General features: G+C 42.1%; 10 protein-coding genes and 2 long non-coding RNA genes across 32 annotated transcripts in view; 6 read left to right on the plus strand and 6 right to left on the minus strand.

The window, feature by feature from the left end:
* The window catches only part of efnb3b (ephrin-B3b), an 85,113-nt gene extending 41,859 nt beyond the window's left edge, over positions 1 to 43,254 (minus strand). Inside the window, exons 1-2 of the mRNA XM_031288455.2 lie at positions 41,833 to 43,254; positions 2,901 to 3,190 (exon numbers count right to left, since the gene is read on the minus strand). Coding sequence (XP_031144315.1) covers positions 2,901 to 3,190; positions 41,833 to 41,981 — 439 coding nt within the window. The 5' untranslated portion in view covers positions 41,982 to 43,254. The remainder of the gene's footprint in view (positions 1 to 2,900; positions 3,191 to 41,832) is intronic.
* A 12,047-nt stretch (positions 43,255 to 55,301) lies between these two features.
* Positions 55,302 to 69,741, minus strand: wrap53 (WD repeat containing, antisense to TP53). 3 transcript variants are annotated; one of them, XM_036005651.1, is made up of 11 exons: positions 69,491 to 69,741; positions 68,615 to 69,089; positions 68,271 to 68,460; positions 66,632 to 66,727; positions 65,804 to 65,912; positions 63,785 to 63,873; positions 60,185 to 60,408; positions 58,332 to 58,543; positions 57,200 to 57,303; positions 56,825 to 56,968; positions 55,302 to 55,937 (listed from the first exon to the last, which is right to left on the minus strand). In XM_036005651.1, exons 2-11 carry the CDS (start codon positions 68,892 to 68,894, stop codon positions 55,706 to 55,708), a joined length of 1,680 nt encoding a protein of 559 aa, XP_035861544.1. In that variant the 5' UTR covers positions 68,895 to 69,089; positions 69,491 to 69,741; the 3' UTR covers positions 55,302 to 55,705. The 3 variants fall into 3 exon arrangements, with proteins under 3 accessions (XP_035861544.1, XP_035861543.1, XP_031144409.1); XM_036005650.1 differs by having other exon boundaries at positions 68,615 to 69,069; positions 69,491 to 69,740; XM_031288549.2 differs by having other exon boundaries at positions 68,271 to 68,454; positions 68,615 to 69,069; positions 69,491 to 69,739.
* Positions 67,848 to 79,430, plus strand: LOC116042379. The gene is made up of 3 exons (XR_004103203.2): positions 67,848 to 68,125; positions 73,862 to 73,867; positions 79,420 to 79,430. It is a non-coding gene; the product is annotated as an uncharacterized LOC116042379 (long non-coding RNA).
* Positions 69,947 to 96,186, minus strand: gigyf1a (GRB10 interacting GYF protein 1a). 16 transcript variants are annotated; one of them, XM_036005646.1, is made up of 27 exons: positions 95,920 to 96,186; positions 92,311 to 92,918; positions 92,131 to 92,194; positions 91,073 to 91,141; positions 89,529 to 89,658; positions 89,176 to 89,271; positions 88,867 to 88,984; positions 88,057 to 88,165; positions 87,466 to 87,668; positions 85,765 to 85,994; positions 85,425 to 85,545; positions 84,909 to 85,098; positions 83,672 to 83,834; positions 83,181 to 83,349; positions 82,781 to 83,082; positions 82,207 to 82,307; positions 81,955 to 82,055; positions 81,785 to 81,858; positions 81,370 to 81,507; positions 79,497 to 79,709; positions 79,183 to 79,403; positions 78,829 to 78,986; positions 78,320 to 78,483; positions 77,909 to 77,956; positions 77,198 to 77,342; positions 72,453 to 75,761; positions 69,947 to 72,306 (listed from the first exon to the last, which is right to left on the minus strand). In XM_036005646.1, exons 3-26 carry the CDS (start codon positions 92,163 to 92,165, stop codon positions 75,694 to 75,696), a joined length of 3,366 nt encoding a protein of 1,121 aa, XP_035861539.1. In that variant the 5' UTR covers positions 92,166 to 92,194; positions 92,311 to 92,918; positions 95,920 to 96,186; the 3' UTR covers positions 69,947 to 72,306; positions 72,453 to 75,693. The 16 variants fall into 16 exon arrangements, with proteins under 16 accessions (XP_035861539.1, XP_031144399.1, XP_031144396.1 ...); XM_031288539.2 differs by having other exon boundaries at positions 85,425 to 85,548; XM_031288536.2 differs by having other exon boundaries at positions 85,765 to 86,027.
* Positions 96,187 to 98,528: 2,342 nt separating this feature from the next.
* Positions 98,529 to 101,666, plus strand: si:dkey-85k7.11 (endonuclease domain-containing 1 protein). The gene is made up of 2 exons (XM_031288552.2): positions 98,529 to 99,327; positions 100,149 to 101,666. Exons 1-2 carry the CDS (start codon positions 99,034 to 99,036, stop codon positions 100,800 to 100,802), a joined length of 948 nt encoding a protein of 315 aa, XP_031144412.1. The 5' UTR covers positions 98,529 to 99,033; the 3' UTR covers positions 100,803 to 101,666.
* A 5,968-nt stretch (positions 101,667 to 107,634) lies between these two features.
* LOC116042243 (endonuclease domain-containing 1 protein-like) lies at positions 107,635 to 109,368 on the plus strand. Its single transcript, XM_031288345.2, has 2 exons — positions 107,635 to 108,120; positions 108,289 to 109,368. The coding sequence occupies exons 1-2, from the start codon at positions 107,830 to 107,832 to the stop codon at positions 108,877 to 108,879; spliced, it is 882 nt and encodes a 293-aa protein (XP_031144205.1). The 5' UTR covers positions 107,635 to 107,829; the 3' UTR covers positions 108,880 to 109,368.
* Positions 109,369 to 110,146: 778 nt separating this feature from the next.
* LOC116042292 (endonuclease domain-containing 1 protein-like) lies at positions 110,147 to 112,007 on the plus strand. Its single transcript, XM_031288428.2, has 2 exons — positions 110,147 to 110,627; positions 111,261 to 112,007. The coding sequence occupies exons 1-2, from the start codon at positions 110,301 to 110,303 to the stop codon at positions 111,840 to 111,842; spliced, it is 909 nt and encodes a 302-aa protein (XP_031144288.2). The 5' UTR covers positions 110,147 to 110,300; the 3' UTR covers positions 111,843 to 112,007.
* Positions 112,008 to 112,310: 303 nt separating this feature from the next.
* On the minus strand, positions 112,311 to 113,761 carry ufsp1 (UFM1-specific peptidase 1 (non-functional)). The gene is made up of 2 exons (XM_031288557.2): positions 113,661 to 113,761; positions 112,311 to 113,630 (listed from the first exon to the last, which is right to left on the minus strand). Exon 2 carries the CDS (start codon positions 113,587 to 113,589, stop codon positions 112,792 to 112,794), a length of 798 nt encoding a protein of 265 aa, XP_031144417.1. The 5' UTR covers positions 113,590 to 113,630; positions 113,661 to 113,761; the 3' UTR covers positions 112,311 to 112,791.
* A 275-nt stretch (positions 113,762 to 114,036) lies between these two features.
* LOC116042303 (zona pellucida sperm-binding protein 3-like) lies at positions 114,037 to 117,063 on the plus strand. The gene is made up of 8 exons (XM_031288438.2): positions 114,037 to 114,459; positions 114,626 to 114,753; positions 114,909 to 115,012; positions 115,515 to 115,692; positions 115,895 to 116,012; positions 116,230 to 116,321; positions 116,479 to 116,597; positions 116,775 to 117,063. Exons 1-8 carry the CDS (start codon positions 114,145 to 114,147, stop codon positions 116,861 to 116,863), a joined length of 1,143 nt encoding a protein of 380 aa, XP_031144298.1. The 5' UTR covers positions 114,037 to 114,144; the 3' UTR covers positions 116,864 to 117,063.
* Positions 117,064 to 120,797: 3,734 nt separating this feature from the next.
* Positions 120,798 to 128,071, minus strand: LOC116042306. 3 transcript variants are annotated; one of them, XR_004103178.2, is made up of 5 exons: positions 128,058 to 128,071; positions 127,554 to 127,557; positions 121,992 to 122,041; positions 121,561 to 121,609; positions 120,798 to 121,319 (listed from the first exon to the last, which is right to left on the minus strand). It is a non-coding gene; the product is annotated as an uncharacterized LOC116042306 (long non-coding RNA). The 3 variants fall into 3 exon arrangements; XR_004898300.1 differs by lacking the exons at positions 127,554 to 127,557; positions 128,058 to 128,071 and adding an exon at positions 125,924 to 126,381 and having other exon boundaries at positions 121,992 to 122,171; XR_004898301.1 differs by lacking the exons at positions 127,554 to 127,557; positions 128,058 to 128,071 and adding an exon at positions 124,603 to 125,898 and having other exon boundaries at positions 121,992 to 122,171.
* Positions 126,633 to 134,568, plus strand: epoa (erythropoietin a). Of its 2 annotated transcripts, none has more exons than XM_031288439.2 (5): positions 126,633 to 126,796; positions 131,252 to 131,382; positions 132,393 to 132,479; positions 132,779 to 132,943; positions 133,944 to 134,568. In XM_031288439.2, the coding sequence occupies exons 1-5, from the start codon at positions 126,718 to 126,720 to the stop codon at positions 134,094 to 134,096; spliced, it is 615 nt and encodes a 204-aa protein (XP_031144299.1). In that variant the 5' UTR covers positions 126,633 to 126,717; the 3' UTR covers positions 134,097 to 134,568. The 2 variants fall into 2 exon arrangements, with proteins under 2 accessions (XP_031144299.1, XP_031144300.1); XM_031288440.2 differs by lacking the exon at positions 126,633 to 126,796 and adding an exon at positions 126,901 to 127,231.
* Positions 134,569 to 135,726: 1,158 nt separating this feature from the next.
* Positions 135,727 to 142,963, minus strand: part of pop7 (POP7 homolog, ribonuclease P/MRP subunit) — an 8,701-nt gene continuing 1,464 nt past the window's right edge. Inside the window, exon 2 of the mRNA XM_031288442.2 lies at positions 135,727 to 136,483. Within this exon, the coding sequence (XP_031144302.1) occupies positions 136,006 to 136,464 (459 nt within the window). The 5' untranslated portion in view covers positions 136,465 to 136,483 and the 3' untranslated portion in view covers positions 135,727 to 136,005. The remainder of the gene's footprint in view (positions 136,484 to 142,963) is intronic.

A 142,963-nucleotide genomic window follows, 5' to 3' on the forward strand; every position in this document is an offset into this window, starting at 1 on the left:
CTTGGTCTGCATTTAAAAACAACCCACAGGTATCGGTTGAGGCGACCTTTACTTGCAGATTGTTCAGTCCGATACAAACACTTGGCCTGGCTTGCCTTGATGACCTCATCAGGTCTTCACACAGTGTAATTCCAAACAAACTTCTGAATAAACCAAAACAAACTGTGCTTTGATATTTGCGGTCACTGCAAGCCTGGCAGTAACAATAAACAGAGACGAGGCCAGCACAGCAGCCTGGCAGGACAAAGGCAATGACATCACATGCGCACGCACATGCATGCACACACACACACACAGGCGCGCGCACACACACACACACACACACACACACACTCTTAGAAACAACACTAGCACAACTTTAGCCATACTTCACTAAACACAGAATCCCACACAAGTGGCAAAGAAGGACAAATCCAGGGACACACTGCAGAAAATGAAGAGAATAGAAAGTATTTTTTTATTTTGATAAAAAAAAAGGGGGAACCTAGTCAAATGAATTGAAGTTAATCATAGCCTACAGTTATAGCGAGGTTTGATTTGTAAAAAACAATACCCTGAAATATCCTAAAAAAAACAGGTCACAACATCTGGTCATTTTTTGCAGTGTAAGTCCTGTACTGTATCCACCCATGGACTAGATCACACACACACAATTCTCAAACCTAATTACTCTAAACACACCCACCCAATCATCACCGGCATCACTGGAATAAACAAACTCATTCAGGCACAATCAGAAATCAGCCATGCAATCATAACAACCCCCCCCCCCCTCCCCCACTGCAATAAACACACACACACACACACACACACACACACACTAGGGGTGGAACGGTACACAGAAGTCACGGTTCGGTTCATACATCGGTTCAGACATCACGGTTCGGTACGAGTTCGGTACAATGTAGAGAAAAGCAAAACAAAAATGCAGAAGGCAAATTTTTTTTTTTTTATTGTGCATGTCCAGTGTTTCCCACAGATTCGAAAGCAATTTGTGGCTTTGTCGCTTGTTTGCTAAGAGTCGAGTCGGTGATTGTGAATGTGTGAATGTGTGATTGTGTAAAGGTGTTGACGAGATAGATACCAACCTTTCGTGAACTTGTGAATTTCGCCAGCCGTCTTCTCTCCTTTATGGAGACAGACGCTGTGTGCACGGTGGGCTCAATGGTGTTTTAAGCCTCCAATGTCGCCTTACAGGCAGCTAACCCTCACCTTAACACTAACATAACTTCTTTGACATAACCAATAGGCTCGTTCGAGATTAATTGCGCATCGCCTGTAAAGCAGACGAGAGCAGGCGGCAGCAGCAGGGGGCGGTGACAAAAATCCGCTGTCAAGTCAGACAGTTTCCAGCCTATTCCAGCAGCCTTCAGGCTGAACAGGAAGTGACACAAACACTGTGGTCCGATCCCGATTTAATAAAATGTTATCAGACACATATATCAGCTCCTACACAGTCTCCAGTTGTTTTAATTATGACAGAGAAGCTGTTAAAATGCTCTACATGCGATCTGTTGCTGATTTTAATTAACAACAGACTGTAGATGATCCGTAATCTGAACAGATTTAGTCTCTCTGACTTCTAAACGTAACTATCAGTCACACATGTGTTCTGTACAGAATAAGCCTTTAAATCAGACAAATAGCAGTTAAAATCCCTCCAAATCTAAATCCATAAAAAGTTTATATAAAACGTCATCATGTTAAGTCGATTCTGAACCAAACAACTGTTAGATCAGCTGAGAGGCCGTGTTTCCCAGCATGCCCTGGGTCCGCCTGGGTCTTGCAGTCGGTGGAGAGCCTGGCTCTAAAAACTGCGGCCGACTTGATCTCGTGAGGTTATCGTTGCCCACATGTGCATGACATCAGAACAAGTCGGGATTAAGTCGGACACAAATCTAACCGGCATGCATTGGCCGGCGATCACCGGTGATCAATTCTGCGCAGATCTGGCTCATCTCGAACGAGCCTATTGCCGCGCTGCCTGGAAGGCGACATTGGGGGCTAAAAACACCAAACACCGCACGGTGGGAGGAGCTGTGTGTGTGTATGTGAGCGAGACACAAGTGACAGAGAGACGGAGGAGAGCAAGGAAAGGAAATGCAGGAGAACATGTTTTAAATAGCTTTTAAAAAAAAAAATTATAACAAAACGCAATGTGTGGCGGCCGGTGTTGATAGTGAGGCGCACCGCCACACATTAGTCTATGTGTGGGAAACACTGATGTCTCAGGCTGTACCACCTAGTGTCAAACAGGCTCTCCCCTGAGCTAGCTGCAACAGCCTGAAGTGTGTAAAGTAAGATGTAAACAATAAGTAGGCTACCCCAAATCTTCTCCAGACTCCATCTGTAACTTGTAAACAAAATAAGACAATCAGCTATAAAACAGAAAATACAACATCTCTGTTCTCTGCAAAGACGAACTAAATTACCTGATTAATGCAACTTTCTCACGACGTCTCCCGGCCATTTTTCACCGCAGAAAGCTGCTCCCTGCCTGGCTAAAGCTAATATAGTTAGCCTAAAGAAACAAGTCGTCTGTCCCAACTAATGTTACGGTTTGGAGCCGCGACGCTGGAAAAGTACCACTAATCTACAACAGCAGTCTTATCCACCACTCTCTTGCCTGTACTACTGGAACTGACTGGTCCTCTAACTCTTGTGGGTCGCCACCACTCGCCATACTCGTCCTTAGTGCTGCTATCTCTGACTCATTAAAACTGCATACATAGGCATGCACCGAATTGTAACGCCCGTACCATTTCAGTTCAATACGAATACATGTACCGTTCCACCCCTAACACACACACACACACACACACACACACACACACACACACACACACACACACACACACACACCATTCCCTAATCTCCAGTGTACTTCTTCCTGGACTCACCAATGATGTAGTAGTCGTGCATGCTCTTGAACTCGTGGCCCCAGAGGTTGGGTGAGAACTCCTGGAACTTGATGGTGAAGCGGCGTTCGCGGGTGGGCTCGTCGCAGGTCAGCACGATGTTGGGGGGGCCGGTCACCTCGCAGCGGTCCGCCTGTTCCCGCAACGACACCAGGTAGAGCTTGTAATACTCATACTCTGGCGTGGACCTGGCGGTGTCCAGTGGAGGGCAGATGAGGTCCAGCCGGTCCCCAATCTGAGGGTACAGAACGTAGCCCTTATCGTCCCTGAACCTGGAGGAAGACAGAAGAAAATAGAAAGAAAGAAAGGAGACAAAGAATGATTAATTAAAGTCTTTTGCTTGCTGCAATATACACCAGTTCAGAGCCAGCTGTCCTTGCTGCTGAATGAGCAACAGATGGGTCCTTTACCTCTCTTAATTCTCCTACTTCTTTCTTATTTGCTCTCCTTCACTGGGAACAGGTGCTTTTACAGAGGAACCTGCTGTGCATTCAAGTGCACACATTTCTTTTTTTTTAACACCCAATTTCACGCAACCCCCTGTTGACCCCATAAGGTGGTGGAGAAAATATAACCACCACTTGACTATCCACATAGGGAAAATAACCACCAATCCAAAGCCAAAGAGAATTCAGTTATTAGAAAAACATTTATTTATGCTTCTTTCCTACCTACCACAACTACTCCACAGAAATGACCTTCAGTTAAGCATAATGTGTAGTCTCAAAATGTATAAGATTTTGGTCACACAGAAATATCTCTGAAATAGTTGAATGTATGCAAAAGCACATTTCAGGCACTCACAAGTGGAGGAACGGTATTAATATAGCCATTCACATAAAAGCCTGGAGCTTACTTGAGATTACCCAGCAGTTTTCCTTGGATTAGGGTGGCACCTAAATCGAGGTTGCAGCCGTCGCTGTGGTCCTGCTCCGCGCCCTGCTATGCCCTGCTACATCCTGCTACGCTCTGCAGTGCCCTGCTATGCCCTGCTATGTCCTGCTATGCCCTGCTACACCCTGTAACACCCTGCTATGCCCTGCTATGCTCTGCAGTGCCCTGCTACACCCTGTAACACCCTGCTATGCCCTGCTATGCTCTGCAGTGCCCTGCTATGCCCTATGTCCTGCTATGCTCTGCAGTGCCCTGCTATGCCCTGCTATGTCCTGCTACGCCCTGCAGTGCCCTGCTACGCCCTGCTACACCCTGTAACACCCTGCTATGCCCTGCTACACTCTGCAGTGCCCTGCTATGCCCTGCTACGTCCTGCTATGCCCTGCAGTGCCCGGATATGTCCTGCTACACCCTGTAACGCCCTGCAGTACCCCCAACCAGCACCGTCAGACACCGCCTACCAAGAGCCTGGGTCTGTCCGAGGTTTCTTCCTAAAAGGGAGTTTTTCCTCGCCACTGTCGCACTAAATGTTTGCTCTTGGGGGAATTAGTGGAATTGTTGGGTCTTTATAAATTATAGAGTGTGGTCTAGACCTACTCTATCTGTTAAGTGTCTTGAGATAACTCCTGTTATGATTTGATACTATAAATAAAATTGAATTACACAGAATTCAAAACACAACTTTGACAAAAAAAGACTTGCAATATGTGCATGGGAAATGAAAGTGAATTATCGTAAACACCAAAACAGCAACACAAACTTTTTTACTTTTTTCTTTCTGGCAGAAATCATTTTCTTTTTTCAGCCCTTACATTTGGGAGAGAGAACTGAAGCATGTCCACAGAGGAAGAAATAAGCAGACATTTATCACCGCAGATCAGCAGAACAAAGCTGCCAATGCCAAACCTCAGGTACGTACAGTTAATTAGTTTGCTAATTAGCTGTTTTGTCTGTCATCCACGTACCTGATATAAATGATGTGCAGTCAGTTTGTTTATAGCCTAACTGACGATTTGACACCTGTTATCTGCGTGAAACCTGCAGCCTGAAGCGATGCTAATGTAACAGTTTGAATAAATTCAACAAAAATAATGGTTTATTATCAACATCATTAGAATTTAACCGTGGCTTTCAGTGAACAGCTTTGATGTAACATGGTCTTAATGTTGTTAAATGGCTTTCCTACGGTAAACACTGCAGCAGGTTTTGAGGAAATATTTCACACGAGAATTGAAATGAATTCTGCATATCAGCAAAAACCCAAATTGGTCCAAACCCAGTGAGAAGCCGACATGTAAAGTGGGTTTTTTTGCAGTCTGGAGGGCTGGTGGGCTCACTGTGGCTGCACAGCTTTCAGAGGTCTTTCCAGAGCCGAGAACATGAAACACAGCAGTCACAGGGGCATAAACTCAATCAAAGACTCAAACTCTGTCATCCCCCTCTCAGCACAGGGCCATCTCTTACTGATAAGGCCAAATACTTTGAGTTGTCAACTTAGCTCCTGAGGCCTAGGATGACTTTAACGCTCCATGAGCGCATGCATGGTTAACAGTGGGAAAACAGAAAGTAGCCTATGCACACTCACAGTAGCTTTATCTCAGGTTAATATAAATGTCACTGCTGGCAGAAAGGAAAAAAAGTGTTTATAGTAGGAACAAATAAAAGAGGAGGAGATTTGCTGGATTTTCTCAAACTTTAAGCATTCTCACAGAATGTTAAGTGACACTTTGATGCTTAAGTGGGGGGAAGCAAATGCCTGTAATGTTAAGAAGCCCATTTTACCTCTGACTCAGACGCTGCTTCTGTTTCCAACAAATCCACACAAAACACTTGGGAGTCACAGCACTCAAACCTGCTTAGTTATTCTCTCTGTTCTGCTGTCAGACAACTGTTTGACCATTAAAAAATAAACATTGCAAGATCACAAAGCATGAACACAGACAATTATGTTGCATAACCGTAGAAAGTTAGAAAGCCTAAATAAATCCTTCTAACGTCACATTAGCAACAAATTACACTTTGATTTGTCCAAATAAACTAAATCAGGAACTATTTTCTTTCAGGCTTTCCCTTGAAAGCTGACACAAATGCATGCTAATCAACAATTTACAATAGTAGGTGGGTACTCCAGAAATGTAATACTGCACTTCCATAAAGTTAAGGGACTTGCAAGAGACATATTTTTCTACATAACAGTCAGAATTGAAGTAAAAGAGGCTGAGATATCTGGACTTCCCGGATGTGGGTTATAGGCTCCAAAAACACTTGATCCTACATTTCCCATAATGCAACTTTAAAGCATTTTGTTAGACCCTCACTGCCTGCTAAATGCCCACATCTGTAAAACTCCACTGCCCCAGTTTTAACACAGACTTTCCATTCAAAATATTGAGGTCTCCAAGCCCAAACTGAGATAGCTGATGACATCAGCGGGGTTATTTTAGAAAACCTCCTCCAGAGCCACAAAAGACATAAACCTGTTTGCACGGGCTGTGTAGCACTAACCATTGTTGCATCTTTCTGACCACAGCCTCCCCATCTCTACAGGCTATACATCCACCTTTTAGCACTGTTATCTAGCAGCCTTAAACCCACTGTAAATTGAGATGTAAGCTTTATCTGTTGGTGTGTTTGGCTGCCGGCGTACACCGGAGGGGAAACTGAGAAAGCAGACTAAACGGCGGAGGAGCTTTAGCTGAGGCGGGCCCAGAGGCCTGCTGGGAAGCTACTGTTCCACTTCTCATTACCCAGGTCACTCGGGGTTATCAGCCAATACACTCAGCTTCACTCAACACACACACACACTCTCACACTCACATTTCACCTTCCTGTCAGCTTCAGACAGGCGAGCACATGCACTCACGCCATTTATAGTAAAAGTATACACTGTAAACATGGAGGTGGTTCCTGAGGCGTCTGCAGCAAAGCCTAAACAGAAAAATCTATTCAACACACACACACACACACACACACACACACACAGACACACACACAGACAAAAGGTTTGCCCAAACACCTCCACCCACATCCAAACACACAGGTTTTAGTTTTTCCCTGAACATGAACACTGAAACACACTCACACACACACTTATAAAAACAAACACCTTTTGCTTCCTGCATGACGCATTCAGTGTATCTGATGGTACCCTGAGTCACAGTCGAGCTGCATTGCAGAATAGCAAAGCAAACACACACACACACACACACACACACACACACACACACACACACACACACACACACACACACACACACACACAACACACAACACACAACACACAACACACAACACACAACACACAGGATGGTATGAGTGTTAAGGTAAAATGCCATCGGGCAGGTGCAGTGCTCAAAAAAGAAAGAAAGAAAGAGAAATCAGTGAAGTGAGAGAGAGGGAGTGGAGTGAAAAAAAATATTGAACATGTCAGGCAAGGTATGTAGCAACAAAGACATGTGGTGAACAAGCAGAAAGGAAACAGAGACAAAACACTCCACAGAAGGAAAAGACCTTAAAATATCACGGTGAAAGAAGAGGAGAAAAAAGAGAAATGAGAAGGATGGAGAGAGAAAGAAGGAAACTGACAGTGAATTCCGGCACATACTATCTGCGGCAGAACTCAATTTTCTGATAGGCTCCATGTTCAGGGTGTCAGATTTCCTGAGTTAACCCAGGTTAACCTCACACACCTAGTGTGTGTGAGTGAATTATAGTGTGTGTGTGTGTGTGTGTGTGTGTGTGTGTGTGTGTGTGTGTGTGTGTGTGTGTGTACACTGTAAACAGGATAGGGTAGGGACACCTTATAGCAATCTAATCATGTGGTAGAGCAAGAAAAAATAGCATGCATTTATCTCAGAATTCAGTTTCCCTCTCCTCTGTGTGACGCCCTCAGTGTCAACAAACCTGGAGTGCATTCAAACAGCAAGTACGGGGATACACAATCACTCACATGCAGTTTTTTTTTCTGAAAATGGACGCATTAAATCCACCTTATGAGCCTTGTGAATCTCAGAGTCAGACATGCTGCGACGTTGTGAAACACACTTGCAGTGGAGAAGTGCAGAAGAGAGGAAGGGAAGTGAGGTGAACTTATAAACAACTTTATAGAGTTCGCCTGTGCACACATCTAAATAAATCATCCCATTCAGCCACAGCTCTGAGCAACATTACATTTTCCCTTTAACCTTTTCTTTTGGCGTGTGGCTCAGTGGGTAGAGCAGGCAGACATATACATAGAGGTTTATGCCTCGACGCAGAGGTCCAGGGTTCGAGCCCGACCTGTGACGATTTCCTGCATATTTTCCCCCTCTCTCTCCCCTTTCTCACCTAGCTGTCCTGTACATTAAAGGCAGAAAAGCCCCAAAAATAAAAATTAAAACCTTTTCTTTTGGCCACTTTTTGCTGTGTGAGAGAGACACTCTCTTTCTCCTTTTTTTCTCTCTCCTATCCTCTCTCACTCCTTTTCTCAGCCGTTAACAATAGAGCCATTCATGTGGCCACACTTTGAAACATGGCGTGGGGGGTTGGAGGGGGCCAGAGGTGACACCGAGGGGGGAAGAGGAGAAAGAGGAGGAGGAGGAAGAAGAAGAGATGGAGGGAGGGGGAGGGGGAGGGGGGAACTTTCCTCTCTTTTCTTCTCCGCAGCTCTTTTATGAGGGCAGAAACATCATTTTCTCAACCCAAGCGTCGCCCCGCCGCGACCCCCGAGCTGTGCTGAGAAAACTCAAGTGTCAGTCTCCCTGACCTCCCCCCCCGACCTCTTACACCTCCTGCTTCCCCCCCCTCCACTCTTTTCCATTCAGTCAATGCAGTTGTTACATATACACTTTTTAAATTGTAGAGATGGTTTGTTATCGATATTCAGTTTAAAATTTAATTTAAAAAGATACACAAAAAGGGATTTAAAAGCCAGCATCGTGAACATTGTGTGTGCTTTCTCTGCCAGCTTCATGTGTGTGTGTTTCTGTCTTTTGCTCTTGTCCATCTGCATGTTGTCTGCAGTTGTACCTGCTCTGGGCGGCGCATCGCACGGCTCGAACATTTCCCAGATTCCACAGGAGCAATCTGAGCCGTGTCCGGACCAAAGCCGGGCACACAGGTGCAGCCGGTGGGAGGAGACAAGAGAGGGTGTGTGTGTGTGTGTGTGTGTGTGTGTGTGTGTGTGTGTGTGTGTGTGTGTGTGTGTGTGTGTGTGTGTGTGTGTGTGTGTGTGTGTGTCAGTGTGTTTGCCAGTGTATGTCTGTGCGAACATGAGAATATGAAGAGATGGCGGGGTGAGGGAGGGCAGACGATTGTGAGCACCGAGTAGAAAAATCCCCCCAAAAAAAAGAGATGGAGAGAATGAGGCGGTTGACAAAAGAGAGAGGTGGGATTCAAAGTGATAAAGCATCACAACAAACACATAATGACAAAGAGAGAGCAAGAAGCTAGACAGATTGCAACAGAATAATGTGGGAAAAAATACACTCTACTGCAAAAAAAAAGATGAAAAAACAAAGGGAGAGGGAAGGACACTGAAGTGGGCAGAGAGCACAGAATGAACTAAAATGAAATCAGCGTGGCGGATTTACTCGAAACTCCACATCAACTTTGACCCCCTCCATCCTTTGTGGGGGTTTTGTCCTTGAGCTAAACCACAACCTGGTGTGAGCGGGAAGCCGAGGAGAGACAGCAAAGGACCGATCTATTAGGGAATAATAAACGATGGCGGTATTCGGTTCTGTGGCGAGGGAGATTTATGGCAGGCCCTGCGCATAAAGCTGTCTGCACTAATCTCATGGTATACATAGCGTAATCACACACACACAGGGGCCTGAGTGCTTCCCCCCCCCCCCTTCTTTTAATGTACACACGCTGTCAGACGCACGGCAGGGGAGCATGCACGCTAAAGAGTAGCAAACCAATCGGCTACGGGAGGAATACACACTCAATAGGACAAGTGCGTGCACACGCGCACACACACACACACACACACACACACACACACACACACACACACACACACACACTCACACAGAGAGCTGCAACACCTGCAGGCCATCTAGTAGCTGTCTAAAGTAAATCTGTTGGGTCTCATTTGCAGGAGTGGTGCTTTCCAAAGAATGCCACAATGAGCAAACGCACACAGCGGAAAACGTCCAACGTCATTTAAGCCCACATGGAATCTTAAAGCTCTGAGAATTTGGCGCCATAATTAACTTTATTCCAATGCACTTTTTGTTTGCGCTAATAAGTGTAAAAACGGCTCCTCTAGTATGAAGAAAATGATTCAAGAGATTTGGAAATGTAAAATTATCTCACTCTACTGACAGACTGTTTTACCTACTTGAAGAAAAATATTATTCCAAGCCTGAGCGCTGGATTAAATCACTTGCTACGATTTTTTTTGCGGAGCACCCACACAGAGAGGGGACTGCAGTGGCTATCATTTTCCACCGTTCTGCTGTAGCAATCAGTACCCCTATATGCTGTGCAGCCCAGAAACACCAGCCATATATAATGTAAAACATATGGTCAGGAAGTATATAAAACATAAATTCACCTAATGCACAATCAGTCTTTGACATAGTATTTGTAGGAACAGCAGCTCCATCAAATTGACCTGTTGCGCTCCACACATCTCTCCTACAGCTTCTACCTGCTGCTCCATCTCATAGTTTACAATAAAAGATTCAGGAGCTTTTAAATCTAACTCACGTTGTGTTCTTTTATCTTGACCTCATCTTTGATCGCTTCTGTAATCAAAAAGGTTTTCCAATGCTGGTACATGGTACTTGAAGCCCATTTTGCTGGTTGAACTTGAGGCCTTGCATCAAAAAATGCTATTATCTGTAGCTGTAACATCAGTTTGTGAGGTCGACCTTTGAAAGATTACTGAATTAATACGTTGTTCATGTTTTTACAGAATAATTCAGTCATATATCAGTCTGAGAGAATTAAATTGTTCATTGGAAATTCATAAAGTTCCTTAGATCCCCACTGCTGTATGTAACACTCAAGGACATTTTTCTAATTCCTGTATTATCTTTGAAACCATATTTGTCATCTTAAGCCGTTCTTGGAATGAATAATCAATGATCATAATTTAGTTATTTGAAATTCAGCATCATGCAGACACTGCAGCTTCCATCAGTGCACACGGGCCAGACAGACAGTTTTAAAATATCCATAATCATTATTACTGTCTTCATTAAAGAACCATATACCCTGGAGAAGAGCTGCCGAAAGTGGTCTTTGACTGTGTGTATAGAGCTGGAGAGGGATAGAGATACATTTGTACGAAATAGAGGGAGACAGAAAGGGGATAGGGAGAGACAGAGAGGGAGAAAGGGAGAGCTATAATGTAAATTGATGAGAGTTTGAGTCTCTCTAGAAGGCATGGCCCAGATACCTCCCAACGTTTCTATTATGGATGAAATTGTGGAGTGGATGTGAGTTCAACGGGGAGAGGAAGAGGGAGAAACAAAGTTAAAAGCTGGGGTTCCTCCCAAGCACTTTTATTTTATAAATCATCTGTTTGGTAGAAAAAGATGGATGTAAACAGCACATTTTAAACAAAACAGGCTTATCTTTTTCAACCCAACTGGTAGGTCAGTCATCTCAAATGTATGCTGTGCAGCCAAACTTCTCAAACACACACAACTGCATTTCGGAATTCTCGTGGAGACCCAATATTTTCAAAAAAGATACCAAATATGTCAGGCTGAATTTGTTGGCCCACAAACTCAAGCTTCTCCCACCCTCATTTCCAGCCACAGCAGGAAGCGGTTTCCAGCGTAAAAGGAGAACACAGCAAACGTGATGATGAAAATTGATGCCAACACGACTACAGTTGCCTCAAAGTAGCCAAAAAAATCAAACAGGGCAGCTTTAAATCTACATACAGTATATAGAAATAACAGAACTTTATGTTGAAGGGTTCAATAGAAAAAAAGAGGAGACAAGGAGAGATAAGCCAACTATGAAGAGCAGCGTGAACAACGAGAGAGGAGCACAAGGTTGATGTAAAGTCAGTGAGCTCTGGAAAGCCCTCAGGAATGTTAGTGGTGAGAATCGACAACGGCGGTAATAGTTTCCATATGGTGTGAGAGGGAAGGAAAGAGAGAGAGAGAGAGATAGAGGGATGAGAGGAAAAGAGGTGGTGGAGAGAAAGGTAGAAAGACACTGATGGTGCTTTGGAGGGAGAGGAGAGGGAGAGATGGGAGGCGGCAGTCAGCAGGTAGGGATGCAGAGCCTTGTTTGAATAGTTAGTCGGCATCATGGGACTTTGAAGGTAACTGTGTCCTTGTCATCACACACACACACACACACACACACACACACACACACACACACACACACACACACACACACACACACACACACACACACACACACACACACACACACACACACACACACACACACACACACACCCCGTCCAGAATGCTGCAGCGTCTGTGTCACATCCAGTACATATCACATACCCAGTGTAACCACAGAGACAGGCTGGATGCTTTGGCATTTACAAAGAGCACACACACACACACACACACACACCCTTGTTGCTGCGCTCCTGCTGTGTTCAATACATCCCATATAATACAATGCGGCAGATGAGCGTAGCACATTAAGTTGAAACTTGTAGCTGCACCACGAAGAGAAAACTAGAACTAACAAACGAACTGTGGAGAAAGACTTCTTTTGCTCTTTGAACAAGGCTGAACAATGCATCCTTATTCAGGTCAACAGAAACTTTTCTCCAGCAAACATCTCCCTTTCTCTCCCCCCCTCTATCTCTTTTTCCTCATCTCTTTCTCATTTGCATCCTGTTTTTTTCTTTTTCATGTTTCTGCTCCTGCATCTCCAGCTCAGAACTTTAGTTCGTGCATGCTTCTTTTGACTCCTCCAAAACATTCACCAGAATCCAGTTCCACGCACTGCTCTACGTATGTTTGATGGCGTGTCTCACCGAGTCTCCCCCTTCCTCTCTACTTCTCATTTCTCCACCTCTCTTTACCTCTTTCCTCATTCCCATCCCAATCCTTTCTCTCCAGCCACCCATATGTCACCTCACATGTTGGCAGCTTTGCTTTGATTTGAGTTTGTTCAAAAACACTTACAGAAATGGAATAATGCAACAACAAAAAACAAGCAGATAAAACTATTAGCCAGGAAAATGTGTTAAGAACAAATGGTTCAATAATTGCATGATCATTTACAGCGCACTTTAAAATCCACAGTATGGTAGGGTACCCTTGGGGCATTTTAGGAACATGCTGTTAAATCTTAGTGTTTTAAATGCAATTGCTTTAGAGGAGTGGTGTTTTAATATTTATTCTGATATTATTATGTTGTGCATTGTATTATATTTTGTATAACACTTTGCTACTTTTACTGCATGTTACTGTTCCTCAGTATCTTGGGAGTACTTTTGACATACACGTCTTTGTGAGAATTTAAATAAAGGATGTCACTGTCCTGTGAAAACCATATAGCTCCAGAACATCCACATTTTCATTAGCTAATATAAACATCTGTTTTCAGCTTTGTGAAATGTGTTTTTCATGAAATGTTTTGTTTAGCTTGAGAAGTAACCAGACTTTCAGTTAATAACATACAATTTAAAAATCACCAAATCAGAGATTGTTATGATTGTTAGATTGTTTGACAGCAATGGTATATTATTCTCTCAATCATTATTGATTAATTGGTTGATTTTTCTAATCTTTTACTCAATAAAACGTCAGAAAATGGTGATAAATGTCCATCCAAATTCCCCAGAGCCCAATGTAGCGTCTTCAAATGGCTAATTTTGTCTGACCAACAGTCCAAAACTCAAGATAGTATTTTATATTCAATATTCTAGGCGTTACATTTCAAATAGTAAGCAAGGAAACCTAACATTTTATAGGCAAATCCTTGTCACTTTTCCTTTCGCTAATCAATTATCCAAATAGTCTGTTATGTTCCTCCTGTCTGAAGCTGTTGAACCGTGGATATTTAGTCATTTCTCAACAGTGACAGGTAGTGTTGGCAGTATGCATGCTTCTGTCTGAAAATGAACATGATGACATGCATTAACCAGCAGCCATAAAGCCACAGTGGAGATATTTTGTGTCCTAACTGAAGGAATTGTTCCACCATGAAACCCAACCATTCCTTGGGGGGGGTGGGGGTGGGGGTGGGGGGGGGGGGAAACCATACAAAACATAAAATCATACTTTTAACTTCCCTCCTCTTGGCTACAGTATCCCCCATCTCTTTCTGTTTCTGTTCTCACTCCTAAACCGTCTCTAAGCACCATTTCCTCCTGCTCCTGTGTCTCTCTTTCCCTCTCACGCCTCCCCCTCTCCTCCTCTTTCCCCATTTTCAGCATGTACTCGGGATGATTTGCAGCAGTCTGGATTGGGCCCATTAAGGTGGTCTAGTGGAGGTGTGCGGTGATAGAGCACCGGCGGTCCTGACAAGTCTGTGCGTGTGTCTGTGTGTGTGTGCACGTGTGTGTGTAAGAGTGAGATTGAGAGGGCCCCCCAGTTCACAAATGGATACACCTACGCATGTGAACCCCTCAACAGAGGCTGAAGGAGACCCTTGAGACAAACACACACAAACACGCTACAGACACCCAATAATTCTCAGTTGATTCTTTAGTGTTTTTAAGTATATAGCTCATGATGACATATTTGTGCACACATACACAGATAGTGGCAGCTGGTGTTAATGCCTGGTGTGGGAAAAGTCTTTGAGCTTCAACTCATTCACAACCACCTTGCTAATTTAATTAGGTCACCCAGGGCTCCTGAGGACTGAAGGTTATAATGCATGCAGTGGCGCTCATTCTTTATGCGTCACACACACACACACACACACACACACACACGGACCATCCAAAAGCCGTCCCTCTGGGAGCGAAGGAGTGAGGTGAGACGCTGACCTGCCACAGTGTGGGTCACCTACATCTCCAAAGCTCCCTGTATGTGTGCGTACATCTCTGTATGATTCCACATGCGTTCATGCATGTATGCGTTCTCGGGAGGGCCCCCTCTCCCCATCTGTGACCCTGGAGGGCCAGTTGTGTGTGTGTGTGTGTGTGTGTGTGTGTGTGTGTGTGTGTGTGTGTGTGTGTGTGTGTGTGTGTGTGTGTGTAGGCTCAACTTTGCTCCAGAGAGGCCACAGAGTGCAGGGAGTATGAAACTTTAGCTAAAAGCGACTCAGTCAGGCCACGGTGTCAGAAGAGCAGTGTAATTCATAGGGGGCCCCTAGGGGCCACCAAGTATGCAGGGCTCATGGGATCTTACCAAGCTGCTGAGTGTGTGAGCGAAAGGGCACGCAAGTAGTATATCCATGTTTATTTGTGTGTGAACCTTACCTTAAAAGATAAGGCTGGTGTTATTCTATACTTTTCTTAATGTCAACAAATCCCATGAAAAGACTAAATGTGTTAGTCTGTCTCTCCAACACTTCCCCTGTCAACTCAGCTCCAAGTTCCTACTGAAGACATTCACAAATATATAGGTTTTTTTTAAAGGCTAAATAATTTCCTAGAACAGCTGGGCACTGTCGTTTTTAGCAAACGTTACTCAAACAGGACTAAATAGCGCATTTGTTAAGGACTATTTTCAAGTGCTGATTAACAGCATTTAGTGCTACTTTTTTGTGGTAGCAAGATGGTATATGTAGAATTATCTCAAAGTAAAATACTGTGTCCATGTCATCATAATGAAGGAACATATTCCCCAGCTCATCAGCAGTACTCATTAATGACGATGGAGTTGTAGGGCACAGATGAAGAAGATATCAGGATTTGGATACACGACAATACTTGTTTGTAGAATCAATGTATTGTTGTGTTATGGGGATCCCTTGATAAAAATATATATGGCAATTGAGCATATTTCCCAAAATGTTGAACTATTCCTTTAAGTGACAACATTTTTGTATGTTGGGGTAGTTTTATTGTATCCTCCTTAAGTTTACAGATAAAACAAAAAATACAGTATCTATATGTTTAGGTTAAGGATGAGGTTTATGGTAAATAGGGAATTATTATACTCCAAAGGTTTTCATAAGGATATAAATCCAAGGATATGTGTGTGTTTGCTGTGTGTATCCCAACAGAGGCCTTGTGTATCTGCAGCAGTGCTTAATCCACCACTGGAAATAGGAACCTGGCTTCTATTCGGTTTCCCCACAGGCTCCGAGCAGTGCTACCCAACTCTCAGACTCTCAGCTACTCCGACTCCAGTGGAACGCATCTTGAAGCGATTTAGGGCTCAAACCCTCTGCTGCTCCCTCTCTCCCCCCTCCTCCTCTTTGGCTCTCCAACACCCGTCCCCCCACACCCTCACGCCTCCTCCCGTTCTCGGCTGAAGGAAGCTTTAAGGGCTTAGGGGAAAGCGCTGGAGCAGCAGTCCCGGCTCGACCCAGGGGTTGTCCAGCCCTGCGGTAAAATCAACAGTTAGCCCGCTGCAAGAGCAGGGAATTTACGCAGTCAAGGAGGGAGGGATGCGTCCATGAAAGTAGGACAGACAAGGTCTAGGGCTAGCTGATGGCTGCCTCACTTGCAAACAGACACACATAAGTGCAATCACACACACACACACACACACACACACACACACACACACACACACACACACACACACACACACACACCCCCTTGGGGTCATCAAAAATCCTATTGACTCCCTTCAGGATATTGAAGTGTGTCATGCCAATATTTCAGTGCTGATTGTTTTGCCAGAATGTATGTATGTATGTGTGTGTGTGTGTGTGTGTGTGTGTGTGTGTGTGTGTGTGTGTGTGTGTGTGTGTGTGTGTGTGTGTGTGTGTGTGTGTGTGTGTGTGTGTGTGTGTGTGTGTGTGTGTGTGTGTGTATGCATGGCTGTGTGTGGGTGTGTGCTTGAGCACGTCCGTGCATGTACCTTGCCACTTCTCTCCCATTTAATTTCCTAAAGAGTGGCTTTTTCAAAAGCCCGGGTATTTTCAAGGGGCCTGTCTAATTCATGCAGGTGAGTTTTAAAGTTCCATTCCCTGTTTACCTGCGGGGCCTGAAGAACACACAACAGAGGTGTTGAAATAACACACCCTCCCCTCCCTCCTTCTCCCTCACTTTTATCACAACTTCTATCCTTTTGTCCTTCACTTTCCTCCTGTCCCTCCACACCTCCTGCTGCACTACTTCTCTTCTCTTCCATCTTTTCCTTATCCCTCCTTCTCTTTGCAGCTTTTTTGCTCCCCACCTCCCTCCTCTCTTTTTTACCTCATCCAATCCCTCATCCTCTCTCTCTCTCTCAGTATCTCTGCCTCTCATAGTGTTTGAAGCAGAGTGTTTGTCTCTAGGGCTGGATGATTGACAGCTGAGAGAGAGCTAGGCAGCTCTCTGGTGACAGATAAGGACTTTGGCTCTATTACTCACTAGGTCCCACAGACACACACACAAACACATATAAACTCTCACCCATCCTCCCACATGCACACGGATTCACTTACTTACTTGCGCGTGCACACACACACACACACACACACACACACACACACACACACACACACACACACACACACACACACACACTCCAGGTCCCATGCTGCTCTCGCAGTTCGGCAGGGAGCAGACAAACCTATTTGCATTAGGAAGCAGCGTGTAAAATAAATAAAGAATCGGATGAATCGAGGAATAAATAGACAGGAGGCACGGCTGGGGATGAGTATGACTGATTTGTAGGGTGTGTGTGTGTGTGTGTGTGTGTGTGTGTGTGCTCTTTTTCAACCCCTGGGCTCCCGAGTGGGGAGAGCGGCAGTGCAGCAGAAGAAACACCCTGCACACCCTGTTGAACACACACAAACATAAACACACACGCAGTCAAATATACATGAAAAGATTCTACAAAGCCCAAATCATTATGGTAATGAAAAATGAAAGGGTCTAAAAATACTGTTTTATTCCTCCCTTTGTTTGGGGGAACTCCAGAGAGACCACTGGCTGACAATAAAAGAGGGAAAGACTGAGACGAAGAAAGAGAAGTAGTTTTTCCTCCTATCTGCTTTTCCATGAACATCTCCCTCCACAGCCACCCAAATCTCTGGATGGAAACACTCTCCTTTCCTCAAAGGGAGAAATTGGATTGAGTGCAACTGGTTCAAATTGGGTGCATGTTTATGTTCTTGGCAAAAAAAGAAACCTTGGTGACTAGTTGATTGACAGCTAAAAGTGAGAGGGAGATGGCGAGAAAGAGAGCCAGCAGGCGCGTAAACAGGTGCAACATCAGATATACGGAGAGGAAAAACGGAACAAGAGCAAACGTGGAATTAGAGAAAAAAAACACACAGAGTTCAGTGCTTTTTTTAAAAAAGTTTGTGCAAGAGTAAAAAATAGGCGTCAGATTTTGGGGGGAAAACAGAGATGCAGAAGGAGGAGGAGAGAGTGATGAAGAGTATAGGAGGGATGGATGAAATATTGTGACGTGTCGTGCTGGGTTACAGGTGTGTGTGTGTGTGTGTGTGTGTCAGGGAGTCGTAGGGGAGAAAATGAAGGGAGAGATGAAAAAAAGAGGAGTGAGGAATAATTAGGCCTACCCCCGGCAGAGGAGCGTGGCAGGTGAGGGGACAGACGGAGGGAAAGCGAGGGGAGAAAGATTGATCGGTGGCGGGGAGATGAAGAAGCTAAGGGTTGAAGGCAAGGACGTGGTGACATAGCAGGGGGAAAGGGAGGAAGAAAAGGAGAAGGCTAAGGCATGACTGAAGCGATGGCAGGCTCAGCGTGAGAGAACGAGTGAAGAAAGGAGAGGAGGGCAGCCTGCAGGACAGAGGTTTAAAAGTGAGAGGAGGAGAAGGTGACAGAGATAGACGCAGAGCATGAAAATGGCCTTTGTCATCTCTTCTCAAACACAGAGACAAAAGGAGCGGGAGCTGCTTCTTCTAGCATCTCTTAGATGACAATAGCTATTTGTCTCCTCATCAGAGAGCGCAGAGGAGAGCGAAGACAGTACAGAACACAGTGTTCTTCATGGCACTTCTCATCTCCGTCCTCCTCACACAAGCTTCTTTCCCCATATCTCTCTGCCCAAACACCCTGTAGATTCTCTGTATAAGGGCTGTGCAATTAAATCGGCATTTTAATCACGATTACCATTTCGGCTCCTAACGATTACAAAAACAGAATAATCGTGAAAACCGATCATTTTGCACATTGGGTTTTGCAAGTTATTTTGTCTTATGTTCCGAATAAAAAAAAGGGAAAAGAATGAAGGGATAGTTGAAGTTGAATAAATGGAGCGTATTTCCAAAAGACAACGAGTAATCGTGTTAAATAACCGTGATTTCAACTGAGCAAAAATAATGGTGATTATGATTTTTTTTTCCATCATCGAGCAGCCCTAATCTGTATGCCATGGATCTAAATCTGGAGGGGGAGGTTTGGGGTCAGAGGTTAAGGGTCATGCTTGAGTGCTGATGGTGCATCCTGCCAGACAAAGCAGATTAACACACAGGGCGAGCAGTGGTATGTCACCCCTAACCCCCCCCCCCCAGCTTTTTCCAAAGCCTCGGTCTCATTGGGTGAGATAGTATCATATGTTGCAGGTTGCACCAATGAGAGGTCAAGGCCTCGATTGTGTGTGCGGTCAGCGGTCAAACCACTCCGTACCACGGGCGCTGATGTCACCACCGAGTTAGTATTCATAGCCAACAAATTGCGGATAAACACTGCGGGCGTCATCTGGTTTTTGGTTTGTTCTGTGCATTCTTCCTCATTTCAGGTTGGCCATTTAGTGGCAAGGTTATTCTAGTTTTGAATTTTCAATTTGTTTTTTTTTTTAAGTTAGTTTTGACCTTTCAATTAGATTTCAGTTTAGTTTTAGTCAGTTTTCAAAGTGTTTAAATTCAGATTTAGTTTTACAGAAAGACTTAGTTTCTTTTGTATTTAGTTGTAGTTTTAGTCTGTTTTGTTAGGGCTAGGTATTATCTCTCAGAAGTATGTAGAACTGTATTGAAATGGCCATGATGTTTAAAGTGCTCACATTATGCTTTTTCCCTTTCCTTTAGTGTGTTAGATATCTTTTTTGTGCATGTTATAGGTTTACAAAGTGAAAAAGCCCAAAGTCCACCCCAAAGGGACTTACCATCTCCAACAGAAAACACTGTTCACAAACTGCTCCAAACAGCTCTATTGTAGTCCAGCCTTTACTTCAGTGATGAACGCGCGTCACTTTGTAACACACGTTATAATGCTCGCCTAGCTGCTAGCATGGCACACCCTCATACTCTGCTTCTGACTGGCTAGTAGTCCTTACCTAGCTAGGAACAGAAGTGAGATGTCTCACTCTGTAGCTAAAACAGAGAGCTCAACAAACGGGGTGAAAAGAGGAGCTGCAGCAATGTGCAGTACAACTAAAATATTGTGTTCTTTGAAAATTAAACCATGTAAACCTATTCTGGTACAACCTCTAAATACAATTATGAACCTGAAAATGATCATAATATGAGCACTTTAAGGTTTAATCTTTGCGCTACTTCAGTGTCCCATGTGAAGCAATTGCAGGACAGCGCATTCTCCTAGAATGTCAATGTCAACTCTTTTTGTAAAAAAAACTGAAATTATTTGCATATTTATTTTATTGTATTAGCTATTAGTAATATAGTTTCAGTTTAGTTTTAGTTTTTCTTGAAGGCTTTAGTTTGCATTTAGTTTTAGTTTACTAAAATATTTTCACTGCTTATTTTTCTGTTTTAGTTTACTATAATAACCCTGTTTAATGGATACTGCCATTAAAATACACATGGTATCAAAATACACATTCATATTCTTATCCCAAGTGAACCTTTAGCTGGTGCCATGCTCCACTCACTGATCTATAAGATCAACTCAATTCTGTCTCTAAACTCAATAGGAATCAGAACAGTTTTATCTGGACAGTGTTTAACTCTAAATTAATTTCATTTAGTCTTCTAGTCTGAACCCGCTCTGGCAGGAAATTAGAGATAAGATTAATATGCAAACTCAATTTATGCTATGGGCTTGGATAATGTAATATTTATCTTCTCAGGGGGAAATGGCCTTGCCAACCTGGGATCTCCACTTCAAGGATAGTTTCTCTAACAACAAGCACTCAATGTTGCTCCGCAGAAATGTTATAATATATGAGTAGGGTTGCAACTAAGGATTATTCCAGAAGGAATATTAACATTCAGTCTATAAAATGTAAACAATTTGCAATATCTCAGAGCCCAAGGTGATGTCTTGAGATTGCTTGTCTTGACTGAACAATAGTCCAAAACCCCAAAGAGAATACATTTACAGTGACAAAAAAGAGAGGAAATCCTCACATTGGAGAAGCTGAAACCAGCAAATATGCATATGGAATTAGCTTTTTGTTTTCATTTTATGTTTTTGAATATTTTGGAAGAAAATGTAATGCCTTTTATTTCAAAACTGGGTCATTAAACCTTGTCTTATAGAACGGAGAATATTTAAACCACTTTCCAGTTAAATTATTAAATTATTATTATTATTATTATTATTATTATTATTATTATTATTATTATTATTAATTTTATGTATCTTAAAAACAAGAAAGGTCATTGCACTGCAATTCAAGAAAAATTAGACTTGATTTAAAAAAAAAAGTGAAACAAATTTATTTCTATTGGAAACCATTTAAAACGATCTTGCTGCACCGACAGTTTTACATTTGTTCAAAAGTCAGACTTAAAAGGAGTTGATAAGGAGTTTGTCTGTAGTGTAAAAAAAAAAATACAGCCTGAGAAAGAATGTACAACAACAACAGAGTGGTCTTGATGTCCTTCACTCCACTGTGATCTGTGTGTGAGGTCTTCCTCCTGATCTGGCATCAGTGGGCCACTCTGCCAGTGTGTTTAGAAGTGTTAAATGCCCCCCTGACCTGCTGCAGTCTGTTATTAGGCCTACCGACTGCCAGGCCTGCTAACTCATACTGGCATCAATGCCCACTCCTGGCCACACACACACACACACACACACACACACACACACAGGACGGGCACTCAGCAGAGGGTGACTATAGCCAGTGATCCTCCTCCTTCCGCCTTATCAGAGAGTTGCGTTCCGCCTTAGCCATGCATACTGTACAGTCATTAATCATGATTCTCATTAATTATCTATGCACCCGGCTGGCTAATTAACACATCAGCTCAAGCAGAACTAATGCTGCATGCTAGTTCACCGCCCACTCACACCCAACACAACACGCACGCACAACACAACACAACACGCACACACACACACGCACACACGCACACACACACACACACACACACACACACACAGTTTCTCCCAGACTTCAGTCCCTGTCAGCTGCGAGGACGAAACGGACATGTGAGAAAAAGGCTTTAATATGATAATACAGTCGAAGGAGGATATTAGGTAAACTACCAGCTGCAGATTAAAGGAACATTCTGATATATATTATCAGTCTGTGATGTTTAATGTCTTGTGTTGTAATTTATGTCATTGTTGAACCCATTTTTGCTCTTCCTGTCGTGTCAACATAAGTCAGCAGCTTGCTATGGAATGTATTTAGACAGCTCCTAATGAATGGCCATAAATCTGTATCTGTCACTATCTGCAGGTGAAAGCAGGAACACTAGCATTACAAAAGCATAGGCTGAATGAAAACACTCAACCTGGTTTTCTCTTTTACAGCTGATGTTATACTGTATGCTGTGCTACTATGATATCGAATGCATAAAGGCCAAATGTCACCAGCATTTAAAAGGTCAAATTCACTTGAGTTCAATGCAGAGAAAACTACTGTGCGTCATCCTCCACTTCTAAATAACGCTGCTCTGCTGGTGTATGAACTGCTTCACAAAAGAGGTATGCCCATTATGAGACAATCCCTTAAATAAACTTAGTATCATTATTGGCCCAGCTAGCTTGAAGCACTATTGTAAATGACTAGAGTTAACATGTTCCTGGCTGCCTAGCATGGTAGCGGTTAGCCAAGTTTGCCAACTCTCACGCCACCTGCTCTCAGGCTCTGTGTCACATTCTCACACTGCCTGGCCAAATGTCATACCCGATAAAAGGAAGCCTTGAAGCCACTCATTCATGCAGAAATACACACATTTCAGCACCACTATCTGTTGATAAGCATTATAGAGAGTGCTGGTCACATCCTGAGCTTCATCAGAGCCATTGGGACATTTTAATTTGAAAACATTTGTCATATCAAGTTTATTATTACATGAATGTTGCCGTTTTGCTGCTTAAATTCAAAATCCCACAGTATTTGCAGTAGTGGCATCATTGCTGTTCCCATTGACAGGACATGTCATTGTACAATAAGTTACTATAGGTGGATAAACCATTATGGGCAGCCTTTTCATTGTTTGGAAAATCAGAAATTCCACCAATAAAAAGACTTTGTCAACAACAAAGAGCATAGTTGGGGTGATGTATATTCATTATTTGGGGTTTTATTGTGTTGTAGGACTTCATGCTTTTTTCCCCAACAGGCCATCTATTTAGCATTTCAGCACAAATCTAAATGCCTCCCATGTGGTGTTTGCAGTGTGCATAAGCTCCTGTATCCAGAGGTTTATGCACTAAAAAACTAAAAAAGTTGCCAACATCTCTGCACTAATATTACTAAGATATTTATACCTATTTTCTTTAACAATTTCTGAGGTTTCCAATGATAGATCCACAAGTAATACACTACATTTCCCATTAGAGATCCCTTACTAAAAGGAGCCCATATAAAAGGAAGATGTGAGAAGAGGGACAGACAGTAAATAACATCTCAGTGTGTAGACACTGCAGTAATTGAACTGGATGAATTGGGAACACCTTCAGCCTTTACTCGGTGGAAAGTTCAGGCTTTGACCGCCAGGGCCAGATTTTTATTTGGTCATTCAGAGTACAGTTGAGGTGCCACATCCTGCTAGAATATCTGGCCACTCCATGTGGTTTATATGCTGGTCCAGCTTCTATAGTATTTACTCCCTTTAATCTCCCATGAGGCCTTGGGCTAGAGTGAGATATGTGCCCGGGGGTAAAACGGAGGGTAATTCACACTCAGACATGGAATTATAATGTTTCCATGCATGAAGCCTCTGAATAATTTACAGCTTTCAATGGCTTAACATTACTCATCTCACACACACACACACACACACACACACACACGGAACCACCCAGGCTGTGGTGCAGATTTAGTCATCGCCCCGCCTCACCAATCTCTCAGTGGTGCATCACTAAATACAGCCCCCCTCATCTCATTCTTTCTGACAGCATGTGCAGCATATAATTATGTCCCCCCTGAAACCATGGCAGTAATCTCACACACTTGTCTGGCCATTATTATGGCGGCTCTGGCTTCTCTCTGCCCACAGCCTGCCTTTCCTCAACCTCTTTCATCCCGCACTTGTTCTTTCAGCTGAGCTCTGATATACAGTATACTCTCTCTCTCTCTCTGGGCCAAAAGCCTGAATGAGAGGACGAGTGAGACAGAGAGAAAGAGACGCTCTGACATTAACGAGATTGCTCGTTAAGAAAGGAGGGCGGGGGAGCAGGAGAGAGGAAGGGAGGTGGAAAATGGAGTGGCTGTAATTGGGAGGTTTTTGAAAAGAATTGGTTTTCCATCCTGGGCCTGTCTGAAAGTGTGTGCAAAGCAGATACAGAGGGGACTAAATATAAGGTGAGAGAATGACTTGTTGGATTTCTCAAGAGGTGCTAAAGGTCAGACCCACCTATCAATCAGATTCATACAAAGGGCCTGCCCCCCCCCGCTCCTCTCACCAGCTCCCTCCATCTCTCTTCAGAGACAAATAAACACTTTACAGTAACAGGCTGCTGGAGACTATTTCCTCCCAGAGCTTGTAGCTGCTGCACTGTCAGCAGGCCCAGTACAGAAATGCATTTCAATGGCATTTTACTTCTTGTTGGGCAGGGAGGCTAGAAAGCTGCTTCACAACACCAGACACATCCTGCCGAGACAGCTTGGCTTATAGCAACATAAAGAAGCGTCGACCTCTCCCTGCATGGGGATATATTTACTCTTTCTCCAAAATTTTAAGCCTCAGGAGTGATGTACACTACCTTTTGTAGTTTTAGATTTTTTTTTTAAGGATTGAACTTCTCTTGAAACTTTTTCAGCTCATAAAACTTGCTAATAGAAAATCAGAGATATCGTAGTGTCTGAATGAGCGAGCCTTCCCAAATATGCCCGTGTGTGGCTGAAAGCGTTGGGCTTTGCATTTCTTAATGTGCAAATATGTGCCATATATGTGCGTGTGTGTGTGTGTGTGTGTGTGTGTGTGTGTGTGTGTGTGTGTAAGTCGGTGTAATCCCTCGCTATGGGACGCCCTCCTTTCTTCCCGTGCCAGATGAGAAGATATTCTGCCAAATTCGACGGGCAAGTGGGCTGCCAACTGCGAACATACACTCTCAACCGCACACCGAAATCATACACTGGCACGTGACGCATGCATATAGGACAAAGAGCTGCGTGTGTGTGTGTGTGTGTGTGTGTGTGTGTGTGTGTGTGTGTGTGTGTGTGTGTGTGTGTGTGTGTGTGTGCAGAAACAGACACAAACTCAATCTTGGCTGGGTGTGGGCAGGTTTATTCTAGTCTATAGGTCTGGAAGAAATATTCGGAGGATTAGGGAGAGAGCCCACAGAGAGGTAGATGAGAGGAACTACGGGAGGGATGGAAGGATGGAGATGAAGGGGGAAAAAAAGAGTTAAAGTAAACTCAGGATAGCAAAGAAAAGATAGACAGAAGTTAGATGGAGGCATGATGACGCTGGAATAAAAGCAGGCCAAGCCGGTGCTATGAAACAGTTAACTCCATGGTTTATACAGAGGGATGGATTATCTCTACCTCTCTATCACCCCCCCACCCGCTCTCCCATATCTCCATTGTGTGTCACTATAGAGCTCTATGGAAGCAGCGGTGTGGGGGGGGGGGGATTGAAAGAAATTCCCTCTTTCTCTAGCTAAATTAATAATATGAAGCTCTCTATCCCTCTCAGCCTGCCTTATCCCTTTATTCGCCCCCCTTCTCCGCTTTATCTCAGAGTATTCCTTGATTCTATTATTCCCTTGGCTGTGTGTGTGTGTGTGTGTGTGTGTGTGTGTGTGTGTGTGTTCAAAGCAAGCTTGACAGGCTGCACACCGAACTGAGCATGAGAAGTTTTTTGCTGGAGAGAGACTGCAGGGTATGAAAGAGAAAAAGAGTGAGAAATGGCGAGAGGGAGAGAAGATGGGAGAAAGATGTGGGGAGGGAGAAAAGAAGTGAGAGAGAAAGTGACGTGCAAAGGCGGAGGTGTGAGAGGAGACCAAATAGATCAGAGTCACAATTTCTAATAAGAGGTATGACACATTCTTATCTTTTAACTTTCTTTTTCTTTTTTGGTTCTTAACCCTCTATCCCCACTCTTTTTTCCACCTTTGCTCCCTCCCTCCTTCCCTCTTTCTCTCTCATTTCACCTCTTCTCTGTCTTTGCTCTTCATCATTGCTTGAACTGGGAAACAAGCTGCCAGTATTACTCTCAGCATGCATGGACACAAATTATGTGCAGGAATTGTTTATTTGAGGGTATAAAATTACTAATTCATACTGCAAAACACTAGTAGAACTTAATGTGCACAAATGACCTGTTGGGCTCTGTGCATACTGTGTATGGCCAGAGGATTTTGGAGGCACTAGCAGAAATCTAAGCTCTTATCCAGCAGCTTTCTGACTCAACCAGCCTTCATATTGTCCCACACACTTCCTCTCACCTCTCACCTCTCTCGGCTTGTTTGAGGAGGAAACAAGCCGCTTATATTGTTTTTCCACAGGCCCAGGTAAGCCCACTTTAATTGTGTGCTGCTGCTGCTGCTTCGCATTAAAAGTTTTACACCGGAGAACCAGCGCTGTAGAGTAAGCTCAGGCTACACCACACATATTCTGGGATAAGAGAAAAAAAAAAAGAAAAACGCCCCGGGTTGTTTGCATTTTTTTAAACCAATCACAATCGTCTTGGGCGGCGCTAAGCTCCAGACACAGTGACGGTGGCTCTGCAAAATAGTCTAGAAGAAAAATTTTAGAGGAAAATGTAAACCCCGCAAAAGAAAACGCGATGTACAATAATAAATGAAGTCAGCTGCTCACGCAATACAGTAATGTGAGCTACTTAAATTAGCTGGATACATGGTTAAACCTCATTTGCTTTTACCAGTGTATCGCCGTGTGTACTATGTCCACATCAATCCCTACCAATCTGTCCCAAAACGTCCCAGTTAGAGAGGAAATGCCATAAACATATTCTTTGTAAATCTTTACAATCATTCCCTGAAAGAACCAAGCAGGCCTGCCTTGTTGCACAATCCAAATTTTCTTCAAAATTTGCCATTTTCAGCGTGTAGCTTGCTAGCTCGAAGTTTGTTGTTGTTTCCTGAAGTGAACAGAGTTCAAGAACGGCAACACACACCAAGCGGAAGGTGAGGGACACGTGGCTCACGCGCCGGATGTCAGGCAATTATCCTGGAAATGTACTTCCGTTGACCCAGACTACATCTATAGTGAATGCAGTGTAGTATTTGTTCTGCAGTTAGCTTCATTAGCAATGCTATTCCTGAATAAAATAAGCTTTACACAAGATGATGTGGACATATTAATCTATTTGGTCAGCAGATCAGTTTTCAATATCGCAGACACCTCATGTCATCAAGTTGGTGACTTTTTCTCACCTTGTCGTGCTGTGCAGGGTAATAAATACTCACACATGGCATGGTATGGTATAAACGACTCGCATTTGCTCACAACTCAGCTGGGTACAGCCAACCATAATGGGAAATGGCATTACAGCAACAGCACTATGCCTACATTCATCCATTAGAAAGTGGAGGTCTTTGCTGAAAAGTTATGGTACTCAAGCCAGTAGCCCAATTGAAGCACTGCTCCTCACCCTATTTTTCCCTTTCCCCCCACTTCTCTCTCTCTCTCTTCTCATTTCTCTCCCTGCCTGCGCCTCTGCCAGTAGATGTCTTTAATCAGCGCGTCAATCAGAGTGCGACGCGCGTAAGAGAATGAAGCTTAATCCAATATAAGATACACAAGATAATACAGCTGTTAAAACCATCAGCCGCCTGCTAGATAACAACCCTGTCACATCTCCCATCTCCCTCACTTTCACTCCTCGTCGTTGACGAAATCTCGCCTTCTTAATGGTGAAATAACTGGTTGTTAAATGTCAGCGTCTCTCCATCAGTTTTTTAATTGAAGTCTCTTTGCGTCGTAGTCTCCTTCGGGGTTATTATTGTTAACAAGAAGTCTAAATCTAGCCATGAAAAACACTGTTGGATTAACTGAAATTTTAAATTAAATTGAATCTAAAAAGTAAATCTAATCTTGCCCGTGACGACATTTAACAAAATAACTTATTTTGTTGTTGCCAGAATACAGAGAACATCTAATAACTGATCACTGATGCCAAAGAAAATTACTTTTTGCAATCAGAAATACCTTTCAAATCATACATAAACCTTTAAGATACATACCAAGTGACTCGAAAAAAACAAAATGCAAAACACAGAACTTCAATTAAAAGTTGCTGTTAAACAGCAAAAACCTTGACCCTTCAATCTCTTTCACTGCTAAACTAGAAAGATAAATCTTCTTTTCTCTGATGCAGGGTTAGCAGTGAGTGAGAATATTTATCGGATTGGGGGCAGATTAACCAGTTCATGTGACCTACTGGCCAAACTGGTCAGATTATCAGTGAAAACACAAACGAGGAAAGATGGAGGGTAAAGTTAAAAACAAAAAGGAGACACCACAGGTGGGCCAACCGGTTAAAGGTGAAGAGTGAAAGCTCGTCAGCACACTGGCAGACGTTTAAACTAAACAGACGTTTAACAGACAGATAGACGGAGAGATAGCCGGTGAGGAAAACACAGGGAATTAATGGAGGGTGACTGCTGGAGGAGGGGCTTCTGTCACCACCTGAAGCAGCCGGTGGAAGCAGTGGTTGGCTTTAAAACAGCATGGTTAAGGACGGGGAGATAAGATAGGACTGCAAGCTATTCATCAAATTCATAGGAGACGTGACATTTAGCCAGACGACAGCTTGCTGCATGTGAGTTCTGAGGGTGCACAGGCCACAAAAAAAGGACGGAAAGTTAAAAAAATCAGGTGTGAATCAAGTCTTGTATGCTGAAAAGTATACTGCTGTTTTGTATCTAATTCTGCATTCAGATATGCATCTTCAGGAATGCTTACATGTTTCGTGACAATTTTTAATAAATTATGAGAATTAGCTGATTATTTAGCACGTGTGCTCATCTCTGCTCATTTTTCTAGCTCTTTCATTTTGCGTAGGTGCAGTGCTGATTTCCTCAGTCAGTATAGGGGGACACCTGTCACCTCCTAAAAACACACACAGACACACACAATCACACAAACACCTGTCTCTTGTCTAGGTGAGGCATAACGCATGGGTGGGACGAAGAGATAGAGAAAGAGCGAGACGGGCTTTGGAGAGAGAGAAACGGGGCTTACGGAGGACAGAGGGAGGACGGATGGAAAGCTCGGGAGAAAGACGCACTTTGTTGTGAAAGGACAGTGGACAAGGGGACTGACGGGCAGGTTTGAAGGTGGGATGCAAGAGATGGCCTGGGAGAAAGAGTAAGGAATGAATGGACAGAACAAGAGAGGGGGAAAAGGCAATGGGATGAGAAAAAGAGAGGGGTGAGGGAGAGGAGGGAGGGTCCGTGGGTTCATAATCCCCTTACAGACAGCTTTGTTGAGTGATTGACAGCCCAGCACGCCGCGTTAGAGCCCGAACACACGGAGGCCGCTGTGGCTGGAGGGATTATCTCTCCCCTGGTTTACAACCCCCCCCCCCCCCCCCACACACACACACACACACCACCACCACCACCTCATCACAACCTCATCACACTCGATAGGGTCAAGTGGTACAGGCCAGTTTCTGTTGTTTCCACGCTCTCTTTTCATGCTCGCACAGAAACCTTGCTTTGTCTCACATGATTGTGTTGTTTTGCAAATAATGCTTATTGCTGCGATGGAGGGGCGGGGGGAGGGAAGGGGGTGTACACAAACCCACGCAGGGCATGTACACAAGTGCACGCACCCACGCATGACGCATGCCTGACATCCACACAATCCCACTTGCGCGCACACACACACACAGACACACACAGACACACACACAGACACACACACAGACACACCACTATTCAGCATGCAAGAGCATCATGAGGCTACCGAAGCACTTAAACAAGACCTTGAGTGAATTCTTTTGTTCTAGCTAAGTACCACCATAATAGAGTTAGCTCGCCCGTCACAGGAGCGATTACATTTAAGAGGAAACATAAGGAGAAAGCAAAGGTTTTGATTAAAAAAGAGATAACATAAAAAAAAACAAAAAAAAAACAGTTGAATTACAGTACTTAAGCATGATAGCGGCTTGGTTTAGCCGCTCAGAAGCAGCTATGTTAAGGCTTTGAGCAATCAGATAATAATTGAGAAACCAGAGTACACACCTCAGAGACTGAACATGTTGCAGTGCTCAGCTGTGCACACACACGCCACACACATATATACAACGGCCACCCAGGACTGAGGCTCCAGATGGGCTCAGCCTAACTGGGACCAGTACCTTTACTGAAACACACAAAATGGAGAACCAAATACAAACCCCACAGCAGCTGTGTGTGTGTTAGCTTGCAAGGACGCAACACCATACAGCCAGAGAGTTTATCAGTGCCACATAATGGAAATAAGCATCACATTTGCATGCACACACACATCCACGCACAAGGTACAGGAGTGCACAATGACCCACAGTCGTGCCATCCATCCATCAACTGAAAACCAAAGAACACAAGAGAGGGACTGTCGAAAAGGAAGGCTTTTGTCTCCCCCCCGCCCCCCCGCCCCGCACACCAGTATTCTTCTGGCTTGATTTTCTTTGTAGGGAAGTAGGGAGAGAGGGAAGAAAGAAAGGAAGGATGAAAGAAAGGAGGGTGCTCCATCTGTTTTTTCCCCTCCCCTCCTGTGGCTCGGGCCCTGCAATACAGCTGCACTCTGATGGAGAGCAAGACTGATAAAGAATAAGGAAGACAGAGAGATTTTTGGAAGGGAGGTTAGAGGACGGGATAGCTAATGAGGGAATGGCTTCCTGATTTCCAGAGAATTTTGAGGGAGTGGTATATCTGCTCATGCATGTACGTGTGTGTGTGTGTGTGTGTGTGTGTGTGTGTGTGTGTGTGTGTGTGTGTGTGTGTGTGTGTGTGTGTGTGTGTGTGTAGGCCGAGCTCTGGCTCACAGTCCCTCCCAAATGACTTCGACACCACAGTGATAGGCAATCATGATTATTCATCCTGTCTTCACTACAGAGGACCTATTTACTGCTGAACAGTGACAAGCCAATGAGGAGAAACAGAGACTATACATCAAAAACCACCCACCAAGAAGAAGAGAGACAAAAAAGGACAAAAGAAAAAAAAAAGGAAAAGATGAAAGCAATTTCAAAAAATAAAAAGAAGGGAATACATTTCAGTGTCTGCCAACTAGCTGTAACATGATAACGGCTTGGATATTTAGAGAGGGAAATGTACATTGGTGGTGGCGAGGCAGCCAGCAAGAGGGAAAGTGAAAGAAAAGACAAAAGAAATGAAGGGTGGATTAGTGCGGAGAAGTGGACTGGTTTGACAGACGACGAGAGGGGAAAGAGTGCGTGTGGGAGAGTGTGAAGCCGTAGGGCCAAGTGTGTGTGAGGGCTTTCAGTGGAAGCGCTGGAGAAGGGAGGAGGGGGGGGGGGGGTCTTTTGTTCACAGGGAGCAGAGGGAGGAGGATGAAGTGAAGGAGGGAGAGTGAGAGAGTAGAGAAGGAGGAGTAGAAGGAAGGAAGGAGTGAGGGACATTCTACGGAGAGAGGGTGGGGGTGTACCTCTGAAGAAACTCAACCCCTCCACTTGGACTTTTTCCAGCGCAGAGCAATAACATTATTCATCTGTGCATGCATGAGGATGTGTGTGTGTATATACAAGCCTTCCACTGTGTGCATGCATGCCTGCCAGTGAATACGAATGCTGGTGTGTGTTAACGCTGGCTGCAAGACATGAGGACAAAAGGCAAGAAAGAGACAGAGAGAGAGAGAGAGAGAGAGAGAGAGAGAGAGAGAGAGAGAGAGAGAGAGAGAGAGAGAGAGACAGAAAGAAAGAAAGAAAGAAAGAAAGAAAGAAAGAGCAAAGGAGGGTGAAACCGCTAAAAAGCAGCTCTGTCTGCTTCAAGCGCACACTGAGTCGTGTATTATAGCCAGTGCCGGGGTATCAGATTATGGCATGTGGACGGGGCAACAAAAAATCCACTTCACCGCTCTTTCTATACAACATGGATCTTGTTAGAGTTACTTGTCCTAGACAACAAAGCACTGCGCTGCACTACATACATACTGCAAAGAAACAACCATTTGGAGGCAGTCAGCTAGTCTACTTTCATGCTTGGCCTTAAATCATCGCTTCAAGTTGAAATACTTTTATCAGCTAAATGTCCGCGTTTCAGGAAGTGGGCGGAACAGCCTTGTTTTAGTTTGACAACCATGCATTTTGGAGTTTATGCAATGCAGGTTTGAGAGAGGTTCAGAAACCCAGGAGGCAAAATATTCTCAGTCCAATGAGTGTACAATAACAATGTAAACAATGTAACCCAACTGTTGCCAAAGTGAGACTATACAGGACATTAACAATAAAGATATATATAAGCATATGAAAGTAGAGCATGCTTTACTCAACATTTAATAAAGACTCAAACAAATTGTCATTTTTACATTGCTGTCTGGATAAAACAAACAGAGAATGTGTTAATTACTGAGGTTTAAGGGTGCTGGTAGATGGATTTTTAAATTCCGAAGAGAGCCAGGCTAAATGTTTCCCTCTGCTTCTAGTCTTCATGCTAAGCTAAGATAATTGCCTTCTGGTTCCAGCTCCATACTTTGCAAGAAAGCAAATAGAGAGGCAAAGTCCCTCCCCTTCGCGTGGACCACCACCAATCCTATTTTGGAAAAAAATATGTACGCAGTAATTTTTTGATCCCATTTGATTTGTGCCATGAATTACATGTATAATGTTCGTCATTTTAAAAGATAATTTTGCAAGTCAAGAAAGTCACTCTCGCTGAGGCTACGATGCCTGTGTTTCCTACCAGGATGTACACACACGAGCAACAGGTCCCGCTTGTTCTTTCTCTTCTAATGGCCAGACTTAGTGATTTTTACCTCTTTTAATACTTTTTCCATTGTTCTGAAAGTGATGGTGACGACCATGTTGGTGTTGGTGGTGTTGCAAAATGATCTTTTAAATTGACAAACGTGTAAATCAAGGCATGATGCAGGACAAAAAATTATTTGTCTCTTGCCGTTGACTACCATACATGTTTTCTGAAAAAAAGATCCCATGGGGGACAGAGGATGGGGAGGGACTTAGCCTCTCAATAAGCAAATTACCCTAAATGTTAAACTGTTCCTTTAAGAGATATACTATTGTTGCTTTTCACCATTTCTTTTCTCTTCTCAACATCAGTGAAACATGCCAGCAGGAAACCTTTAGACAAAAGTCTCCTGTGCTCAACCACAAGTAAGAAGTTTTCAAATGGCAAAAGCATTTTAAACAGAAACACGTGCTTCTTTCCATATCTGAATGTGATCTCTACACACTGAAATACACGGACGACTTCCAGTGACCGCTAAGCTACCCCACATGAAGCCCAAACCTTTTACATCCAAAAGAATTCATCTTAATCTTACATTTCCATCTTAATCGTGCATTCTTAATGTCAATCCTACTTAAATTATATTCAATGCAGAACCCAGGAAATGGAGCATGATTTTTTTTTTTCTTCCCCAGCTAGCCAAGGTCAGTTTCCCCACAGACTGTAACAACGATGGGCTAATGCCAAAGCCAGATGGACTACGCTCACTGTACGGTCTTTACCTCCTAATTAGAACTATGCTTATGTTCTCACACACACACACACACACACACACACACACACACACACACACAAAAAGCATGAAGCCTGGGAAAATAATCAAGGTGCTGGGCGTTAGTATTGGAAAATATTACAAGAGATCTGAGGTAGAGAACTAGGCCTGTGCTCATATGGGGTAATAACTGTTTGTTTATTAGTGAGCCAAGTTTCAAGATGATTGGCCATTAAAACAGCAGGGGCAGAGCAGGACAAGGTTCTCTACCAAAGCCTCTTAACATGAGGATCATCTCTGACCCATTGTAAGTCAATGGGTAAAGATTATCTTAAGGCTAAGATGCTTTGGAGTAACAGGTCTCCACATCTCCCACACAGGAGACCAAACATCCACTGCAACAGCCAGAGGATCCACACCCCCTCCAACCACCCCCAACACAAATAAAATCCATGTATTGTTTTGTAGTTGAGCAGCGAATAGTTGCTCTGCTTTGTTAGCAGGCTCCTTGCAGGCAGAGTGATTCATCTCTGCTTACTTTTACTCTGTGTGTTTCTGCGAATCTCTGAATAACATCTCCTAATGCCAAAAATATAAATGTAAAATGAGATATTTTAAAGGCAAACGCCACCTGACTGTATCCACTTCATCACTTCCAAAAGCAGCTATCGGCTGTGTGCCTCGCATTTCTAGGACCATTTCGTCGTTTCCTTGTGTATTTTTTGTTATTCCCGACATTACTTTGTGAGATTGCGTTCCACCTCAGCTACAATGGAGTAGTATTAAAAGGAAAGCATCTCGGCAAACGTCAGGTTTCGCAGAATCAAAAAGTGAGGACTCCTTGACTCACCAACAATCACACAGGATCAAAGCCGAGGCAGAGACACCATTTGACTGTAGCCTCAATAGACCGGAATAAAAGCTGACTTTTGAATAAGACTCTTTATACTGTCTGAGAAATACTCGGGTGTCTTGCATTGCACTGTATTATCCCTTTTTTTTCTTCCTACACACAACACAGATATGAAATAAATGTAAATTGCAACACTTCATCCTGAAGTGCAATCAACTTTAAATATTGATTACACAGTGGAACAGTAGAGCTGTCTTTTAAAAGGGAATTGATATAGCTTTTGGCAAATTAAGTCTATCAACACATTGTTCTGCTATGAGGCATTTGGCATTATTTCTGCCTCCGTTAGTCCTGCAAACTGCGTGTGAAGCACAATGTGTATTCGCAGCATCTCAGCTCATCACGTGAACTGTAGTAAATACAGAGAGGGGAAACAGCTGCCAGTCTCTTAATCGCTCCACGCTAAGGTGATCAAAGAGCTCATTCTGCCCCAAAACTCAATGAATTCCTTTAAAGCTTACCAGGTTTCATGCTGGACTACACAGGGATAAATATTATGGGACGTGTCAGCAATGAGGAACGAGGGGCCGTCCTGCTTGTATGCGAGCAGGAAGCAGCTAGTCATGGTGGTGACCTATAGATCATCAGTCACTCTCCCTGTCTGGGCTGTGTCACATCAAGCCTGTACCATTGTCAAACCCGGCCCGCGCTCCCCAACCATCCATCGCTCTCCTAGCTCGCCTTCCCTCTCTGGCGTTCATGCTTTTTGTTTCCTCCTCTGACCCTTCTCTCCTCTATCTTTCCCTCATCTCACCCTGACAACACCCACTTCTTCTACTTCTGCCCTCTTGCTCATATCAGTCGAAGATGTTTGCCAAAAACTTCAGCTGTGACAAGGCACAGCTGTCCCCGACAGCAAACCCCCTCATTTGTCTCTCTTGTGTAGAAACGCTCTGTCTCTCTCTTTAACATTCAGTTACGAAACCATTTTGGGCCGGCGTCCAATCAAAGCGCCACGGTGACGTCCACTGGCAAGACGGCTAAAGGAGAGTGATGGAGTTTGAGTGCTGGTGAAAGTGACGGGGCTGAAACTGGAATAAACTCTGGCTGCTAAAAGACGTGACTGGGAGAGAAGAGGACAAAACATTTGTCTTTTGTTTTGCATTTCACAACTTCTGCATAGCCATGTGTAGGGCTATGCAAAAGAGGACTCCACCTTGTTGTTGCTTTAGGGGAAAGCAGGTGTGAAAAGTGCGGATAATGCAGGTTGCTGCACTAGAATCGAGACATTTTCAACTTTAATTGGGGAAAATACTTGAAACAAGCTGAATTTTTATTGGAAACAGGCTGGAATTTTTTTTATTACAGTGGCAGAATTTGGCCAGCAAATAAGGCTTTACGACTCAATTACAGACAGTTTTTGCAGTGCAAGTGCACATGGCATGCATCGGAACGGCTTGGAGAGATCCTGCTAACACACAATTTAGTATTCATGGCTCAAACACACATACCAGCACATCCTCTGTTTCAACCAGAATCAACACACACACACACACAAACACACACACACATACACACACACACACAAAATGACAAGAGCATCAACTCCCTCCCACTGCTATCCTGTTTATCTGGAATGATGCCCAAGCCACAGTAGCTGCTGCAATGCGAGCGCAGCCCAATGTTGTGGAGATGAGCAGGGCAGCAGCAGAGCTGGGAGCCTCGTGATACTGAGCATAAACAAAGCTGAAGAGTGAGGAGGGGCGGATAGAGGGATAGCAGGAGAGGAGGAAGAGGAAAGGTCTGGAACTACGAGACTGGAACGTGAGCAAAAGAAAAGCTAGAGAAGGTGATGAGCAGTGTGTCCAAGGTTGCCTCTACATTGCACACCCGTCTGGCCTAACACACACACAGGCTTCTCATCACACTGGTCTGCTTCTCTGTGTCACCCGGGGGAGGAGGATTGTCCTGGCCTAGTCCAAATGCTGCCAGGAGGATTGGATGATCCCGCTTAGGCAGGGTGTGCTGTGAAGCAAGCTAATGAGAGGCCAACGTGTGTGTGTGTGTGTGTGTGTGTGTGTGTGTGTGTGTGTGTGTGTGTGTGTGTGTGTGTGTGTGTGTGCATGCGTGTATGTGCGTATGTGTATGTGTGTGTGTGTATGTGTGCGCGTGTGTGTGTGTGTGGCTTTGGTAAGGGGCTCTGGGTTCAGCCACCCAGGGCAATCTGCCCAGTGATGCTGGGACACATGTGACCTCTTTAGACCTGGGGCCTGGATTACTGTTACCACTACAACCGTTGCGACCGTGTGCACATTTGTGTGCATGTTCCCAGGGAAGAAAGTTGCTTGTTGCTGCATGTGTTCCAACGTTCTGAGCTAGCTCAGCCAGCAGCACGCTTTTAATCTCCTTCATCCTAATCATCAGCACTTTTAACAATTACCAAAATCCCAAAGTCACTTCTAAAGCCCTGGGGACTGGGGAAGTAAATTAGTTCTTTAGCTAACCCCAGCATATTTACTACACCGCTTTATAGCTGTTATGATGTTGATGAATGTGCACTGCCCCTGCCAAATAAACTTATAATCGAGTGATAAAATAATGAATGAATTCCGAGTGGAACAACAGTCCGTGACGCCTGCCAATTTCCTCACCTCTCCTGTGTGTCTGTGTGTGTGTGTGTGTGTGTGTGAAAATATGTCTGTGCACGCACATTTGCCCTCCTGTGTTTACCGTGTGTGTTAAACGCTCACTTGCACATGCGACAAAGGAGATACATTAGGACCACACACTCTTTACACGTGTCCGACATAGATGGGAGGGGAGGTCGAGCCCCCTGAGTATCTTTTATGTGTGTGTGTGTGTGTGTGTGTGTGTGTGTGTGTGTGTGTAGGCATCTGTTGAGAGAACATGCGACTGCAATAGATCCGTCTCTTCCCGTGTCTGTATTTTCTGCATACTTGCGTGCACATCTGCCTGGTTGCAATGCCCAAAGAAAAAGAATGAAAGAAAGAAAAAAAGATTCCAGCCTCTGGCCGGATTGGCTGCATTCTCCTCCATCCCCTGGCCTTTCTATTCTGCCACATCAGCTGAAAGCTCTTTTAACAGCTCCTGTTGCTCTCAGCTCGTAAACTTACCCACACTCCTCTTTTTCATCAAGGGAGAGGGAGGTAGGTGGAAAAAGGGAGTGAGGGAGAAGGGGGGAGCGGCCGCTGCCTGCTTGCTTTATTAACAGGCAGCTCAAACAATATGTCTTATATTCTTTCCTCCTCTTCTGCTCTACATTCCTTCTCTTGTTTTTACACCTCCTCGCTCCTAAAATACATAAAAAAAAAAAAACTACCCAGTGGATATTCTCTAATCATTTAGCCTAAGGATGCGTGTAGGCTTACCAGGCTCATGCTTACTTATCCACATGGCCCAGAAAAGCCTCGGTGCATGCATGTATTATTCATGAAGGGGAAACTTACGGGTGGGTTTTACTCGGGGTGAAACCGGGTGTGGCGTTTCAAACATACAAACAATCGATAAACTGGTGGAATGCTGCTCCTTTGATATGACACCCCGTTTGACCCACTAACACTCATTCCACTCTCCCAGAATGCCCTCACCAAGAAGATTTCCAGTGAATTTTTTTTTTTTTTTTTTTGGAGTCTGTTTTTTTTTTTTGGGAGTTGAAACACTTAGCCCAGTTAGCTAGTCTTTTATCCGGCGCCAATTAGCCAGCGATTAATGAATTATTGAGGAACGGGAAAGGGGGGGATTAAATTTTAATGTGGATCTTAGGGGGAATAGTTGTATTACAAGTCACCGCGAGCGCCGAGCGGGGAGACGCCCACCCTCAGCAGCCGTTTACAATAATCTACAGCCGTTTACTAAAGTATGGAAAGAGAGGAGAGAAACAAAGAGGAAGAGAGAAACTGTGAGTGGAGCTGGAGGGAGGTGTTGGCCTTGAGAACAGACAATGAAATCAAACTTGCAAAAGGGCCAAAAATTACACAACTCCATATGCTGTGATCAGAGCACTGACCAAAGCCAACATTCACTCTACTTGAATTCACTTTCTATGGGGGTCCACCAGTCTTTGATGTGTGTGTGTGTATGTGTGTGTGTGTGTGTGTGTGTGTGTGTGTGTGTGTGTGTGTGTGTGTGTGTGTGTGTGTGTGTGTGTGCGTGTGTGTGTGTGTGTGTGTGTGTCACCTGCCACCCCCCACCAAACTCCTGAGCAGTAATGTAAGATTCGATCTTTCATTAGGGCGGCCGTGTAAGGCCGATAATAGAAGATGCTGAGAAAAGGATAATGTATGTCTGTGGGTGGAAGCTCTTCCCAAGGTGATCGTTCTGGTTCAGTTCTCTCTTCCTCAAGCAGAACCTGTATTGGCACTTGAGACTTAACTGCTATTGATTTACTTAGGGTTAGGACTGTCTACCCCCCTCTGCTCTCTCTCTACCGCTCCTTCTGTTTCTCATTCACCTCCTGGCACCTGCCTCTGTTTATATTCCTCCCTGCACACCTCTGTCTCTTCTCTTTCCGGCAGTCATTCTAGCTAAAGGAGCAGTCAATAAAAGGGTGGATGCAGCACTTGATGGCCGTTAGCATTCTCATACTTTACTGTAACTCACGTCAGAGTGATCATTCTATTTATTAGGGGTGGGGATCGAAAATTTTATGTATCGTGATTTTTTGCGACGATTTTTATCACTTAAATATTTCCTGTCCATACCCCGCTGATACTCATACTCATGTATCGCGAAAGAATCAAATCGGGGCTAAAGCATATCGTTCCTGCCCTACTATTTATGATGTGTTCCAAGATTTAATCAGGTAGTAGAGTCCGAGGCATGCGGACCCTCCACTACACCCATGGGTGCCTCCTTTTCCTCTTCACCTCTGTCACTCACAACCCTAGCATCACATCAGGAGCTGCTGTAGCGCTATAATTAGTGGCTGGATGTGACACATGTTTCCAATTTGCTACGTCTGGTCACTGCAGCGGAGGGGGGGGTGGGGGGGGGGGGAGTGACGGAGCAAGGTAGAGATAGAGACAGACGGGAAGTGACAGGAGGAAAAAAGTGAGCGATAGAGAGAAGAACAGAGATGGTGGAGGAAGCCGGGAGAGAAGGAGGGCATTGAAATAAAAGGCATCACGAGAGGAAGAAAAATATAAGAAATAGGTGAAAAGGTATGGAAGAGAGAAGGGAGAGGAAGAGAAGGAGCTGGAGGTTGCTCACACAGGCGGAAAGAAAGATGGGAGGAGAGGTGAAGCTGCAGGTGGACGCTCTAGACTTCAAAGCAGAACATCCAGCAGAGGTCTGGAGGTTAACAACGTGACAGTCCATTTGCTACACAGACAAGATGTGAACCATACATGTGCTCCTGCACCTGATTGATACAGACTACTGCTTCTGCTTGCTTTGCGCCTCATTTCAGAAGTACAAACCAGATGTGTGTGGGCTCAGGACTCTGTCTTTGGAAGATGCACACTATTTGGACAAGCATTGGCTCTCATATTTCAGCCCAGGGCCAAAACCTATTCTGCCCCGAGGCAGCTGAAACTAAAGTACTCCTCTCGTCATGTAGAAACCGAGGAGAACCAAGTACATGGAAGTGTGTAAAAGAGCCAAGAAAATAAACTGGAGGAATGACTAAGCTGATTAACTATGAATAGTAAGCTTCATGAATAAGCTTCATAGTATACAATAGGCTTTGTATTTTCAATATATGAGTGAGCAAATCTGTGGAAATGACTATGGAGTCCGGCATCAAAGCCACCACCCCTCTAATTGCCAGCCAGACTGGCCCATTCACTAAGCCCTGACACCCACCTAACACTAAACTCCATTAGGAGGGAGACAAAAGCGTGGAATCACCTGTAAAGGCCTCAAACGCCCGAGCTGTTAGCTTCTCAGTGGAAATTACCCTCCCGTGTCCAACTCTACTCCCTGTTGGGTGAATCCACCCACTGCTGACAAAAAGGCCTCATTAAGGGCTTCATGCTTGGCTCCACAGCGGGGGCCCATGTACAGTCACATCTGTGGAGAGGGGAGGAACTGGGCAGACCATAGCCTACAGCACATGGGGACGCATTAAAAACCTGTTTGACTTTTTTTTTTTTTTTTTTTTAAAAAGCCCCCGGCATGGGTGTGAGCTAGGGATGGCAAGGTTTGGTAGGCTGCTACAGTAAGCCTAAGTGAGTCTCAATTTGCTTTTGTAGTTATTTTTGTTGCATTATAAAGTGCGACATGTAGGCAAAGGTTCAAGAAATGGGAGCTGCTCTGGACCAGCTGATAGTTTGGTGGCTTTCCTATCTATTAAGATGAAAAATATTGAGTAGGCCTAACATAGTTCCTGTCCCCCACACATGTAGTTGCATGTTGCAGAATAGAAGCCTGGTGCCACTAAAATCCCTCCATCACCTCCATACAAGCCGCCTTGTTATTCTCCACCCCCCCCCCCTCTCTCTCTAGCACCAGGCTCTATTATTCAGACACTGGGAAATTGACAGAGGTGTGAGAAAAGTGGTGTCGGTCGTTAAGGCCGGACGGCCGAGAGGTGTTTAAAATGACATTTCCTCTGCTAATGCCTGACACCTTCTCCAGAGGAAAGAGAAAAATGCAAATGAGCGTGGCCGAGCGAGCACGCAAGGCTGTTTGAGAGGCCTGCGGCCCGGGGCCTGCACTCTCATCAACGGTCATCCAGCAACAGCAATTACAGCACCACGCACGCACGTCTTTATTATGCGACACACTGCCTGCAGATTACAGGGACTTTACCAATAAGAACTACAGCTGGGTTAGCACAATAATCAATGCCGCTCGAGCTGTGTATTCATCTAACTAAACTGGTTCTATTTAACCCCTGTAGGACTGCAAACAATAACTATGATCTGATATGATAAAATTGTGGAAGAAAGTGCAATACATTGGCAAAATAATAAATTCCCGTATGGAACTTCTTGGTGCTTTTGTATAGCATATATGCCATGTTGCATTACCAGGCACTTAGAGGTGCACTTAGAGTTACTCGCATTAATTAAATGTTTTCTAAATCCCCTCTTCTCAGCGTGTCACACTTCGAACATGAAATTAAAGTAATTATTCGATCTTTGTGAAAGATCGTGGGCTGGAAACTTCAAGTTCAAACCTGCAATTAAGCGTGCAGTGAAATACTGAGGTCTGCCTGCCTGCCTGCCTGCCTGGGAGAACTGCATGCTCCTACCTTTCGTTCAGAGAATTCCAGTAGATAGGCTCCATATTGCTGGCCGCCGTCCCCAGTAAATCCAGTAAGAATATCAGCAGGATCCACAATCCAATCCCACTTCCTCGACACGCCATTTCAACCCTGACACCCAGCATATGCAGCCACATTTAAAAAAAAGAAAAGAAATGGGCAATACTTTCAATGCTGTGGCGAGGAGGTTCTCAAAACAATGGATGTGCGACTACAGCCGAGCAGGCTATAGGTAGAGGCAGTCAAAGTGTGGAGTGAAAGCCCGCTGTGTACAACCTCATGGATCCGCAATTCATCAAAAATGGACTGGATCAAACCAAAAGCAGACTCTGAAACGTGCAGGAGAAACTTGTTCAATCCGTGCGTCTGGATCTCCAAAAAACGACGGGTTTTCTGCGCGTCCACGGTCGTTACTATTTCAGTGCCAATCCCATGACTTTCCCATTAATTTGTCATTAGTCCTCCTTGTTTCCAAAGCAGTGCTCCTCTGCTCAAATATAACTCCACTGAATCGAATTTTCTGACATGTATCGCCACCCAAGAGCTATTTCTGTTGCCTTTCGGTGCGCCCTAATTGTCTTTTTCCGAACAATGTCCCCTTGTTCTCTGTGCCGACTCTGTGTGATTTCTCTCCCATTACCTTGTTTTCTGGAAAGAAGATCTACCTTCCAACATGTCAGGCTGGACTGAAAAGAAATGTTGTCAGTCTGTTAGAAGTAAAACAGTCGATATCGGACCAAAAACTCTCAAGGTAAAGCGTTTAAAACGGAAAAGATGCCACTCGTGTCCACAGCTCCATCCTCATAAAGACATGTTGATGCTCGGTGGGCTTCAGTCAATGCGCATTGCAATCCTTATTCTCCTCTCTGTGAAACAGGTTCAGCACGGGTTGTAAATCCGCCAATCCGTCAGCAACAGATTCGTCGGAAATTAAAACAAGAACAAAATCCAAATCGATGAGTCCAACAATCAACACAAGAAAACTGAGAGAAACAAACCAAAGAGCTAGAAAAGCATCTCCACTCTCAGAATGGCGCAAAAGACCAACGCGAAACTTGTGAAGTGATTTAAAAAAAAAAGAAAGAATAAGATGCGAGTTGTTGTGAGCATCAGTCCCGGTTGGAAATTGACGCCTGTCTGATGTAGCGCATCATTTGGATTCGCTTCTCGGCCAGAGGAAAACGCTTCATTCGTTATCTCATCCGTCTCTCTGCCTCAGAATCCCACTGCTTTGACTTGGCCTAATGCTCGCAGCACATTGACAGACCGACTGGCTTGTTTGAAAGGAGGAGGAGGGAAAAAGGGGACGTGGTTGAATGGGGGTAAAAAAAAAACAAAACCATCCTCTGACTGGCAGACAGGGCGCACTGACGGAGCGCAATTCTTCCAGGCTTTCCGGGGGGGGCGGTATCGAGTCCCTTTCAGCACCTCCTCTCTGAGTTTCAGGGGCCCCCCCGACTCGGACCTCTGGACTCCCTGGCGCTCTATTCTGCCTCCTTTCAGACGCTGAAGAAGAACCCCCCCCCCCATCTCTAGACGCTCACCAACGTGCGCCCCCCCACACCCCCTTTGCTCAGCGCCATGATGGAAGAGCAAGAGCGCCCTCAATGCATTTAGTTGGCATCACATGTGGCATTGCAACATGATTGTATTAAAATAATCCAGCTGGGATTTTAGGAGGACATTATACAAACGGCACAGCAAAGCTATAGGTCCCTATAGAAGTCTTTAAGGTTTATTAAAAATGACATGTGCCTCAAGGTACAGTATGAGCTCATGATAGGTGCATTCAAGGAATATTATGACAGCATTTTAAAAGTAGAACACGGTCACACTATTAGCACCTTGTATATTCTTTGGTAAACATTGATAACCGTATCAGAAAAGGATGATGTCACGCATGACCACTGGACTGGATTCACCTCATAGTCAAGTCTGCAGCCCAGTCTAAACAAAAATAATCTTCCCCCCCCCCTCTCTCTGTGTGTGGGAGGATGTGGCCCTCTCCTCTCTCGCTCTCTTCATCTTCCCGTTGACAGCAGGGGAAGAGTCCTAACATCCAGCACCAACACTTCAAAGTCGGGCCGTTCCGCATGATGAGGTACAGGACGAGCCAGGTGACAGGCCCCACTGAGGGCCACACACATCACTGTTTACACTGAGGCCCCCGGTCGCCAAGAACACTGACACTGATACACTTATACACTGTTAAAACACACACACACACACACACACACACACACACACACACACACAAAATGGAGGACTGTCAAAACTGTGGCTGTACTGCCCCCATGTGGTACACAGTGCATGAACCTGACTGCACTTTATCATTTCCTACACGTTAAGAGTTGTACATACTCTCTATCCATCCACCCCTTCTTGTGATCTTTTCCCTTTCCAGAGCTGCACCTGAGAACAAATGTCACACGGATGTAAACCTAAAGGAGTACTCCGCCAGTTTTAAACATGCAGTTCAGTTTACTTTGGTAAGTACTAGTCAGCCTGTTGTATATATAATGTCTTTTGTGGCTCTGAGGGGAACTTTCTTAATAAATAAAAAGATGACATCAAAGTGATATTTTGGCTTTGGGCTTGAGACTCTGCTTTTCTGATTTTGACTACTTTTTTTTTATCTGCACTTGGGAGTCCCCAAAATATATGGAAGTGCGATGCTAAGTCCCTCTTTAAGATTCCTAAGGTGCATTTGGCTTCTTTTCTTCAAAAAAAAACAACTTTATCTGACACAAAACATTGTTTTTCTGAGACGGAGATAGAGGAGAGCATATGAGGGGGGGGAAGAGGTCTACAAGAGCAAATGACCTGAAGCTGGCAAAGCTTTAGTGCCTTGCTCAAGGGCACTTCAGCGGAGCAAATGAGTGAGCTTACACAGGCTTAAACCAGGGTCTGCAGGCTGAAGTATTATCTGCAAGTAAGACGACTAAAGTGCAGGCATTTCCTCTGCAGTGCTAAATTACAGCATGCTTTCAACAAGAATTGTAATTGCAGGTTATGAGATCCAAACAAGAAACAAATACAGCAAGGAGATTTTATAGGGATGGTCAGAGGCGAAGAAAAAAAAAAAAAAAAAGAGCAGAGATGGAGGCGTTTCTGTTGCGCTGACCTCCCGAAACCTTGGCAGGGCAGATGACAGAGCTAAATGTAGTGCAGGAAGACCGACTGGTTTAGAGACAACAGTAGTTCAGAGGTGGAGCTGGCATGAAAAACAAACCTCCTGCTCTGTCTGGGAATCTATCTGTGTGGGAAAACTGGCTGGTTTGTGGCTCTCGCTCGCGTTTGTGTGCGTGTGTGGAAGATGACTAAGGTTTTTTTTTTTTTTAAATGCACAGCTATAAGATACCACCTACATCAGATCTGTCATAGTGCTGAATAACTGCATGTACTTTCTCGGGTGATATGTGAGCAGGAAGGAGTTGGACAATGTGATTTATTTGTATGCTTGATATACAGCCATAGCTGGCATGTCAGTGTGTATTAGTGCTTATTTATCCATGCTGACCTCATTTACTGCACCAACCTTCAACTCTTCCTTATAAGCGCATCCTCTCCCCGGTGACTCGGGCTACAGTCTGCTCCAGCTGCCAGACCTCACCACACACACATAATGTAATATAAATACACAGATGCATACACACGTTCACACAAAATCAAGCATCACTGGCACACAGCATGTATAGCTGCAAACAAGCAATTACAGTAAGTGCATGGTTAACATTATGCATGTAGTGGCAAGGATTAAGGTTAAGGATAGACACAAACACACGGATACCCATGGTGGCGGCAATACAAAGACCTCAGACAGGAAAACATGCACCCTGGTGGGAGTGAAATTCAAACCGAGGGTGGTACAGAAGTCTGTGTGTGTGTGTGTGTGTGTGTGTGTGTGTGTGTGTGTGTGTGTGTGTGTGTGTGTGTGTGTCAGAGCATGGCACCCTTGCCCGACTTGCAAATCTCAGCTGCACGTCTTTATCCTTTAGCATCTGTCTGTCCCTGTGAGCTTCCTCCACCACACACACACAAACAAACAAACACACACACACACCCTTCCTGTGACAGAGAGAGATGGGGGGGCGAGGGGATTTTGAGTGAGGGATTGTGCAGCATGTGATGTGCGGATCGACGTGGATCATACGAAGTGACTCGCTGATTCTGCATCAGTAAACAATTTGTACCTGACAGCTGATCTCTCCCACACACCTACCTACATTTGCATACTTAAGCAGTCTGTGTGTGTCAATGTGTGTGACAATCTCTAACGCCAGCAATTTTCCAAATTGACCGAAATCTAGTTCTAATTCTACCCTCAAAACCTCAAATCTCAACCTTAACCTTGCAGCTGCACACTGCAAGATTACACTGCGTGGCTGGCAGGTCCAACTGAATGTGTTTTTCTATAGTCATTGGCCAGAAATCTTCTGTACTTGATCTCTTCATCTCAACCTTCCTTCAACTAAATAAGAAAAATAAATTGATTTAGAAGAGTGCAGCTCAGTTTAGTGACATTATGACTCATAGTAGGTCATTCGAGGTGTATTCCACTCACCAACCTTTTGGGCTGGCAACCCTCTTAAAAAGAAGTGTCTGCCTGCAACCTTACTTACGGGTTCAATACACAGTATCTATGAGTTGTGAGCATTTAATTCTCTAAACCTCTCAGTTTATTCCATCTCAATAATTGGAAGAGGCCTAAAGAGATTAAAAAACATCCAATATTTCACAAGAAAGCGTCATTAAAGTTGGACAAATAATCTGAATTGAATTAGGAGGACATCATTTTTCTTCCATCCTGTCTGATTGATCAACCCCTCAGATTTACCACTGCTGCATACTGTATATGGAATTAGGACACAGCACAGATTTTTAGTCCTGCCATCATTAACAGTAATTGCAGTCAACTGTGTTCACCTTGTGTCCCGGGAGTGAAAACAACTACTAAAAGGCCAGTACTCAAATCGCAGGCTTGACTCAACCCAGTATACTAATTTGAATCCCTAAATCTTAACTCTGAAGTAACCCCTTATGAGGTGAAGGAAGGCCCCACACAATGTGGACATTTGAAGAACACACTCGCACACAATTCTTTCCACACTTGGGTTTTGGCTTTCATATCCTCTGCGTGTCTTCGCCTCCCATCCCTCTGCCTCCCTTTTCATTTTATCAACAGGGTGCCTCCTTGCTCCTCCTAATCTCCTCCTCGGCCCCGAGCAGGGCTCCTCTGACCCGGCCCACTGCTCCACCTGCTCCCCCTGACACCACTCTGCCTCCAACCTTCTCAACTGCTGACTCCTCTATAAACCTCCCCCTGCAGCCGCTGTGGAGAGGGGAATGAGAGAGGTTATGGAAGGGTGTAAAGAATGGACAGGCGCTGGGACAAGAGTTGTCCATGCAGCCCGAGGGCAGGTAGAAGGATGAATTTAGGCCCTACTGCTCTATCTCTCCCCTGAGTGCAATTACACAAGCAATTATTCTCCGTGGGCATCACACACCCCGCTAAACCACCAAGATCACATCCAATCTGTCAGGGCCGGCTGGGATACTGGATGCTTAGTGTACTTCAATAGGCTCACCCTCATGATAACTAGCTACGGTGATGGCCAGAGGGAATGTGTGGAGGAGAGGATGAGAGAATGAGGTGAAGGATAGAGGCACACATGCGAGTACATGCCTTAAAGTTGATATTCTATATGTATAAGGGCTTACACATCCATGAGAGAAATGCCCATGCAGAGCTGCTCCTTTCTACCCGTCAGCAGCAGTAGAATATGATGATATGACTCATCTTTCCTCTGTATTAATCCTCCCAACCATTTCTGATAGATATCCATGTGTGCGTGTCTCCACATCTGGAGTGAATAGGGGGCGGGGGGGATCAGACTCCAGAGTGAAATGAAACCTCACGGTTCTGTGCTTTTCCCTGGCTTGTGCAGCAAATACAGGTGCCAATTATTTTTCCCATCTAATGTAAACCAGAGAACAAGGACGCGTCAATCACCGCCGCCGCCTTTTGGAATGGAAATGGGATGTGTTCATAGGAACGCGGCTATTTTGGCGGCTGATGAAATGGGTTGCTTGGGACTTGTAAAAATATCCCTGCAGATTCAGGCTTTTAAAGGAAAACCTCAAGTCATCTGAACTTCAGACTGGTCTGTCTATAATAAGCAGAAAATGGGGCTGTGTGACAATTACATTCGACTACTGACTGTGAACAATAAGGGGCTCATGTCACAATTTCACATTCCCTATTTTTGGGATTTAGCTGCTATCCTAACTAGCGATAACAGAAGAAGTCATTGATCATCTGCAGGTTGGAAATGCATGTGGCCTGACACTAAATAAATGCTCACAGCTAGGCTAGCACCTCTGTGAGTTTAATGCTAACGTCAGAATGCAAACATACTCACATTGACGACGCTAACGTGTCAATAAGCAAGTATAGTTACCATACTTACTTTAGCATGCTAACATTTGCACAAAACACAAATGGCTACAGCTAGGGCTGATGGGAATGTCATTAGTTGTGCAGGTGCACCTGATGATGCCGCTCAATGAAAAGTTAAGGGGTCACCAAAATGGTTACAATACGTACTGAGGAGCTGGTGAATGTCTGTACTTAAATGCAGGGTAGAAAAAGGATCGCCAAAGTCAGTAGGATTCATCCTCTGGGCATCACAAATGTCTGTACAAAATGTCATAGTAGAAAATAAAGAGTAAAAAAACTGCATTGCTAATTTGACTTAAGTAAAAGTACAGAAGTATCATCAGCATAATGAACTCTTTTTTTAATGCACTCATTAGGCATCAAAATGTCTCAGTCAGTGTCACAATATTATTACTGATGCATCACTTTATAAAAAGGGATTTCATTTTGTAGCTGGTCGAGGTAAAGCCAATTTGGGTAGTTTTATCATGTTTATGTAAAATCTGAATCTACAAAGTGTAACTATAGCAGTCAAGCAAATGCAGTGCAGTAAAGAAGTACATTAGTTCCCTCTGAAATGGAAATACTCAGATAAAGTACAAATACCTCAACCCTGGAGTAGATGCACTTTTGAAGACTAAAAGTCAGAATGCTGCATCTATAGTGACCATTATTTTTCTACTCTTCTCTACCTAGTCCCTCAACTTTACGAAAGTGCAATACTAACGATGTTCCTCACCTCATGCTGCTCTGAATGTTGTCAAACAGGTTGTAAACCTGCCTCATGCTGGGGATTTCAGAAGCCAACGCTGGAGGATAATCCTTCCACCTTTTGTGCCGTGACCAGGATGACTACATACAGTCAGTGGCCATTTCACTTCTTGTAGCTACCGCTGTCTAGTAGCAGGTAGAGCCCACTATTGCCCCCAGCACAACCTAATCTGGGAAGCATGGATTCAACAAGGCACTGAAATGTTTCACTATCGGAGATGATGATTCCAATTTTTTTTTATGTTACATCTTGGCTCCAAATCTTGTCCCACTGCAGCCCAGATTTAATCAGGTTGAGATAGAGCTGGGCGATATGGAGAAAATCAAATACCACGATATTTTTGACCAAATATATCGATGTCATGGCGATATTGTTGGGTTGACTATTGGTTCTTTCAAAAAACATGAACACAATGTGATTTGTGTTAAATAATGATCACTAGTGTGGATACAATGACTAAGTGGGTAAAGGCAGAACAGCTAGAACAGTCTGCTAAGTTTAGAAAATTGCATCACTGTCCTGTAATGGAGCCTTTAAAACAGGGGTCTTCAGCGTTTTTTAGGCCAAGGACCCCTCAGCTGAAAAAGAGACGGAGCAGGGACACCTTACAACACATGTATCAAACTGAAGGCCCGAGGCTCAAAGTCAGCCCCTCGCAAATTTTAAAATGGCCCGCAATCAATTTGGGTTCACAATATATATAGGCCCATCTAGATGTGCACCAAACCAAAAAGACAGGAAACTCAAACTGTAATTACGTGACGCTCAAAACTGAATTTGGCAGATGTGTCGACTTTGAGACTCAGAAATTCCCACACAACCAGTGAGTTTGCACATTCAGGCCTGTGAAACAGATTGTTATATAAAAAAAAATAATCATTGTTTTGCTTGATTTGCTAAACCCTATGATGGCTAAGGAACTTTTTTACTGACTTTGGGCCCTATCTTGCAAACGGCGCAGCAGTGCAAAGCCCGACGCAAGTGTCTTTGCTAGTTTAAGACTGACGCAGTTGTCAGTTCCCCGTCCAGCGCCCGCGTCGTTTAAATAGTAAATGCACCTGCACCCATCTTTGCGCCCATGGGCGTGCTGCTCTTACAGGGAGGTGTGTTCAGGTGCATTCTTGGCGTACTGCTATCTTGAGGCAGCGGGAAGTGATCGCGCCATTGACCAACAAAAACCTGGTCTGAAGTCAATAGTGCAGCATTTTATTGTTATTGTAACAGCGCAAATATTTTAGGCTCGTGCACAGCGCGCGCACACTATGCTTGTTACACACAAAGGGACGCGCAGCAGCACACACACATGCAAGAGTAAAAATTAAAATATTACAATGTGAAATAGTTTTGGTGGCATAGTGCTCATGCCATATATGAGCAGATCAGTTTCTTCTCCTGAAAAATCTCTCCTTCCTGCTTAGCAAATCCGGCATCATAACAGCAATGCTCCAAGGTCCAAACGCGCCTGGCTTTTAAAGGGAATGGGAGATGATGATGACTCTCCTCTGATTGGTTTATTGCATGTTACGCCCAAAACACACCTATGAATTAATGAAGACACTAACTACTAAGTACAACCCTTTTGAACCATGTGCCCGGACCCTTTTTTTCCGCCGTCAAACTAGTAAAAGTGTTTTTGTGTCAAACATGACTGGCCCTTGATGCGATTCTCATTTCCCAGTGTGGCCCTTAGTGAAGTTGAGTTTGACACCCCTGGCTTACAATATATATTGTATAAAATGGAGTTGCATATTAAACAGGACCTACAATAACGTGTAGGGTGGCCTAAAGCCTTTACACATAGCTTTTTGTAGTGCATACAATACTAAGCTTTTCAAATAATAGTTGGCATATTCATATTTCATATTTGTATATCATGTCGTTATTTATACATCATGTTTTAACGCTAAAATGTGGCACAGTAAATCCTTAAGCTTAACTGTAACTGTGGACGGCTTTAAAACCAGGAAAAGACAATTCTTAGGCTATATTGCAAAATTACGATACCCAAAATTTAAGACAATATCTAGCCTCATATATCGATATAGTGCCCAGCCCTAGGCTGCCATATCTCTCTGCATGATACACACTTAATTTACGTGTTTCCTAAAAGCTTGAGCAGTACAGAATAAAGCGGCAGCGGTTAGGTTAGCTCTGAAGTAAACTGGATGTGACAACTCTACTGGTGTGCGTCAGAGCCGGGTCAGAGAGAAGCCCTGTGCTAAGCGCCTGCCCAACACATTCAAAGTCTCTGGGAGATAAAATAGCAATCCCTTTGACATTTTGAGAAATGCCATGTATGACAACATCTAAAAGCTACAGTAAATCTGTTCCCTCTGCGTCATGTTCTAAAAAGCCTTTTCCTTTCAAAAGGCAGCATGACAAACCAGAGTGCGGTCTAGACATTTTAGCATCTCGGGCTTCAGAGCTGTGTTCCTCTTTTCCTCCATGCTAATTCAGCCGGGGTCACACCGCCGAGAGCTTGCTTGAGTGCTTCGCTGTGGGATTAGGAGATTCAACAAGCAGAACAGCCATTTGAATAATTGTTTTCAAATGTCTTTCTTAATATCGAGATCCCATTACTTACTATTCTGCACACTCTGGTGATGAGCGCTGGGACTGTTAAGTTTGTGCGTGCACGGCTGTCTAATGGAAGGCACTTATGCAAGGCCATGGAGACTCACTCAGGATGCGTAAATGAAAGCACAAAACACAGGAACACAGAACACTTGATGTGGATTGGCTCATTAGCTGCACAAGTGGAAAGACTACACTGCAGCCACCTAGGGATGAAGATAATGGCTTTGCTGGCATCTGTGTGACAGCACTAAGGGTTGGCTGACATGGCTTTCTGAAGGCAGTTTCTATACAAATAAATAAAAATGAACGACAGTCGTTCAATGTAGCCTCTAGAATTTGATTGCAAGGTGGACTTGGCCTATAATTAATTATTAGACAATGGAACTGCAAACCAGCCTCAATGTTGAAATAAATATCTATCATAATTATGATATTATTGTGGTTTTAGCCTCGGGGGACATTTTTGGACAATCAGAATACAAGCCTAATTTAACATTAGGAATAGTTGTATATTTCAGAGCTATACAGCTGTAGTGCTGTCATGTTTTGGCAGGAGATTCGACCAACTTAGTTGTAGAAAAAGAAACAGCATAAAATGTAAAAAAATAAAGTAAAAAAGTGGACTAAAGATCATGGCAAAAATGAACAGATTAGCCTTGGCAAGGAATCTGATTGCAGCTGTCTCAGCACTGACTCAACGAATGCCCAGATTTAAAATCAGGACAATAACATACCTTTTCCACACTTCGTTATAGGCTTAATTTAAAGTGGATACATTTTTCTTATTAATCTACATCACGTATACCCAAAATGAGCAAAAAATGTTTTCACCTAATCATAAAAGCAAAAGGGTTTTTCAGTGAACTATTAAAGCTGCATTGATCGATAGATTTTTCTGGCCACAAGCTGTAAACACAACCTTGACATGACCTAAAATTGTTGATATGGCAAGCGTGTTCCCAAAGTTACCTATTTGCACACCCAGCAGATACAGAGTGACATTAGCATTTATTTGGAGACACATCTGTCACTGCATTTTGCAAATTTTCACAGTATATCTGATAAACTTCAATCCAACATTAACTCGTTTTAGCTTTGTTTGCTCTCCAAAGTCTAGGGAGGAAATACAGCATCTTTTTAACTGCTAAATGCTTCACTATGTCCACCAACTAATTGCTTATTTTGCCTAACTTAGATTGGGGAGAGTGAAAAAAAAAAAGTTGTGGGCCGTGAAACAATGAGTTAAGAGAGGCTAATTGTGGAGTTTGTCACAACCTGCTACCCTATCACACTACACATAGTAACTGTATCCTTTGCTAATAATGCATATTTGATTATAGCAGCTTTAAAACTCAAATACAGGAACAGTCTATTGTGCATGTATTCAGACCCCTTGTTCTGACACTTTGGATTGAGCTATAGGGGCGTCCTGGTCCTCTGACCATCGCTGAATCAAGACATGATTCTTTAGATCACTGGCCAGTTCTGTTAACTAGATATGCTGTAGAAAACATGACAGAATGTAAACATGAAGCCCAAGGAAGTGCCCATAGATGGACTTGATTCACAGTGCCAGCGTCTTTGTGCCCTAAACCACTTCCTGTCTCACCACACACACACACACACACACACACACACACACACACACACACACACACACACACACACCACACACACACACACACACACACCACACACACCACACCCACACACCACCCCCCGGTACAGTTGAGATTAAGATGAGTCCATCAGACAAACAAGTAGCAATCACTGAACCTCTGGATTATTTATTACACCGGTTTGGCTTTTTTTTTCTTCTTTCTCTGCCCCCAATTTTCCTTCTTGTCGTCTTTCTACTTACTTTCCTCACCCAAGGTGGAGACGGTTGCTAAGCAACCTGCACAACACAACAGTGCAGCTCTCCAACTTGGCTCTCTGCTCGGTGTGCCCCTGTGGTTTCAGACAATCAACACATGAGTGTGCGCACGCAGTCATACAGAATGTGTGTGGGAAAGGTGAAAGCTATGAATAGTTTCAATCTCATAAGCGAAAGCCAAAAGTCCCTTTAGCTTTTGAGAGCTGCCTCTTGACTCGAGTATAACATCTTGCATTCATAGGGGATTTATTACAGGGCATCCGACTCTGAACTGCCTTAAACAGAAAGGACAAAAACGAATTAGACTGAATATGTGAAGAGATATGCTTTTAATTCACTGCAGCTCGACTAAAATACGTAGAAAGCCACCTGTCGCAGACACAGCCATCTATCTAGAGACTACGTCACAGCATCAAGGCCTACATGGTTCTCTAATGCTTTCTGGTAGAGTAAATCTGGGTAGTATTGTTTAAGAGTAGCTACACAATCGTAGCTACTATTGCTTGGCAACAAATTTGAGTTCCAAGAAGTGAGACCTGGATCAACAGAGGCTTCAAAATGGATAAAATCCTCAGTGTCTAAAGATACAAGGCTTTGGTTGGAGCTGTGCTTCCTCTGATCTACCTGCAAAGAAACCATAAAGCAAAGCACACCCCACTCAATGGCAACATTAGCGTTAAGCAAATCACTGCAGTACATTATTAATGCAATTTTACAAACAGTGTGTTTTGTGCTGCCACACTGTCACCACTCAACACAGTTACAAATGTAATCCGAGCGTAATCTGTAGAAAAAAATAATAGACATCACTCGTTTTCCAGGTGCACCCACGACCTAAAGACTTTCACAGATTGTTATGAGGTTACAGTTATCGGACTAGCTGCTACAGAGTATACATTCGGAAAAATTTGAATGATCACCGTGGCTTTACAAAAATATACATTTGTGAGCACGCACAGAGCGACACAACACTTGGTGCGTCCAATAGTTTTAAAAAAGAAGGTAAAAACAGGAGATCCTCATCAGTTTACAAAAGCAAAGAAAAAAAAAAACAAATGGCACTTACTGTAACTATAGCAGTTAGGAATCTCGAGGGCAGTATTATAGACACACACACACACACACACACACACACGTAAACAAACACTCCCACAGATACAACTCGGATTGGAGGCGCGTTCAGTAGACAGACACTGGGCTGCTTCACACCAGTCAAGGCTTTCAATTCAACCAATTTAAAAAAAAAAAAAAAAAAAATTCCAATAAAAGATTCATAATATTTAATCTTGTCTGGTTTAAAACAAATCTTCCACTAATTAAATAACAAAATTGAGAAATATCAGGTCTCAATTAGAGCCCGACCGATATACCGGCGGGCCGATATTAGGCATTTTCCAAACCATCAGTATCGGCATTTATAATGGCCGATTTATGAATATTTAAAAAATAAAATACAAACGGACGAAACACCCTTCAACCATGTACTGAGTGTTGGCGTTGCATAGTCTGTCCACCAGAGGGCTCTACAACGTCCACTACAACACTCGTGTTTAACCCTTTAAGTTTCATATCTTAAGTTTGTATTTTTATACATTTTATTCATCAGAACTTTAATATATTTTGATGTTCCTCTGTTCTGTTGCGACAATAAAACAAACAAGTTTATTTTTAAACTGCATTATCATATTATTTTAGTGAGGACTCATAAATAACTACAAATAAGTAATGTTAGGGAAATCTCTTTATGTTTTGTCACGCGTTTCTGGATTTTTATTTAAATATATATCGGCCGATATATCGGAATATCGAATTTTTAAATCACCAAATGTTTGTATCGATATCGGCCTTAAAAATCCTTTATCGGTCGGGCTCTAGTCTCAATCCAATCCTTATGCAATCCACATCTTGTCTGAGACATCTGTTCTGTACTGACCTGATGTGCAATGTTCTATAATTCATTCATTTTAACTCTGCAGGTGAAATGCTGCGTCAGTAAGTATGGTAAACTTGCAGGCGATATGTTAAGAATCTATTACAGAAATTGATTTTGACTGTAAATGTTTAAGGTAACAATGAAAAATGAATAAATAAAATGATCCAGAAAATACTTCCCCACCTGCTGATGCCAAAAAAGACTCATAATTTGCTTTATCCATACCAAACATTCCCAAAATAAATATCACATGGCAGGTGTAACTCAATCTGTGTCAGCGGGCTGAACTAACGGAGGCTCTGGGTCCCCCTCGGGGGCAGGGCCAAGCGGCCCGGCCCACCACAGGCTCAAGGCGTTGTCTTGGCGGACCTCCGGGGGTGACATCACAGCTTCGCCTCCCTCGTCCTCAGAGGCAGAGTCGCCCTCACTCTCGCCAGGCCACGGGAACTGACGCTGCCCGCTGGATGTAGCCAACAGTGGCATGAAGGGATGAATACTGGGAAAGAGAAAGGATGGAGGAAGAAAATGGAGGGAAATGAAAATGATGGCGTGCAAAGAGAACTGATAGGTCTGGTAGTTTGCACTGCTGCACTTGTTGTGCATTTAAAGTAGCAGTAATGCATTTAGGCGTGTGTGTGTGTGTATATATATATATATATATGAGAAATAAGTCCTAAAACAACTCAATGAATTGATGTCCAGATTCTATACATAATTGTAGCACATTTACACAGCCATGATAAATCATTTCTAGTTCATCAGCTACTTCATCTCTTCGACACAGAAAACAGAGCCGTTTACTGGAAAGTTTTATAAACGCACACAGACGCTGTGGTTGTTGGTCTCTGTAGCAGCGATACAGTTGTGTGATAGAACTCGGAAATTGGAAGCCGTTTCTTATGTTTGTGTGTGAATCATTGGGGGGGGACAGTACAACACAGCAGGAAAACAGCAACACAGTCACTGAACATGATTGCTAGACCTAAATTTGATGATTGCTTACTTTCTCTGTCTGCCTCTCTCGTTTTTCTGCTGTCTGTTTGTATCAGTTTTTACCATTTTTTTTTTTTATAATAGTTAGTTGAGGACTAATGGGCTTCCTGTGTGGTTGTATTTGACTTCTGACAAGACATCCCATGACCTGGACAATTGAGAAGCTTCTGTTTTTCCCTTTTATTTTTACCAATTTATTTTGTACAATTAATGCTAAAGTTCTCTTTGAACCCTTTTACTTTATGGCAAGTACAAAAACAAAGAGCAAGCATTTGGTGCAACAGTGGCGAGGATAAAAAAAAACGTCCTTTTTACAGGCAGAAACCTGATGCCAAAAAGGTATGTGTCAGCCAATGGGATGGGTTAGCTTTTTACTTTTAGCGGTCATACCTGACGCCGTTGGTGCAGTCCCAATGGGCCTGGAACCTGAGCTGAGGCTGCAGTAGCTCCTCATTGGCATCAGGAGGAGCTGTCAGGGTGTCCCAAACCGACACCACTCCCTCTGTGTTGCCGCTCAGCAGGTACCTGCCTGACCTATACAGAAACACACAAAAACATTCGTGCACAATCATCATAACGCAACTACCAACAGGTCACAGGTGATTGATCGGCCTCCATACACCTGTGTGGAAGTTCAACAAAATGGTTGGCAGGATGCAGAAGAACTGGACGGGTGACAGTTCGCTCGTATATACAATGTCAGACTCGAGTTCAAGCTCACACACATATCACTGAGTAGAGTTGTAGTTAGTGAAGGAAACTTACAGGTCAAGATCAAAGTAGATGCGTTGGTTAGTGGCCACATTTCTCTTGAGTGAAAACACAACCTTGCCCGGCTCTCTTAGGTCCCAGCACAGGATTTCTGGATCCTACACACACACACAGAGAACATATCCACACATGAAGTCATGTACGCATGATGATCAGCAGATAAATACAACAAAAGCACACTCTGAGAGAGAGAGAGAGAGAGAGAGAGAGAGAGAGAGAGAGAGAGAGAGAGAGAGAGAGAGGAGAGAGAGAGAGAGAGAGAGAGAGAGAGGAGAGAGAGAGAGAGAGGAGAGAGAGAGAGAGAGAGAGCTTTTGGCTATGTTGATGAAATGTATTCCGTAAACATGAAGGATACACACTGCCGACCTGTATTATATCCTCATTAAAATCAGCCCTACCAACAAACAACAACTGTAACTACATACTTGATGTTGGTTTCAAACAGACCTGCAGTGTACAGTAAATCTGTACTCTTGACCCCGTTGCTAAATTGTAGATGAATTAACTGGCAGTGACTTGCATGCTACAGAGTAACTTTGTAGACTGGACTGCTTAAGTAGTGTATATTTAATCTAAACAGGGTAACGAGGATGAATGGGGGGCATTGAATCACATAGAGGCGGATGGTTATGCAGTCTCTACATTACAAGTTGCCAATAGAACATTGAGGACAATTTGTGCGATGTCAAACTATGGAGAGGACTCCAGATACTGTCTAGAACTGGAGGGAAATAATCTAATAGGTGGAATTTCAAGCTCCTGTGACGGCAAACCTCTGTAGCACCCTTGTGAACCACAGTGAATCCTTCAGACTTTCACTTTTGTGGGAATGCCGTAACGTCTAATCAGATTCATTACATGCTGACTCATGCCATCAAAGACAGGAAATTAACATATAAAGCTCTTGTCCAAAAGCTTTGACAATGCTTTTGTGAACCAATATTCCAATGTATCAGAGTAAAGTCATTTGTTACCTGCATAACACACAAAGCCTACTGATGGTGCGTGTGTGATCGTTCATTCAAACAAAGCTGCACTATTACCCTCAGGTCTCTGGTCGCATGCTGCTGCTGCTGCATGCAGTGTGTGTGTGTGTGTGTGTGTGTGTGTGTGTGTGTGTGTTGACCTTGCGTCCGCCGGTGTACAGGTAGTTGCCGTCAGGGGAGAAGAGCAGATGGGTGAGGCCTCCGTGGTGGCGGGTCGGCAGCAGAGCCAGCAGGGTGCCGTCTTGGCAGGAGTAGAGGCCAGCGCAGCGGGAGTACGAGCCACAGGCGTAAACAGACTGGCAGGGGCTGAAGCCAAAGCAGGAGATGATGCCACTTTGGCCCTGCTTCTTCACTGCAGTCAAGACAACACAGTGGCATTTGGCAGGGCGGTCAGCCTTTTTTAAAAAGGTTCAAAAGACACAACTCCCAATCACTTCTACTCAAAGTTGACTTTTTTGGCAGCTCCTGTATTCCTGATTACATTTCAAAAGGAGGAAAATATTTCTCAACGCACACATGAAGTCACATTTGGATCATCTGGTTCTTTTTACAATCGATTTTCCTGTAACGTTACCTCCTTTCCAAATCATCCTCTTTCTCACTCTTCACAAAAACGGCTTTTAAGCACGTTTTCTGCACAAAATAGCAGAGCCGAGGGTTTGGCACTCACATGTATCACATAACTTGTCTTTGAGATTAACCATACATTTCTGCATAATTTGCAGTTATTAATGATCATGCCGAGCTGATGGAGCCAAACAGACAAGAAACAATATACAGCAATGATTCACCAGAGCAAGACGTTGAGATGCCAGCATAGCAGCGTTGAGGTTTAGTCATTACATAAAAAGCCTTATTCCAGCCTCAGAATCATAAAGGGCAAAAAAAAGTGTGTTGACATTTGCAAGGATAATTTTAGTGCTTTAGAATACTTTAGCCCGTTAACTACAAGGCAAGGTTCACTTCATTTCAGTACTTTACAAAAGCCTGCCAGCGAGCTGAAACTTCTTTGAAGTGTGTGACAAAGATAAGGAATTCATCACAGTTAACATTTAGTTTCCTTTATTGTTTGTCAGAAACGCATAATAAAAAAACTCTCCTTTTTGATTTGTTCAAGGAGACTTCAGCCCGTTGGATGTGACAGCCAGCGACAGAGAGTTTGGAGCGCCCTTCAACAAAACAGTCCCTGCTTTTAAATTGGAACACACGTCCTTAATATTGTTCATAACCAATAGTTATCCATCTTAGTGCACATGAATTTTCCACCACTTTCAAAAAGCTTTTAAATCAATACATATTGTGAGAGCACGGAATAGATCCAAATTTGTAATAGAATCAGAATTAACATGTCTGTTAGATTAGACCCTTGTACTGTGAAGCGGGGCTGGGTATTGGCATTGACTACACGACTCATCTTTGATACTCTGTGTCACGATTACAGGTCACAATTCGATTCATCACGACTGAAAATACCTAGAGAATTCATAACAGTACCTTACAGGGCTGCACGACGTAATATCTAATTGTGATTATTTTGACTGATATTGCGATATGATTCACAACACTAGGGAGAGAATCATAATTGATTTATCATTCTCATTGAAAAATATTAAAATTTTTCTTAAATGATTAGAGTGATTGTAGGCTATTTGTAGGCCAGGACATCTCTGCAGCACCACCATACTTCATTCAGAATGGTTTGACACATATTTTGCCTTTAACAAATATTGCGAAAATGACGCTAGGTTGACTCCTACAGGAGCGGAAAATGAAATTCGCTTTTATTCTACGCTTGTTAAACGTGGTTATAACTATCGATAGAATTTTCTAAATCAATATTGAATTGCGAAACTTATAATATTATAATACATGGATTCATTCATTTGTTTTACCCAGCGCTACTGTAAAGTAGTAGCAGTACATGATTTGTAGTTTAAAGTCCCCAGCATGTTGCTTTAAGCTGAAAAGTGTGCGAGAGCAGTTGATAACTGACCTACGGTGGGCCGCTCCTCACAGTCTCTTCCAGGCCGCTCGGTGTAGAAGACCCTGACAGTTTTGTCGAAGCCGCAGTAGAGCTGCGTTCCATCAGGCGAGAAGCAGAGGGAGTGGGCTGCTGTCAGCTCATCTAGATGATTGTAGGGTCGGAAACTGGCTCGCACCTCCCCGTAAAATGCATCCCACACGTGGACTGGGTTGTCACGGCTACTACTGGCTAGACTAAGGAAGAGGAGTGAGAGGGCAGACAAAAAGATTGGCAAAGAGTGAGTTATTAAGACATATGGGAAAAGGACTGAAAGACAGGCAGAGAATAGAGTGTGAATTATGCAAGAACACATTTAGTGAGCAGTGACTTAACATCCCCATTTTTGGATACTCCTGTGTGACTTACATAGTTGAGTTTTTCTCATTTTATTAACAACATTAGTGAAAGAAGTGGATTCAGAACGTAGCGTCATTGAAATGATGATATATACAAATATTGCTGTAATGCAATTCTGGCTGCTAGTATTGAAGTGACATTTTAAATAACAATGATATAGAAAAATATATAAGACAGGACATTTTTATAATGTTATGATGGTATATACTGTCATATCGCCCAGCCAGCCCTAGTTGAATTGGACATTAAACAGGCTTTACACTGCCAGCTCGCTAGTACAAAGTCTGTGTGATGTCTAATTGGGCCCATGTGTGAATAGAGCAGCTCATTGTCCGGAGAATTCACAGCGAGTGAGTGGCGTGTTGATGACGTTTCTATCATGCGACTGGCACGAAAGAGGAAGAATTCAAACATCCATAGGGTGATTTACACGAAGAAGCCGTGAAAAAAGTCCCAATCGGAGAGACGACGAGATTCGGACACTTGTGTCGGTAAGGGCAGACAACGAAATTGTCAGACAAACTCAGGGAATGGCAAGACGCTCGGTTGTTTATGATCAAATTAAGACCTGGCTACATGACCGCGGTGTGGTCTGCGATATGTCCTGCCTCCTGCATGCTCCACCCAGGCGCCACAACTCCTCTAAACCAAACGGGGTATTTCCAATTAGTGAGAACGTATGAACGCCTACATGTGAGGAAGGGAAACTCAATAATTGTAAAATTGGATATAGTGTCACAATCAGTCTATAAAAAGTAAAACAAATTAACTAATGAAATAAAAATAAGAGCTGTACCTGCATCTCATAGCATACATACCAGATTTAAATTAAATACGCTACCAAGATTCTTTTGAAATATACATTAGGTATGACCACAAACATCTTGTTGGATTTCTTTTGTTTGTTTCTAACCTCTACTGCACCACATCCACCTGAATGTATTAATGCATCAAAATAAATATGCAGCATTGTGCTATGCCTCATTAAGGAGACAAGACCACAGCACAATATTCCTTTTGATTCAAATCAGGGCCAAAGACTGAGCCATGCCTTTTTAACTCTAATTACTGGCACCGAACAAATGCCGAAACATCACTGCGGCTCAATTAGACAAAGGAAATTAGCCCCTACCACTGCTGCCGTGTTCGGTTATGGTCCCCCTGAGCCGCAGCTTTATTCCAGAGCAGGGAAATGCCCAATTATAATGCTAGACTGCTGCTAGCTTGGAGCAATGCCTAGAACTCAATGCAACTTAACCGAGCCATAACAGGGGCCCTTACTCCCTCTCTACAGGAGGGGCATCAACAACACACGGCTTTTGGCAGACAGAAGTTCAAGGAGCGCAGGGGGAGGAATGAGAAACAAAATGGGGGATGTGAAAAGAGGGGGGAGGAGGAGGGAGGATAAAGACAGAGGGCACTAGAAAAACAAGTTTGCCGTGAATGCATTTAATAATTACAACCATAACCTTTCATCCGCTTGCCTTGGCCCTTAACAGTCTACCTGAGCTTGTCCGACCACCTGTGTGTGCCCTGCACGAGCTCCCCTGTGATATATAGCATTGATCTGAGGAAGAGTGCTGTCAGCTCTTCCTCATGACAGTCAGGTCTTTGTACGGCTCTGGCAGATCCACACAGGCCTCTCAAGTGCTTCATTGTCCACAAGAGGCGTTCGTTAATCACCGCGTTGTTTACACAACTCTCATCTCATCTTATCTCGTCATACAGCTCCTGACCCCCCACCCCCCTCCCTTTACATAGTGAAGGTTGTCTGGTGGGGTGGAGTGATGCCAATGCTGGGCCTTGATCAGAGGGCTCTTTCAGAGGGTGGAGGTGGGAACTGGAGGATGATGGGAGCTAGGGGAGGAGGGTTACACACAGTGAAAACTGTTGGCAACTTGACCTCAGCTCGTTAGCACGGCCCTGCCTCTCTCGCCAGACAATATGCAATCGCCACGGTGATGGCTGAGTGTTACTGATGTTGGCTCTGTTTAACAGAGCACGCACAGACACACAGTCATGTCACAATTACCACATTTCAAAAGCCTGTTAGAGTGTGTGCCTGCACACACACACACACACAACACCCAAAAAAAAAGAAAAAAAGAGAATGAGATGAAAAGAGAAGCTCCAAGTCAGAATCACGAGGCCCTTTAGGTGTTGTCTGGACCCGGGAGAGCTGTTAGTGGGCTGAATCATTCTAAAAAGCACCGTGGGCCTCAAACAGCCGAGCGGATTGCGGCGGAGGCAGAGGCAGACAAGACGAAGGCCAACTCTTCACTCATGAAGAGAGACATCGGAAAGCTTTTACAGCCATCTCCACGCTGCCAGCCGCAAACACCACGGGGATCAGAGAGTGAGTCACAAGCATAAAACAATATCCTCGACATTCAGATTCTTCAGAGGTCTATTAGACAGGCTCAAGCACACAGAAAATCAGAAAAACACACACACGCACGCACGCACTGACCATCTAAGAGCTAGATTTAAAACACCAATCACTGACTGACACCAGCCTCGATTAACAACATAGTGCCTTTTCTGTGTATACATCCTTCACAGTCTGGCAGGCTGAACTTTAAAGTGAACTTTAAATGTCTCATTTAAGAGCTGAGGCTCAGGGCATGGTCTGGCATCAAGATCAGATCAACTCTAGTCTCGCATTGCCAGACCTTCCTCTACACTGGCTAGTCCACACAGTATTTTCTGGGATGGGAGAAAAACGTGCTCTGGTTTATTGGTTTACTATATTTATTTCTTTAAATCACAATCGTCTTGGGAGGCGCTAGGCCCCGGACGCAGGTACGGTGCCACTACAAAATAGCCTCGTGAAGGAACTTGTTTTGATGAAACATTTGCTCGTAGGGCGCCCGGATAGCTCAGTTGGTAGAGCGGGCGCCCATATATAGAGGTTTACACCTCAACGCAGCGGCCCGGTTTCGACTCCGATCTGCGGCCCTTTGCTGCATGTCATTCCCCCTCTCTCTCTCTCTCTCTCTCCCCTTTCATTTCTTCAGCTGTCCTGTCAATAAAGGCCTAAAAATGCCCCCCAAAAAAAAAATCTTTAAAAAAAAAAACATTTGCTCGTAGGAGTTCAGAATGCCAACACAAAGAAAGTGGAAGGTGAGGGACATCCGGCGGAACCTCTGACGGCACCGGAACGATGCCGTAAATGAAACGCCGTCAATATAGACTAGACCGAGTCTAACTCACAAGCATGTGTCTGCGTCCAGAGAGCTCATCTTGGGGTACCAGCAGTAGTCGTAGATGGTGTCTCCCTCTGCCATCCTCAGCACTGGACTCTGCCACAGAATGAGAGAAAGGAGACGGTCAGGAACGTGAAGACTGAACACACAGTATAAACGAGTTGTAATGACAGATGGGATCTGAATAGGTGGCAACGAGGGAATGTCACAGGCTTTTGCTTTTAGTAAAACTTCATATAAAAAGCCAGTGGCACGAAATAGAGCAATAAAAGCTCAATTTTCTACCCTTTTCACAAGCGGTGAGAGATCTCTGTAATGGAGGAACGTGGATTATATTTCAATTATTTTTGTTCAGTGATCCCAATCTACCAGCCTGTAATACAATTAAGAGATTGGCCCGCCATATGATATTTCTCCAAACCTAAAAGGACAGAATGTCTATTCTATTATAACTGTTAAATCTTCAGTAATACATTTTCTCAAGCTGCTGCCTGTATTTGATTGACATGTTTTTTATTTAGCTGACAACATACTGTACATGCAGAAACAACAACATACTGACAGTCTTTGTATAAAAGGAAGTGGAAATATCTCAGTTTAGACTTGAGACAATTTAGAATTTAAAAAGAAATGTGAAATCTCCCATAACATGATTAAGGCATTAAAACATCCATAGTGGTGCAGAACACAAACCTCTAGTAATCTGTCGTATTTGCAGTCAAAAACTGGATGATTTCTAACTCTAAGGTGCTATTTGTTAGCTCTAAATTTCAAAGCCCTACGTATCAGACCACAGACGATAGGTGGATTTTGAATGCAGTAATGTGGTCAGTATTAATGGGAGTGAATCAAGAGTAGATTGTGCTCTCCATGTGTTTGTTTCACAGAATATTCTGTAACTAAACTTTGAGGAATGGGTGGCTGTGGGAACAGAAATAGGAGTTGGAATCTTCAAACCAGTAGGCCGAAGTTTGACTGACACCCAGGTTTGGAGAAGAAGATTATGGCTTTATAAATTTTCTGGACTCCCTTGACAAAAACAGTCTACCACTGCCTCAATCAGTTAGTGCATTTGTGTAATCTGCGAGTTTGGTGAATCTGAAATAAGCCTTTAAAAAAAAAAAAAAGGTCACCAAGTCAGTTTTAAGACTTTTGAAGACCATTATGAATGAAATTTAAGACCTTTATCACAAAATCAACTAAGCCCTAAATTCTAAATTCTTTATTTAATCAAGCCAAGTATCGCTAAACTTGTACTTCCCCATCGCTGAAGAATAAAATCTGTTTTTATGTCTGTGGTACAATCCGAAAGAGACTCGCACCAATAACACGAAAGCTGATTGGCTGCAATATAAGTTGCATGTTGGTCTCATTTGTAGTCGTAATACAGCGAAATTATATTTGGACCAGCGAAAGAAAGAACCACAACACCACAGAATAAATAAAAACAAGAGCATTAGAGGTAGCGTTGCATGGACGTATGAAAATTAAGACCTGTTTAAAATAATTTAAGACCTAGAACACAACACTTGAGCGTCTAAAATTTTTAAATTTTAGACTTTTTAAGACCCCACGGAAACCCTGTTAAACTAATATTGATGTTTTTAGGTGGCCCGTTTTTTTGTTGTTGTCTAAAATATGTTTAGCTGCTGCCCCCGTCCACAGCAGCACATTGCTTAGCTTCGGTGCTCTTGCCTGCTTCTCCAAACTGGGGGCGTGCTGACCGCCATCTACTGTAGCTAATACACTGACTATGGATAAGTACCTCATTCAACCCCACTTCAAAAAATCCGAACTATCCCTTTAAGGTTTTCCGAATGTTGGAAGGATTCCCTCAGTCAGCTACTACCTCTAACCGCTACGCAAACATTTGGGGAATGAGTCAAAAGCATACAACAATATCCTCGATATTCAGATACAAGATACAACAGATATAAGATATAAGGCTCAGGCACACAGAAAATCTTACTCACACACACAAAAACAGTGTCAAACTCTAACCCATGATGGTAAGCTGTGTGCTCACCATCTCAGGAAGCATGTCCCAGTTGTAGCTGTAAATCTCTGGAGGGAGGTTGTACAACCGGAGGACATTGTCTGCACTGTTGGTCAGGATACAGGAACCATCGGGGGCCCTGGTGTAGAAAAGGGAGGAGGAGGAGAAAAAGATGATGGTGTATTAACAGCAGTGAATTGATAATGTACACTGATGTACACAGGTTGGTTTTAAGCTATTGTATGCATCTACAGTACGTAGGCAGTTTGGACTAAAGGTGCCACAGCATACATTTTAAATCATAACTGTACTTGATTGAGAACTGTACTTGATTTATCTCGACTATGAGATAAATATTGTTTGTTAGTAGCTCAGTAAGTAGGGAGCTGGGTTGGGAACCGGAGGGTTGTTGGTTCAAGACCCCATATGGACCAAAGTATGGTGGTGGATTGGTAGCTGGAGAGGTGCCAGTTCACCTCCTGGGCACTGCCAAGGTGCTCTTGAGCAAGGCACCGAACCCCCAACTGGTCGGGGCCCCTTTTCATGGGCAGCTCCCTCACTCTGACATCTCTCCATTAGTGCATGTATAGGTACTGAGCATGTGTGTGTAAATCAGGCCTGTGTGTAATGTGTGTAATAACAGAGTGAAAACATTGTAATTTCCCTTTGCGGGATTAATAAAGTATACATTATTATTACTACTAGTTGCCTCACTTACACCAAATGTATTGTCTGCCCTAGTGTTTCCACTATGGCCTGAGAATGACAAACAGGGTGAAAGCCATTTTTCTACTTAGCACATCCAAAAGCTTATCCACATGGTAAATTATGCAACATGTTAATTCTAGAAGAGATTACCATTTGCAGCCTTTGAGGTAATTCTCTGGAACGTTGGAGTACTCGGTCCAGGAACCAGTCAGCATCTGGGGATTCTGGGTAAAATCTAGGCCAAGGCTGTAAGCAAGATAGAGAGAAGGGCAATTCTTCGGTTAAATCACTTTAAAAGACAGGAGTGGGATCATCACATAAACTGAAAGACTAAACTTACCATTTTACTAATGCTGAGGGCATAACGTTACCAGAGTGAATGCAACCACAATCCCAGCATATAGTTCTTGCCTAGAATTTGTTTGATTAAGTTTAATACCATCCAATACATTTTCCTAGCCTGGGACAAAACTGTTGCTGTATATAAACCACAGAGTCAACTTGCACAAAGCCCAACAGGAAGATTTAGACAGTTACACAATAAAGTGGAGTGGATTGTTAATTACATTTCACACCTCTACAGGTTCATTCCATCATTTTTCATCCTCTCCAAATTTTTCCACTGTGAAGATTGACGGTGTTTAATATTTAATCAGTTAAAGCTATGGTGCACTTTCTGCCCAACTTCAAAATCAGTGCTATTGTAAAATGCACAGAGGAAGCAGAGCAACATCTAACACTCACAGGCAATTACACATGCTCAAATAGCTGCCTGTGACTGTGCAATTACCATAACATTTGGATTGCAATAACTATGGTTGACTGCATCAATGTGAGTCAAACTAATTATTTCAGTAAACTGCTTTGTTGACACTTACGTGATGCCAGGTGGAATACATTTTCTACATTTTTATTAGATTATGGTGCATGGGCTGTTTTACTTATTAGTACTAAAATAACATATCTAATACTTTATATCATGTGTAGTCTACAGCCACGATGTTCCACTTCGGGATTGTTCAGCCGCCGCCGGAAAATCCGCAGGATGTCCCTCATTTCGGCCGGATGTCCGTAACCTTCCGCTTTCTTTGTGTTGGCGTTCTAAACCCCGGTAGATTTCTGAGGACTATGGTTAACTGCTCCTCAGATCTCTGCAGGGTAAATCCAGACAGCTAGCTAGACTATCTGTCCAATCAGAGTTTTCTGTTGCACGACTAAAACAACCTTTGAACGTACACAAGTTCCTTCTCGAGGCTATTTTGCAGAGGCGCCATTGCTCCGCGTGGCGCTTAGCGCCGCCCAAGACGATTGTGATTGGTTTAAAGAAATGCCAGAGCACGTTTTTCTCCCATCCCTGAATGCTTTGTGGACTCGCCAGATCCTCCTCCGCAGCGCAGTGGAGGAAGATCTGGCAATGCGAGACTAGTTCATGTGTAATTATGATGTTTCATGGGTGCCACATCATGTACTGAAGAGCAGTAGTGCTCCTGGTGAATAGAAGCTACACCAGGCAGTGAGCAGTACAAAAAATAACAGGAAGGATAAGATGATTCGCCAGCTGATGTGTGGTGAGCGTCTGGCGTCATAAGGCTGCCGTGCATCACCCAGGTGGGTGCTACACATAGGTGGTGGTAGAGAGTAGTAGTTTCCCAACTAACATTACATAACCCCCCCCCCCCCCCCAAACTCCTGCTTGTAATAGCTCACTTGATGGTGCGTCTGCTGCAACTTTACCCCTAGTTATATGGGTTAAGGGGTTAAAATAAATTTGACTTCTTCCTCCACTTACCGCTGTCCTTCACTGGGGCTGTCTGCAGATCTGATACTGTCATGCTCCTCCTCTGGTTTCACCTCTCCTCCTAAGGGAGCATCAAGTCCTCCATCTCCATTCTGACGGCATTCTTCTTCACCTCCCACACTGACAGGCACCTCTTCCCCTACTCCACCGTTGTCGCCACATTGTAGTGGTTCTCCTGCATCAAAAAGTTAATTTGTGCAGGTTAACTCATTAATCTCCAAGATAATCCTGAATCATAATCTCTGACTGACACCCACAATCCTAACTTGAATGAATACATTTCTTCTTCCCCTTTGTTTTATTTCATTTGATACATGCATCTGCAGATACTCTACTTTGTGCTGGTGAGGCTGGGTCTTTCTGCAGCAAGCCAGCCTGTGCTGGTGTTTCTTGCATCTTGACTGGCTTATCAAGCTGCTCCAGTTCCTGTTCCTCCTCGCTTATTCTGGGCCGCTTGGCAGACGTAGGTACCCCTTCATCTGAAGTCTCGGCTACCTCTAAGCGTTCACCGTCAGGCAAAGGTGGTGCCTGATGAGGGGGCTCATTATCCGCTTCTGCGTCCTGCCCTGCGCCTGTAACACCACCGCTTTCACCACTTCCAGCTGAGTCAGACATCTCTCTTGGTTTATCAATCTCTCCTGTCAAGTCCTCTACCTGGCGTCCGAATACCTTGTGTCCGGTGGTTGACTGTCAGACGTGGGTGAGGTAAGTGCTACTGGGATAGTGCTTCTTCCTGCAGTGTGGGTGTTTGAGTCTGCTGGGGGTCGAGGACATCACAGCACCCACTAGCCTAGAAAACAGTGAGGAAAGCTAAAACGAAGGCAGGGGGACAGGGCAGATGAGCGAACAATAATACAAGACACATGTCAAAACAATGCAAAAATAACAACAGTTTTGCAAAAGCCCAAACACATCAGAAAAGTCGTGACGTTTCCTGATTAGAGGAATAACTAACGTTATAAACTGTTCGGGCAAACACCCTAAAGACACCTGTGGCTAGTCGTGACGTGCCATCCACTCAAAACTAGCAATAATGTTAATTTTGTTTACGCTTGCTACTTAGCTACATCACAAACTTGTGCACGCTTCACTCAATGCATGCGCTGCGGCACTAATATAACTCGAATGATGCTGCCAAACAAGGCAACAACAGCAAACGTTAAGCACCTAACGTTAGCATTAGCCTATGCTAGCCGCCTGGTGCTACTAACCTGTGTTGTGGCTTGCCTGGCCTTTGGTTCTGCTCGCAATTTGGCTATAAACAGTTTGTGGTCGATGGTGTCACCTGAAGCCGGAGAGTACCAATGATGCACAAAAATATTCGACGTTCTTCTACTTCGGGATGTTTGCGTTTCTATTCACCAGTTCATTGTGAGTTGTTAACACTGTGGGCGGCCATGTGTTTCGAACGATCGCGAGAGTTGCGCTGATCACGGTAACGCCCTCATTTACTTTTGTGATCGGTAACGCGCTCATGGATGCTCATCATCTACACACACACACACACCTCCACACACACACACCTACATCTACACACACACACACACACACCTCCACACACACACACACACCTCCACACACACACACACACACCCACCTCCACACACACCTCCACACACACACACACACACACACACACACACACACACACACACACAGCTAATTTATTTAGTATTTATTTTTGTTCTTCAAAGCCAAACTATTTACACATCTTGCAGTTGTTCTTTTCCAAAACTCTTACATGTATGCTGCTATTTTAACAACATTCAAAGACTTGTTAAGCAAAGGAGCTGAGCTGACTGGGGGAAAAATATCTTTTAGGCCAATATTGTTGGAACTCTAGTTACCAGAGCTCAAATAAACCAGATGGTCAACTTATACAGTTAAGTGGGCAGGCTGTGACAGGATCTTTTCAAAGGATGCAACCAAACATCTGGGGCTTTTTAACACAACACAACATTGCAGTTTATCTAATCATAAAAGCTTGCATAGTGCAAACAACCTTGTTTGACTTTTTGTAGACAGACTGACTGACCAACAACTAATACTGCACAATATCAGCTTTTAAAAACGTCAAACATAGGTATTTTTAAAGTCATTCACAAATAAGAGACTTGATAGTATCATCATGTGGTTAAAGTCGATTTCTTTGATTTGGCAACTGATAATATTAAACGTTGTAACCATTTATTATCAATTCAACAGTTATGACATACCGGAGTCTACTGTGGCTACTTCAGTTTACACAGTTAGCTATAGCAGGTAACTATCCACCAAAACCTCAGCTAAGTAGAAGTTTAAGTTGAAGGTATTCAATGAACATCAGTTGCCATTTAGTTTAAAAACATATTGTTTAGTTATCGAGGATACAAAAATAACTACTGGTTGACTAAAAGCATGAATCTCTCCAATCCAATTAGATAATACATAACATGGAACAAGTTTCAAATTTCCTGAACATAGAATTTCCTTTCAGATAACACAACTGATCAGACAATTCTTTATCTATACGGCGCCATCAGAAATGGTCAGCAGCACTACTCAGGGCAGAGACAGAGCTAAAGCAATCTGGGCCAAGTTGTGACCCGCCTTAAGGTTTAGTGTCAAAACCCACAAATATTACAAATCATGCAAGCTTGCTCTTACAATGGTGCCTCTTACAAGCCTGATTTAACATCTTTAACTGTAAAAAGTACCTAGTTGATCCAAAACATTTAAGTCCACCGGAGTGTAAAAACTTTTACCAAAAAGCCCCAACTTGTATCTCTTTGAGGAGGACCTGCCACTCTGGTTCAGTTTTGCCTAGAGCAGTACATCCAACAATAGTTAGCACACAGCAACAAGTCTGTGCTTTAAGCCAATTCTGTGCATCCCACCCTGTCAGCTCAGCTCCAGACAGTACAGACTTCAGCCCTTTATTAAGCCTGCACCTTCAGCAATAATCTAAACAGGAAATCTGAACACATCCACTCTTCATTTTAAGGAAACCAAAAGGGCAACAAAAGCTAACCACCAGTAAAATCAGATTAATCAAAGACTGCTTACTGTTCTATTCTGTAGCAAAATAGTAACGTTCATGGTGATCAGACGTACACGTATCAAGTTAATACAGAACAGACTGCCAACAGTAAACAGTCTTGTAGAAAGCTAATTTCTTTCTTTGACTTTAGAGGACAGTTAAGGAGGTGATTTTCAACTTAAACATTTTCAGTTAGCCGTTCAGGACCGAACTATACAATTTAAGGCATGTTGAACAGAGAAATAAATCAAAACCACTATGAGAGAAAAATCAAAACACAAACTTTTATATTTACAAAGCTCAGCGTTTATATTGGTGAGCGATGATGCTTGTGTGTGTGTGTGTGTGTGTGTCTGTAATGTGTATGATTTGATATTGATGTAGCCCCGACGTGGTTCCAGAGGAGAACAACTGTAACCGAGTGTCCGTTGTGTTTGCTGTAGGTGTGCATGTAGTGTGTCTGCAACTCTAGAATCTATGTGACATGTAGCTACGTATTCGTGTTTTGTCGATGTTTCAAAGTCTTTGTTTTGTACAATTATTTCAGTTCATCCAGTTCCACATCTGCAGGGATTTCTGGTGACTAAGATGTAATCCAGCCACGGCCATCGAAACCCAACACAGCTCTCGGTCTCTGACGCCTGGGCAGGTCTTCTGTCCCGCTGGTTAGAAGACCTCCACGCAACCACCTGAGTGTTTCAGGCCGAGGTGGGTGATGACATCTGGGCAATACGTGCCTCTTTATCCTCTTTCTCGCCGGAGAGCGCCCGATCAAATCCCAAACCTTACACTTCCAACACAGATGGGCTCCATGGTCGATAAACCTGTAACTTCATCCGGTAACTGTCCAACTGATAATGCCAATGGCCTGCCCAGTCCGAGGTCAAGACAGAAAAGTTTCTTAGGATTTAAGTTCAAAAAGGACAGGTTTAGGGATAACTGGTTCATGGGTTGGCTGTAGATTAGATCCTCCATGCAGAGGGCAGCAAATAAAGCACAGCCAGACTCCTGCGAGAAGACAGAAAGAAAGAGCACAAGGCCATCATCACCACACTGTTCTAACGACAGCTAGAAACAAAGTGCTACAAGATTGACCAATAGTAAATGGATCAAATCAAGTCTTTAATATACAGTTCCAAGCAAGAATAGCTTACCACTGCCGAAGATTTTTCTTCCTTCAGTCACTCTACAGCTCTCAAGGCAGTCATCGGGTTGGGGCACCAAGTAGAAGCATCCTCGCCAGCAGCTCTTCAAACCCATGGCTGCCTCTTCACTGTGTATGTTGATCAAACACTTGGCGTGGGCTCTTTATAGCGACTGCAGCATCCATTTTGATAAGTAACTATCAGTCAGTCTTGGAGCCACTGCAGCATGTCCAACACCTCAGTCCATGGGTTTTTCTTTTTTCTTTTAACCCTCTTCCATCCCCGATTATTTCAGGGTTACTGGCAAAATAAGGGAAACTCTCAGCGAGTCAATCGCAAACTATATTCAAAAGATTGGTTTTCTTGAAGAACATTCACTCCATATTATCAACGTCTCATGAATTTTCCTTCATCCATTTGCAATTTTTTCTTTCTACTCTGAAAGATAATACAAAAATATGGTTATATACAGGAGGTGGGAGAAGACGTGCTTCTCGAGTCTCTTATTTTCAGTTTGGGAGTATCTTTTCAGTGACTTTGTCCAAGTCATAGCAATCCTCCTGTTGTAATTGTGCTCCCATCCCCAAAATGGTACCTCACAGCTTGAATGAACAAAAGTGCATAGGTGAGTTGGTGAGGGCAGGGCGTTGAGCGCTTATGAGGGGTTGAGGTGAAGACAAGTGCACTAACCAGGTGTACTCTATCACCCTCTCAGTTCCCTCAAGGGTTATGCACTCCGTTCTCCACAAAACAGAGCCCGTCCTTGATTTTCCCACCTCCGCTCCGTGGTTGATCAAGTCTCAGAATCCACGACCACACACAAAGGTCCGGTTAGAGGATCTTGTTCATGTTCTTGTGATACCTGCCACTCTTCCTTAAAAAAACCAAAAAAAAAACCAACACCACTCAATGTCCATATGGCAGAAGCGCACTTGCAAACCCCACCCATCTTATGTGGGAACAAAAAGAACAAAATTAAAACAAAACAACTGCACCCACAGATATCCATGTGGTTTGTAAACAACCAAAGCTCCAGTATGGAATAGAAAGAGTCCTTTCCTTTAATTCTTAGTCACTATTTGTACGACCAGGATTGTAGAGGCAGTGTGTTCAACTGTATCCATTCCCAGTTTTAATTCTTCTCCATTGTGTAAATAGAAAAAAAAAAAGTTCTCGCTAAACTCTTTGAAGCTTTTTTGTATTTTGTTTCCATTTTTTAAATCTTCTGAGGAAAAAAAAAAAAAAAAAAAAAATCTGGTATCAGCACGGGTTTCTTGTCATTTTTTTGGAATACATTCAATATTTTCTTAAGAAATAATACACACACACACTTCACATGGCGATAATGAAACAAGATGAAAAAAAAAAAAAATTAAGGAAATCTTTTTTTTTTTTTTTAAACACAACAAAAATAGCAGCCCCAAGTGCTCATTATCTTAGTCCAAATACTTTTTAAACTTTGTATATAATGTATATATTCATATATATTTTTCATTAAAAAAAGAAAACTCGTCATTATCAAATTGCAACAACGAATAAGTAACACAATATGCTAACATTTCATGCACCGTTCTGTGCACTTGCACATTAAGATGCTTTTTTTCTTTTCTTTTCAGAGTCAGAAACTCGACACCTTTCATTCACAAGTTCGAGAGCTGACAAAAGGCAACGTGATCACATCCCAGGAAAACAGACCGGACTAACCTTCCGATGGATCACCCCTAGACTGAACTAGAAATATTTACGATATAAACTTACATACTTTACATACACTGTGCTGAGCACTGACACACATCACACTCGCTCTCAAAAAAGAGTTAATGTCTCAATGGCCACGCACCCTATCCAAGTTCTTAGGCACAAATGTGCATTCATACACATACAAAAAAACATGTATTCAAAATGAGTACCTGTAGTTTTAACTCATTTCTATGAACAGTAAATGAACATGCACTCTGAAAACACACACACACAACGTCTCATTCTGATGCACACACACAGTAATGTCCCTCATGATTCGCCCTGCCTGCTAGTCCTCACAGGTCTAGCGACAGCTCCCCATGGGGAGAGGCTAAGGGTAATAAACTAGTGGTGGTCATCTTATGATGAGCGCAAAGCTAACATTTACAAATGTATGCAATTCTATTTCGTCTAACTGGGGATGAAGAGCTGGTGAGAGAAAGGATGTGTTGTGCAATTGCCCTCTCTCTCTCAAAACATACAGATCAAGTCCCTGTTTGGAGAACGAACACACACACACACACACACACACACACACACACACACACACACACACACACACACACACACACACATACACACACACACTCCAAACATGAGAATACAAAATTACCATTTGAACAAAAAAGACAAAAATGGCCTCTTATGTTTCATACATCTTGGTAAGCAACAAAAGAATGAGAAAAAAAAACAAAAAACAGACATTGTGCAGACTGGTATATTACTGACACAAACCAACCATCACACATCAGTCACTCTTACAGTCATCCATACACATTCACAAAAATATTTACTTCTACAACTAACCCCATTTGTTTGATTTTTTTTTTTTTTTTTTTTGTTATTTCTTTTTTAGGCAAGTGCAAATCTTCAAGTTTTTTTTATAATCCATTTTTCAATAGCTTTACTTTTTATATAAACGTAAAAAAATGCTAAACAAGAGAAATATCAACAGTGTTTGTCTTTTGAGAAAGGATTTGCTCTCTGATAAGGTTTCAACTAAAGGTCCCCCTGACTTTGAAAACCATTCACCCCACCGACTGTTTCACCGACCCCTTCCAGTTCTGATGCCAGCCACACAGATAATGTGTATGTACACATACCGTATGTGCACTGATTCCCAACACACACACACTCACTCACACACAAAGAAAAAAAAACTATTCAAATCCCATCTCAATAAAGTGCATTAGTTCAGTATAAGGTGCTTAATCTTTTGAGTGCCAGAGGATACCCATCATACTTTTAACATCACCCCTCCTCACCCCTGCTCAAGTGATCAACTGGTGCAGCAGGGAGCCCTTTTTTTTCTTGCCCGAGGGAAGGAAGGAGTGGGAGGCGCAGATCCAGGCGCCTCCACCCTGCACCTCCCCTCACACTTGCTCCCTTCCTATCACCACCCCACACCCTCCCCACCCCCAGTACCCCCAGCAGTGCACATTCGTTATCAGGTTTGTCTGATTAAAAGACAGAAGGCCTCAGGTAGCTATTGCTGCTGCGCTGCGTCACATCAGTAATCCTCCACCATCTCCATCTCATTCAGGCTCAGACACTCGCCCGTGTTGTGGAATGAGTACCCTGCAGGGAGGAGGGGGTGGGCAAAGATGGCACAGACAAGAGCAGAGTAAGATCAGAGGAGGATGGGACATGGGCGAGTTAGAAGGGGCTGGCAGGGATATAGTTTAATGCAAGCCAGAAATAATTTGATAAGAAGCACACTCTGTTCTGGAAAGGTTAAAAAGGGACAGTTCACCCCAAAATAAAAAAATGCATAATTGTAGTCTTACCTGTAGCATTATTTATCAATTATCTAGATTGTTTTGGTTAGTTATCCAGTGTTGGAGATATCGGCCGCAGAGATGTCTGCCTTCTCTCTAATATGATGGTCTCTTTCACAAATGTCCCTTTCAAGAAATCATGACCCGGTTACTCAAGATAATCTACAGACCTGGTTGTGTGCAGTTTCACATAGGAACTAATTTTCTTTCTACAGAACTACACCCGCCAATAAAAAAAATAAAATAAATAAGGCTGAAACTACACAGATTACAATATCTATTATTACCTTTATCACATTTGTTTGACCACCTGTTTACATCTACTTTGAGAGTGAACCATATCCCAGAATATCCCTGGGTTTACGCTCCAAACATGCTTATGGGTACATAAATAAACTTCAGACATAAGCCAACCCTATGAGCACATCCTACCCACCTGGAGTGGGTGCAAACAAGTCATCAAGAAGACTTTCTGCTGGTGCTTCAGAAAGTTGGGCGTCTTCCTTTGTCGCTTTTGTTAAACTCCATTTGTTTCCAGACAATAAATACATTTAGGCTCGCTTTGTGTATTTACTCTAACTTTGATGTACAAGTGTACTGGTGTTATTTGTTGTAGGGCTGAACGATTAATTGCATTTGCGATAATATCGCGATATGTTAAAACGCGATTTCCTAATCGCAAAGGCTGCGATTTGGTCACATGACTCACGAGAGCAAATCAGTCTGCACTCCGCAGAGAAAGCATCAACTTAGCACGCCAACGCTACGCCGTACCTTGAGCTGGTCATTCAAACAACTCTGAGTTGTAGTTTAAAACTTTTACAGCCACTTTAATAAAATGAAGGGTTTTATTCGGGCTTGAGTCTATACATGCAGTTAATGGAGACAGGCACACAGAACTCAAGGCTCGGTTGGCAACGATTAGCTCTGATTAGCGGTTAGCTCCGGTTAGCGGTTAGCTCCGTTATAAAGATATGAGTGGAGGAGCTGCCACTGAGAGGGGTAACAACCAGACTGATAAATGACGTTCGGGGTGCTTTCACAGCAGCGTGGCCGCAGTGTTTCAACAGTTTTATTAGTACAGTTAATCCCACGGCAAGAACACCAGCAACTAGCTAACGCAACGATAGCCTCTCTGAGCAAGTGCACACGGCAGCACGCAACTTCACGAGGGGGAGGGGCTGGAGGCAGATCCTCTCTGTGCACTGTAAAAAAATACACTGTACACTCACGTACCTAAGATGCTGGGGTCAGAGTGCAGCATCATGGGCTGTTTCTTCTTCATCTTTCCCCCCTGGTTGTCATAGAGACCAGCCTTGCCCATGTGGTTAGCTTGAAACATGGACTGCAGGGTGCTTGGATTCATACCTCGCATTGAGTCCTAAAAAGAGAAGAAAGGAAAATGTCAAAAAAAAAAAATCAGCTATGACAAAATGTAAATGCATCTATTTGCATCATAACTTTCAATTTTGGAGTCCATTTTTCCCCTCATTTCTTGCCATAGCCTTTAATAAAGGTTATTGCTTTAATTTTTTTTATTTTTTTATTTTTTAAATGGATGGCTGCCTTAAATTGGAGTCTTGCACTTATGACAGTGATGTTGTTTTGTTGGCATGTGTGCATTGTGGGAGTTCTCCCAGGTGCTTTGAAGGATAAATGATGCCTATGAATGATATAAAAAAAATGTGGATTTGTGTTTAGACATTTGATGTTTCCTGGCACAGTTTTGAGATTCAGAAACCAGTTGACAATTTGAAAATACATTTTGGAGGAGCCATTAGTTACATTAGGCAATGTTATAGTTAGTTAAAAGAAAATCTTTGGAAATTGGAGGGCTGTTGTAGCAGCGGGAAACACAAAAAGACACCTCAATGTCACTGTGGTTCCCACTAACAACTCAACTCCATCAGTGTTTGCATATACAGAACAAAATCTATATTTATGTACCTGCAGAGGGAAGTTCATGTTCAATCCAGCCACTTCCTTTGATAACTGGGATATATAAAAAAGGAGAAGAGGAGGAATTTACAATGGTCACAATGAAATAAACTTCAAAGGCTTCTTTTATAGCCATTTTATTTCATGTAGCCTGTTAATATTATATTAAGCATACATCATGGTGTTTACAAGCCTGACCTTAATATAAAAACAGCATTCACAAGTATGCATATGTTCTTCTCTCTTTATTTAGTCAGTATGTACTGGGTATACAACACTTCCTAGTCATGGTTTATTATAATTTGTAATGATTTTAAGTACATTTTGTTAATGCAAGTATGTACACTTTACATGTTTGGGCAGCAAGGACTGTATCAACAACAGGTGATGTTTTTTGGTAAATGCTGTTCTCAGGCCTACCTGCTGCTGCTGTCTCTGTTGGTTGGCTTTCTGTTTGGCACGTCGCTCCAGAAACTGTTTGGCGAACTCTTTGGCTTCCACTGTGTCCCCTAGATAGGACCGGATGAAGTCCAGTACTGCATAGGGAGACTCCACCTCCTTCAGGTATGCCACAATTGTGGCAACTTAATAAAGACATAAAGTTGAAATAATTAGCAATGTTGAAAATATGGGGAAATATGTTGAGATTAATGTACTTTCAAGTACCTAAATCCTAGGGCTGAACGATTTTGAAAAAAAAAAAAAAAGAAAAAAAAAGAAAAAAAAAAAAGGCGTTTTTCCTGCCAGATATTGTGATTATGATTCGACCAAACATTCAACTAAATATTTCACATTTCGTGATTTTGGTTTAGCCCTACTAAATACCTAAATGTGTTGCATTTTTAACACATAGCAATCAGCTTTCCAAGTGTAGGGTTCATTTTCCCCATCCTTGACATTGCTAAATACATCAAAGCTGAGCAGCCTACCATCCAGAGAGGAGGAGGAGTTGTTGGCAGAGGTGTTGAGAGCGTGCAGCATCTGTTCACACCAGGTAGTGAAGCCGTCCTGAGGCTTCATGCCCTGCAGCAGCTTCAGCAGCTTCTCCTCCTCTTCCGTCCGCTTACGACGCATCATGTACTGATCACTGCAGATGACATACAGGGGTTCAGTGCACATTGATTATGTTCATCAACTAAAATTCATACACATATAAATGAATATCACAGTACTATCTGCCACAGAAGTGTGTGTGTGTGTGTGTACAGTATTTTAACAGGCCGTCACATATTCCTTTGGCGTGCATGAATATTAACTCGTTGATTTAATCTGGCCTCATGTACCTGAGTGAAGGGCTGCTGCGGCTGTTCTTCAAGCCCATGTTGTTGTTGCTGTTGCCACGCAGGCCGGTTTGGTTCTTCACAGCCTCGTCCCACATGCCCATGCTGCCTGAAGAGCTTCCACTGCCGCCCTTACCCTCCATACCTCCAGGCCCGCCCCACATGCCAACACCATCCACCCACTGCCCTCCCATGGAGGAGCTTCCCATTGACATGCCGGAGTGCTGGAATCAGATAGAGAAATCATTTTTAACAAATTGTAATCATTTCCTATTGGCATACCCTACAATGGGATGACTTTCATTGCTGAAACTCACGCGGTCTCTCTGCTGCTGTCTCTGTTGCTGCTGCTGCTTCAGGAGCCTCTCCGCCTCCTGCTGCATTTCCAGCAGAGCCAGAGCCGGGGGCTTTCCTGATTTGGATAACCCAGAGGAGGGAGCCCCGCTCCAGCCTGAGCCGCTTGCCCCAGGACCCTGCTGCTGGGGGGCCTGCTGCAGCAACTTCATGATCAGTTCCTGCTGCTGACGACACTACACGAAGATATGACAGAGGTTGACACTTTAAAGCGGTAATTTATTGCTGGGTAAACAGGGTTTAAAGCCACCAAACAGTCATTCTTATTGCATTTTATCTTTAAACTGAACCATTTGATAATCAAGTTATATTTCATATGATAACCAATAGCAGGGCTCTAGAGTGCGACCATTATGGTCGCACATGCGACCAAAATTTGTAAGGGTGCGACTAAGATTTTTCCTAGGTCGCACCAGTGCACCCAACGTCCTCGCATCCGCTGCCTCTCCACGAACGAAGCAATGTCGTTTATATCGATATGGTTTAATGTTGCGTTACATGACCCATTCCTTCTGTAAAGCCATGCCTGTGTTTGGCTCTCTCTCCGCGCAGCCCCGCCCACATTCACTCACACACGGCACCCCTGCAGCAGTTTGGACCGGCGGCGCTGTGTCTGTGACACAGCGCCGCCGGTCCAAACTGCTGACATTTGTCTACAGTTGTAATTGTTATTATAGTATGGAGTAAGTATGAGAGGGAAACCTGTACTGGTACCAGTGTTTACGCTGGTAACTCTCTGTTATTGCGGCTGCCACAGCGAAAAACACATTAGAAGTTATTAAATGCAACTAACTTCAGTTCGTTGAGTAATAGTGTGAGATGGAGCCTGCTGGACCTGGGTGAGAGATGTGACCCATTGCCAGAATATCATAGTTCATAAAAATGCAGCGCAGTGACGATACAGACATTTCATAGCCTACACAAGACGTGTAACGCCGCTGACCTGCCAAAGCGCATTCGACCCGTGCTGGACCCAGTCAACCGTCACTCTGTGAGTAGCATACGCTTCAGTCCATCGCACTTCCCTCTCCCTCTGCTGTTTTTTTTTTTTTTTTTTTTTTTGGGTTTTTTTTTTAAGATTTCGGCCTTTATTTTGATAGGAAAGCTGAAGACATGAAAGGGGAGAGACAGGGGGGAATGACATGCAGGAGAGGGCCGCAGGTCGGAGTCGAACCTCTATCTATACCAACTGAGCTATCCGGGCGTCCTCTCTCTCTTTTAATCAGTCTGTTATTGTTGTTGAAAACAAGTGAAGGAGCTTTCTCAGAGAGATATATATATTTTTAATATATCCTAAGCTATTTATTTCAGATAACTTTCTGAATGTGTTGCAGCTGTATATTTTCAAACTGGTAAAGGAAACCCTGTCTTCGCATTTTATTTTAATCACAATCTGTTTTAATAAAAGAGCTTGTGAAGAGTGGCTTTGACTTAAAACTGAACATTTAGCCCACTTGGTAAAAAAATACAGAGCTATATATCGTGTATCCCCATTCAGCGTTAACGGTGACGCGAGGAAAAATTTGGGCGCACCTAAATTTTGTGCTGGTGCACCTAAATAAAAAAGTTAGGCGCACCAGTGCAACCAAGGCAAAAAGTTAGTCTGGAGCCCTGAATAGTGATCTCTAACTTGATGACATTGAGCATAATAACTAAAAAATTAAAAACACAATTGTTTAAAATGTTTTGCAGTTTTAATGAGCCAAGTCTGTAACATGAAAAGTCAAATATTTCTTGTAAAAAAAAAAGAAAAATTAAGAAGACATTTCAAATTTCAGTTTACAAAATCTGAAAAAACGGTCTCAATATATAGAAATATATCCCTCTTCAACTCACTTGCTTGCGTCTGAAGAGCTCCTCCTCATCCCTCCTCTTTTGCTCCTCCTGCTGCCTCCTCTTCTCCTCCCTCCTCTTACGCTGCTCCTCCTCCTCGCGCTTCGCCCTGAGTTCAGCGTCTCGCCTCTCCTGCTGGAGCTGGAGGGAAAACATCAGGAGTCAAACGAAAGGCATACGCTGAGATTAGAATAAGCAACAAAAAAGGTTTTACTCTATCCTATCTGTTTTACATCTGGCCCCTTTTGATTACGGTTATTGTGCCTGCTAGCATTGCTACCAATTTGTCCAGCTAGCAATTAAACAGCAGTGAAGACGTACCTATAACCTTAAAAAAAACAAAAAAAAAAACAAGGAACTTAGCAAAATGTAGATGTAATTTTGCCTTCTAAGGCAGAAGTCTCACAACTGAACCCACCTTTTGAAGCTGTTCGAGAGTTGGACCCTGAGTAGAAGGATTCATTGTTATGTCCCAAAGACTGGCTTCACCGCCTACATGGAAATAAAATTTGGTTATTTCAGCATCATAAAAAAGGTACAGACATGTGTTGTCATTGTGCATACATCCAGGGGCAGTGCAGAAAGTACCTGACGGCTGTGAAGCTGAGGTATGCATGTCCCACATGGACCCTGTATCTGGCACTGACATCGACCTGTTCATCGAAGGCATCATACCCTGCTCACTGCACCTGGAACAAACAAAGCAAAGTCAAACACTGAAAGTAAAGTCCAAAGTCAACATCTCCTCTGTAAAATGACAGAAACTAGGTCTCAAACACAAATGAATGTACACTAGTCCAGACATGTAAGGTGAAACCTATATCCCCCCCATAGGCCGACCTGTTAATGAGCTGGAATAGCTGCTGCTGTTGGAGCTGCTGATAAAGAGCTGCTGCTGCCAGCTCCTGTTGCTTTTTCAGACGGTCCTGGTCCAGGTTTCCCTGAAAAGAAGACAGCGATCACAAGTCAATACAATGCAAACACAAGATACCAAAAACACAGCTATCCATATGTAGTGGGATAATGCTAAGAAAGACGAGATAAAGAAAGATTTGTTACAAATGAACCATACAGGAATTGTGCATTCCCATAAGTTTATGTAAAATGTAACATAGGTAATCAGGAAGACATGAGAATATTTGTAGTGTTACATTACAGCATTAAATACAGGTATAGAACCTGCCCTGTTCTGCTCCACTTATTTGAAGCTTTCATGCAACCAGTGACTTTTACTGGAGGCCACTGCATTATATGGTTTTATGACTGTGGTGTAAATATTGATAAATGAAGATAGATATTATTATAACATACTAGCTGTAACACAATTAAAATGACATGTCTCAAAATCAGGTGGGGTCAATTTTCAGAAATCTTTCATGTTAAATTGAATTTGAATGAATCATTGGTCTTTTACCGTAACCTGTCTATCAAGCTTCCCTCTCCTCTGCATCCTCCCCTCCCCATCCTCTACGTTGGCTGAGCTCTGACTCACAGTCCCGGCGGGCCCTCGGGTGGGCTGCGGGCGCTGCGTTGGTGGTGGCTGTCTCACCAGCAGGGGCGGCGGGGAGGGCCCTGGGGCGAAGGGCACGCGGCCCCACATCTTGATGACGTCGCCAAGGGGTTGGAAGCCCTCGTCGCAGCCCCGCTTCACCAGAAGGGTCATGGTGAAGTAGCCAGCCTGGAACCACTCGCACATCTCCACTGTGGTGAATGGACCTGGTAGAGGGTGGGATAGACATATTTATGAATCAATATGCTGTGCTTGCATGTATGAGTGTAAGACCAACTGTAAATGCCACGGTGTGTGAGTGTACCCTGGATTTCTCCCTGTGGGTCCTTGTAGAACCACTTCATGGCGGCCTCATGCGACAGCGGCAGAGCAGCTGCTGTGTTCCTGCTCTCCTGCTGCTGCTGCAACGCCTGGGTGAAACACTCCTCCTCCAAAGAAGTGTCCTGCAGTGATGCCACCATCCTCTCTGCCTCCTACACAAACACACGTGCATGCAAGCTGTCATTACACCATCACATCCCAGCAAGTTCACCTTTGTGGACAGAGCATTTAGGCATTTAGCTTGGGTCTTTTAATTCAGCTTAACCATCAGGTGGATCTGCCATGACTGATATGATCCAAAAGTTAAAGAAATGGGGGTACATTCCATAGATTCTCCGTTTTATTCAAAGTAATGACTCTAGAATATCCTGTAGCAAAAGAATCACTAGTTGATTAGAGTTAAATGTGCTTCCTGTTACAGTTATATTATGTTTCTGAGACCGCTGCTTGAACTGGGAGTCCTGTTGTTCCTACCTGCTGCAGGTGCTTCATGCCCTCATCATCCTCTGCATCTCCTCCAGGTGGAGGGTGGAGAGGAGCAGCAGAGGAAGGGGGTGGGGGAGGCAGACTGGAAGAGGTGGGGGCGCTAGGGCTCAGCTGGGCCTTGGAGCCCCCTAGCGGAGCCATGTCTGACACAAAAACAACAAGAAACATTAGTAAAACAATGGGCCCTATTTTTAGTGTTTCTATTTATGGGATGGTGATGTTGGATGTGGCGGGTAGAGCCACCTACTGGCTCTGTATCAGATACAGCAGGAACAGCGGGGCCAGTAAACAAGATATTAAGTGACTCCGGCTAAACATATTATATATCAAAACAAAATATCAACTTCGCTAGTTTCCTCGTACATACTTGTGAGACTAAAAGAGATTGGCTGAATGCAAGAAAAAGGTACTTTATTGTCACATACACATACATGTAGCAAAATTCATTCTCTGCATTTAACCCATCCCTCAAGGGAGCAGTGGGCAGCCATTTACAGCGCCCGGGAATCAACTCCAGATCTGAGCCAGTGCCTTGATCAAGGGCAAGAGAACACCATCAAAAAACCTAGTACATGTTTTTTGATGGTGGGGGAAACCGGAGCACCCGGAGGAAACCCACACAAACATGGGGAGAACATACAAACTCCACACAGAAAGGCCCGGAACGACCTGGATTCGAACCAAGAACCTTCTTGCTGTGAGGCCCCAGTGCCAACCATTGGGCCACCGTGCTAGCCAAAAGCGCTAAAGTTAAATAGCCAGGACAACACTTCAAAGCAGAATTTGTAATACAAGAAAGAAGTATTTATAGCCAAATGTTTGGATAGCAATGGTCTGAAAGTTAACTTTTTACAACAATCAGATATAGTACTGGTTGCTCCAGTGCTTCTAAAAAAAAAAGAAAAAGAAAAAAAAAAAAGCAGAAGCCCATATTTCTATGGAATCCATTTCTCAATTTCATTTTTTTTTTTTAAACTGATCCATTCACAGAAAGTGAAAAAAAATGCTATTTGGCTGTTTAACGGTTGAAATCTTGACACTGCCAATAATCTGACAAAAGCAGGGTATGAATAATGGTGGCCTTCCTGCAAGCATGTGACAAACACTGATGCCTTTAGTTTGCAAACTCATAGCTCCATAAAAAGCATAATAACGTTGCTAACTGAATCGGTTTGTGTCGTACACATGTCTACTTAAACACAAAAACATGGAATAAGGTGTACCGTCACTGGGCATGCTGCTGGCCTTGACAGGGTGGCTGTTGTTTAGCTGAGGGCTGTCCGCCGCTGGGCCAGCGTTGCTGGGCCGAGGCTCCAGAGCTGGAGGGGTACAGTTTGGGAGAGCTGGAGGAGAGGAGGAAGGCGATGCTGGCTTTGTCTCGCCATCCCCTACTGCAGAGCCACATTCTTTACTCTCTGTGAGGTGAGAACGGAGGAAAGGAAGGAAAAAAAAACATTAAGTAAGATGCCAAAATCATTAGTAATTCATCCTGGGCTTATGATCAACTAGAAAAAAAACTGTATGGACAAAGTGCAAACAATATGCTGTTGTGCACATTTAGGATGTAAAAGGCTCATACATTACGATCCATTTCCTCACGTTTTATTAACATTCCAATTTTGCTTTTAAATCATTTGATCATTGAACATGTATGCAACAATAAGGCTGGCATAGAAAACCCTGTGTATTCCAAAAACATTCTAAAATCATAATTTAAAGAAAAGATTAAGTCTTTCCTCACCGTTGTCTTTGTCTCCTTCAGCACTGTTCCTCTCAATGTCAGCGAAGTTCTCCTCTTCTTCTTCTTCCTCCTCTATCCCCTTAAACTCAAACTCATCCTCCAGGATTGTCTCCTTGCCACCCTTCTGACAGGAAACGACCAAGAGAAGTAGAGGAAACAAAAGAGTGTTAACAAATCCTGACATTCATGAGGGCTGACAATAAAATAAATATACTGGCTGAAATACAAGATGACCCTGTGTAAAGACTTAACTAAAACAAGAACAGGTACTTCACTCACAGAGTCTGTTATTGTGAATATGTTAATAATACCAGGGGTTGAAAATAATTGAAAGACGCACCTTCATAGTCATGAAAGCTCCAGAGGAGTCAAACGTGCCCATCTCCCCATCCTCCTCGTCTGTACACCACTCTGGCAGGCCGTCCCTGTCATCCTCTTGTCCCTCACTGCCTGCACGCCGGCGGCCACCACCATGGCCCTCAGAGTCCCGGAAATCGAAATCAAACTTCCGACGACGACTCTCACCTGGACCAGTATGCTCTCGCCAGCCTGCTGAGCGAGGACCACCATCTGACAAAGAGTTGACCGCCATCAGTGAGGATACTGTCATAAGCAAGTCAGGAAAATATCAATGAAACAGAGTAGGTTCCTACTTACAAAAAATATACAGTAACAAGGTTTCAAAGGAGTAACACATCGCCAAGTTACAGCAGTTGCCCAGACAATCATGTAGTCATGACTTGGGGGTCTGTTATATCCCACCTCCTTGACCTGACTGTTGTGAGAAACTGTTGTAGTGCAGCTGTTTCAGCCCAGTAAAACCCTACTGTCTTTTTTAGAAATCACCAACTGCCACTAGATGTCACTATAGCTACTGTTTAAGTGCCTGCTGCACACATTGTCACAACTGATCTTTGATTGCATAGAGTAAGGAGAAGTATAAATCGTTTTCTTCTACTGAGGCCTACTCTTAAGTGTGAACCAGCACACTCTGTGATTACACTATTCTGAATGTGTGATTACTCTAATTTGAATGGTCACATCCACCTTTTTAATTCCTTAAAGCCACAACGTATTACTGATTACATGAAGAACCAAACAGGCCTGTTAACAGGGATATGCGATATGTTCCAGGTCCAACGTAGGCTTGGTCTAAATTTGGTTGTTCAATACAAAGTGGCCATGTAAGCCACATATGAATCGTTCAGTCACCTGAATCTGTATATTGTAAGAACGGATTTTCAAGTTCTTTTTTTTTTTTTTTTTTTTTTAAACGTTACAGTAAGGACAAATCTTAATCATAAGATATAATGATATGTAATATACCTATTACATACTTAAGTAGGTAAGTAAGTACTTGGTCAAGAACTAAATTGGAAAATGTGACTGAGTTTAGCTGTATTCCAGCTGAGTCCATGTGTGTTTTGACAAAGCAATTGCACCAAAATTAGCAGCAAACTGAGCGTTAAACTAGGGCTGGGTGATACGGAGAAAATCAAATATCACAATATTTCTGACCCAATACCTCGATATCGATATTGCAGCGATATTGTGGGGTTGATATTTGGTGCTTTTACAAAATATTTTTACAATTACATTTTTAATGACTATGTGGATAAAGGCAAATAATAGAACAGCTAAAACAGTCTGGTAAGTTCACAAAATTACATTTTACTGTAATGCAGCTTGTAAAACCAGGAAAGACAACACTTTTATATTCACATTACAATATTACAATATCCAAAATTTAAGACGATATCTAGTCTCATATCACGATATCAATATAATATTGATATATTGCCCAGGCCTACATTAAACCCCTGAAACCTCCAGTTTAATAAACCCTTAGCTAACAGCAACAATGCCTCCATACTGGTGAATAAAACCATATCAAGAGTGTGTGGACTGCCATGTGCATTTTAAAACAAAAATAAATGATGATGCCTTTGCTTTTTCTTGTGTACAGCTTTCATTTTAAACACAAACAAGAATTTGAGGCAGCACTGCAGTAAATCAATAAATACATGTGTGTTTATCGTACCATCCCTGCGGGCTCCAGCGAGTCTCCAGTTGGTGCCCGGCTCCACCCCCTCCTCCTCCTCCTGCTCCTCCCGGAGGATGCGCCAGTTATCGCTGTCAGCCCTTGTGTACTCCTTCCTTCCTGGAACCACGGGACCTACAGTTTCTTCAAAGCCAGGACGCCCCACCTCCCGCCGCAGCGGCTTCTCAAATCGACGCTCACCCCTGAGGAAAGGGGGGGGGGGAGTGATAAACCAAACAATCGCAAAAAAACAGGTTGTTTTTATCTTTAAGAAATTTGTCCAGTCAAAACTTGCAACTCATCACTAGTGATACCAATTCACACATTTTAACTGGGCCCACGAAGAAAAACTAGTGGAAAAATACGACTACTAGATAGTGTAGTTCAGCTGATAACAGAAGACACCTGCAAAAGTGAGAAATCATCCCACAAGAGCTAAAGTCTACAAAAATACCAGAGAGGATTCTTGAGTTAATTACACTGGATGACAGCTTCTGTCCATAGTGACAATAGATGACTTTACTGTGCCATGGAGCCCCCTGGAGCCCCAATTTATATGACTTCAAGTAGTGTGTGCTGGGTTTTTCTTACCGGTCATCCCAGCTCTGGCTGCGGTGTATCTCTCGGACACTGCGTCCAAAACCCACCTCCGCTTCTTCAATACTTCTTTGGTAGAATCCACCTTCACCACGACCTCGTCCTGATTATATACACACGAAGAAGAGGGTGTTTTATATTTAATATTATTAGCATCATCATCTGAATGAGAGAACTTGTGAAAAGTCAGTTGGGATTGTTTCACGCACTCTCTACAGTCAAATGTGCTCCTTTCTGTTAAATCAACCTAATATTCTAAACTTAATTTTTTTTAAATAATTGAACAAACTTTTAAAACTTAAGATGCCCTGTACCTATTTAATTAGCTTGTATCTCTTTCAAGCGGCAGACATAAAATATGAAAGCCACACAGCATCATTCTTCCAAGTGGTTTCTTTGGATGTCCTGAACCGGACGGCTAGTGTTTACATTGGCCTTTTATATGCGCAGAGTGGTGTGTGTGCACAAGGTGAGTTCATCAGCCCTGTGGCTTTAGACAGGTGTGGCTGGACAAAAGAAATACTATTTAGACAGGCCAAGAGGAAGTGTGCTGCATCAAGATGGTGGAAGAAAAGGGGGAAATAAACACTTCAGTGGTTGGCTTGAATAAACTGTTTTACTTTTCCTGGATAACAGCCATTGTAGTTTCAGCCAAGGGTTTTGGGCAGCATTTCTGTTGCTGTTGGACTCGTGTTAGTTTGAGCACAAGTGGTTGTGGAGTCATCATGACTGCACTTAGGCTGAATCAATGCCGTTTCTCTTCTAATGGGTGTCTGGGAGGTTTTTTTTTGCCCTAGTTTTTACCTCGACCACCTCGTGTGGCCCCTCGTCCTCGGACCACTCCAGCTGGGGCAGCCCCGCCCACCCCTTTTCCCATGAGCCTCAGCACCGCCACACTGTTCACAGACATGGAGAAGTTCCTCTGCAGAGAGAGAATGGAAAGAGCAAAAGGGAGGAATGTGAGGAATGTGAACTCGCAGCCACATTTGTCAACCAACAGAACTGCTCGCTTTGGAACTGAGGTCGTATCGCAATGGGATATGGCATGACGAGCTGAAACAGTTCAACATTTGCAGGTATCAGTGTATTTGTGGATGTGCGTTCGTGGCAGACCTGCTCCTCCTCAGTGAGAGGCACCAGTGCCAGTGGCTGCATGGGCTCATCTTGCAGAATAGCAGCAAACTCCTTATCCTGCATGTCCTCTGGGACCTAAAAACAACAACAATAGGCATTTAGGATGACATTACTATCTATCAAAAACAATTTTGACTTCAGAAAAACAACTGACCTACAAACAGGTTTTTATTTTGGAGAATGGGAAAGTCAATAGAAGTTTAAATGCTGTTGTTTAGAAAGTGCTTGATCCCTTTTAGCTTACTCAACTTTACTAAACAATTGAAGACGACTTTTCTTATTCAGCGAGTCCAACAGTCCTGAGAGAAACTTTGTAGAGCTTTCACACTAACCTTGTTGTCTTTGATATAAAGTGCTAACATCTCCTCTCGGCCGTAGCGGTACTCGGCCAACTTGTACTTTGGCATGGCGGGGGAAGGAGGGGGGGACGTCACACTCCCCCCACTGGACAGTGCACGGAGCCTGCGTGAGCAAGAGTTCAGGAATCTTTAAGAATATGGATCATGCATTCTTAATCTCAATACTTCTCGAATCTTGGGTGGAATGGTTGATGCAACTGTAAAGCTGTAACTGTGTATACATGTTTAACAGTATCAAATAAACCAGTAACCAAAGCTTCTGGTCACGTGTCAGTGTTTCAGAAAAGCTACATCTTTGCAGTATTTTTTCTGTCTACTGACTGGAGCTGACATTCAGTGTTGAAATACCACTTAAAAATAACTTTGTGTAAATTCCTATGTTGGCACAGAATATTGTTTAAGCGTGATAGAATTCCTATTAATCTGAACTGGAGAAAAAAATATCTCATGGCATCCATCTTGCAGCAGGGGGAAAAAAAATGATTTACTAGATATTCTGTGATAATAAGTCAACCAACCTCCTACGCAGGTCCCCTGAATACACTTGGCTCAACACAGATGATATATTAGCTTTCCAATCTCAAGATTTCATTTTAAAAAGCTATTACTAGCAGGCCAGATTCCAAGGCCTGCTGTTTAACAATGGCTGCATTCACATGCCTCTACAAAACGTGCCATTGAGTCACAGCCCAACATCAAAACCACATGGCACTCTCAGAGGTGTGGAGGTGGGTGTGGGATGTAAGAGGTAAAAGGAAAGCATCATGAAAGGCCAGTTTATGGCATATCAAAGAAGGTAAAAATAAGTGCCACATCCACTAATATGAATAATAAGAGGAGAGCTGAGGAAGCATGCCAGTGGGTGAGATAATAACAAATGTCTTTGCATGTTTGTATTCACTTCACTTGTATTTACATTAGAAAAGTCTGCTTCCCTCCACAACAAGCAAACAAGCATGGTATCTAAAAGATCTTCCACACTAAAATCTATACATTCATAATCCTTTGTGAGAGTATTATAGAGCAAAGGTTGGCCTAATAGCTGTGACATAAAAATCTTAAATGTGAAGCAGAATGTTTTCACTTGGAATTCCACAACCACAACGACTAACATCTTTGCCGACTTTACTGCCAACTAAACCTTAAATGGTCTAAATAATTTGGTAACGCTAACAGGCATTAAAAGACTTGTAAACATGCTGGCCAGACAGCTGTGCATGGTGAGCCCATGAACTGGCCACTATATAGCTGTATTAAAAAGGTTGCGTGGATTAAAGTGGGCTAGAAGGGCCACAGAGGAAAGCAGCTGCAGATGTGTAAAGAGAGAAATATTCTGTGAGGCTGGCACTGCACCAAGAATGCACACTGCAGTCACAGGCTGTTAGAGATTGAGTGCTAGCAAACTGAAGACTACAAAAATATGAAACTAACAATTATGTTCATCATTAGTTTATCTGCCCATTATTTTCTTGATTAATGACTGTTCATAAAATGTCAGAAAAAAAGTGAAAAATCACCTTTTGTTAGAGTCCAAGATGATGTCTTCAAATAGCTTTTGTTCAAACAACCAAAAGATATTTTGTGTACTATCATATGAGACAAAGAAAAGCAAGAAAATCCTTGCATTTGAAAAGCTGGATACAGCAAATATTTGGCATTTTTGCATGAAACATTACTCAATTAACTGGTCATCAATATAGTTGCTAATTAATCCTCTGTCAAATGGCTTACTACCGGTGAGGCCAGCCCTATAAACGTGAAACTGTGGGACGAGTCATGGAGTTGCCCCATTGGCCATTGCTCTTTCTAAGCTGCCACTCATTAAAAATCTACCGCACACCAAGAACGGAATAGTCTGCTTGTCTTTACAGACTTATGAATTTAACAATTTTGCACATTGACCATACACAGTCCAGCCATATACTGGGTTTCGACTAGGTCTTGTTCCATGAAATCTATGATGGACAATCTTGGTCCCAAGAGGATGGTTCCTAATTTGGTCCGTGACAAGGCGTCTTAGGGCCAGATTTCTATCAAATATGCAGTGGATTGCAGTGAATACCAGTTTTTAATTAACCTCCTGACCTTTCCTTCCACCATCAGGCAAAAATGTCAATTTTACACAAAAAAATAATCTCATAATCACGTGAGCAAACACCATTAAATGTAATGGACACATTCAAAAAGGCCATGCAGACACAATAACAGAAAGCATAGATTTATGTCAAGATTTCTTTAAAAACTACATGGAAAAAAAGTCAAAAAAAAATGCTCACAATAATATCAATTTGAACACCTACAGTATCATGACTGAGTAAAATATCTGCTGATGAAGACCAGGTGATAAGGTCAAAAGCTCCTGAACAAGCAAGTAAAGCACACATTGCATTCAAATCCTAACACACATTAAACTCCATAACGTCTTTAAATGCTTACATTGTTACTAAAAAAAAAAAAAATCTATCTAATCACCATGAAAGCAATCACATGTATTTTCTTCAGGAGATACTTCTCCCTGTATTCAGTACTACTTTAAAAATGTGGTAAAGTAATGTAAAGAAATCAGATCAGTTACCATTCTGGGCCGAAGTTAAGAGTCTCAGCAGTCATATTCCTCACGTCTACACAGAATTGAGTATCTGAGGGAGGAAAAAAAAAAACAAAACAGTTTTGTTTTCTGCAGAAAAAAAAAGTAACGTAAAAAAAATATTTTTTAAATGAGTACGCAAATGAGTAAATGTGCTCCAAACCTTACCCTGTCCAGATGATCGGAGCAGGCTGGACTGGGCTGGACCAGACTTGAGCTGGCTGGCTTTAGTTAGGCTTAGGTGACTAAAAGGCTGAGTGGTGCTTAAGCTGTGGTCACAGAGCTCCCCAAACACACAGACACAAAGAGAATAGCTGCCAGTTTCAGGTGCTTGAGGAATACCAGGTTATCAGGTCCTAACTAGATAAGGAAGGGGGGGGTCGACGATAGTTTGGAGATTGGAAGCTCCTGCTACTCACAGCCGAAAAAGGGTTGATAAACAAAAAAAATTGAAACAAAAAGAACCTTAGAAATTAACGATGGAACAAAATAAAACACTCTTGCTAGTAATAATGTTTTCTTTTTACAGCAGTTATATCTCACATTAAAGTTAAAAATATGAATTGATTTATCAAAAAGGTAACGCAGGAACAAAATAACAGCCAAAACACTGAAACAGGCTGCTGGAACAGCTGCCAAGAGCAGACGCGACTCGTACTCCTCTTTTCTTTTCTCTCTCTCCCTCCGTGCCTTTTTGTCTCGCTCCAACTGAAATGTGGATTGACGGAGACCCTCCAGGTAACTCCTTTATTTCCTGTCCTCCTCCCTTTGCACCACTGAAAATGAAGCACAGTTTGAGAGAGGGGATCAGAGAAATCAAAACAATTAAAAGACAGATGGAAAGAATCATGTTAGAAGTGTACACTTAATACTGTAAATTAGCTGTCGGTGAAATCCTTTTTCACCATTTGGTAGTCCGCCTATATTGTGAAAGGAAAGCTAGTGCGATTTGATTTTCCGTTGTGTAGCCTTTGACGCACTATTTTTACAGCATGCCTTGGTCTCACTCAAAGGGTATGGGCCCAATTTGATCAATCCGTTACAGCACACTGAGCTGGCAGAATAACACTGTGGTATACCTACACTTAATAAATGAAACTAGCAAACTATTTATAGTGTAGTGCTCAATCATGGCCATGTCATGTTTCTGCTGCTCACAGGAGATTTCCCAACCAAACATCTAGGGAATATATTTCAGTGATGTAGTGAACTAGCTGCTTCTAAAATCATGCAGCTGTTTGGGAATAGTCCCTTAAAATGTCATGGCAACTACACCAATATCCAGGCAACCATATGTCAACAGTAAATGCTCATATGCGGTTAGTATGTCTCTATGACATGAACTACATTACATTTAAACATGTTGAACAACTTCTTTGCCATTATGTTTGATACATGAGTAAGCCACATCACTTTAAGTAAAGTTAACAGTGACAGATGTACAACTGGGACTGGCAGAAGGAAAATTGCCAATCTGGCTGTTAGCATTATTCACAAGTTATACTAATGTTTATGAACGTAACTGTGGGTATTTTAAACCTATAATACCTTATTTTCAGACTTTCTACCATCACAAAGATTGTGTTAGTTTCCACATTCCAGTTGCAGAGAACACTGTTCTCTAAATACACTGCCATCAGGCAAACACGATCTCAACTGAAATCAAGATGTGATTTAACACAACTCCTTCTTTTAAAATGTAGGGGTGGGAGATGTTCCATGATATGCACTGATATTATGCTTCCCAAGCACCATCTATCTTTTGCTTAGGCTGTTGTTCAGAGCTCTGGTGTAATTCTGTTTCAGTTTTTAATATATATGTATACATACATACATACATACATTTATATATTTATATTTACATTATTTTCTAGGTTGCTACGCTTCATAGGCTAATCCAAGGAGAAGAGCAATAAAAAAGGCACACAATTTTAATTAAGACTGCCTTTTATCAGGCAAGATGTTAGTAGGGCTTTTTCTTCTGCGCATGAAATAACTTTATGATTAAAGATCTGGCACTAAAAAGTCACAACAATTAATTGAACTATAAAACTAGCAAACTAAGCATATGTTCACATTCATTTTAACTTAAGTGTTTTTGTCCTTTGGATCAATGTGTAGAAGGTATCATGGACAATCAATTCCAGTGACTTAAACACATCAGCAGCAGATTTTATCAGCTGTACACAATTACAATCACTTTGTAAATTGATAAAATAATCCAATGTTTAGGATTGGTTGACATGGTGGTATACACTGTGAGATGAGAGAAAACGGTTTACGGTCAAGGATTTTGTCTTTTTAGAAAGTGTAAATCTTTTTAAATCTCTGGCTGTATTAAGCCATTGTGCGCAATATTCCAAATTAGAAGGACACATTCTGGCTATATTATTTGTGTGTGTGTGTGTGTGCGCATATATATATATATATATATATATATATAGAACTGAATATTTAATATATGTATGAATATATGTATGTCAACAAGTACCGAAATTTAAGTGACAAAATATAATCTTCATGCAGCTAAATTGGGACAAAACCCCACTGTTGAAAATGGCATTATACTATTTCCATCTGTGGTTGCCATAACTGTTTAATAAACTGCATTAAGCTACTGATGAGAATGCCTCAAATATCTAGAAATTATTTGATACTGGTAATAATAATTAAGGTAATGTTTGGTAATTAATTGTGATTTATAACAAGTGCATGTTTTCAGTTATTTGCCAGTTTAAAGGCTGAAAAGGGATTAGGATTAATTTATGGCACTAGATTTGAAAATAATACAAATGACAGATCAGTCAAGACCTATCATAATTTTAATAACAGAAGAAACTTTACAGGGAACTCCAACAAACATCTGGACCGCTTGCGGTTACTGTGGCTTCAAAGTATTTCTTCATGCCACAACAGGCACATAATTGACATCTTTAGTACTACGTTTGTGTTGAAAAAAAACTGAAGCAAGGTCACGCAGGTATAACGTTGCTTGAAGAACATAGTTACTTATGCATTTAGATATTTGCAAATGTTATGCACTTCTAAATGTGGCGGGATAACAATTTAAAGCTGCGAGAAGGCCGTCTGAAAAGCTACGCTAAGCTGGCATTCAATGGATACCAATATGGAACTTTACCAAACTGAACACTGCTTATTGTTTGGTCGTAAAGACGGCTAACATATTGACAAAATAGCTCGAGTTGACATTAGCTAACGTACAGTCAGTGGTTGTGTGCTACATTAGCGTATAACGTTAGCTGCATAGTTCGTCTTTCACGCCAACTAGCTACAGTAACTTAGAACGACTTGTGGGTAACGTTAAAGGAAGAAAAAAATCGTTATAGCAGTAGTTGCCATCCACAATATCATATTTCTGTTGCATTACAAAGATTGGTTAGTTAGCTTGCTACCTAACCTAGCACAAGGTATGCGTTGATCGTAAAGGCCTTGGCTTGTAGGTTCAAATGACACCAGATATGATGGCGGAGGGGGCGGAGTGTTGGGATCAGACTCCCCGGCCTTCTCCGCCAATGTGCAGACCACCACCTCCACTCCGCTGTCGGTGTTAAGCTAGGGCTAATGCGATGTAAACAAAACAAAACACAATGACAAAGACAGGAGAGTTTCCACCGTAAAAGAACTTAGTGCAACATGCTTTCCTCACGACATATAAACCCAAACCATTCGCGCTGCAAGAGCCGAGGTTAGCTTGTTAGCTTACGGCAGCCAGCTAGCTAGCTAAAAGACAAGCTGGAAAGAGGAACCATGGCTTACCTTCACTGTTTATAGCTAACGTTACCAGACTGGTTGTCTGCACCGTGTGTCTACAGCCAATATATCGTATGCATTGGTCTCTTTAAACACTGTAAACGTATTCATTCGACAGAATCGTACTTTTAGAAAGTCGTGCTCTGTATTTTATTTATTATTTTTTCCCTCTCCTCCAACGGTCGCTGCTGCGTATCAGTATGTGTCTGCTGGCTCCTAGTCGCTGCTCTTCTTGTTGTTTGTGTTTCGGAAACATGGCCGTCCGTGTGATACCACGTGACTGGACATTGACAAGCTGCTAACCAATGTTGTAGCAGGGCAAACATACCCCTATTTAACAGCCTCAAAACCGATGTGTACCCATAGACTGTATATACAGTCTATATGTGTACCGCACTTTAAAACGGCATTTTCATATGCAGGGCGTCATTGCTGGGATTAGCCAGTAAACTGAGCAGCGAGGCCAAATTTAGCATTATATTGTATTTTTAAGCATACATCGAAAACAGCCAGCTCACTACACATTCACTAGGCAGGAACGTGTAGACACAGAATAACGAAATTAACTTATGACAAAGTTGTTTCATGGACTTTGCAGTCAATAGAATCGTGCTTCAAATGCATAATGCTATATTTTGAGTTATTAGCTATCAATACCCTTTAAAATGAAGTGAATGCCTAGCAGAGCATGTTGAGTAGCAATGTCGAACTGAGCATGTGGAAGGCAGAATAGTGTTTAGTCAGCAGAGGGCGCTGTTGAATAACGGTGGCACTATATGAATATAGAGTAGTAAATGATTTTGGACATGGGCCATTCTTCACATACTGTAAACATGCATGAAGGCTAAATTAGTACTGAGATTATATTGCATGCGCTCTTGACAAGGGGGTGAAAGTCGAAAAACATTGAGAAAATGTGCAGAAATAAAAACAAACTTAAGTGTTGTAGGTGTGTATCATCTGGAAATATTTAAAATGGAATTAATTAAATGAAAATTAATATTGAATATGTGACAACATGAATAGAAGAGGTGCAGATACATGCATGGGATCAAACTAGCTGAACACAAGAGGCCAAAATGAAGAAAATTAACATCACAGCCATTATAGATATGAAGAAGAATGAAGCAAATCAATTCAACTGCAGTGTGACACTCGCACAATAAAGTGTAAATCAACACTTTTTAAGACAAAATAATAAAATAAATACTCATTAAGTATGTACAAACTAAGTAGAAAAGCTTGCAGAAGTAATTACAGAAAAAGTAAACAGAAAGAGTAATTAAGATGTTTGTAGCATAGCACATTTGATAACTTTTTAAATCCTCATGATTCTTCGTTTTGTTTTCATGTTTGGATCAGTCATCGAGGCAGGTATAGCTATAGGTCACTGTCAAACCATGAAAGACTACACTTAATGTTGCTATAGCTTACACTGTTCTAAAGGAGTCTGAGAGAGAGGGAATTACATTAAGCAGAAAGATTTTATCTTAATTTAAAAAGTCTTATGACCCTCCACCGGTGGTTTCCATTCCTACCTCACTGAGAGGAGGCAGGTTAGCTGGATCCTCCTTGATTTCCATCCTCAGGCTGCTGCGGGATGACACTCCATCTTGTTGTAGAAAAACAAGTTGCTGTGATTCATGGGACACAAAGAGGTGAAGGAGTCCCACTTGGCCACTGGCACTTCTGACAATGAAAGTGAGGTGGGCCAGGCCTCGCGGCGGAGGGCAGCAGGTGCGGGTGGTGTGCCTGGTGGGTCAACACATATTGTGCAAGCATCATGGGAGCTAGGAGTGGAACCCTGAGTGCAGATGTTGGAGGCTGGAGCAGTAGTATTTTACAGAATGCAGTCTTCACTAGCCCTCCTCATTCCCTTCTTCATTCCCAGGATATTTAACCAGCTGGATAACGGTTTGATTTTCACTAAAGGGAGTTTGGGTTTGGACTTGGCAGGGACGAGGAGGTCGGTAGTACTACTTGTACAGCCACCCAATAGAAATGTATCTGATAATGTGTTTACCCGTATTTAGCTTGGCTTTATCGAATGCCATGTACCACTGGTACCTTTATATGTAGTAAATTGCTATGTACAAGTTATATCTATGATCAGTGGTCAAATGTAACTAAGTTTACTCAAGTACTGTACTTAAGTACACATTTGAGGTAGCTGTACTTACTTGAGTCTTTTCTCTTAATGCCACATACTACTTTTACTCCACTACATTTTAGAGGGAAATATAGTACTTTTTACTCCACTATATTAGTCTGACAGCTTTAGTTACTACTTTAAAGTTACTTTTAAATTAATATTTTTGCACACAAAACATGTAGTTTATAAAATACAATGTTTTATTAGAATTAAACTACCCAACAATATGACAGCCTACAAGTCCAGCTGAAATGATTAGACCATTAAACACTTAGTTGATTGACAGAACTGTTTGGATCGTTTCCAGTTTCTAAAATGTGAGGATATTTCTGCATTGAGTACTTTTACTTTTAATACTTTGAGTACATTTTCCTGATTATACTTACATACTTTCACTTAAGTAACATTTTCAATGCAGGATTTATACCTGTAACAGAGTATTTTTACAGTGTGGTATTAGTACTTTTACTTAAGTAAATGATCAGAATACTTCTTTCACCACTGTCTATAATGCAAACACAATGTAGCTGCAAGAGGAACCATCTCTGTATCTGGGCAAATCTATCAACCTATAAGAGCATGTTTGACAGAGGAACTATCTGGTCAGATGTAAAGTACATATACATGGGTGTGAATTTATGAGATAAACTAGTATACAACCTGGCAGAAGTCTGTGCAGAGATGCATGGCTGCACAGACATTGCAGGAGCAGATAAGTCAACTGTTCAGCCAATATATCCACTCTGAGCTGCTGCTGCTTTGCATGCATGCATAGTCTCCGTCCAACAGTTATTACACTTGACTAGATCATGACGGCAACACCAATACGGCATGACACATTAACCAAACATTCCTCATTACCACATGGAATTCTTTTATTCATAGTGGTGTGTGGCAGCACATGTCACACCCCCGAGTGACGAGCAAAGGACCCTGTTTTTGTATTACTTTACTCAAGTTGTGTGACGATGCATCTGTTTTGCACCTGCGCTCTATCCTTCTCCCTGCTGATGGCGTCCCCCCTGGTGAGTGCCAGTGTGTCCAACAGCTTCAAAGACTGCAGCCATTTTTTCTACATGCAGACACCACCTGCAGGGATGAAGGGCACCAACCTGAGGAGGGTCTGCCAGAAGTATGCAGACAAACAGCGCTACGCCACGTTGTATGACAGCAGTCGGCACCTCCCCCTCTACTCAGCCTACATCTTTAAGAAGTCTGATGGGAAGAGGAGGATGGACACACCATGGATGTATGAGCCACAGGTAGAAACCAATGTTTTGGGTTTTTTTGTCACTTAGTGTTAAGCATTAGAGAAGCTTAATGTTTTAGGGCAAGGGGCAATAATGATGCTTTAAAGACCCTTCAGAGTGGCTGGGCTGGTTCAGTGGTAGAGCAGGGGCACATATACTGAGAGGTTTATGCCTCGACGCAGAGGTCCAGGGTTCAAATCCGACCTGTGACAATTTCCTGCATGTCTTCCCCCTCTCTCTCCCCTTTCTCACCTAGCTGTCCTGTCAAAAATGAAAGGCGGAAAAGCCCCACAAAAAAAATCTTAAAAAGACCCATCAGGTCAAAACAATTGGACAATCACCCAAACATGTCCCCAAAAACACTTCTCTTAAAATGTTTTTTAAATAGGAATAGACTTTTTGGAAAATACGCTTATTTGCTTTTTTGCAGAGAGTTAGATGAGAAAATTGATATCACTCGTCTCCGTGGTAAATATGTTCTGGAGCCTGCAGATGGTTAGCTTAGATTAGCACAAATACAGCTAGCCTACACATACAAAAAACATATATATATTGAGCGTGCAAACATGAGATCTTCTCATCTAACACTTGGCAAAAAAAGCTTTTCCCAAAACTACTCCTTTAAGAATTAAAAACATGAATTGGATCATTATTGTCTAAGCACAAACTAACCAGTCATTACTGACATTAGATTTAAGAAAGAATTTGGAACTTTTTCAGTGGAATCCTATTGCAGTCAGAGATTAGATTAGTGGTACTGCATCTTGTCGTTTGGAATACAGGCACTTTGAACATGATCAACACCACATTTCTTTCATTCCTATTCCTTACAGTTGGTTTCTGATGATGAGAGTGGCAACATGAGAGCCCTTCCCCTTACTGAAGACACCCCCCCTCTGATTGAGGACAGCCAGGCCGTGTTGGAGGACTACACAGATGCTGTAGAATATAGACGTGGCCCACTGAATCCTGACCTGCACCAATCACAGCCAGATGACAAATCCTCCACATATACTCTGACTAATGTAGTCCCATTAATCACAACCTTCCTGGACGCTTCCTGGAACCCATACTTGGACATCATCCGCCGCCGCCTCAACAACTTCTGCCACGGCACATCTTTCGTGGTGACAGGGGTGACCGTTTCTGGGGGGACCCTCAAACGAGATAACAAGGACCGACTCGCAATCCCAAAACACCTATGGCTGGCTTACTGCTGCCCGCGGTTTGACCATAACTCTCCGTATGAGGTGAGGTTCATGTTCCCAAGTTATGGGGGCTATGCACTGAATGAACAGACTGACCACAGCGTGGTGGAAGTCCCTCTAAAGACTCTGGAGATCTTCCTGAAGAGCCAGTCAAACATAGACAGTGACCTGTCTATTTTCTACAAGGGGTGTGTGTCAGAAAAGAGCTTCAGAAAGAAGAGAGACCCGACCAGTGTTTCAGTATCATGGGACAATCCTGAACGGGATGCACATGGATAAAGTATACCTATAAACAGAACTAGCTCGGATAAACTTGAATAGAAGCAGTGTTAGGTAGTCCTGGCTTTACATGTTTAAAAAAAAAATTGGAATTATATTAAAGAGTGAAAGGGCCATGTCATGACTGAAATGGCTCTTCATTTTGCCTCAGACAGGGCAAATTTAGATTCAGATTATAGCTCTCTATCAGTAGTAGTATGTGAGAAGGGGCCATAGTACACATGACCAATTAGCACCACCAAAGGAAATAATGTGTAAATGCACATTAAAAGGTGCACACTAGTATCACACTACCATAAAGTTGGGGGATTTACAAGACACTGATTATAAAAAATAATTATCAAAATCAAAGCAGCAGAGCCTGAGTTATCCTGACTTTACTGTCAAATACTAGGACTTAGAACCTACATTTCCCATCATGCAATGCAACTGTATGGCATAAAAGAAGAAACTCCACTTGTAGGTTATACTAAATCAGATTAGGCCTTAGTCCAAGCAATGGGTTTATACTACAGGCCTATATATGGCAGTGCTGAACAAATGAAGCGTGAATGCTTCAATATTTTGCTAACTAATCTTATCTTATGAAACTGTCTATGAGAAATGTGTAAAAAAAAAAAAAAAGGTGCTAAAACATACAAAAAGTTGCACAAACAGGCCAGAGCCAAAGCTGTAAAAATGTCTTCATAAGGAGTGCAGCTCATATAGTGAGTTAGTAATTCTTTTGCATTTCACAGGATGCAACATGCATGACATGAAAGAGTGTTGGAGAGTGGAGTGTTGAAACTTTGTTGGATAAGTTAGGGTTCCTGTTCGTGAATAGATTATGAATCAATACAGTTAAAACAGGCTATTTCTTAAGGCTTTTACTGTGGATATGATTGTTTTTTTTTAAGATGATTTTTTTGGGCATTTTAGGCCTTTATTTATAAAGGACAGCTGAAGACATGAAAGGGTAGAGAGCGGGGAATGATGCGTGCAGCAAAGGGCCGCAGGGCGGAGTCGAACCCGCGGCTGCTGCGCCGAGGAGTAAACCTCTAAATATGGGTGCCTGCTCTATCAGGTGAGATACCCAGGCACCCTGTTTTCTATTTTTGCTAAAGTTGTATATACTGATTAATGTTTAATACAGTGACTGTAAAAAGAAGGTCTAATATCAATTACATATCTGTGAAAAAAAACATTAATAAAATAAATTAAAAAAAACAAAAAACTATTATATTTCATTTATAATATATATGGTTATGAGTGTACTGTCTATGAATCTCTAGTGTTTCTTTATTCTCTCTATTTATTTCTATTACTCTCATCCCTTATTTTGTAATGAAATAATTCTGTACTTGTAACCTTGCCGTTGTTTTAATGAGTAATCTGCACAATTATGTTTCATTAATTAATTTCTCCAACTGTTTTTATTGTTACATTGTCGTACTTTTTCAAGGAGTTTATTTCAAATGTATTCCCCAAAAGTTTTTTTTTTTTTTTATAATAGCAGGCCAAAGGGATGGGAATCTTAGGACAAGTTAGAGATGTAAGAAGAAGTTTTTAGAGGGTGTGAGCAGTGTAACAGCTGCTACATAAGGATGTTACTGTTTTAATAAGATACACTGTTGCAGTTTAGGGCGTTTTCACACATGAAAGTCCGAACCAAGGTCCGGACCAAGGTTCATGTTTTTGTTACATTGTATACATTTGATCCGGTGAGTTTTGGTTTCACACTGCAGTTATGCAAGCGCACTAAAGATCTATACGTGACAAAACTACGTCCTGCCGTCATCACATACGTGAGCTGCGTTTCCAGATACTTATAATTGATTGGTTTGTAGACGGGCTTCCCCGTCCTCTCGTATCTCTCTCTGTGTCCGAGTTTTTTCAACTGCCTGCTGCTCTCCCCTACTGACTGCTACTCTCCCCTACTGACTGCTGCTCTCCCCTACTGACTGCTACTCTCCCCTACTGACTGCTGCTCTCCCCTACTGACTGCTGCTCTCCCCTACTGACTGCTCTCCCCTACTGACTGCTACTCTCCCCTACTGACTGCTACTCCCCTACTGACTGCTGCTCTCCCCTACTGACTGCCACTCCCCTACTGACTGCTACTCTCCCCTACTGACTGCTGCTCTCCCCTACTGACTGCTCTCCCCTACTGACTGCTACTCCCCTACTGACTGCTACTCTCCCCTACTGACTGCCACTCCCCTACTGACTGCCACTCCCCTACTGACTGCTACTCCCCTACTGACTGCTGCTCTCCCCTACTGACTGCTGTTCTCCCCTACTGACTGCTGCTCTCCCCTACTGACTGCCACTCCCCTACTGACTGCTACTCTCCCCTACTGACTGCTGCTCTCCCCTACTGACTGCTCTCCCCTACTGACTGCTACTCCCCTACTGACTGCTGCTCTCCCCTACTGACTGCTGTTCTCCCCTACTGACTGCTGCTCTCCCCTACTGACTGCTGCTCTCCCCTACTGACTGCCACTCCCCTACTGACTGCCACTGCCCTACTGACTGCTACTCTCCCCTACTGACTGCTACTCTCCCCTACTGACTGCTGCTCTCCCCTACTGACTGCTGCTCTCCCCTACTGACTGCTGCTCTCCCCTACTGACTGCTGCTCTCCCCTACTGACTGCTGCTCTCCCCTACTGACTGCTACTCCCCTACTGACTGCTGCTCTCCCCTACTGACTGCTGCTCTCCCCTACTGACTGCTGTTCTCCCCTACTGACTGCTGCTCTCCCCTACTGACTGCTGCTCTCCCCTACTGACTGCTACTCCCCTACTGACTGCTGCTCTCCCCTACTGACTGCTGCTCTTCCCTACTGACTGCTGCTCTCCCCTACTGACTGCTGCTCTCCCCTACTGACTGCTACTCCCCTACTGACTGCTGCTCTCCCCTACTGACTGCTGCTCTCCCCTACTGACTGCTGCTCTTCCCTACTGCCGCGACTCTTTTTGTTTTGTTGTGATGTTAAGAAGCAACATTTTCTGGAGAATTTATTCAGAGACAAACGGAAACCTACACTGTACATTTACTACCACTTAAAGGTCCCATGACATGGTGCTCTTTGGATGCTTTTATATAGACCTTAGTGGTCCCCTAATACTGTATCTGAAGTCTCTTTTATATAGGCCTTAGTGGTCCCCTAATACTGTATCTGAAGTCTCTTTTATATAGACCTTAGTGGTCCCCTAATACTGTATCTGAAGTCTCTTTTATATAGGCCTTAGTGGTCCCCTAATACTGTATCTGAAGTCTCTTTTATATAGACCTTAGTGGTCCCCTAATACTGTATCTGAAGTCTCTTTTATATAGACCTTAGTGGTCCCCTAATACTGTATCTGAAGTCTCTTTTATATAGGCCTTAGTGGTCCCCTAATACTGTATCTGAAGTCTCTTTTATATAGGCCTTAGTGGTCCCCTAATACTGTATCTGAAGTCTCTTTTATATAGACCTTAGTGGTCCCCTAATACTGTATCTGAAGTCTCTTTTATATAGACCTTAGTGGTCCCCTAATACTGTATCTGAAGTCTCTTTTATATAGGCCTTAGTGGTCCCCTAATACTGTATCTGAAGTCTCTTTTATATAGGCCTTAGTGATCCCCTAATACTGTATCTGAAGTCTCTTTTATATAGGCCTTAGTGATCCCCTAATACTGTATCTGAAGTCTCTTTTATATAGGCATTAGTGGTCCCCTAATACTGTATCTGAAGTCTCTTTTATATAGACCTTAGTGGTCCCCTAATACTGTATCTAAAGTCTCTTTCCTGAAATTCAGCCTTGGTGCAGAATTACAGCCACTAGAGCCAGTCCCACAATGAGCTTTACTTAGGATGTGCCATTTCTGTGTCTGTAGCTATTGAGGAGTAGAGAGGGGGGGGCAAGGTGGAGAGTGGGGGTGTGGCCTTGACCAACTGCCACTTTGCTCATTTAAAAGCCATGATGCCTCTCTCTCATGGAGGTAACCTTGCTCCTTATGACCTCACAAGGAGGAGATTTCAGATCGGTTCATCTGAGCTTTCATTTTCTCAAAAGGCAGAGCAGGATACCCAGGGCTCGGTTTACACCTATCACCATTTCTAGCCACTGGGGGACCATAGGCAGGCTGGAGGAACGCATATTAATGTTAAAAAACCTCATAAAGTGAACATTTTATGCCATGGGACCTTTAACAAATAAACTGCTGATGTATTCTCTGCTCTGATAGCCGACAGCTGTCTGCTCTGAGCACATTCACCGTCACACACTCTCTCGTGTAGCCTACACACTAAGCACCGAGCTGTTCCTTAAAGGAGCTTCCCCGATCTAGTAACACAAGGAGAGCCTGCCAGAGCTTCCTGTATTTGGTCCGAAAGTCCGAACCATCCAAAAAATGCTTTCACACTGTAAACGAACCGGACCATGGTCCACCTCTTTTGGTCGGACCAAAATTTGGTCTTTTGATCCGGACCGTGGTCCGGGGGAGGTTTCACACCTGTAATTTTGGTTCGGATCAAACTGAAAAGTCCGAAAGTCCGGACCAAATGAGGTGTGTGTGAAAACGGCCTTAGTCAAATGCTATGTGGGGCCATTGATAGCTAAACCCTGACCAGCACCAGTCCAGCTCAGTGGACACTCGGACCAATGTACACCCTGCATGGATACTGATTTTCAGAACACTAGGTTGCCGTATTTGCAAAACAATTGCTTCCAAACTTCTGCCAAGGCACGGCATAATCAAGTCAAGAATAAGTTGCCTTTGCTGCACTCCAACATAAAATATCCTTATATTCTCCTTTAAATTCCTCAATGAATCCTCAAGTCAATTCAAATATATAGACATAATGTTTCCACACTATTCATAATGATATCAATTCTGTATCTGCTTATTCCAGTGCTCATTGAAGAGATATCACATTGATAAAAAGTGAAATGTTCAAATCCAACAGGTATACAAAAAAATCTAAATGTCTAAGTCTATTGTGCAACTTATAATTCAGCATATAACATAGATGGCAATCTTTGAAAATCCTTAGAACATGACTACAATTGTACATAAAATGTGTATTCGAAGCGTGGTTGACCCCAGGGGTGAGTGGGATTAAAAAAGTTAACAAGAGGGAAGATTATCTTTTCTACCTTCTTAAATCAACTATTTATTCAAGTATGGCACTTAAGTGCAAGTTCGGGTTACTTGTACTTTACTCAACTTGCAACTTTATACTTCCACTACATCTCAGAGGGAAATATTTTACTGTTCATTTATAACTGACAGCTTTAGTTACTTTTACAGATTAGTTTTTCATGCCCTTCCTGACCAGTGTTGGGAGTAACGCGTTACAAAAGTAACGCAATTACATTAATGTATTCCTTTTTGCTGTAACGCAGTAATATAACGTATTACTAATTCAATTTCGGTAATATACTCGTTACAATCTCAGTAACGCGAGTTACAACGCATTTTAACGCAACCTTTAGTGGTGTTTTGTTTTTTTAAGAATTCACCAACCCCGCGACACATTTCTTCACAGAAAAAAAACATTTGCTAGATGGACATTATTTTCAGGAGTTATTACGCTGCGTTGAAGTCGAGCTGTCTTTTTTCTGTTCCCGTGGTCAGAGCCAACCAGAGACGATACGGACAACATCTGTGTCCCAACAGGTGACGGTACGTCAGCGCGGACAGCCGTGTGTCCGAGCTGCTGACAGATAGAAACATGTCGAGGCTTGCTACCTGCTTGCTACACGTAATATCATTGCATTTTGTCAGCCGTGGAGAGTATGCCTGTAGTGGAATGGCTTCGAATGATGACCAAAAACACTTGTCTTTTACTGTGACCATTTACTGTTCAATATGTTGCAGTTTTACAAACAAGAAAGTGAGCAACTTAAGCTTGACGGACATGTTTTGCATCTAGCGTCTCACGTTCATGTCAGTAAGCTAGCAAGAGTACACAACAGACAACTTCCGTGTAGCCTACTTCAAAATAAAAGCACTTCCTGTGACGGTTCGCAGTAAAACTAAATTACTGTTAAATAAGGTTGTGTACCTTTTCACATATCAGCTGTAAATCAAGTACTGTAAATAATGTAAATAGTGAGTTTTAATCACACTATAGTTGACCATTTCCTTTAGAGTGTTTTAAACTAAACAACATTAATTTCTTATTCAAGTGCTATAAAACATTTTACAACAATGCCGTACTTCAATACAATGTAAGGAGTATTTTAATTTTCTCCTACTTGCCTATTGTACGTTTTACTTATCTATTTTTATAGCTTTAGTTACTTTGCATATTCATATTAATTATACAAAATATTATGAATAATCTATGATGTATTAAAGTGGATAAAGAGGAGACTTTATTGATCCGGTGGTGAAATTCACAAGCTAGCTGCCAAATCAAACTTCCGCTGTTATTTTGGTGAAAGTAACTCAAAAGTAATGCAAAAGCAGTGTAACGCATTACAATTCAGAGACAGTAATATTGTAATATAACTAATTACTCTCAAATGACAGTAACTAGTAATCTATAATGTATTACATTTTGGAAGTAACTTGGCCAACACTGTTCCTGACCAGTAAAAACCATGTATCACCGTGTTGATTTTAAAATGTTTGTGATAATCTGAAGGATGAAGTGAAATTCTCCTACTTCTTAAAGTCCCTAAATAAAATATTGAAAAAGCCTCTTGGATAAAAAGACGAAAAGTTGACTTTTTGGAGATACATGGTTTTTACAGGACAGCAATGCTAAAAACAGTAAGTAAAGGATCTGAATACGTGTTTCACCACTGCTTCTTACCCACCAATAAGAAGAATCATGAATGGCTTTGCTACGGGTAACTACTGTAGCTGTTGCTCTAGCTGTGGGTGGATCTGCTGAGGTGTAAGGAGTCCATTGTTTTGCATATTGAGTCCTGATTACAGAGAGCAGAGTGTGAAACCTTTGTTAGCTGTTTTACTGAGCTCCATGGGCAGCTATAGAGACACATTCAATCATTTTCAGCAGCTCACAGAAACATATCTGACGGAAAGCTGCCATGGCGTTTTGGGTGAAGACTTTCCTGCTTGTCAGTATAATAACATCAGCGGTGAGAGGCAGAGTGGAAAAAGAGCTGTCTCCCGAGTGCAGACAATTCCTCTACATGGGAACACCACCGACTGGGCTGAAGCACCACTCCCTCCAGTTCATTTGTCAACGTTACAACAAGAAGCCACGCTACATGACGCTGTACAACACTGCGGACCACATCCCTGTGTACTCAGCGTACACTTTCAAACGCACAGATGGGGACAAATGCGCAGATGTCCCATGGATGTACGAACCGCAGGTAAATTAAAATAGAATGTTGAATATGAGGTGCTAAGAAAGTCTTTTAACATGAAGAGCATGCTATAGCTTTTTCAAATTCAAAAATCCATGCATATGTTGTGTAATATTTCTACTTTCCTATCCTCATCCTCTCATTTGCACTGGCTCTGTCTGTCTGCCCACACAGCTATCCACATCCTCTGGCACAGATGAGATGCAGCCCTTCCCACGTGGCTACATGCACATGAATTTCGAAGATGCCCAAGCTGTTCTGGATGATTATACAAACGCCATCCTTTACGAGCGTGGCACCCTCAACCCAGACTGGCACCAGGACGATCCTGATGACAAGGCCTCCACATACACCCTCACCAATGTCGTCCCCATGGTGCCCGACTTCAACGGCAGAGTCTGGAACGAACAGGAGCACATCATCCGCAAACGGCTCAACAACTACTGCCGTGGAACAGCTTACATCATCACAGGTATCACCACCTCGGGGAAGATGATCCGCCGGGAGAACATGAACCGCGTAGCAGTGCCCGCATACTTGTGGTCCGCTTATTGCTGCATCGACTATGACCACAACGCACCGTATGATGTGCGCTATAAGTTCCCATCTTTTGCTCACTACGGCCTGAATGAGGAAGACAATGAGGTGGTGGAAATCTCCGTCCAGAAGCTGAAGGAGTTCCTCAGGAAGACAACCTTCGTAGGCCAGAACTTTCAGATCTTTGTGGGTGACTGTGTCCCACCAGGGTCCAGTAAAACTTTATAGTCACATATTCAGCTATAAGGCAGCTATGTGCCATTTTGCCTTCCCTATCTTGGTTATGTTCTGTTCTTTCTTCTTCTTCAATAAGCCTTTTTGTTTTGACTTGTCATAGTAAGAAAAGCACAGGTGTAACATTAACGATGGCTCTGTTCATGTGTCCCAGTAAGCCATGACTGTGTGACAGCATGCATAACACCAGGACCCTGACATTGAAGCAGCTAAATTGAATGTAGCCATGATTCATTCTGTTATTTACACCTCTGCGTTTTCCTGCTGTAAAACGTCGGCATGTCTTCAGGGAAAACGGTCTATAGCCATCCAATAAGCTATAGACCGTTGTCTAATCCAGCTCAACACACTGAAATGTTTAGCAGTGCTTTTGCTGTATTTTACACTTCAACACTTGATTCAAAAATAACTGGGTATTTGTCTCACTGAAAATGTAATAAAAAATCTACCTGCTTTGCAGTAATAAACCTTTGCAAACTGTAACTAACCTGTCTTTGAAGCTTTATTTTGACACTTTCAAGATCACTTACAATATTTTACAAATTGCTTGCTACAAAAGTAACACATTTAAATGAAAACTGTTAGTTAACTCTAAAATCATGTCATACTTCTCACCTATAAAGCCTATATTCTTTCATCTTTTTCCTATTGCCCTACATGAAACCACCACATACTATATTCCAGCACCAGCATTATAACTAAACTAAAAACTAAAGCTAACAAAGCCTTTTATGTGGTCACTGCTGTTGTAGTCCTTGACAACAGATTGTAGATCATTGGTATTCATACTGGGTGAAGGGGGTGGATTTAGAGGCCACAGCTGGACGGCTGCTTTGCATTTGTAAAAATGTAGAAAAAATATGTAGTGTAAAGGTAGGGGAGCCCATCTCCTTCTTATATGACACATTTTTATAATTGTAATGCATATACAGTACAGTACATACATATACTTCCCGGCCTGCATTTCTTGTTTTTTTTATCTTTTGTTCTCACTCTGTGTAACCCTCTGTCTCAACACACAAAAAACAAAACTGAATGCAAAACGTCATCACTAAAGCTATTTGTGCACAGCTTGAAGGAAAGGTCTCATTTTTCATACAGTACATCAGGGAGTCAAGTCAGCATCATTTCTTTTAATGTCTGCTGCAGACAGTAGGCCTAGTAAAATACTCTCCATGACTTGATAACATTCACTGCTTCTGAATTACTCCTACAACACTTGTGGAACTTTGAATATATGGAAAAGACTTTACAATGGGAGACCAGTTTCAGAGTACAGATGAGGTAAGAAGGGAAATAATGACAGAGCTGGGACAGAGGCTGTACTTGTCAGACAACAGTGGATTGGCAGTGGTGTGTCACAGGTGTGAAAGAGAGACATACGAGCAGACGTAGAGAGGTCTAAAAGGACATAGATGATGATACCTACTTCAGAGAAGTGTGCCTTAACCCTGGCGGCTGTCGTGGCCCTGCTGACATGTGTGTTGCTACAGGGGGCCCAGGCAGGAGTGGTGGAGGACTTCAACCATGTGGAGCGATGCAAGGACTCTCTATACATGGGCACTCCACCCAGAGGCTACCTCAGCAACTCCTTTACGAGGATCTGCCAGAGGTATCAGGATAAACCCCGCTATGTCACCCTGTACGACACCCACAAACACATCCCCATCTATTCGGCCTATACATTCAAAAAGTCAGATGGGGAGAAGAAGGTGGACTTCCCGTGGATGTTTGAGCCCCAGGTGAGTGTTCTTTCAAGCTCCAAGTCCAAACAGTAGAAGTCTGTTTTCAGTCGCAGTTTCAATCCAAACCCATTGTAGGTTGTTTGTGCATTTAAATACAGTAGACTATCTTGTATTGTGCCATGTCAGGTAATAACATTTATATACAGTAGACTACCTTGTATTGTGCCATGTCAGGTAATAACATTTATATACAGTAGACTATCTTGTATTGTGTCATCTCAGGTAATAACATATTGTGTATACTTATTTGTATGCATTTATCAAGAATTGCATTATGTCTAGACAGAAAACAAATTCTCACAAACATTTCATATATTCATACCTAACGAGCAGTAAAAAGAGCTGGGACAGCTATATTACTGTTGCTACTGGCAACAAAGTAAGCTTAAGATAAGCTACTTCATTGGCTGTGAATAGTCGGCTATTTCAATAAGATAGTGTTGCCTTGAGTTGACCATTTATGCTCTGGTACGTAGTTATGCAAATTTGTCACTTGCAAATGATTTTTTTGTGAATGTGGTAAATAGTCTGAATTTGAAGAACTCTCTGCTCTAACTTTTCAGAAGTAATAAAACGGTCATCTACATTTTCAGCAATAGTGTGCTTCTCCTTGTCTCTCTTCCTCTATAGCTGGCCTCAGAAAAAAGCAGCAGTAACATGGAGCCATTCCCCCAATCTTCAAGCATGCATATGAACTTTGAGGACACCCAGGCAGTCCTGGAGGACTACGCTGATGTGGTTCAGTACGAGCGTGGCCAGCTAAATCCTGACGAGCATCAGTCTGACCCTCTGGACAAAGCCTCTACCTACAGCTTGACTAATGTGGTACCCCAGATCAGGGAGTTCAACATGGGTCCCTGGGCCGAACACCAGGATCTCATCCGCAAACGTCTCAACAACTACTGCCGTGGCAAAGCCTTCGTGGTCACCGGGGTCACCACCTCCGGGCACACGATCCGTCGCAACAACCTGGACCGGGTGGCTATACCCGAGTACGTGTGGTCGGCCTACTGCTGCATTGAGTTTGACCAAAACGCGCCATACTTTGTGCGCTACAAGTTCCCTGTGTATGCAGCTTATGGGATGAACGATCGTGTCAACAACCACATGGTGGAAGTTCCTCTCAAGAACCTGGAGAAATTCCTCAAGGGGAGGATGGATGTGGACAAGAACTTCCAGATTTTCTATAATGACTGTGTGCCAAATAACTGAGATAAAGCGGGTGTGATCTCTGTAATAATCCAAGTTTAAAATGTGTTAGAAATTAACTTTAACACTGTGGAAAGGTTTGGGGTTCTTGCAGCTCACAATATACATGGGGCTAAGATGTGTTGTCAAATCACATTATATATTGTAAGAAATAAAATTGGGAATTGATTGGAGTGTCTCTCATTATGTCCAAATAACAATAATTTTCGATTTCTCTGCAGATTGTATTTTCGATAAATCGTTTGGTCTCTAAAATGTAAAAAAAATATTAAGAAATGTCCATTCCAATATCCCGGAAACCAAAGGTGAGGGCTACAAAAAAAAAAGATATTAAATTTACCATCACATCAGACAAAGAAAAGCTGCAAATCTTCATATTTCAGAAGCTGGAACCATAGAACATTTAGCATATTTGGTTGAAAAATGACAAACTATTGACTGTCAAAAGAAAAAAAAAAATCTAAATATTTGCAATGCCTAAAGTGAATTTATTTTCTTGTTAAAAATATTCACAATATTGATAGTGTAAAGTGCTACAACCACTCACACTACAACAATCATGTCCTATCTCCTAATCCAGAATTTTTGATAATTGACCTTAATTTGCATATTCACACCATGGAAAGACTTTGAAAAACAATTTTACTTTTAAGCTACAAAAGAAACCATTGGGAAATACTTCATGTATGTCCAAGAAGATTAGAGATTCAACAGAATTGTAATAGGAAAATAATGAAGAAATAGATCATCAAGTTGTTTTATCATTTGCTTCTTCAAAATACATTGTAATTATTGATTTAATCCACAGGATGGAACTACAGCTCATTTTAAATTATAAGTGCTGAAAATGCAGTACAAAGCCTGTCCTAATAAGACACTTTCTATAGTCCATCCTCACAAATAATAAGAATTAATTTGTAAGTCTGAAACAGAAATAGGTCTGTGACTTAGTTCATGTTGCTTTTTTGGCAGTCTGAGGCATACACAGATTATAAAATGAGGACTGATCCAGAGATGACACTCTTTTCCACGCCACCCACCCCCGCCTCTGCAGCTCGGTCTTCTCCAGCTGACATCCATAGTAGTGAGGGTCAACGACTAGCAGGTAGCTCCCCTTGTCCCCGGTGCACACCCCTAATATCCCCTTAGAAGAGTTGTCCCTGTCCCCTCCCATCATGACTGGAGACCCATGCTTCTCAAAGTGCTGATGGAGCTCTTCCACTGCAACATGCTCCAGCTCGGCCCCTCCACCTCTAATATGTACCAGTTTACAGGGGACATCATAGAAATAGTCAAGGATCAGGGAGGCTTCAAATGTTCCTATCCACTCCCTGGAGCGTGAGAATGAGCCTGGTTTGTCCCCCATGGCAACCAAGGCGTGCTGGATTTCTGGGAGACTTGGTGGAGATCTATGTTTGCCCTGAAGTGGAAAGCAGTTAAGACAGAGCCAGGAAGCCATTGTCTGGATGGTGCGGTAGCCACATCCCCAGCCTCTGTCATCGTGTCCATCACAGCCATAATGGAAGTAGAGATAGTCTCCTTTTATCAGAGAACATTTCACAGGATCTGGAAGTGGATTAGGAAGGCAGGTGTGGACATTCTTTGATAAGGTTTTGGTCTTCTTTAAAATCTTCCCCTCTTCAGCTCCACTTCCTCCCCAGTCAATCGCCTCAGATTCCGCTGCTACAACCTTTTTATCCATTTCTATTATTTGTAACCTACCGAGCAAACATTTCGGGTTTAACCTCATATAATATGCATTTAAATTCAAACGGTTACTGTCATGACTGTATTATAAATTATAGGACTTTAATTCATCCGGAATTCGTCTGGTGTAACTGCAACAACTGTCCCTTCGGTGCACTTGCGATAATACTTGTTCCGCCTAAACAATTGTTCCCACACACGATGATGCCTTCAGGAGCCTTTCTTCAGCTTTTTAGGAAATAAAGTGGAATAATGCTGTAGTAATAAGGAGCAGGGAATCCTCACTGGCAAACTGAGCTTTCATTAATAATTAATTACAAGTTGGAGGGATTTCATTGAATAAGCCTAGGCCTACATCATATTTTTCATATAATCATTATAGCGAAATATCATCGTTTAATGTCGTTGTTTAACATAAGCTATATGTTTCTGGGTGTTTCAGACTTACAACGTTTTTAACCGTCTTTGAAGATAGCATAAGCGCTATCCAGTGCACGCGAGCACAACACATTACAACCAGCACACCTGGCTGTAATTTATTTCACGCTAATTAAATAATCGCTAGCTTGATTTTTCTTCAAAAAAGAAAAAGAAAACAATGGCCACCCTGGTAAAATATACTATATTCGTCTTGTTATTCGTGCTTTTGCTGTCGGTGTGCGTTTCATTTGCTGAAAAAAGTGATGCAGGAACTCGTGAAAGCGTCGGACTTGAAATAAAATGCGGAGAAGTCGAAGTGAGAATAACCGTAAAGTCACAGTTTTTTAAGAAAAAACGTATTCCGTTCAAACCTGAGAATCTTCGACTTGGAGCGAACTCAACCCCGCAGAGGTCCTGCGAAGCAAAGGGACCGGTGTCCGACACTGACATGGTCATCTCTGCAGGGCTGCATGAATGTGGGACTGAGTCCAGTGTAAGAGAAGAAAACATGAAGTAAAGTTAAACTCCAGATAATAACGTTTCTCTTGTGTAGAGAGAGACACACTTCATTCATAAATCTGTCAGACATAAGGCTATTGACGCACAAAGTAAGGCTATTTTCATTCATGGTTTCACTTATTTCTTTTGCTACTATCCAGGTTCATGGTGAGTGGCTTGTGTATTCCAACGAGCTGGTACTGTTTCCTGCTGTGGTTCCCACCTCTACAGGCAATATGATAGTTAGAGGGGCAACTACTGTCATACCTGTTGAGTGCCATTATAAGAGGTAAGGCAGATGCCATATTATTGTATGAATCCTCATTTCCTTGGTTCAGGTTTCTTATGCTGCATCATATAAAGGAACAAAGTCAAGAGTTGCAGTGAGCTGCCATCAACACGTTGTAATTGTATAACAAGTGCCTTATCTTTGTGTGAGTTCAGAAAGCAGACAGTGACTGGAGACGCATTAACCCCAACCTGGCTACCTATGACATCCACTATCAGTGTCTTTGGCCTTCTGCACTTCTCCCTTCGCACCATGGCAGGTGAAACCACCAAATCATATAATCTCGACTGTATCAATGGAAGATTTCTCTGACAATATGTAGCAATATCTGGAATCTGGGGTTTTTCCTGCATAGGGGAATTTTTGGCATCCCCCCAAAGAGGTTTTAGCCAGCCCCAAAGGAAAATCACCAGCACCAAAATGATAAGAATTGAGAATAAAAATAGCGATTCAAATCCTCTCTACATGTGTTTAGGAGCAATTTACCAAACAAACTTGAATAGGAGCACTGTTCTCAGTTTTATCTCCAGAGTCAGGCTATACTCTCTCCTGGTGATTTATTTAAATATTATTTTTTTAACCAGTTTTGAAATACATAACTTCTGTCAAATAAAGTAACACAGACTCTTTGCCTTTACTGTACACTAACTGATCATGGTTCCTGTTGTGCGTAGTCACCCCAAAGGCCCATTCTGAGCCAGGAAAAACCCTGGAATATGTATGGCATTTGGACTAAAAACAAATTGTTTGTTCTTGTGCAGATGACTGTACCTCTCTACGTAGTTCCTCAGTGTATCAGCAGGGGGAAGCAGTGTTTTTGGAGGCCAGCGTGGAGGCCCCTCTACACCCTCCTCTCACTCTATATGTGGACTACTGTGTTGCTACTCTGAAGCCTGACCCGCTCTCCTTGCCCAGCTACAAGTTTATCACCAAGCATGGGTCAATCAAAAACTTATTATAGTGCAGTACTCAATCCAAGAAATCAAATGTAAGGTTAAATCGATTGAATGAATTGGCCTACTCGCAGCCAGTCATCTTTCAGCATTTATCTGACTAGGTTGGAGGGGAAGCTAGGCTGGACACGTCTTAATTTGATGCCGTTCATGTAATCATTTCAGCATGTGTTGCTCCTCCTTAACAGATGTCTTATGGACAGTGTATTGCCAGGATCTTCATCTAAATTCCTCCCCAGGGAGCAAGATAACAGACTGTGCTTCAGTGTCCAAGCCTTCCACTTCAACCAGGAGTCTGGGGAACAGGTAACAAACACCTCATTGGACAGTAGCCAGTTCTTACTTACTTACTCATTTGAGCCATGATTATTTTATTCCATAATATATTTTGCATCTAAAATACACAGTATTGTTTGTCAAGCATTTCGCATTTGTAATTGATCAAGGCCTAGAGATATTTACGATATCGTTGAAATAAATCCTGGATCAGATGTGCTTTATTAATTTGCCTTTCTTCTTCTAGATGTTCATCAGCTGCCACATTAGGGCTACTCTGAAACACAAGTCACAAAGCCACCTAGATAAAGCCTGCTTCTTCCATAGGCCCACATTCAGGTTTGCAAGCTGTTGGTGCCCTTCAATTGTTAAATCAGTTCATCATGATTTGGTCTTATATGTGATTTTCAGATTGTGCTTTACGCTTAAGTGTATTTTTATTAACTGACGCATCCCAGCTGAGGTGTTTTTATCAGGATGTTTCTCTGTCATTCAGCTGGCGTGACACAGAGGGAGACGATGCTCTGTGTGGATGCTGTGACTCTGATGACTGCTTTAGACAGACGGAAGAGGAGAACAGTGGCCACACTGGACACACAACTCAACCAGATACAGGTTGCTCAGCCCTTCATAAACAAATGCAACCAACACAATGTTGGAGTTTTGTTTTTTACCAGTTGTGCTGAATGTAAATGATAGCAGGACCATAACTTGTGTATTTGATGTTTACATACAGTAGCCTGTCTAATTACAGGGTCACTTAGCCAGTTTTTTTTTTTTTTTTGTTTACAGAAAGGAAGCATGAGGGTGACACTACAGTTGGTCCACTTCACACCCTGCCACGCTCTCATTGGACAGGCCGCCTGTCAGTCAATCTCTAAAGAGCCTTTTTCCAACTTTACAATTAGGTAGGTACAGGGACTGTCGAGACCAAAACTAGGAGTTAGGGAACAGGGACAATGAAGAATCCATCACATAGTAGTATAACACTTAAATGCTGAACGTAACAACACAGACCAATTTTCACTGTGATGATTTAATTTTTGTAAATTATACAATAAACATGAATTTGTGATTGGTATGTTGAAGTTACTACAATACATGCACAGTAGGGGGCTTGAACCTATTTTTCTTATCTCAATATGTTTTAAATGTCTGAGATGACGACAGGAATCCTGTTTATAAATGTGTGTCTCATCGGAGACAGACCAGGTATTTTCATCATGACTGAAGAATGGGTAGTTTTTCATTCAGCCATGAAAATTGATAGCCACAAAAACAAACCCATGAGGAATTTCCACTAAGAGGCCGAAGAACTACAATGGAACCTAAAATATCTCAGAGGCAACAAGCGCACTAGAATAAACAGACATTTGAGTAAGAATGGGACAGCTACGCAGCCATGCGCTGTATGTGCTTTACATCCCCTGTCTGCACTAGAAACACGTGTCTGGTCGCGGGAGAGGAAATGTGACCGACCACTTGGGAAACTTGGTAGATTTCATGGGGCAGTGTCTTATTCCATGACATCAGGACTACAGTACTTCTTGATCTGTTTCTCTGAAAATAAGCCACTGTATTCATGTAATTACCTATTCCATTTTAAATAGGATCTTTTTAGGATCTAAAATATGCTGGCCATTATCTTATCTAAAAGGATTTTCTTGAAATTGCTTCACAGATTAACAAAGAAACAATGTAATTATCTTGTAGAGCAATCATTTCGTGAATGGAACAGTTGAAAGCGAGCAGTTACTGTACATTAACTTCTCTGGTGTTAGGCTTTGTTGCGTTTGTGGCTTGAACAAATGTGACTCGTTATATTTAGAAACAGCAAAAATGAATATCTGTCAGAAAACTTTAGGATGCATCGGCACGTCTAATTCACTTGGACATTTGTGGCTTTTTATTTTATTTATGAATTGTTTTTGGAACGCATGCATATGACCCCCTAAATATACTGGATGGAAATAGACATGTACAGTTGAAATGGGAAACTTGTGTAGATTTCATGGACAAACTTATTTATTGCATATAATTTAAGTTTATCGCACTTATTTCAAATGGAGTGTTTTAGATGAATTGTGTGCATCCAGTGTGAGGTGTTTGTTATAATGTGACCACACTGTCAGAGCTTTTCATGCAGATAAAATCAGGTACACCAACTTTAGTCTTAGCCACCCAGATTCAGTATTATAGTATCCTGGCAGCTGTGCCTCCCACGAGTGGCCAATTAAATGGTTAAATAGTTTCTTAATCTTATTTGTAGGCATTGAACACGTTTACCTAGCCCTCACCCCTTGGATCAGTTATGTGTTTATTGTTCTATGTTGTTATATTGAATGTTGTGACTAATGTGTTTCACTAGAGTGTGTGATGCAAGTGTTGATCTTGGCATTGCACATCAGATGTTTGGCTTGTGGTTTGATGTCTCCCTTAGTTGGAGCCTCTCAACACAGACAGGGTAAAGTTCCAACACCAAGGTCCTCGATTGTTGTCTTCATTAGTTGGAGCCTCTCAACACAGACAGGGTAAAGTTCCAACACCAAGGTCCTCGATTGTTGTCTTCATTATTTTTGGGACAAATGCATTTTTGCATGGGAGATACTAATGTCCTCAGCTGCATTACTATCACTCACAAACTGGTCCAGCATGCAAGAGAACTCTTGCCCTAAGGATGAAGTCAACAAACATGCAATCTTAACATCACTGGATACTATTCAGATTTTGGCTGTGCTATGAGATCCAATATACACTCACCTAAAGGATTAGTAGGAACACCTGTTAAATTTCACGTTAATGAAATTATCTAATCAACCAATCACATGGCAGCTGCTTCAATGCATTTAGGGGTGTGATCCAGGTCTGGACAATCTACTCAACTCCAAACTGAATGTCAGAATGGGAAAAAATAGTGATCTAAGCAACTTTGAGTGTGGCATGGTTGTTGGTGTGAGACGGGCTGGTCTGAGTATTTTACAATCTGCTCAGTTACTGGGATTTTCACGCACAACCATTTCTAGGGTTTACAAAGAATGGTCTGAAAAAGGAAAAACATCCAGTATGCTGCAGTCCTGGGGGCGAAAATGCCTTGTTGATGTTAGAGGTCAGATGAGAATGGGCCAACTGATTCAAGCTGATAGAAGATCAACTTTGACTCAAATAACCACTCGTTACAACCGAGGTATGCAGCAAAGCATTTGTGAAGCCACAACACGAACAACCTTGAGGCAGATGGGCTACACCAGCAGAAGACCCCACCGGGTACCACTCATCTCCACTAAAAATAGGAAATTGAGGCTACAATTTGCACGAGCGCACCAAAATTGGACAGTTGAAGACTGTAAAAATGTTGCCTGGTCTGATGAGTCTTGATTTCTGTTGAGAAATTCAGATGGTAGAGTCAGAATTTGGCGTAAACAGAATGAGAACGTGGATCCGTCATGCCTTGTTACCACTATGCAGGCTGCTGGTGGTGGTGGTGTAATGGTGTGGGGGATCCCTTTCACCTTCAGAACTGCCTTAATTCTTTGTGTCATTGATTCAACAAGCTGCTGGAAGCATTCTTTAGAAATGTTGGCCCATATTGATAGGATATGGTCAAACACGCTATTAATACGGTGTTCCTAATTATCCTTTAGGTGAGTGTATACAGTAGGTCACAAAGAGGAGCTGTTGACTTTAGCGCCCACTTTGGACAAGATTCAAACACAGCTTGGACTTAATAACTAGAGGGACAGAATAGTTGCAAACTCTGGTGCAGTACTCAAGAGTAACTGAGGTTTAGGCTTAATGTTTATTGCCATTTTGAACATTGTTTAGGTTCACAAAAAGGCAGCCTGGTCTCCTAGTCCTATACTACTAATTTAACATTGAGTTTAAGATTCTTCTTCTCACCTTCAAGTCCTTTCACAACCTCGCTCCTCTGTATCTCACTGACCTTCACATCAACACACCCACTCATACTCTCAGGCCTTTTTCATCTATTCACCTCACTATACCTCCTGCCCATATGGCTACCATGGGGTTTAGAGCCTTCAGCATCTCTGCCCCTCGCGTCTGGAATTCCCTTCCACCAGACATTCGCACTCCCACTTGAAAACACATCTTTTCACACCGGCATATCCAACATGATCACCACTCATCTGTATTTAGTAATGTTGTGTTTGTTTTTATTATTACTATTTTATTGTCTTGTAAGGTGACCTTGAGTGTCCAGAAAGGCGCCAATAAAATGTATTATTATTATTAACAGCAAATGTGTTCTGAATGTATCGGCAAAACATTCAGTGATAAAACATTTTATTTCCCCTACAATATCTAAGCATAATAACATTTTACATTAGTTATTTTAGGCACTCACAACACTTAAGTTCAATAAAGATCAGGATCTTGGTTAAATATTGAAACAGTTAATTGTGACTTGATTTCACAATAATGAGAGGCAACAAGGAAGGGACCCAAACGCAGACTAAGCAGGCAGACAGGATCAGTTCAATAATTTATTGCCAAAGTAGGTATACATGCAGGAGGGCAGACTTGATCAGGCTGGAAGCAGGCAAAAAGTCAGGAGTCCAGATTAGGCCCGGGGAGGCAGGTAACAGAGACTCAAAATCGATGACAGAAAACCACGTTGCAACTTTGATGAACTGACGAGGAACAAAGGATCTGGGCCGGTATATATAAATAGAGAGTGGCTGATGAGAAGTGGGAACAGGTGTGTAGATGGGTGGGGCAGTTAGGTGATGGGGAAAGAAGGGAAAGTCCGAGAACATCTGGTGGATGGATGGAAAATAGCAAGAAAAAACTTGAACAACAAGAATTGCAGTGTTTACTTTGTTTACATTTAACCAAAACCAATTTCATTCCCTAATCTTAATCAATGTGCTTTTGTTGCCTGAATCTAAAACCTTGTGGCACTTATGATGGATGTGAACCACTGTCCTGGTGTCAAAGTCCTGTGTTGGGATGCTTACCATCCACTCCAATCATTTACCTACAAATTGCATGCATAATACAAATGTAGTACTTCCTTCACTCAGAAAAACACTGCCACTGAACATTATTCAAGGTGGCAATTATGTTTCCTTCATAACATGTTTGGCAGTGGTATAAAAAGGATGCCTTTTCTCTCACACAACACTTTAGTTGTCATGTGTCTCACAATTATTGCCATGACTAAAACTCACATGGGGCTGGTACTGGGATCACTCGCCTCTCAGGTGTGTGCTTGGCAGCACAAGGCAGGGGTCTTGCTTCAAAAGTAGTCCACAGCATCCCTATTTTGGGCAGAAGTCCCAATAATTTTCATCTGAGATCCGTTTACTATGCACAGTCCTACAAGAAACAAGAATTCTAATTACTTAATGTAGAAGGTAGACATGTACTATAGATACATATTTTTTGTAACAAGAAGCATCAGGCTTTTTAATAATGTGTGGTCTCCATTTAAAAAAACTGAATTTATAACATTACCACAGAATAAAACCAGGACTGTTATTATTATTGTTATTAGAATCAATCATACTGCCTAAATGAAGTGCACACTCAGAGATTAGTACGGTGAGAGATAACATACCTAATGGGAAGTGTGCACCTTCACAGTGCAGACAGGCAGTTGTGTGGAGCTGATGCAGTGAGAGAAAAAAATAAAGTGGGTTAGATAAAAAAGCAATTGACATTTCAGTTGGATGCAAAACAAGAGATGTTGAGCTCACAAATATGCTTTAGTGTTTTTACTCCACTTTATGTGGCTGTAAATTTCAAAAGCACACATATACTGGAGTAATCAGATTATCACTTAATGTTAGACAATTGTCCTATTGTCTATCAGGCTTATGTTTTCACTAAGTTGTTAAACATAAATGTGTAAATAACCCAACCAGACAAACTAAGAGACAGTCATAATCAATGTGTGCACATCTAAGGAGACATTATTTGTGCTAAATGTTTATACCCACATAGTACAGAATACAAATGGAGGTGAAAGGTTGTGTTGGAATGTCAAACCTGCAGTCTTAAGCACTACAAGGCATTCAGTCAGGGCCAGCAAGTCGGGGCTTTGGATAACAGAAGGTGTGAGGCTCGGGGCAGCGAGTCCAGATATAATACCACACAAGTCAGCTTGGCAGCAGGTAGAATGATACAGCCAGATGATTGCTCACAGGGCAGCAGGAGAATAGGAAATATCTGAAGACACAAGACATAGGCTAAGGGGCATATTGGATGGCAAAGGTGAAAAAGGAGGGAGCATGGTTGGGGAAAGGAGATGGTTAAATTGTACAGTATTAAGCAGGTATGGTTCAAGAGCAATGCCTTGTAAGTAAACTACATGTAGAAATGCAAAGGATGCTGAGTGTAAGCAATGGGATGAGGGCTTTAAAGTAAGTATTCAGAGAAGTTATCAACCAGTGCTTTACATTTTTTCCAGTTACGTGCCCTGTTGATTGTATTCTTCCCGTCTAATATGGACCAATTTAAAAAAGATACCAATATTAATCTAATGACATATTTGGCTGAGCAGAAAACAGTACTCTTGAGGTCCAGAGCTGGGAACAACTGTACAAGGAATTACTATTGATTTAAAGATTTTTAGCCATGCTAGCGGTGTGGCTCTATGGATTGCAACGTCTGTTGCTTTGGTCCAGACTGAAATGTCTCGACAACCAGTGGATAACCAGACAATTTTGTAAAGACATTCATGGTCCTGTGAGGATGAAACCTACTGTATTTTGTTAATTGCTTGACTTTGTCTCTTGGGCTACCAGCAGTTTGACATTTATTTTTGTGAAATGTCTAAACAACTATTTAATGGATTTCCTGAAATTTGGTTCAGATATCCATGGTGCTTAGAGGATAAATTCTCAGGACTTGGGCGATCCCCAGATTTTTCCTTTGGCCCCACCAGCAGGTGGACGTTTGTGATTTTGAGTGAAATATCTCAACAAGCGTTGGATGGATGGACAGATACATCCCTGTCAGGGGGATTTGTAATAACTTTTGTCGTACCTTAGCTTTGGCTCTGGCGCTATTATCAGGTCAAAATGTATGACCTAATACTTGCAAAACTAATGACATTCCCATCAGCCTGTGGTGTACAAGTGTTACTGTTGATTGGCGAATATTAGCATGCTAACATGCTGAACCATCATACCTGCTAAACACCAGCATTCGGGCAATAGCATGTAGCTCAAAGCAAAGCTGTGTCAAAGTACAGCCTCCCAGAGCGACTAGCATGGCTCTATACTCTTGGCGTGGCGTGTTCTGACACACTTGCCAATCCTTGGTGGCATATGAAAACACACCTCAGTGCTCAAGATGGCACGTGTGGGTACTGGGGCAGACCCTTAGTCGTGTTAACCCATTTTAGCCGAGAAAGTTGAAACACATATCTTTGCATTCTTCGGGAATAGTTGCCGTAGAGGTGGTCTATACAGTTACACACATTTTGTCTTTTTGTGTTGTTGACCAGCAAGTAGCTCCACCAAAGTATTTAGGGGGTTAAATGCTTGACTCATGGGCAAAATGACAGCAGGGAGAAACTCCAGTGATGAAGTTCCTGTCTCCACACATGTGGCCATCACCATGGGATCACAATGTTAGACAGAGGGATAAGATCCTTGTCACCGTGGAAGCTGGCTGAAACAATAACTTCCGACCTCGACTGTCTTGACTCCTGCATTGGCTCCTGTGTCCCTCACAGACAGTCCCCCCCATTCTTTTATGTCAGCTTCCTGTCTTGTGTCGCGCCAGAGGAGTAGACCTAGCTGGCTGCGAGCCCAAAACCTGGATTAGAAAGTGTAAAACACACAAACCCCCACACACAGCGGTGCACTTTCACTGTCTTCGACAGTATATAGTACGATAAAGCCTCATTTTCCTTAGGTTGGGTTCATCCCCAACTTTACATCACCCCTACTCTAATCACCTTAAATCCAATAACTGTGTCCCTTTACAACCAAGGAGTCAGTGTGACTGGAGGACCCTGCCCCCGCACTCCCACACATCCCTCACCTCCCACCCCAATCACGAAGCATGGCTCACAGCACGTACCTCGTCTCCCTCTCCTCTCTCCCTCTCATGTTGGCTCAGACATAAGCAAACAGCCCTTTGAGCAAACAGTGCAACAATTTGTCAACATTGTCCCCAGCTTAGCACAGCGGTAACCATGTAGTATTAAAGCTGACTCATATCAGAAGGAGTAATATGTAAACGTAGAAAAGAATGTTTAAAAAAAATGACCCTCATTCATGAGTAGAACATTTTGAATACCTGACAGACTATATTAAATACATATTAGTCCTCTAATTGGGGCATCACATTTTTGGCTTTTTGGCATCATAACTTTGAATGGAAACAAGGTAAAAATACAGACATGTTCTGTAATGTATAAATGTAAATAATCAGTGATCAATGTCGATATTGATATCAGATACAATATAATGTTAATCATTTATTGTTTGCACTTGCATGTGTGCGTGCCATACATGCACCGCACATAGGCTTATGAAATAGTAAACATGCAAACGTGTGGGTTTGATAACTTTTATCAGTGTTTCCAAGTATTTGTGTGTCACTTGACATTGCATGTTGGCTCCTGATAATGTGTATGCAAACATACTTTTACTTCCTGGCTGATGGAAAAGCCTCCTTTAGCCTCTGGAAGACACCCTGTCCTCTATGACACACAAAAGGGACTTCCAGGAAATTTCAATATACATTTCCCTTACTCTGGCCCCACAGGGGCTGTTTAGGTTCAAGGTGGGAACAAGGGACATAAACACGGCTGCTTGAAGTGCAGAGAATAGAATTGCTAAATGACATCACATCCGCACTGAACTGTAAAATAGTCTTAATTAATAATATATAATAAATAATTTACAATTTACTCATTTACACACATTTTATTATATTCTTAACTTTTATTGAATTATATCAGACAACATGAATAATTCAAGTAAATTTGACATTGTGCACAGAGTCAGTGATGCCATCCTGGCTCCTATATTTGTCAATCTTGTGATGCCACAGGAAAAAAAAAAAATCTATCCATCTCTCAACCTTGTCATCCAGGGCAGTGGCTGGGTCCATTACAAAGCCATAACTGCTGGAGCAGTTGATCCCTGCCAGCACCCCCCCCCCCAGCGGTCCAAAGCTTCTGTGTAGGGTGTAAACACCAACACTCCCCTTTACTCCAACCTCCCAGTCCTGACAGCACTGCTAATCGAGCTAACTCGCTGATGGCAGCTACAGTTAGCAGCAGTTAGCTGTTAGCATTACTTTAGCAACAAGTAAAGATTGCCGTCTATCAGGAAACTCCGTGAATCACTGACCCTGCATTCCAATATCCATACTATCATACTATTTAGTATGCCAGAAAAAGATTAAGTATGTCCCAATACAAAGTATGTCAATTGCAGTATGCCTACTGCATCCGGTCAGGTGTTGCAGTATGCAAGCAAGCATGTTTTCATGGCTATTCTGACCCACAATCCCTCATGTAGCATATATGAGCAAGAGGGTCAAAGGTTAAGGCGCAATGGTTTTAAGAAGTCCCAGTTGTATGCATTCAGTAGGCCCTATGCAACCATACTTACTATGTGGCATGGCGTACTATGGCAGCTGCAGTACATACAAATACTAAAAGTAAAAAGTTTTTAAAAAAAAGTATGCGATTTGGAACCCAGAGTCAAAGCAGAGCAGCCAGAGGACATCAGAGGGAAAACCAGAAAACATTTTCTCCATAAAATATGATCCAATTTCACCAAAATCAGTGGTAGTGGGAATGACCGCAGCACCATTCTCCCTATTACAAGTCAGTGTAGCATCAAAATGATTTTGAAGCTGTTATTTTAAGGTAAAATTGTTATGCAATGTTGCTTTAACCGAGATAATCCTATAAAATAGTAAATATGAACTGTAAATAACTGAAAATGACTTACTTTGCATTAAACGCACACAAGGAACTTCTGAAACTTCCCACACTAAACAGCACAAACTGTCTCTGTCCCTTACTGCTGGAGCTCCATGCAGTCTTAACAAGGTGCAGGCTTCAATCAAGCAATCAAGCAAGGTCTGTCCAGTCCCCTACTGCCTCTAACAATGAGGTCACTCACCGGCTTTGGCTTTGGGGGGTTAAAGTTATTCCTGTGCAAAGTGCTACAACTACCATATACATGTTTACTGATCTGCTGCTGATCAGTAGGCTATACATTCATAATCTCAAGGTCTAAATTTTAAATTGGGAAAAGGTTTATTTCAAAACTTGATTTCTTGATTTCTGTGTGACATCATTTGACCACTGTGGTCACTGAATGTGTCCTGGCATGTGACAGATGCCTGTGATGGTCCTAAAATAAAAACGCAATGTTTCGGACAATCAGGACCACGTAGCTCATTTCATATCTAATTTCGATATTTACACAATCAGTGTTTTTGAAAATATAGGCGACTGTAATGACCGTTTCTTAAAACCATCCGAACAATGGATGGGAAGTGTCCACGCGGCTTTTTTGATACATTATTTACTTGTTAGGCCAAACGTTTTATAAACAGGGATAGTCTATTATTTGGGTAACAATGAGAGAAAACTTAAGGGAGGAGGTAGTTTAGATTGTCATAGAAACAATGCAACTTTATTTTCAAAGTCATCAATAAAAAATCAAACAGCATCAGTTTTTAGAAACACCTACCGGATAAGTGCAGGAGATCCACAAAAGAGCTTCGTTTCCAATTAATGGGCAATAGACGGACCTATGGGCCAAACCGCGAGGACCCTGTGAGGGGCTATGCGGATACCGCTATGGAGTTTCCCAGTGAGTTATGGACATGATTTATTTTCTCTGTACACCGGCTTGAATAGTTAGTCTATTTTCATGCTTTACGCAAAGGGGGACTGCATGCATGGGTTGATGTTTTATCGCTCACCGTGGTGCGTAAAAAGGCGCGTCCTCGTCCGTGCAGGCTATCACGTTATCTCTATATCCTTAGGGGAGGTAAATAAAAGGTTTTGCCAAAGCACAGCAGTGATGCAAAGTCTGGTAGGTGACTGCTCTCACCAGCAGCACACGTTTGTGACACGGACCTACATGCCGGTCGGACTAGCGCTGGGAGCCGCGCACTGGGTTGTGTGTTGGACTTATTGGATTTGACCGGTGCCTTTAACTTGAGCCGAAGAGCTTGTGCATATATTTAAACACACAATGTTTTTAAAAGATGTGGCACCTGTTTGCGAATGTGGCAGAAAACGGGTAAGAGTGAGCGCCTGTAATATACATTATGTAGTCTTGTGGGTTATTTTGTGTACATTGCCTGTGTGCTCTATATGCTCAGTATTTTAGAATTCGTTTAAGTATTCACATACCCTATGTGTTTATGAGTGAATACTGAATCTTAAGATTATTTAAAGCCTCTCTGGAGGTCTGGGTTTCTTTGAAAAAATGTTTACCTCTTTGACTTGTGCCAAACTCCACATTCTGCATGTTTTAAGACCTTTTTCTGCATGCTTCATGATTGAATTTATTAACCATAGTTCATGGCAATAGATTGAGTGATTCAAAAGTAAAAAAAGACAAATCTTTTAATCACTATTTGTATTGAGAAAGGTCTTTGTGACCGAAAGGTCTACTCAATTAATTAAAGCAGACAAGTGTGTAGGGATTTTTTTGGATATGGATCTTCGGGGTATTATTCCCTGAAACACAAAGGAGACAAAGCAAAATGTGTGTTGCTTTCTACTCATTCAATAGATTGTGTAACTTCCAAAAAAAAGCCAAATTAGTGCCAGGTGAGCGATATCGAACAAACCTAATAATGGGGGGAACTAACACTATTCAGTCTCAAAAAGACAATGTTCTTAAAGTTGCTGATGAAGCCAATGCAAAGCATCATGTTGGTCCTGAACCTTACAGAGTTGAGAAAGGCACTAAATCTATTGGGGTTGCGGGTTTGATTCCCACTAACAATGTTACAATAAGCCACTGCAGATACAATGAGGAGTTGCTGAGTAGTAATGATCTTTTTCTGTCGTGTTCACTGGGAAAATACACCTTGCGTCATTGTTCTCTAGCATGACACAGCAGACTGGAAAGTTAGAATGAAAAAGCTGAATCTGCAGTTTTTGACACAGTCGTCACATACTTATGTCAGCAGAAAAGACCAAAAGGTTATCAAAGGCTGACAGCTATAAGGGATTCCAGCAAAGCCAGACAGGAAATGATGTCACACCTGTGTCATCTGATAACTACTTATTTATAACTCCGCACTTTGTCACAGGGAAGACCCATTCAAAATAGGAAGGAGGTCGCAAAGCATTCAAAAGCAACCATCCCATACCTGGGATGCACTTTAAATATAGCATATCCTTATCAGCCCTTGACATTTAACCATTAGTACATTGAGTAGTTGGTTTAAATTGCTGAGCTGAGTTGGTTTAAAGTGCTGAGTTAAAATAGCTCATGTCAGAAGGCTTTAGCTCACGTGAGCATCTGGCCATCTCTCCAAAGCATCTGTCACATACCTGGAGTGAAGCTTGCCATTATTCAAAGCACTGCCACTTGTGGACCACTGCTATTAATTTAAAATAGCAACATGGTTTTGGCATCTGATGATGGTAGAATGTAGAGATGGAGCGAGGGAGAGAGAGAGAGAGAGAGAGAGAGAGCGAGAGAGTGTGTGTGTGTGTGTGTGTGTGTGTGTGTGTGTGTGTGTGTGAGTGCGTGTGTTTAGATTGATACATTCTCACGTAGGCAATGGCGGAGGTGAAAAGGTCAGCGGTAATCCTCAAGCTGAGTCACACACTCTTATTTAAAGTTATTTAAAAATGTCAGAGTGAATGGAAAAGAGGCCATTAGTTTTTTTTGTGCAGACATCACTTTGCCTCTGAAACTGCCAAATAAATTGGTTCAGGTTAAAGATTAAGACCACATTGTTGATCTGAAGTTTTGCTCTTGAACGATAATGTAGAAAGACCTTGTATAAAGTATCATAGGAGGTTACAGCTACCGCTAATGTTATGATTCAGAAAAGCACTAAATGGTTTTACTTGGCTCAAAATGGATCTTACCACCAGCGTTTCCTTCAAATAACGCTGATGGCCTCTTTTATCACTTTAGGACACATTTCATTGGGTTATCAGGGTTTGAAGGTAACGTGTGGAACATAGAAGAGTTCTGCTTTCATATATGCTTCATGCACTGTACTATATACGATGGCAAATCCAAATTTCACAAAATAGTATCATCACTTAAATATCTGAACATGTTAAGTAGTTTATTATTCATTTGTAGTATTTGTTAGCAAATTAAAGAAGTGGCTTTGACTTTGATTTTTGCACAAAAAGTTGTGATGTACTTTTAAGTGGAAGAATTTACAAAATTCTATATTTACCAGTGTCTAACTAAAGTGGAGCAGCCACTTAACAGCCAACAGGATGAAAACAGGTATAGTGTAGTAGGATGTATTCCCATCACATTAATTCCCTACAATGCTTACAGTTTGTATTCATTCAGAGTAAATAATAATTTACAATGAGTCTATGAATAACTTGAAAAAGCACGTCCATAAGTAGACTACTAGTGAATGTTACACACCTGACAACAACATTTATGTGAATGTATTTGTGTGTGTTTTCATGTTTACTGGATTGCAAGTCTGCAATACTTAACTTAAAGTTAAACTTAATCTAGCCTGTATCTGACCCGCCGGCTTGGGAAGATCATCTTTTTCTATCATCCTTCTGCGTCACACAGCCAGGCTGCTGTGAAAGCTTGCATTCAGCATGTGGCACAGAGGGAGCGAGGCTGGATGCCCACATGACCCACAACAGTAGAACCACTCTCATTGTCAAGTGTGCTATGCTTTCAATTGATTTACCAAGTTTCTTAGAAGGAATGTCTAAATTTGTGAATCAGGCTGACTAATTTCCCGATTATAGAAGCACCCTGTTCTTAATAAGAGTTAAACAAGGATACAGTCATATCTGCATCGTCATGATATCTGCAGGTTTCTGTTCTTAATCTAGGATATCACATGGTTTCTTACTGTAGGTGTCATATGCAAGTATGAAACTAAATGAATGGGATGCTGATTAATCATGCTGAATCATGCTGATTTCACATGATACAGCCTGTAGTGGTAGAAAACTTAAGGTTGGGGTTTTCCTTTAACCCCTATTCCAATTTCCTATTGTCTTACCACATAGAGAGTGTGTGTGCAGTATGCCAGCCTTCTTTCCAAAAATACTTTCAGAGATTGTTTTCCGTTCACTGTTGCTCAGAATCTTTTGCAAAATAAAGTAAATTGTCCAGTGTCCATTCAGTCAGTTTAAATTTTGTAGTGTTGCAGATTTCAATTATCCACTGAGGCTGAGGTCAATGACAGTATCTGCTGTCTTCTCCTCACTAAGTGCCTTTCACACCAATGTAAAGAATAGCTAACCTATGGAAGGTGAGCACTTAAACGTTAAATGATGCTCCTCTGCCCTAAATTTCTGTAATCTGTATTTTTTATAATGGCAAGTCTGTGGCACCCAATTACAGAAATGTAATAACTACTGCAATGTTAATGAAAGACTGATCCCTGAGCAGCTAACTTATCCAGATAACAGCAATATATTTAACTTGTGTTAATCTGAGAAACTAGGTCATATGACATCAATGGTGGGAATTATGTATTTCTAGACAAATTCAAAGATAAAAAAACGTATGTCAGTACCCCTGAAGGTCTTGGCAGAATTGTGTCAGATGCATGAAAAAGTCAACAAACGTCTTTTTCAATGAATTACAAAAGACACAGTTGTTTCTAAAGTCTTGTGGTGCTCATACATTTGAAATGTTTTGCTCTTTGAAATCCTGGCCATCCCCTCAACCTATCCCCTCTCCCTGTCACAGGGATAACTGGCTGTTAACTGAGATGGCCTGGAGAAAATAATCGCCCATGGCTCAGATGTACAGCTGGCCTGTGTATAGCCGCATAAATCTGAACGTGAACCTTAAACTTTGAGTCTGGGGACACATCCACCCACAACTCTAGAAACTACAATTGTGTAAAAAGATGAAGTTTCTGCATTCATCTCAATATAATTGGTACTCTCACTCTGAATTAACAATTTCAAACAAGCGTGGTGGTTTCATTAGAGACATTGTTCCAGCCAAGCTGTAACTTAAGGTTATTCCACATTAATATGTACTGCTGCTGCTTACTTGCTACTTGCTGTTACTTGATACTTCATTTGAGTGACTGCATTTGTGTTATTTGTTGTGTCTGTGCAGGACTGCTTGCCTTGCTGTTGATGGTGTTGGAGTGGACCCGGCCAGGCCTACCGTCCCCGCTGAGGCCGATCTGTGACCTGAGGGTCCTGAACCATTTCATCAAGGAAGCACGAGACGCAGAAGACGCTATGGTGAGAGGGAAATGTATGCATGCACTCAGATCTAAGAGCAGGCGCAGAGATATTCAATTCAATATTATTCACTGTATAGAGTCAAATCATATTAAATCATATCAGAAGTTATCTTGGGACACTTTAGAGATAGAGTAGGTTTAGACCACACTACATAATTTATACAGACCCAACCATTCCCCTAAGAGCACTTAATCTGGCGGCGGCGAAGAAAGAGAGAGAGAGAGAGAGAGAATAATACCTCACCAACAAGGCTATCTGTGAGGCGAGAAAGCACAAGGACTCCAGGGAAGAAGCTAAGTTAGTAACATGCATTCATTTGACATAAATGCATAAGATGGAGTGAGAGAGAGGATAAGCGGAGCTCAGTGTGTCATGGAAGGAAGTCCCTCGGCAGTCTAAACCTATAGCAGCATAACTAAGGGCTGGTCCTAGGTAAACCTGAGCCAGCGCTAACTATAAGCTTTATCAAAGAGGAGAGTTTTAAGCTTATAATTAGAGATGAGCCGATACCGATACCAGTATCGGTATCGGCTCTGATACTGCCTAAAACGCTGGTATCGGGAAGTACTGGACCTAATGCACCGATCCGATACCACGTAATAAAGCCCTAAAGAAAATCTATGTTAAAGTAGTTTATGCATGTTCTTTTTCCGTTATAACTGGATAAAAAAAGAAAGTTCTGGGGCATTCATTATTTGTGTTTGTTCATGCTTCACAAAGAGTTTAACCTGAGCCAGGCCGACAACAAAGATAGAAATCATATCACATCCATACAGGGATAGTAGTATACAGTTGTTAAAACATAATAAAATATATGACACACTGGTATCGGATCGGTACTCGGTATCGGCCGATACGCAAGTTCAGGTATCAGAATCGGTATCGGGAAGCAAAAAATGATATCGGGCCATCTCTACTTATAATGTGGTCCTGGAATCACCCATACTGAACGTTTATGCACCATTGGATAAAAGTATCACTGACATTACTCTTTCTTGTTTTCTTAGAAGTCTTGTAGAGAAGGATGCAGCCTGTCAGAGTCAGTTACTGTGCCCCAAACCACAGTCGACTTTGAAATCTGGGAGAAGAAAAATGTAAGTAACCACTATAAACAGCTGAATGTTAAAATAGCTGGCTACAGATTTAGATTACCTATGAAGCATAATACAAGTTCATAGACATTTGCTGCCTTTAAGTGTGTAATCGTTCAACCATAAACACCTCTCAGGAGCATACTTTATGGATATTTCTAGATTACTTTTTTGCGCTTTAAGTTTTTTTGGAGGTACCTGTAACTCTGGTAATTTCTAATGGGAGAGCTGATTACCTGCTTCCTTTGTTCCGTATAGCTTCCATAATAAAACTCTTGCCCTCTTTCTTTTTTTTTGGCAAGGGATCGGAGCAAGCCCAGGAGGTGCAGTCTGGGTTATATCTCTTACAACAGGCCCTCAGCTTGCTACGGGCCTCAGTCACCAACACAGCACTGCACAGCCACATAGATAACTCCCTCAGAAATCTGCTCAGCATCAATGCTGTGCTGCGTAGCCTCAACATCCAGGTGAGTTATAGCAGTTACAGAGGTACAAATTAAAAAATAAACAGCAGCTAAGTTTACTGGGAGCCTTTTGTCACCTTAATACTATGAAAAGAGCCTAATTACAATAACATTATCATAAAACACCAGCTCGAATAAACTGTCACATTCCAAATGAAATGTAATTTCCTTTAAAGGGATAGTTTAAACCTATTGAAAGATAAATGATTGTCATGTACGTGCTCTCTCCGATTAATATTTATTTAGATATCTATACTCTTTTCAATCAGGCTAGCTCCCTGAGCTAAATCAGACCTGTTCCCCTAGGGAAACACCCACTTTTCCACTGCTAGTCTGCTGCAATGTTTGCTGTCAAACACCTCTCTAATTGGTTCATCTCTCAGCATAAATTAGGTTGCTTTCACTAGCTATTGCGTGATACAAAAGGTTGCATTTCTGTTGTGCGGCAGCAAGATATTTTGATTAACTGTTGCATCAAAATAAAAGCAGCGCAGTTAACCAGTAAAAACGTTTTCTGGATTCTTTCTGATCGCCTTCTGTTAATGGGCATATAAATTCATTATTTTTTTCATCCTGTGTTTTTTGCCTTCTATTTAAGATATCGCGGTCACACTTGAGCTCAAGTTTAGCTTCTTGTAATTAAATAATGGTGTTTTCTGCATTAATAGAGAAACTGAGGAATGTCATGGGACATTCTAGTGTAATCTTAAGCCTTTCGTGACACCGCTTTGGGCACTGGAGCTGCTGCACAAGCTCGATCTTAGATTACTGACGTTGTGGCAGCACAGCCTTTGAAATGATTCAGGTCCAAGCAGAGGCCTTGTGATGGACAAATTAAAGCTGAATGAACAGCCTCTGCCATTTTCTAGAAGGGGAAATGTAGCATGTTGCACAGGCTTTTGAGATTGGGTCGAAAGAGGAGGAATCACTATTTTTTTTTTTTTAAGATATATTTTCAAAATTAAGACATCATGTCAACATGTTTCTTTGTCTTGTCTTTCAGGAATATACCCCACCAGCAAGTGCAGCAGAGCTGGAGGGAACATGGCGGGTGTCCACAGCAACAGATTTGCTTCAAGTCCATGTCAACTTTCTGCGAGGCAAAGTGCATCTCCTTCTTTCGGATGCACAGGCTTGTCAGCAAGATGTCAGCTGATCACCCTACTCTAGACGAAGCTGATTTGTGTTTCCGAAGGCAAGAGAAGGGACACTGTTGACCTGCACGCTGGCTAATGGAAGCAGTGCGGACAGAGAGAAAGATGCAGCCGTCCTCACATACAGGGAGGAAGCTGGAAGGAGAGGACGGTCCCAGCTAAGCTTTGGATGGACAGGAGATGATCGCACCATGGGATGTCAATGTGAAACATGGACAATTGCAAAGCACACATGGACCAAAATGAGACCTGTGTGAAGCACTGCTCCAAAAGCTGTTCTTCTGGCACTCTTGCACTTGTGTGTGTGTGTGTGAGAGAGAGAGAGTTAACACTGTAAGTTTAAATCTATACATAGTGACAGTCACCTCTTTAGAGTGAATTGTGGAGTGAAACACAAAAAATATTGATTGCACCTGGAAATTGGAGGTCTGTGAGTTCGCAACAGGGCATCCATTTCCAACACCACTGCAAAAACGAATGAGGCCTCACACCACAAGCCTTTAACATTTTTCAACTATGCCTCACAGACACATTAGTCTCTTCTCTTGACTTTTTTTTTCAATTATTTTTATACATTTGTAAGTTGTGTGATTACTATTTATACAGATTTTCTACTTTTAAGCTCCAGTCTTTGTATTTTTTAGCGTCAGATCTAGTCGGGCTCTCATTGCCATGTTCTCTTGTATGACACATTTACAAAGCTATCTGTTGACATCATTTGCAATGGCACGCTGCTGTCTTTCTTTTATATGTACCCGACTAGCTGTTAGTTTCACATTGCATGCTCCTGAGAGAACAAATGACTATAAAGTTAATCCAGAGGATCAGTTACAGTAAAATAGTGAGCAAGAGGTCAGCGAGGAGGTGGTTGGACGGTTACATGAGAACTGTGAAGCTGTTTTGTCATTATCTGTGTTTTTGTTACTGCCTAACCAACACTCAGCCAGTCTCTACACTGATAGCCAGACTGCATGGAAAAATGCTGTTTGGCTTTTACAATTTACATCCTGTGAGGCTGTAATTGCAAATAGTTTTCCAGTATCTGAGGTTAACACTGTCTCTTCCCTTCCTCTATTGTACGTCATCAAAAAGCAGGCAGGCAATTAGTTAGTCCTGGGAACTGGAAGCTTTCTATAAAATGGATGCTCAACTCTTTCATCCCGGTTAAGTGTTCTTCCTTGTTTTTTTCCGTACTTCTAAATCATGTTGTGCAAGTGCAAAATGTTTTTAAGGATGTTTGTACATGTTTTCTTTCCTGTTATTTGTGTGTTGTTTTGTCCCATCACTGTAAAATTTGCTATTTAAATACAAAATATTATTCTTGGATAAAGAAAGGATAGTTGGAAACACAATATGGGGAAGTCTGTCCATTTCATTCATTAGCTTTGTGTTATTCAGGTCAGTGGAGTTAACAAGCAAGCTTCTGCAGTTGAACACCACCTGCAGTCTCAACAATCTGAAACCAAATTTGAACAGAAATAAACTACTGACATCTAGTGGACATTTAGTACAACACCTGCTTGAAATGTAAATTAGGATTCCTCAGTTTTTAAATTAATTGTATCTTTAAAAACAGACATGGAATTGTAAACACTTACAGCACATACCCTTTAAAATATTTTTTTGTTTACATTTACATTTGGCACAGCCCTGAAGTAGCTATTAAATAATACTGAGGTTTACACCACTGTTGCTTCAAGACATGCAAAGTGAAAAAGGAAAAACAGCCACAATTTGCAACAGACTTAACACATGACAAAAGAGCTTAATATATTAGTCAACTAAAGTTGTTCCAATTGGAGTACTCCAACACAGTAGCATGCCGCATTCTGCAGCCTTCTGCTGCCCCCCCACCCCAAGACAACAATGTTTTATTGGTCTCATGGTCAACCTCTGCCCGACACATCTCTATTACGGTCCCTGCGGGTCAGGGTAGAACACCTTAATATGAATGGCTGAGTTGTTGCGTGTACGCGTCATGGGCTCCCCGGCCTCATCGGGATCTTCAGGTTCCAGGTCGTCCACGAGCTCCACCGTGGAGGTGTTGGCTGCCAGCTGCAGCGCCCCCTGGCTGCTGGCCTGCAGCTGAAGGGCGATGTTGATGGCCCTGTTGATGGCCAGGCCCAGGCCGTGAACGCAGATCTCCCTGTGACCCCCACCTTCCAGCAGCTTCTGACAGCGTGCCAGCTGAGCCCGGAAGTCAGTCTTCATGTTGACGTAGACGTCATTCCGTCTCTTTGGGAGTTTCCGGGGGAGGCGCTTCCTCAGGGTGTACTCCACTGGGTCCATCTCGACAGCCGGAGGGGTGGAGTCAGCGTGCACTGGGGCTGTCTGGATAGAGGACATTCCTGGGCTGCGTGGCTCGGTCATGTTTCTCAGTGGATATGTGCTGAGAAATAAAAGGTAGTAGACAGAAATGAATGATATGTTGTCATGATTCCTTCTAGCAAACATACAGATATTCTCTCCGGGCTGCAATTAACAATTACTTTCATTATCTCATAATCTGCTGATTATGTTTTCAAATAATTGTTTATCTATAAAATGTACAGTAAGTAGTAAATAATTCCCATCACAATTTTCTAAACCACTTGAGAATATTTATCTATCCAACAGTCCAACACCCAATCAAGTTAATATCCCATAAGACAAAGCAACAGATCCTCACAATTGCATTTTAGTTTGAAAAATCCATTGATTATCATACAGGGTAAATACTGATTCATTTGATATCCATCAAGTTAAGAGTTTCAGAACTACATCCCGGATCCTGCAGTAATCGTATTAAGAAAACAACAGTAGAACTGCAACTTTAAGTTGATTTATATTTTGATAACTAATTAGGTTAAAATGCCAAGCTTCTATATCAGCTTCTTATTTGCCACTTTACATCACTGTAAACTGAATTTCTGTAGGTTTGTACTGATTGTTGGATGAAAAAAGAAAGATTTGGTGACATCACCTTGGGCCTTTAGGAAATGGTGATGGGGATTTTCTCTGTTTTCTAACAGTTTATCGACCAAAAATGAATCAGGAAAATTGGCAGATAATAAAAAAAAACTGCGGTCAAGCCAGAAGACACTCTGATCTCCGTGGTCAAATCAGCCGACACTAAACTTGTAGTTAAACTTAAACTAAACTTATTCCGGCACGCGTGGTAAATGCATTCAAACGGCCCAGATCGAGTAGCGAAGTTAGCGAGATGATACACATTGGACTACTTCCGGTTTTCAAAATAAGGTGTTAATACAACGTACATATGAAAACTAGTAATGGATTATATTCATAAAATCAAGCAATTAAACGGTATCAATTTGGAGATTTTAGGAAGTAAAAGTCCCACATTTCTAGGGTAAAATGACGTCATATCTGGAACTTAAGGTGCTATAAAAGGATTTTGCTCCATAATTCCAGGCAATGACTGATATATTTGAGTAGAGGACATATTTGACTATACCCATAGGCCTACTGAAAATCAAACATTTTTACTGTGTAATTTTGGAGGAACTGGAGGTGCCATAAAAAGACTTTGGTCCATAGTTCCAGGCAATGACTGACGTGGTTGAGTACAGGGCATCACTTAATACACTCACACTGAAAATCAAACAATTTTACTATATAATTTTGGAGATTTTTGGAAGCAAAGTACCATACAGCTGCTGTAAAATTACTAAAAATATGAAACTGGAGGTGCCATAAAAAGATTTTGCTCCATAGTTCCAGGCAATGACTGACATATTTCAATACAGGGAATCACTTAATACACTCATACTGAAAATCAAACATTTTTACTGTATCCAGGCAATGACTGACATATTTGAGTTAAGGACATCTGGAACTAAACCCAAACCAAACATTTGTACTGCTTAAAATGATTTGCTACAGAACTTTGAGAAAATCGTATAAAATATCTTTATCTGAACTGCAATCTGCATCTCTTTCTAGCATTATAGGCTTGGTTATCCGCATTTGCAAATATGAAAGCTGTTAATTGAAATACATGAATAAAGACGGCTGTCTGTGAGTTCTGGTTTTATTTAAAGTTAGAGGAAAGGTACAACAACACTCTGTTGGAACATATTTGTGTCTCACATGAAATTATTTAACCTTCTAAATAAGAATTTCTGTAGCCACATCATCGTAAAGAGGTTTACTCTTCCTATTAAATTAATCTTCAAGTCTTGCCACTGCCTAACATCCTTCTTAAAGTCTTTCACAAGTGGAAGAAAGTTATCTTTATACAACTGGGTCTTGTCATGGCTAATATAGATTCCAAGGTATTTTATATATTTTTTTCTGTATCCGAAATTGTGTGAGATTCTCCAAGTCCTTTTTACAAGAGTCTATTGCCAACAGCTCCGTTTTTGCTATGTTCATTTCATAACCTGAGATCCCTGAAAAGGTTGTAATTATTTTCATAACATGTGGAACTGAGGTGACTGCATTACTTAAGTGAAGTAATAAATCATCCGCGAATAGGCTCAATTTAAACTGTTTTTTACCAATCTCGATACCTCCTATCTCTTTTGTCTCTCTAATTTTTTTAACCAAGGGTTCAATTGCTAATGCAAATAATGATGGTGAAAGAGGACATCCTTGGGCAGTTCCTCTAGTTAACGAGAAAGGTCTTGATAGAATTCCGTTTGTATATTCATATGCTTTAGGAGACTTGTACAGGGTTCTAATCATATTCATAAAATGTAATGGAAAATTGTACACCTCCAAAACTTTAAACAAGTAGGACCGTTCTAGTCTATCAAAAGCCTTTTCCGCATCAACTGCAATTAATGTTAAATCTATTTTGTTTTTTTGCATTCTTATTTAAATTTCAAACTATTCCTATAACGCCTCCTAAAACCTTTTTTAAAGAGGTAAACTCAATCATTTCTTTGTTCATTTGGTCAAATAAAGCATCTAGATTGAAAAGGAAACTTTTGTATCACTCAAGAGCAGAAGGGGGTCTAAATCTCCCTAACTAAGAGTTTTATCACGTAGCAGCTCAGTCATTTTATATTGATCGCATAATAAATAAAACAAACGAAGATCCATGGATAGACATAGAAAACAATCAATGCAACAGTTTAATGTTAGCACTTTTTTCTAAGGGCAACATTAAATCAACGAATTTTGTTATTAATAGTACATTAAAGGCTTGGTATAAAATTAAAAAAATGATTCATCAAGAAATAGGGCTTCCCAGGCATATATCTATTTGGAGCAATCCATCAATAAATATACAGAGCACGCAGCTTTACTGGGAAACATGGATAAAAAGGTGGAATCAAGCAGTTGTCAGATGTCACAAACCACGACACTGTTGCACCATTTAGTGAATTAAAAAGCAAATACAACCTAAAAGATAGAGAATTATTTAGGTATATGCAACTGAAAAACTGGATTACCTGCAATTCTGACTTGGAAAAGAACATTAGCCCTGAAATGTCTAACATTTTAAGCCAAAGCAACCAAAAAGGAGTGTATGATCAGTTCTATGTACAATTTACTGCTAAGCATGGAAAGCAGTAATGAATTAATACAAAGTGTATACAATAAATGGATGGAAGACCTAGGGCATTAAAGAAAAATGGAAAGAAAGCTTGTCACTAACATACAATTTAACTACTAACGAAAATCTGCGTCTAATACAGTTTAAGATAATGACAAGAATATATTATACTAGAGATAAAATAAACAAGTTTGATAACACATCATCAAATATATGTTTAAAATGTAATCTATATGGTGACTCTCTTATGCATGCCTTTTGGTACTGCAAAGGAATTAAGAAGACTCCAAAAATGTGTATTTTTCAAGATATAGAGGGAATAAGATATCCAACTTGTTGGCAGATATTTTTTTCTCCTCTTCTCAAAAAATTGATATTGCAAAATTGGAAAAATAAGGAAGCACCTTCAATAGAGAATTGGAAGGCCCTAATGAAGTAGTATCTGTGTATTGAAAGATCAATGTCAGAGGACAAAAATAAAAATAAACAATTTAATAGCCAATGGAGCCAAATTTATAATGCCCTCTAGAGCATGTCTTTAGAACCCCCTTTATTATTTTATTTTACTTATTTGTGTGTGTGTGTGTGTGTGTGTGTGTGTGTGTGAGATCTGTGGTGAATGAGGACCAGCAATGTGCGTGTAAATTTTGACGAAACTCTGATTTTGATGACATTTTAAAATCTGTCTTTATTGATTTATTTTCTTTCTTTTTTTTATTTGTTGTTTCGCCTTTATTTGGTGTAATTCCTGGAACCAAATTATGATGACCCACAGAAATTACTAAAATAAAGTAATAAAAATAATAAAAAATTTAAAAAACAATGATTTAACCTTCTAACACTGTTCCGTTAAAAAATTACCGATTTATACATTCCCTGTAGGCTACCATAAATATGGCATTTTTCGTCAGATTGCCTCAAGATCTTATGATATCCTTCACAAAAGGCATTTTAAGACATAAATTCAAATTCAATTCATTGTGACTACTTTCTTTGAATTTTAAGTGATTGGACACACTTTTTTTGTTTACGGTCAAAAAGTAGCCTACCGCCATAGGAAGTTAATGGGAAAGAGCATAATTTTCATCCAGGAGATGAAAGACATCTCCATACACACAATCCTACAACTTTCCTGTGCTTGTACATTCTCACACACACACACACACACACACACACACACACCTCATGTTGTCAGTTCATGTTGTCATGATGCCATTCGTGCATGTCAACCACCAATGTTTGCACACACATGCATGCACTCACACACAGAAACACAGACACCCACACACACGTTGTAGAAATTAATGTTCTAATAAGGTTCTTTTTACAATAAATGTTTGATTAAACCTACTTCTTGTAATTTGTAATGGTATTTATTTTAAAATAAGACCTGTTAAAACTGTCCAGTCAAATGTGACTGTGAATTAAGGGGGGTAGCAATGAACAGTGTTTAAAGGTTAAGCCAAACATACCATAACATAAGTCAACTACAACTCCCAAGATGCATAAAATAATTTAAGCCATACATACAATGAGGAAAGTCAACTACAACTCCCAAGATGCATAAAATAATTTAAGCCATACATACAATGAGGAAAGTCAACTACAACTCCCAAGATGCATAAAATAATTTAAGCCATACATACGAGGAAAGTCAACTACGACTCACAAGATGCATTGCAGTATGTCAATCAAAGATATAAGATGATATGGCTACTGTAACCCTTAAACTTGTGATGTTAGGTGAAAATAATTAGTTTAACTACTTTTGAGTTAAATAAAGTTTAAATAATGCATATTCTTGATAAGTCATTTTACAGCAGAAGTATGGGACTTTGCTTTCAGAAATCTCCAAAATTATACAGTAAAAATGTTTGATTTTCAGTATGAGTGTATTAAGTGATGCCCTGTATTCAAATATGTCAGTCATTGCCTGGAACTATGGAGCAAAGTCTTTTTATGGCACCTTAAGTTTCAGATATGACGTCATTTTACCCTAGAAATGTGGGACTTTTACCTCCTACAATCTCCAAATTGATACCGTTTAATTGCTTGATTTTAAATATGGGTGTAGTCAGAGGTGTCCCCTGAAATAAATCATTGTCTGGAATTATTCATTGTTAATGTTGTATTTAGGGGTGTAACGGTACATGTATTCGTACCAGACCGTTTTGGTACGGGGCTTTCGGTATGGTGCACGTGTGGACCGAATGGCCAAACGCAATCTTTTTTGTGCCGAACATAGGTCAATTTTCGTATTTCCACACTAACACATTAAGTGGCGGAAGTCTCTGCGTTCAGCGCAAATACCGCCCTGTAGCTGATTCTAAAGTTTCATTGGTCATGTCAATATGTCAATCACTGTACAGATTGCCTACACCAAACACTGATCTCTAAACCTACCCGCCGTCACTGTAACCTAAACCAATGAAATCGACTGCAGGGCGCGATTTCCGCTAAAGTGGTTTGGGGGAAAAAAATAAAAATCACACACACCGTGCGCTGTACAACAACATACACGGCACGCTTTAGCCCAGCCTCTCGCTAGCTAGCGTCATGGCCAATGCAGACAAGCCCATAGACAGTACGGACAAGCCGGAGCTTGAAAAGCCACCCATATCATTAAGGTCTCCTGTTTGGGAACGCTTCGGTTTCCCAGTGAAATACGTCAACGGACAAAGACTAGTCGATAAGACGAAAGCAGTGTGCCGACGTTGCTCAGGAATGATCGGGTATGTTTCTGGCAACACTTCAAACTTGTTAACGCACTTGAAAAGGCATCACACGAGTGTGAACATCACTACTACAAGGAAGAAAACGACCGTAATTCAAACGCAGCTCCCGTTGGCATTTAAACAGACCTTTGCTGGTAATTCCGATCGGGCCAACGCAATAACGAAAGCAATTGGTGTTTTTATAGCAGCTGATCTACGACCATACTTGGTTGTTGACAAGCTGGGGCTGATAATGCTGCACTGTAATCCATAGTTATTTATTTATATTTTTCATTATATTTTATTATGTGATATTGGTTTGAGACAGTATTTTATTTAGTGGAGAACTTTGCAGCAGTATTTTTCTTATTCTTTTTTTATTTTATATATATTTTATTTATTATATTTTATTAAAAAAAGTGTTTTAAAAAGTGTAAACAAATTGTTAAAAAAAGTTTATAGTAATAAACAACCTGCAGTTTAATGTTTGCATTTCTTTCCCTTACTGTACCGAAAATGAACTGAACCGTGACTTTAAAACCGAGGTACGTACCGAACCGTGATTTTTGCGTACCGTTACGCCCCTAGTTGTATTCTTGTAAACTCAAACTATACATTCCTTTCACAACTCATTTATTTTGTATAAAAG

Source organism: Sander lucioperca, chromosome 9 (genome assembly GCF_008315115.2).
Source record: "Sander lucioperca isolate FBNREF2018 chromosome 9, SLUC_FBN_1.2, whole genome shotgun sequence".
NCBI classification, from domain to species: Eukaryota; Metazoa; Chordata; class Actinopteri; order Perciformes; family Percidae; genus Sander; species Sander lucioperca.

Coding starts and splice junctions, on each gene's coding strand:
- gigyf1a (XM_031288536.2), bottom strand. CDS start 92,165: ATGACTGCTGAGACTCTTAACTTCGGCCCAGAATG. Junction 87,669..88,056: donor AGCCAGAGCTGGGATGACCG/GTAAGAAAAACC, acceptor CCCTTTCCTCAG/GGGTGAGCGTCGATTTGAGA. Junction 77,343..77,908: donor ACATGAACTTCCCTCTGCAG/GTACATAAATAT, acceptor TTCTCTTTTTAG/GACTCAATGCGAGGTATGAA.
- epoa (XM_031288439.2), top strand. CDS start 126,718: ATGGGCAATAGACGGACCTATGGGCCAAACCGCGAGGACCCTGTGAGG. Junction 131,383..132,392: donor GAGACGCAGAAGACGCTATG/GTGAGAGGGAAA, acceptor TTGTTTTCTTAG/AAGTCTTGTAGAGAAGGATG. Junction 132,480..132,778: donor AAATCTGGGAGAAGAAAAAT/GTAAGTAACCAC, acceptor TTTTTTGGCAAG/GGATCGGAGCAAGCCCAGGA.
- ufsp1 (XM_031288557.2), bottom strand. CDS start 113,589: ATGAGGTTAAACCCGAAATGTTTGCTCGGTAGGTTACAAATAATAGAA.
- LOC116042292 (XM_031288428.2), top strand. CDS start 110,301: ATGATGATACCTACTTCAGAGAAGTGTGCCTTAACCCTGGCGGCTGTC. Junction 110,628..111,260: donor CGTGGATGTTTGAGCCCCAG/GTGAGTGTTCTT, acceptor CTTCCTCTATAG/CTGGCCTCAGAAAAAAGCAG.
- LOC116042303 (XM_031288438.2), top strand. CDS start 114,145: ATGGCCACCCTGGTAAAATATACTATATTCGTCTTGTTATTCGTGCTT. Junction 115,013..115,514: donor CTCCCTTCGCACCATGGCAG/GTGAAACCACCA, acceptor GTTCTTGTGCAG/ATGACTGTACCTCTCTACGT. Junction 116,598..116,774: donor CACAACTCAACCAGATACAG/GTTGCTCAGCCC, acceptor TTTTGTTTACAG/AAAGGAAGCATGAGGGTGAC.
- wrap53 (XM_036005651.1), bottom strand. CDS start 68,894: ATGTCTGACTCAGCTGGAAGTGGTGAAAGCGGTGGTGTTACAGGCGCA. Junction 56,969..57,199: donor ATCTACTTTGATCTTGACCT/GTAAGTTTCCTT, acceptor GTTTCTGTATAG/GTCAGGCAGGTACCTGCTGA. Junction 55,938..56,824: donor GACTGCACCAACGGCGTCAG/GTATGACCGCTA, acceptor TCTCTTTCCCAG/TATTCATCCCTTCATGCCAC.
- LOC116042243 (XM_031288345.2), top strand. CDS start 107,830: ATGGCGTTTTGGGTGAAGACTTTCCTGCTTGTCAGTATAATAACATCA. Junction 108,121..108,288: donor CATGGATGTACGAACCGCAG/GTAAATTAAAAT, acceptor CTGCCCACACAG/CTATCCACATCCTCTGGCAC.
- si:dkey-85k7.11 (XM_031288552.2), top strand. CDS start 99,034: ATGCATCTGTTTTGCACCTGCGCTCTATCCTTCTCCCTGCTGATGGCG. Junction 99,328..100,148: donor CATGGATGTATGAGCCACAG/GTAGAAACCAAT, acceptor TATTCCTTACAG/TTGGTTTCTGATGATGAGAG.